The 144,179-nt window shown below is 37.9% G+C and overlaps 1 non-coding gene and 1 pseudogene across 1 annotated transcript; one reads left to right on the top strand and one right to left on the bottom strand.

Moving 5' to 3' along the window:
- Window positions 1-46,148: 46,148 nt before the first annotated feature.
- LOC136168729 (adenylate kinase 2, mitochondrial pseudogene) lies at window positions 46,149-130,796 on the bottom strand (annotated as a pseudogene).
- A 3,890-nt stretch (window positions 130,797-134,686) lies between these two features.
- Window positions 134,687-134,793, top strand: LOC136170046 (U6 spliceosomal RNA). Its single transcript, XR_010663504.1, has one exon. It is a non-coding gene; the product is annotated as a U6 spliceosomal RNA (small nuclear RNA).
- Window positions 134,794-144,179: the final 9,386 nt, after the last annotated feature.

Genomic DNA, 144,179 nt, shown 5'->3' with positions numbered 1-144,179 from the left:
TTCCAAGTAAGGAAATGGACTCCTTTCAAGGAAAGACTGGGAGATGGGTAATTTTGCCTGTTCCCTCTAAACTGAGACCCAGAAATAGAGTCATAGCAACTGCTTGTATGCCTGTTAACAACTGCCTTTATGCTTCCCACTGTCTTTTGGGTCTCATGGAAGCAAGCCTCATTGGGTTTTAGAGTTAGATGTTTTAGGGTCCCATCTCTTGGGTGAGTCTTAAAAGTTGTGGTGCTAAGTGAAGGACCCAAACGCTTTGATGCTTAGGAAGAAACTGGTAGTTGGGAATTCTCTCTTAAAAAAAAAAATATATATATATATATATATATATATATATATAGTTTTTTTTTTTTTTTTGGCTGTGCCTGGTCTTTGCTGCTGCTCCCGGGCTTCCTCTAGCCGCAGCAGGCGGGGGTTATTCTTCGCTGCGGTGCTTCTCATCGCGGGGCCGCTCCTGGTGCAGCATGCGCTCCGGGGCCCGCGGGCCTCAGGATCTGCAGACGTGGGCGCAGCAGTCCCGCCCCCGGGCTCCCCGGGGTGCGGGGGGCACAGCGTTAGCTGCTCCAGGGCCTGTGGGCTCTTCCCCGCCCTCTGCATTGGCAGGAGGATTCGTGTCCACTGTACCGCCAGGGAAGTCCCAGGAATTCCCTCTTGATGGCATGGTGTTGTTCCCGGGGTGGGGCTTGTGGTCAGACTGTGTCTCAGCCTTTCCTGCCCTTTGTGATGCGGGCAGTTTTTCACTCACGTGTGGGTCAAGGCCTCTCCGTTTCTGGATTTCTTACAGAAGCAATATCTCCATGTGTACCCGGGGTGTACCTGCGGGACGAGGGGACTTCGGGAGTCTGCTATGTCACCACCTTTGCTGACCTCTTGACACTTTTATCCTTAGAAAGAAAGGAAACAAATCACGAATAATAATATGGTTGGCCCTTGGACAACACAGGTTTGAACTGCACAAGTCCACTTATATGAGAAATTTTAATATAAATACATACTACAGTACTCCACAATCAGCAGTTGGGTGAATCCATGGGTATGGAATTGTACCAAACCATGAAGTTTATGTGTGGAATTTCTTCTACATGGAGGCTGGCCCCCGACCCCTGCATTGTTCAACCTCAACTGTACTGCTCACTATTTACTACCATACCATGTGGTATTGTCATTGTACCTGGGTGCTGTATTTTATGATTGAAACAAAGAATGAGAGTGCTGCATAGTAAAACATGAGGGAAATACAAGTTTATTCCTCTTTTGTTACATAATCACTGTGATGTGGCTTGATTTAATTAATATAAATTTATTCCTACACATACATGCACCCACTAACACAAGTGGTAAGATCTCCTCAAAGAATACAATTGTGAGTTTCTTCAGTAATAGTCATACTATTGATTGCATTTAATTCATTTTGGGGCCTTCAGTGCTTATTTTATATTATAAATTGAATAATTAGAAAGAATTTCTAGAATGTAGGAAAATTTAAAAAGGAATAGAGAACAGATTACACATTTTCCTACCACCCAGACACAAACAGAAATAGTATTTAAGTATTGCCTTCAAATATTTGTTTCACTCAGCAGTGGTTTTGAAAAAACTCCCTTGTGATTGATTATTCTGTTCCCATAAACACTTGTGCAAAACTGGCAAGAGAAGAATAGAGAACATGATCTTGTGAGTCATATTTCTTTTATCTAATTTTTATTTTGAAATGAAATAAGACTTCCTTGTAACATCTCTAATATTAAACAACTTTTAAAGCAAGTTAGACTGTTCACAAGGCATTTCATAATATCTAAGCTAGGAATTTTGACAATCACTCCTTATTTAAGTTCTTTCAGAAAAATTAATAAAGAACAGTAATTTGCAGGAGTGATGGAGGTTAGGGAGCACAAAACAGAGAATGAAATTAGGTTTTTAATGAAATTACTGGCAGTAAATTCCATAAAATTCAATAAATACTTATCAAATATTGGAAGAAAGAAAAATCTGTAAAGGAGGAGACACTCTGTATGATGAGGGCATTGCATTTTAGTTACCAGTGAAGTATATTTGGGCAAAAGTTCAATAGCTAACTCCTTATATTGTCAGAAAAAAGACCTTCGTGGAATATATTTCACTAGGAGGCCCGTCTCACAAATAGTAACAGGATTTTTCAGTATGCCCTGTGATAAACTGTGGCCTGGAATGTAAAAGCTATCCTTATTACCTTCTAAAAATATCTTGAGAGAACTTACCCTAAGATATACCCAATGATCTAAATTAGATTCATGGATGCCTGATCCTTAATAATTCAAACTCATTCCAGGGAGCATAGCCTATACTGTTGCACAGAGATTCCTGTCAAAGGGCTTAACATTTTATTTAATGCTCAGCAATTTTCTGTCCTGAAATTCTTAATAATTTTTGAACAAGGGGTCAATTTTTTTTAAAGGTCATTAAAAAAATAAAAATTTTGTAAGATCAGTCATATATTGCTTCATTTTACTCTGAGTTAGTATCAAGGAAATGTAATGACATCACATCATGTTCTCCTCAAAAAGAGAGATTCCTTTTCCTTTTCTTTCTTTTCTCACCTCACAAATTCTCATTTCTATGTTTCACTTGCATTGTTTACAGTACATAAAATCTCATTTACCTCAGTATTATTTCAGGAATATCAGCTTCTCTCCCCACCTAAATGAGTTATCTACATAGTTCTTTAGAAAGATGAGTTTGCTCTTTGAGAAAGTTCAGTTTGCCAAGTTAGCTGATAAATTGGCATATTTAAAAAATTCTGTGTGCGTGCATGCTAAGTCACTTCAGTCACGTCCAACTCTTTGAGGCTCTATGGACTGTGGCCCACCAGGCTCCTCTGTTCATGCCTGTGGGATTCTCCAGGCAAGAATACTGCAGTGGGTTGTCATACCCTGCCCCAGGTGAATCATCCCAATCCAGGGATCAAACCCAGGTTTCCTGCTTGGCAGGTGGATTCTTTACCACTGAGCCACCAGGGGAAGTCCAAAATTCTGTATCCCTTCATGGGGTCAAAAAGAGTCAGACACGACTGAGTGACTGAACTGGACTGAACTCACTCTATTTATCTGTTTCTACACTCGTACTCATCTGTCATTTATCCTATGATCAACTTGTTACCTTTATTATACTTTAAAAAAAATAGAGTATGATTGCTTTACAATGTTGTGTTAGCTTCTGCTGTACAATGAAGTGAATCAGCTATGAAAAGTGAAAGTTGCTCAGTCATGTCCCACTCTTTGCGACCCCATGGACTGTAGCCTGCCAGGGGATTTTCCAGGCAAGAATACTGGAGTGGGTAGCCATTACCTTCTCCAGGGAATCTTCCCAACCCAGGGATCAAACCCAGGTCTCCTGCATTGCAGATGGTTTCTTTACATCTAAGCCACCAGGGAAGCCCAAAATTAAGTAATGTGCTGTGCTATCTTTAGTTGCTCAGTTGTGTCTGACTCTTTGCGACCCCATGGACTGTAGCCGACAGGCTTCTCTGTCAATGGGGATTCTCCAAGCAAGAATACGGGAGAGGGTGGCCATGCCCTCCTCTAGGGCCTCTTCCCAGCCCAGAGATCAACCCCAGGTCGCATTGCAGGCAGGTTCTTTACTGACGGAGGTACCAGGGAAACCCAAGAATACTGGAGTGGGTAGCCTATCCCTTCTCCGGGGGATCTTCCTGACCCAGGAATCAAACTGGGGTCTCCTGCACTGCAGGCGGATTCCTCACCAGCTGAGCTACCAGGTATCAGCTGTAGGCATATAAACATGCTCTGGCTGTTGAACCTCCCTCCCATCCCTCTGGGTCATCACGGAGCACTGAGCTGAGCACGTGGTCACCACACTGCAACGCGACTTCCCGCCTGCTCTCTGCCTCACGGGAGGCAGTGCATGTCCACGTCCCGTTCCTCTTCCAGCCCTCGCGTCCACACAGCCATTGTGTGTCTGTGCTTCTATTTCTGTCCTGCAAATAGGTTCATACCATTGTTCTAGATTCCGCATATATTTTCAGGTCATGCAATTTAATCCCACCCTCTTACCCTATGGATGAAATGAGAGAGTGTCTGAAGAAACTGTGTGCTCCCTGGATAATTTGGTATCAGGGCTAGAATCAGACTTTTATCTCTTGATTCTTTGTCTTTCTAGATCTTGATTGCCCCTTCTATTACATGAGAGTAATAATGAAGGCTAAGGGCTGCAGTTGACAATTTTAATTCTTATTCACTTATGTAAGCCCTGTCTGTCCTCACAGTTAATACTCGAATTTATTTACCTATGGTGTGCCCTCCAAACTTTCATAGAACTTGGTATCTTTCTTTTCAGTTCTCTGATTTTACTTTGTTACTTACTATAAAATATCTCTGTGTTAGTTAGGGTTCCTGACTGGAAACAAAACCGCCAACTCTGCTTCATATAAGCAGAAAATAAATTTATTAAAAACGGTGTTATGAAGACCACATAAATTTGAGGAATAACAAAACATTGCTGGGTGTCTCATCCACTCGTCTATGAGTAACTTACCCGGAACACAATGATTGGCTCTGTCATCAGTGGACCCTGGTTATCACAGGAGATAATCCTCTGTGCCACTGCCCTCAGCTTGACTGTATTCACTGTGGGTAAACTCTAATTGACTAATACGTTGTACTGTCTTCCCAAGATTCAAATTTCTGGGTGGGAGCATCTACTTAGCTATGATTGAATGACATGCCTAAGGTTCTAAGCTCAACCTGATGTTACCACATGTTCTAAGCTGTGGAGCTCAGTACTGTGGCTGTGAAAGGTAGGAGGCTACTGAGCACTTGAAATGTGTCCAATCTGAACTGAAATGGACAAGTGCAAAATACACACCAGGTTTTGAAGATTTAGCCCCTTTCTTCAAATAAAATATCTCATTAATAACTTTTATGTGGACTACATATTGAAATACTAATATTTTAAATATATTGGATTAATATTTTAATGCTATTTTGTTTAATATTATTAAATCATACTAAAATTACCTTTCTCTTTTCAAAATATGGCTTCTAGAAAATTTAAAATTACATATGTGACCCACATTTGTTACTTGATTTATATTTCTAACACCCAGTGTTTTCTGGAATCCTCATGTTTAGGGAAGATAAAATCAACCTCCTAGGGGCATTATACCAAATAGGATTCATATCCAACCATAAGCACTTCAACCAGTTTGTTTCATATTCTGTGATTTTTTTCTTTCTCCTTTGAACATGATGAAAATTCAATACATAGATTTTTCTCAATTATGTGATCCTTCAGCATAGATTTTTGCATGGGGCCCAACAGATCCTCAGTATCTGTTTGCTAAATTTGTTAGCTATACATCCGTGATTTTATAGACTTACTGAAATTTTTTGGAATCTCTAATTGTTATGCAGTTAATTTAAGCAGTACACTAAAATAATCATTTAGAATTTGAGAAATAACCTATTATACAGAGTGAAGTGAGTCAGAAAGAGAAAGATAAATATCGTATTCTAACACATATGTATAGAATCTAGAAAAATGGTACTGAAGAGTGTATTTACAAGGCAGCAATGGAGAAATAGACATAGAGAATAGACTTATGGACATGGGGAGAGGGGAGGAGAGGCTGCGATGTATGGAAAGAGTAACATGGAAACTTACATTACCATATGTAAAATAGATACCAATGGGAATTTGCTATCTGGCTCAGGAAACTCAAACAGGGGCTCTGTATCAACCTAGAGGAGTGAGGTGGGGAGGGAGATGGGGGGGAGGTTCAAAAAGGAGGGAGTATATGTATACCTATGACTGATTCATGTTGAGGTTTGACAGAAAACAAAATTCTGTAAAGCAATTATCCTTCAACAAAAAAATAAATAAAAAAAAATGCTCTGAGAAGGCAGAGTATGTACTTACTACTATTATTTTTACTTCTGTAATAGAAGGTTGAAGAAAAAATGTGTGGTTTGCACTAGGCAACTTCACTTATAATATCATTTAATATGCTTCATAATCTGGTTATACAAATTTTAATGATCAACTAATGAGATTATGAAAAGTTCTCTAACTTCCTGAAGGTTTTATAACCCCTAGATTGACCAGACTGAAGTTTGAAGCCAATATTGTCAGATCAGCTAGCTTAGGCATTTTCTACTAAACTATGTATTCAATAATAATGACATTTAAATATCTAACATTAAAAAAAAATTAATGATTAAAACAAGCTACTTTTGAAAAAAAAAACTAGTTATATCAAAGGCTGCATGAGAATCAAGTAAACATTTTGCTAAGCAACATTTTTTAGTAAATTAAATATACATAGCCAAAAAATAGCTGTGTCTTCAGTTTTCCGGTAAATACATTTTAAATTAGAGACAAAAAGCATAGGAAAATATAATTTAGTATTATTGAGTCCCTAATGCCTGACTATATCTTAAGATCTCTTGAAATTCTGCAACACAGCTGGGCAATGTATCTTGGCATAATTTATTATTTTAAAGCCACTCACACCTGGTTGTATTTTCAACGTACTGGGTTTTGTGGATTTACTTTCTCACAAAAAGCACTTATGCCTAGTCAAAATTCATTCTACTCTAAATGAAGAAATCCCTAAGGTTTACAATGAATATGGTATCATAGCAATGGTTTGTGCCATGATTAAAGCAAATTATTTTTATATGACATTCATTTAAACAGTATAGTATCCATTTCGTGCTCTGGAAGTAATTTTTAGTGAGCATTTTGCCATTTCCACTAATGATGAAGTAATGGAGGACACTGATGGAGATTTAAAAATGTGTGGATTCAAATTTCTCATTAATATGGCATTTTAAAGACAAATAGCGCTGTGCCTGTCTCTGGTGAGGGAGATGTCTTACTTTGGATATGAGATCACCTTTCTGTGCTTGTAACACATGAGTGCAGGAGTTTGCTCCTATAATATAAATTCTGAAAAGAAAAAAGACATCACATAATTAGAATCAGCATTTCCAAAAGTATATTTCTTGATGTTAATAGTTTTTTTAGCCAAAGAGCCAAAAACCTCAGGGCCTTATGATTAGTTTGGATCCTTTGTTTGCAAGTGACAAAAACTCCAACTCAAATTGTAACCAGGAAGGAAAGAGATCAACCAGGCTTAAAATCTTCAGCTCACTTGCTTCTTCTGTCTCTCTGGTCTTTGCTTCTCACTGTATATTATAAAAAATGATTACAGCAAGCCCGAGAAACCACTTTGCCAACAAAGATCCATAGAGTCAAAGCTATTTTTCCAGTGGTCATGTACAAATGTGAGTTGGACCATAAAGGCTGAGCACTGAAGAACTGATGCTTTTGAACTGGTATTGAAGATTCTTGAGAGTCTCTTGGATTGCAAGGAGTTCAAACCAGTCAATCCTAAATGAAAGCAGTCCTGAGTATTCATTGGAAGGACTGATGCTGAAGCTCCAATACTTTGACCACCTGATGGGAAGAACTGACTCATTGGAAAAGACCCTGGTGTTGGGAAAGACTGAAGACAGGAGGAGAAGGGGACAACAGAGAATGAGATGGTTAGATAGTACCACTGACTCAGTGTACACGAGTTTAAATGAACTCTGGAGGATAGTGAAGGAAAGGGAAGCCTAGTGTACTGCAGTCCATGGGGTTGCAGAGTTGGACACGACTTAGTGACTGAACAATGACAAGTTCCAAACTGATACTGCTAGTGTTTACACCAGCAAAGATACAGGACTCTTCCCTACCAACTGAAGATAGAAAATACTCCTGAGAATTTGATTGATTCAGCTTGGGTCATAGACCCATTCTTAACTGAATTTTTGTGCCATGAGGTATGGACACTTATTTTCACATATTGGGGGAGAGAGATCTGTAGCCAGAAGTACTATATGGGAAAGTAGCATCAGCAGACAAAATTATAACAGAATTCAGAAACATTTGAACTGATTTGTGTACTCAAGGCCCTTTAAAATCTGTAATATGCTAATATGGATTATGGGTCTGTAGACAAGAAGGCTTCCCTGGTGGCTCAGTGGCAAAGAATCTGCCTGCCAATGCAGAAGATGCAGGAGATGCGGGTTCAATCCTGGGTCAGAAAGATCCCTTGGAGGAGGGCATGGCAGCCCACTCCAGTATTCTTGCCTGGAGAATCCTATGGACAAAGCAGCCTGGCGGGCTACAGTCCATAGGGTTGCAAAGAGTCAGACTCGGCTTAGTGACTGACCCTGAATGTACACAGACAAGAAGGATATCTTTTCCAATGTTTTCCGGATATATTTGAATACAGAAATTTCTTTTTCATGGGACATCATGTGAAATTAATGCGCTATATCGTTGCAGATTTACTCACACACAACTAGCTTCTTTACTTTCTGTTATCAGTCTAATAATTTTCTTGAACTCCTACACTGCACAGAGGATGCTCTAAGGTATGTATTTATACAGTGCGTGGGTGAGTGTGTGGGCGTGGGTAACTTTAGTTGCCAATCAAAGATATCTCAGAGTTTTCAAGTTTACACAGTCTCTTTTGATAAGATCATCTCCCTGGATGAAAGGCAAAATTAGTTAAATCATCTCCTTTATCTTTCAAATCAGCATCTGGCTGGACGTAAGGTTGGTCCTGTTTATCTTACCTCTTGGTGATGGAGTCTGTGATCTTTCCTGTGGATTCTTGCCAGCCTTTACTATGGGATGATCAATCTGGGTCCTTGGTTCCTTTTGTGAGTGTTTGTTGAAATGTGGCTGGTGACCTTAGAGTTTATAATTTGGCCTAAGTTGGACTTTTTGGCCTTCTTTTAATAACTGGCTCTCCCTCAGTTCTTGCTAGTGCTATACATGTTTATGTTGAAAGAGCTTGCCTTCACCCCCTGGCCGAGGCTGTCTTGACAATAAAAGGAATGATCTTTTCCCTCACTGTGGTCATCCCATGAAATATAATGGGTCCTTTACTGAGCTACTTTTCACATATTCCCATCCTACCTCCTTGGATCAAATAGGGAATTCTGGAGACTTTCCACAGTAGATCAGAGTTGAAGGTGGTTGAGGAGCATAAACTCAGGACTTCTCTTTCCTTAAACTGAGTTTGCTACTCTTATCTGTCCTGAAGCTTCCTCCCCATATTGGCAAATCAGGGATTATTTTATTTTTTTTACTTTTCTCTCAACTGCAATGCAGGAGACCTGGGTTTGCTCCCTGGGTTGGGAAGGTCCTCTGGAGAAGGGAATGGCAACTCACTCTAGTATTCTTGTCCGGAGAATCCCATGGACAGACAAGCCTGGTGGGCTACAGTCCAGGGGGTCACAAAGAGTCAGACAAGACTGAGCGACAAACACTTTCACATTCAACTAACAAGGGCTTCCCAGGTGGCGCTAGTGGTAAAGAATCTGCTTGCCAAAGCCGGTGACTCGGGTTCAGCTACTACTACCGGTCCTGGGCTACAGTCCATGGGGTTACAAAGAGTTGGACACAACTGAAGTGACTTCACATGCATGCAGACTAACAAAGCCTGCAAACTATCCTCACTCCATAGTCATAAGGGATGATCTTATTGGTGTTATTATAGGTAAAATTAGCTTAGAATTTTAGTAATCCATTTTTTTTTTCTAGTGACAAATTTTATTACCTACACTGTTTTCTAGAGATTAATTAGAAAAAATAACGAAGTCAACTTTGTGATTCAAACCTAAAGAAGGGCCACATAGTTCTATGGAGAATTTGCTCTCACCCTGAGAGGACCAATGACATTGACTCAATGGATTGGACGGTACACAGTATAGATTTATTGGCTATTGGTTATGAAAGCACAAATGGAAATATTTCAAAATATTTCAAAAGGATACTCTTGTCACTGTAAATTTTTCATAGCATGAATTTTGGGGTATGCTGACTTCAGTTCAGTTCAGTTCAGTTCAGTTCAGTCACTCAGTCGTGTCAGACTCTTTAGTCCAATCTAATTAAGGCTAATGAGAGAAGGCAGCCTAAAAGATTTGTTTTGATTTTGCAATGTCAAGCAATTCTTTAGTGTCAGGGCTAGAACCCAAATCTCCTATTGCAGGATCATCTTGGCCCTCACTTAACCTTTTTAGTTTGTTTTTTGAATATAGTTCTTCATGATGTATTTTTTTAATTTATTTTTTATTGAAGGATAATTGCTTTACAGAATTTTTCTGTTTTCTGTCAAACCTCAACATGAATCAGCCATGTGTGTCATGTGTGTTAGTCGCTCAGTCATGTCCAACTCTTTTCAACCCCACAGAATGTAACTCCTCTGAATCAGCCATAGGTATACATATATTCCCTCCCTTTTGAAACTCCCTCCCATCTCCCTCCCCATCCCACCTCTCTAGGTTGGTACAGAGCACCTGTTTGAGTTTCCTGAGTCACTGCAGCACTGTTTACAATAGCTAGAACATGGAAGCAACCTAGACGTCCATCGACAGAGATGAATGGATAAAGAAGTTGTAGTACATATACACAATGGAATATTACTCAGCCATAAAAAGAAACACATCTGAGTCAGTTCTAATGAGGCGGATGCACCTAGAACCTATTACACAGAGTGAAGTGAATCAGAAAGAGAAAGAGAAATACCGGATTCTAACACATATATATGGAACCTAGAAAAATGGTACTTCAGGATGTTTTGAACTAAGCAGCACTTCACAGGTACTGGGCTTCGCTGGTGGCTCAGTGGAAAAGAATCCACTTGCAATGCAGGAGGAGCAGGAGAGGCAGGTTCAGTTCCAGGGCCAGGAAGATCCCCTGAAAGGCGGCATGGCAGCCCACTCCAGTATTCTTGCCTGGAGAATCCCATGGACAGAGGAGCCTGGCTGCAGCCCATAGGGTCGCAAAGAGTTGGACTGAATGAAGGGACTGAGCACACATACACACAGATATTAACAACTTTGACCTTTCAGAAGATTCCAACTGAGAATAGATACAGAGAGAACATGAAAGCCTGAAAGTCTCTCTAGGTAATAATAGCTAGTGACTTCAGCATTCTTATGTGCAGATGCTATTTTGAACTCTAGTTATAGTAAATCATTTCTCACAACAATTCAGTGAAATAGAACTATTATCACCCTGATTTACAGATAAGAAAACCAAGGCACAGAGAGACTGTACAACTTGCTTTCTGTTATATAGTGAGTGATAAATCTAGGGATTGAACCTAGGTGATCCTGCGAGAATCCGTGTTTTACCCACTACACCTACTGTCTCTTAAAAACCTTTCCAGGAGCCATATCAGACTTCATCTGAATGAATTTCCCATTTCTCAAAGATTTGATTGACGAGAAGTGAAATAAAAAGTGGCTATGATTAATTACCTTATTCAATTGTACAATTGTCTCTTAACTGCTTGGGTAGGGAACCACAGAGTACTAGGTTCAAATGTCATAGGGATTTTTAAAAATTTCATGTGCCATGATTCAAACCATTTTTAATAAAGCAGGATTTGGGAAGCAGCAGATAATATTAAGGGGGAAGCTCAAATATTAAAAGCAAACTCTCTCTATGGTAACCGTTTGTAATACTGTCTTGGGACATTCAATATCATAATTGGAGAAAAGCTTTTTATTCCTCTCCCCTCGCCGCAGTCCCTGAGATCTTTCAATCCTGGTATTTCTACACAGATAATAAATGATGCCATCTAGGGAAAGGAGACACTTGAGATTCCGCATGTGAGTATTATTAATAACATTTTAATTTTTCCTGACAATGGACTCCAAGAAAGGTCTTGTTTGCAAACTTTCTGAATGCTGAATTTCAATTGTGGTCAGATATTAAGGCTTGGGATAGCAAGTCAGTTTAGGGGTCCTTGATATTTTGGGATAAGTATAATCAGTCACTCTGCAGGGTATGAGCTCATCATCTGAGATGCCAAAAAAGAAGCTCAACTTTGTCCCAGCTGTCCAATCCTTTTACCTTCTCAAATGCCTTATTTTGGAAGAGCCCTCCAACAATGGAGGTAAATACCATTTTATAATGGATTATGAAATGCTGTATGAGAAGAATTGGTGTGATAGCGTGAAGAGCACTGATCTTGAATTTGGGTCGATCTGACACAAATCTTAGCATTGGTTCTTATTTCCTATGTGATGCTGCTGTAGCTCATGCTCTTGAGCTATAAAATGGAAAAATACCTTTTTCCTAAACTTTTCTGGGAATTAAATGCAGCAACTTTGACAAAATGCCTGCCACATGTTAATTTTTATTTTTAGTATAAGGTTTACATTCATTTCGGGTTGTAAGAATTTTTTTTCTTCTTTAAATTTTTACTTTTCCTCCAGTTTTGCTGAGATATATTTGCCATATAACATTGTATTAGTTTAAAGTGTACAGCATAATGATTTGATATGTTTATATTGCAAAATAATTACCACAATAAGTTTAACATCTATCACCTCACAGTTTACAAGTTTTCTTATAAGGAGAACTCTATCTACTGTTAATAGCCTAAAATGTTAGAGATGATGGAATAAGAGGTCTTAACATAGATTTTAATATAATGAGGAAAACTGCAGATTTTGTCACTGAACTAATCTGATTAAGTCGAAGCTAGGTAGCCCAGATATTTAGAGCTGTGTTTATCATTATTTAGCTTATATTTTTCCTGCTTATTTAACTTATATGCAGAGTACATCATGAGAAATGCTGGACTGGATGAAGCACAAGCTAGAATCAAGATGGCCGGGAGAAATATCAATAACCTCAGATAAGCAGATAAAGAGCCTCTTGACGAAAGTGAAAGAAGAGAGTAAAAAAGTTGGCTTAAAACTCAATATTCAGAAAACTAAGATCATGGCATCTGTTCCCATCACTTCATGGCAAATAGATGGGGAAACAATAAAAACAGTGACCGACTTTATTGTTGGGGCTCCAGAATCACTGTGAACAGTGACTACAGCCATGAAATTAAAAGACACTTGGAAGAAAAGTTATGACCAACCTTGACAACATGTTAAAAAGCAGAGACATTGCTTTGCCAACAAAGGTCCATCTAGTCAAAGCTATGGTTTTTCCAGTAGTCATGTATGGATGTGAGAGTTGGACTATAAAGAAAGCTGAGTGCCAAAGAATTGATGCTTTTGAACTGTGGTGTTGGAGAAGACTCTTGAGAGTCCCTTGGACTGCAAGGAGATCCAACCAATCCATCCTAAAGGAAATCAGTCCTGAATATTCATTTGAAGGACTGATACTGAAGCTGAAACTCCAATGATGTCAATAACTGACTCATTGGAAAAGACCCTGATGTGCGGAAAGATTGAAGGCAGGAAGAGAAGGGGACAACAGAGGATGAGATGGTTGGATGGCATCACTGACTCAATGGACATGAGTTTGAGTAAACTCTGGGAGTTGGTAATGGACAGGGAAACCTGGCGTGCTGCAGTCCATGGGATTTCAAAGAGTTGGACACGACTGAGCGACTGAACTTACCATTATTGCAAAACTCCTCAAGTGGGATATATGCTCTTAAGGTTTGTTGCTGTTTTTGTTATTTTTTTCCCTTTTCCTTTATCAATAGTAGGCAGTGAAAGTATTTTGGTTACTTCAATGTTAGAATTTGTAGAATATTTAAGAGTAAGGGTTTTAGTGAAGAAACTATATGAAACACTATATGAGATAGTGTTTCAGGAAATCTGGAGAGATAATTCCCATAACAATAAGCTTGAATTACTTACTCTACCTCATATAATACATTTCTAAATCTTTTCTTTTTCCAGATCATATTACATAACGTCTATTTTTCTTTAATAACTATTTTAGTGACTTGTTTTGACTTTAAAAAAGACCTATTTTATGCCTTGATGTACAGTGTCTCAAAAGTGTTAACATCTGGAGCTAAATGTCATATCCTCAGAAACATGTATCATGTGTGGCTCTTCTCGCTTATATCTATTATCCACTTATCAAATTGGGTTATATGGCCCTTTCTGCATCTGTTCTTTCCTGTGCAACTGTACTGTTTTATTTTCTAACCAGTTCAATTTTTTTTCAATAAATATTTATTGAGTGCCGATTTATCATTCAAAGTTAATAATCTGGGACAAAGTGAATAAAATTTAGTCAATGCCCATGAGAAAATTTTATTTTACTTCATGTTATTTTTATTGTTTAAAGGTTTCATTTAATATTAGATCATAGTTGATTAATGATATTGTATTAGTTTCAGGTTACAGTAAGTTGATAGTTATATATATGTGTGTGTGTGTGTGTGTGTGTGTTTGTGTGTGTGTGTGTTTATTTCTTTTTCAAATTCTTTCCCCATTTATGTTATTACAGAATATTGAGCAGAGTTTCCTGTGCTATGCAGTATGTCCTTGTTGGTTACCTATTTTAAATATAGTGGTATGAACACATCAATGCCAAACTCCCAGTCTATCCCTCCTCCCCAACTCTTCCCCTTTGGCTTGTTCTCTAAGTCTGTGAGTCTGTCTCTGTTTTGTAAATAAATTCATTTGTATAATTATTTTTAGATTCTACATATCAGCAAAATCACATGATACTTGTCTTTCTCTGTTGGACTTACATCACTCAGTATGATGACATCCAGGTCTATTCATGTTGCTGACATTATTTCATCTTTATAGTGGTTAAGTAATATTCCATTCTATACATCTACCACATCTTCTTTTTCATTCATCAATGAACATTTAGGTTGCCTCCATGTCTTGGCTATTGTGAACAGCACTGCAATGAACATTGGGGTACATGTATCCCTTCAAACCATGTTTTCTTCTGGATATATGCCCAGGAGTGACATTGCTGTATCCTATGGTAGCTTTGTTTTTAGTTTTTTAGGGAACCTCTGTACTATTCTCCATAGTGGCTGTGTGAATTTACATTCCCACCAACAGTGTAGGAGGGTTCCCTTTTCTCCACACCCTCTGCAGTGTTTATTTTCTGCAGACTTTTTGATGATGCCAGATTCTTACTGTGTGAGGTGGTATCTCATTGTCATTTCAATTTACATTTCTCTAATAATTAGCAATGAGGGAGACAAACAAAGAAAGAGCTAATCAAAATCTAGAGTGATGAATTGAGATACATCTTATCTGCTTTTATTTTCTTTGCTGCTATGGTACCTAGTTCACCTGATCAGTACTAATTCACCAAACTATAATGTAATAATGTACCCGTTCCTTCAGTGGGGACAGTACTGAATGAGATAAATACAGCCACCCTTTAGGATTTACCTGACTAGTGAATAAAACAGAATTAAAACAAATTACAAATACTTAAATATTTACAAATACTCTATGTCTTATAAAATTGAAGAAACCAGCAGATATTAAATACATGTTTAATTTTAAATCAATTAAATTTGACCAATAGAAAACAAAAGTTCACAAATAGCTGTTTATCTGTAATGTTATTTGTAATTGAGCTTTGGCCCGTAAAGTTAACACATTTGGCCAAAGCACATTTTTCTCCTATTGAAAGCAGCAGTTTTTATTTAGTGTTGATTATACTTCATGGGTATAAAACTTGTAGGCTTTTTCCTATTAAAATTCCGATCAGATGTTTCATCCCATTTTCTTAGTATAGAACCATCTCATTGGGTTTATAAATGTCATGACACAAGTTCATTTTATTTCATATAGCACTAGCTCTTCCCAAGTACTCTGATGTTCTTGTGTAATTTGTGAATGGTTTTATATAACATAAAGGAAAAATAGTAACTATATTCAACTCCTGAGTTCCATGAATGGTGCATAGTAGGTTTTCAGTTACTGTGAAATAAGCTACGCCCATGTTGGTCCTTTAACGGACCGGAACCTGGTGGCGCGGAGAGTAAGAGAGAGAAAGAGGCTGATATCCCCTGGTTTACACGGAAAGCCAATAGAGCCCTGTTCTTAGGGCTCACGCTGCTGCACGTAGGCACCAGGCACCCTCTCGAGTGGGTGAAGGCGCAGTGCGCCTTCTCGAGAGGGGCTTAGAAGCCCGGGCAAGAAAGTGAGCTCAGCGGGCCTCCGCGCTCCAAGGAATTAGCCAGAAATAGAGAGAGAAAGAGAGAAAGAAGGAAAAGAAAGAAGGAAAGAAAGAGAGAGAGAGAGAAAGAAAGAAGGAAAGAAAGAAAGAAAAGAAACACAGGGACCCAAGCTCTGATGGAGCAAAGGTGTTTTAATCAACATGGCGTGGGCATATATACTGTCTTACAAGGTGGTTATTCTCAGCAAAGACAAAGATTAAAATTCCAGACTTACAAAACATAAGATGATCCCTATCAAAGAGAGAGTTGCAAACAATCACCTTTTACCACTTGGCTCATAAAAAGGAAGAGGGTACTTATCACTGTAATGAGAAATGCCTGGATTCCTCAGCCCCGGGAAAGGCGCGCCTCTCCTCTTAATTCCTGAATATTCAGGAATCAATAAGGGCCAGAGGGTTCCTGACAGATCCAAAACAGCACACAGGAGGCCTCTTGTTAGATGCTTCCTGACACGCCCATTCTATTTTGATTATTTCCCACTTTTCTTCTATCTCTTATATTTCTAAGAACAGTAGGCATATTTTAAAAAATATTCTATTTAAAAATTTTGTCAACAGTAGCTGTCTTTTTTGCCTTATAGTTTGTGTTATCGGTTTTTATGAACCCTGCACGCTTCCGGTGCATGATGTTTTAGAGGTAGCTGTGCTATCTTGCTGTCATGGAAAGAAAATTGGATTCAGTTCACAAATCAACATTGTAGTTCTGATTCTGTTACTTACCAGCTGTGTGACTTCAGAAAAGCAATTCTCAGGGCTTCAGTTTCATCATTAATAATATGGGCATGGTTATACCTGCCACGTTGAGTGTGTTTATATGAGACTTGACTACCTGTAAAGCCAGGTCATCAGTTTCTTTTTTTTAAGATTACATTTCCTATCATGTTGTAAGAATGTAATAATTGCTACCACATAAAAAAAAGAAAGATAAAGAGTGGTATTCCTCTGTATGCTGGAGTGGGGCACAGTTTAATTGATTTTTACTTTGTATATAATTTTGAAAAAGTTTATAAGAATTCTGTAGTGCTTATGAAGAAGTCATCTCAGAATTATTATTCCTGGGTGATGTGTGTGTGCGAAGTCGCTTCAGTTGTTTCTGACTCTGTGCGACCCCATGGACTGTAGCCCGCTAGGCTCCTCTGTCCATGGGATTCTCCAGGCAAGAATACTGGAGTGGGTTGCCATGTTCTGCTCCAGGGATCTTCTCAAACCAGGGATTGAAACCATGTCTTTTGCACTGGCAGGAGGGTTCTTTAATACTGATGCCACCTTGGAAGCCCTGCATCATAATCATGTCCTAAAAGCGCAAAGAGAAACGTGCATGAACATAGAGCTTCCTTTCTTCCTTTTGTCTCTCATTCACTTCCGTCTCCTCCTCTTTCTTCTTATTTTCCCTCTCTCTTTTTTCTCTTTCTTTGTTTCTCTCTTTCTCTTTCTTAGCCTGTAAAGAAAGCCATTTTCTGCATAAGTATCCATGAGTTACCAAAACCAGTCTTATGGTCATGTTTCCAAGAGAAAGTACTCTTTAGAAAGATTTCTCTCTAGCTACTAGCATTTAAACTCTTATTAATCTTAAAAATATAATGTCAAAGGGAATATCTACTATAACTGTGTTTTGAATGAAAAAGATACAATATTTTTACAAGATGTTTGGGGCCAAGGAAAAAAAATATCATGTTTATTCCACTACCTTAAACTACACAATTTTTGTAAATTTTGTGTTTCTTTATAGCACAAACAGGCATACATATATATATGTTAATTTTTTAATCATTTTAAGCATAATTTACATAAACATTTATATCTTGATTTTTTAAAAAAAAGAAATGTATCCAAGAACCTCTTCAATCTCCATAAGGGTTTCCCTTTCACCATGAGGTAATGTTGCAAAGAGGAGCTGAAGCTGGATATTTGATAAAGTACTTTCCTAAGTTTAGGAGAGACACTTCACAGGGCACTGGCTTCTCATAGTGATAAATATTTACCTCAAAATATATCTCTCTAACTGTACACTGCAATTATGGTTTATTTAGACTGTGGTCTATGTTACCATCACCTCTTACCTAGATAACTTGATTTGCTTCCGACCTGGTTTTTCGCTCTGATTTTTCATTCTTCACAGTATTATTTTCCACAAAGCAACTTATGCTATTTTTTTAAAAGTTTTAATTGGACACTTTTCCCCCTACCCTCCTTCTGCTTAAAACTCTCTCATGGTTTGGCATCCTAATTAGAATAAATTAAGCAATCATTTTTTTTAGTTTAACGTGATTTGGTCACTTGTATTCTCTGGGGTCATTTCGTCACATTCTTGCCCATAACTCTACTTCAGCAACTCTGGCCTTTAATTTTTCTACATGAACCAAACTTCCTCTCACCTCAGGCTGTTAACATTTACTCTTCCTCCTGCCTTGAACCCTCTTCAGGAAGGTCTTCCAATGGTCTTCCTTGTCTTTTATTTCTCAGCATACAGGTAATTTTATCAGAAGTATTTCTTGATAAAACAATCAAAAAGTAATACCACCTTCATCTGCTACTCTTCCAAAGTACTGGTTTTCTTTCTTTTGTTTGCCCTGTTAAATTTTTGTTCTGTTTTTCATCAAGAGACAAGTATCAACTGAATCTTTAGAGAAACATATCATTCCAGATTAACTAAAATAATAATTAAGAAATAGGGACTCTGGACCCAGGAACTGGTTTTGCATTTTTTAGTTGTCTTCCCTAGACCAAATTATTTAACCTCCCTGTGGTACATTTTCCTTCTCTGTGGTCTTTGTAAAGACCAAAACTAACTTATTGAGTTACTATGAAAATAATACACTATTAAGACAGTGTTTGGGACATATAAGCACCCAATAAATGTTGCTAATAGTTATTGTTGCTTCCTATCACTTAGTTACACTCTCTAGAGTATAAAATCTATGAAGATAACCATCTTGTCTCCTTCATGTCTGCTGTGTCCCCAGAACCTAGAAGAGAGATTGGTACATCATAGTTGCTCCACAAATATCTGTTGAATAAAAAAAAAAATAAAGATTGAATGATGCTTAGTATCTCAGAGGTTCCTACTAACTTTTGAGAGAATTGACTGGATTATTTATGAATCAGTTTCTTTTTCTCTTATTCTGTGGGATTTCACCATTTATCTACAATCTGGAAAATTGCTTGCATGCACGCTAAAGTCGCTGCAGTTGTGTCTGACTCTGTGCAACCCTATGGACTGTAGCTCGACAGGCTCCTCTGTCCTTGGGATTCTCCTTGTGCCTTTCCCTCAGGGTATCTTCCCGACTCAGGTATCAAACCGCGTCTCTTTTGTCTCCCACATTGGCAGGCAGGTTCTTTACCACTAGTGCCACCTGGGAAGCCTGTAAAATTGCTTAGTGCTCTTTTTTGTTTTGCTTTTATTGAATAATTGCTTTAGAACGTTGTGTTAGTTTCTGCCATACAACAAAGTGAACCAGCTGCATGTGTACATACATCCCCTCCCCACCTCCCACCCCCCATCCCATTCCCTGGGGTCATCACAGAGCACTGAGCTGAGCTCCCTGTGTTATATAGCAACCTCCCATTAGCTATTTTGCACATAGTAGTGTATATATCAGCTCTCCTCTCTTAATTTGCCCCACCCTCTTCTTCCCATTCTGTGTCTTCAAGTTCTCTGTGTTGAGTTCAGGTTTTTTGCTGTATCACAACTGATTCTTTACTCTGTGTTGTTTGATAGCTGACCCTCTGGTGGCAACCAAGCCAAGCCTTGCAGTTTGCTAAAACAGTGTAGTTTTAGCACTGGCTTCCGCAATTCCTGGTACTGAGTATTGGCTCCGTTGCATATACGTAGAATAAAGTCAAGTCTTGAAGTTTTTCCTATGTAAAATGATGGTAAAAATTTTTACATAAGACTTATTGAGAAAACTGTCTTCATCACAGCAATTGATGTTTCTCCAAGGAGGGTTGAATAAATCATTTCAGACAGAAAAAAATATACTACTCTTAAAAATCTGTGAAAGGGATATGAGCGCTTTTTAAAATTACTCAAACTAGTGCTTATATCTTCTCAGGAAATTCTTTCCTTTGCCTGGAGGTGGTTTTGGCATATCCTTTATCAAGAAAGTATTTGTTTAGTAGACCACCCTCTATGTGCATACTCTCAGAGCCCCCAAAGAGGATTTTTTTTAAAAATTCAGAGGGATCATGGATATTTTGAGATGCAGAATCTTTTGCTAAGAGTGGGGTGACCACATTTCCCTTAAGAACCATTTATCTCCTTCCACTCTCAAGTCTAACACTTCTTGTATGGGACTTAAATCCTTTCTAATGCAGTTTAAGCCGATTTCCTGAGGTGTATCTTACTAGGGATGAAGAGCAGGTGGCCACAATTTTCTATATAATAAATCTATGCATGCTTTTTTTTTTTTTTTTTAAATCTATGCATGCTTTAAGTTTAGTTTTTAATCTGCCACTCTTTCTAAGCAGACTATGACTACATTATTATTTCCTCCCCCTGGTCTTCCACCCCAGCAGTTCCAATCTTTTCGGTGCCAGGGACTAGGACAATTTCCCCACGGACTGGGGGGTGGGGGGCCGATGGTGTCAGGATGATTCAAGGGCATTACATTTCTGGGCACTTTATTTCTATCATTGTTGCACTGTGATATGTGATGAAATGATTATACAGCTCACGATGGTGCAGAATCAGAGGGAGCCCTGAGCTTGCTGTCCTGCAACGAGAGAGTCCATCTGGGGTGATGGGGGAGAGGGGCAGTCCTTCCCCAACGCCCCAGCACCACCTCTCTTCCGCCTCAGATCATCAGGCATTAGATTCTCTTAAGAAGTGCACAACCTAGATCCCCTGCGTTTGCAGTCCACGGTAGAGTTTGCACTCCTCTGACAACCTAATGCCACGGCTGATCCGACAGGAGCCAGCGTTCAGGCAGCCGCGTGAGCCGTGCGGGGCAGCTGTAGATACAGAGGAAGCTCCGCTTGCTTGACCGCCGCTTACCTCCAGCCGCGCGGCCAGGTGCCATCAGGCCACGGGCCACTACTGGTCTGTGATCTGGGGTTGGGAACCCTCCTTAGACTTCGTGTGGACCGGTGTTTCTTACCTACTAGTTTAACTAATTTACCTGCTAGTTTAATCCTCACGCATTGCCAGTCAAACTTACTACTGTGCTCAACAGTATAGTATTCACATTATAAATGATTACACACAGAACCTTTCCAAAATCGGCCATACGTGCCTTACAGCAAAATGAAGTTTTAACAAATCTCAGAAGATTAAAAGGCCGCAGAATGGACATCCCTGCTGCTGTGCAGGCGCGTCAGTCGTGTCCGGCTCTGTGTGATGCTATGGACCACGGCCGCCAGGCTCCTCTGGCGATAGATTTCTCCAGACAGGAGTACTAGAGCGGGTTGCCGGGCCTTGCTCCAGGGACTCTTCCCAACCCAGGGGTCGAACCTGGGTATCCTGCATTGCAGGCAGATTCTTTACCACCAGGTCATCAGGGAAGTTCCCTATAGCCTCTAACTATTACATAATTAATGTAGAAATCAAGCACCGAAAAGCTAATTAGAAAGTAAATCCCAAATCCCCAATATTTTGAAACTGTGATACAAGGCTAACCACTGAAGGTTAAATAAAATTGCAATGAAAATTAGACAGTGAGTAAACGTACTGATGGATAGACTTTTCAGAATAAGTTGTCAAATAAGAGAAGAAAAGTTTAAGTAAAATGGTAAGGATAAGGAAATAATACCATATCTATCCACTTTTGCAACACCCCATCCCCCCAAAAAACCCCAAACCAGAAGCAGCAAGTCAAAAACATGCTGTTAGCTGTCCATAGGTGTGTAGAAATAAGCTCGCCTAGAGGAAGAGAGAGCAGAGGAGTGCTCTCTCATTCCTCTGAGCGAAACTTTTGTACAATTTTGACTATTAGAGCCAAGTCATTTTGTTTTTTAGAAATTAAATCAGCAAGGGATTACAAACAGAAACAGATGAATCATATTGTGTTTCAAATGTACTAATTAGTCACATCTGTAAAGGATGAAGGAAAGACTTGCCCAAATAACACTAGAGCAAATATTTTTACTATGTATCGTTGAGCTAAAAAAAAAAAAAAAAAAGAATCAAACTGTAAACAATATCAAATTTTTAAATAGAGATATGGGTTAGGGATTCTCAAGTTAAATACGTACTCTAAGGTGGAACATATATTCTTATGTAGAAGGAGCCGGATTTTTCACTGTTAGAAAAAGGGATTAGAAATATGCAAAGTCCAGAATAAATCTTGTGACAGCTAATTGAAAATTTAAGTATCCATATGAATTTGTGCTTAGATTGTTAGGTAGATAGAATGATAAAGAGAGAGAGAACAATGTTAAATTCTAAATTCCATTCTCTCACATAGGAGGACATCCAAGCTCATTGGAAACAAGGCTGACTCCAGGGCTAGGCCTGGCAGAGTGCATGGTGAATGTAGAACATCTTGCACTGTCAGAAAACAAAGAAGCATTTAAAATTATGGGAGCATGTCAAAAAGCACAGAAGCCAGACTTCAAGGGCCAGCATTGATCAAATCAGGAGCAAAAGAAATATATATATTAGTGGATCATTACTCAGAATAAAAGTAGTGTAAGTCCATATTAATATAGATAAATGAATAACTAAATTAAATGTAGAGAAAGAAATATTCTTCTTACAGTAGAATGCCAATTATTAATTGCAGAAGAAATGATGGGACAAAAAGCCATTAGGATTGACAACCACTATTGCAATACTGGGCAAGTACCTGTTAAAACTAGAAAGTGAGAGTTTTATGAGAAAAAAAGATATCCAAGTGATTTCAAAAGCACCTTCTGACAGGATATATATTAACTAAAAAAAGAAAAAAAAAGTATTGTTATGATGGAAAAACTTGGGCAATGTTACCTTAATCAAGTGACCAAATGTAACATCACCAGTCATGGGACAAATAGTGTAATACATGCCCCCCGACATGTTGTGGTCAAGGCATAACATCATTTCTGTGGTTGATATTCCTGGAAAAAATGCATAAAATGAATCCAATTATGAGAAAATTATAGATAGAGATAAATTAGGGAACATTCTATGAATTGTGCTTATTTCTTCAAAAATATCAAGGTCATGAAAGACAAAAAGTAACTAAAGTATATTTCCAGCTATAAGGAGACTAAAGATCTATAACCATTAAATGCAATACTATTTTTTATATAAAGGAAATTCATGGGTTAATTGTCAAAATTTGAATACTATCTGTAGAGTAGATCATTGTACTATATCAATTACACTGTATTAACTTGATGTCCAGTGGTTATAGAAAAGAATGTATTTTGCAATTAAAATATGTAGGGAGAAAGGGCATGATGTCTGCAGCTTGGACTCAAGGTTTCTTACTTTGGGTATCTCTCTCTCTATTTTTCTTACTTTCTCTCCTGATAAAACTAATGTGGTAGAATATTAACATGGGGAGAATGTGAATGAAGTATATATGAAACTTTATATTGCTGCTTAAGATTGTTTCAAAATAAAAGTAAAAAAAAAAAATTTCATACCTCTTGTAGCAGAATCTGTTGTCATCCCACCCTATATTCCAAAGGGAGTTTACAAGTAAATGTAAAAGGGAAAGCATTATAAAAAAAAAGAGAGTGACTTGCTATAACAGATAAGATAATTATGACCTCTGGAGATACAAGGGGTAGTAATCTGGATTCAAAAGAGGGGAGTTCAGAAGTCAGAAGATCTCTATTTCTTGTCCAAGGAGGTGTGTACATGGATGTTCAATTTGTGGTAATTATTTGTTCTACATGTTTTTGCTCAGCATACATTTTTTTTTTCATTTATTTTTATTAGTTGGAGGCTAATTACTTTACAATATTGTAGTGGTCTTTGCCATACATTGACATGAATCAGCCATGGATTTACATGTGTTCCCCATCCTGATCCCCCCTCCCACCTCCCTCCCCATCCCATCCCTCTGGGTCATCCCAGTGCACCAGCCACATTATACAGAGTGAAGTAAGCCAGAAAGATAAACACCAATACAGTATACTAATGCATATATATAGAATTTAGAAAGATGGTAACGACAATGCTATATGCAAGACAGAAAAAGAGACACAGATGTATAGAACAGACTCTTGGACTCTATGGGAGAAGGCGAGGGTGGGATGATTTGAGAGAACAGCATCAAAACATGTATATTATCAAATGTGAAACAGATCGCCAGTCCAGGTTGGATGCATGAGACAAGTGCTCAGGGTCGGCATAAATTTTTGTATGTGTTCTGCAATTCATGTTTGAAACTAAATAAAAAAGAAAAAAAAAAAGAAGCTAAAGACAGCTTTTAGCATTTGATGCCAGCAGTACTGATGTTGTGGATGGTTCAGAAGCGGTCACTAATATTGCATTCTTAGCATCCACATTCATCCAGATGAAAGCTCACATCTGAAAGCAACATGAGCTGAGCCCAAGAGCAAATGTTTAGGGAAGCATGCAATCGGACTATGCCTTGTCATTTTTTTTGATCCATAGTCACAAATAAACAATCTCTATTAATCTTTTAAGAGCCCAGTATTGCGTGCTTGAATCAGTTGGTCTCCTAAGAGGATCAGAAAGGCTTTGAACAAACTATTCCCCATACTTCTTTTCTTTGAATGAGAGGAGTAAGAGTGCATGTCTGAACCCTTGTTTTTCTGGTCCCTCCCTCTATGTCTTTTCTATCCCAACAAACCGAAATACCATTTTCATTTTTGAGTTGTAGTTTTTTTCCTTTTTTTAAAGTTGTACATTGTTGATACATACAAGTGTTTTTCAATTCCTTTCAGTGTGAATTGCTACTGAAGGTGACTGAGAGAGAAAAACTTCTTGAGACATCATATATCTTTGTAATTCTAAGGATAATCTGCTTTTTGTGAAAACTTAGATAATGAAGAGGTGTCAAGAAATTAATTTAAAAAAACAGAATGCTACTTTAATTCATTTTTTATTTAGCTTTCCCTGGTAGTGCAGATGATAAAAAATTTGCCTGCAGTGCAGGAGATCTGGGTTTGATCCCTGGGTTAGGAAGATACCCTAGAGAAGAGAATGGCAACCCACTCCAATATTCCTACCTGGAGAATTCCATGGGCAGAGGAGCCTGGTGGGCTACCGTCCATGGGGTCACAAAGAGTCGGACACAACTGAGAGACTAACACTTTCACTTATTTATTTCAATAAAGCAACATTTGCTAATCTGATGATCTGGAACAAGTTACTTTGTCTCTCTAGAATAATACACCAGCCTTAAGTAGTCTGATAAATAAAATAGTGCACATAAATTATTGATATGAATGACTTATATACTAAGTATTCAGAAATAATAGCTATTATTTATAATACTAAACTGACTTTATAATTTTATCTAAACTGTGATGTTTTAATTTTTTTTATAAGCTTTCAGTTCAATTTAGTTGCTCAGTTGTGTCCGACTCTGTGATCCCATGGACTGCAGCACGCCAGGCCTCCCTGTCCATCACCAATTCCTGCACTTTATTCAAACTCATGTCCATACAGTCAGTGATGCCATCCAACCATCTCATCCTCTGTTGTCCCCTTCTCCTCTTGCCCTTAATCTTTCCCAGCATCAGGGTCTTTTCTAATGAGTCAGTTCTTTGCATCAGGTGGCCAAAGGATTGGAGTTTCAGCTTCAGCATCAATCCTTCCAATGAATATTCAGGAATGATTTCCTATAGGATGCACTGGTTGGATCTCCTTGCAGTCCAAGGGACTCTCAAGAGTCTTCTCCAACACCACAGTTCAAAAGCATCAATTCTGTGGTGCTCAGCTTTCTTTATAGTCCAGCTCTCACATCCATACATGACTACTGGAAAAACAATAGCTTTGACTAGACAGACCTTTGCTGGCAAAGGAATGTCTCTGCTTCTTAACATGCTGTCTAAGTTGGTGATAACATTTCTTCCAAGAAGTAAGTGTCTTTTAATTTTATGGCTGCAGTCACCATCTGCAATGATTTTGGAGCCCTCCAAAATAAAGTCTGTCACTGTTTCTACTGTTTTCCCATCTATTTCCCATGAAGTGATGGGACCAGATGCCGTGATCTTTGATTTCTGAATGTTGAGTTTTAAGCCAACTTTTTCACTCTCCTCTTTCACTTTCATCAAGAGGTTCTTTAGTTCTTCACTTTCTGCCATAAGGGTGGTGTCATCTGTGTATCTGAGGTTATTGACATTTCTCCTGGCAATCTTGATTCCAGCTTGTGCTTTACTGAGGTATAACTGAGAAATAAAATTTTAAGATATCTAAAGGGTATATTGTGATGATTTGATATATGAATACATTTTAAAAGGATTCTCTCCATAGAGTTAATTAACACATATATCACCTACATACTTAGTGAGAGAATATTTGTGTGAGAATATTTAAGTTCTACTCTCTCTACAAATTTCAATTGTGCAATACACTGTTATCAAATATATTCACCATGATTTTAGATCTCAGTCCTTTTTTTTTTTTTTTTTGATCTCAGTCCTTTTAAATGAAAGTTTTCCTGTTTCCTCAATACACATAAACATATCACATTTCTTTATCCATTCATCCACTGATAGACCACTTAAGTTGTTTCCATACTTTGGCTATTGTGAGTAATGCTGCAATGAACATGAGAGTATGGATATCTTTTTGAGATAATCGTTTCAGCGTTTTTTGTTTGTTTATTTGTTTGTTTTTTAATATATACCCACAAGAGGGATTGCTGGGCCATATGACAGTTCTATTTTTCATTTCTCAAGAAACCTCCATACTATTTTCCATAACTTATATTTCCATCAATAATGTGCAGCTTTTCCTTTATTCTACATCCTTGCCAGAATTTGTTGTCTCTTGTCTTTTTGGTAATAGACATCTAATAAGTGTGAGATCATCTCATTTAGATTTACATTTCGCAGAGGATTAGTAATGCTGACTACTTTTTTAATGTCCTATAGGCCATTTGTGTGTCTTCTTCATTTTCAAGTCTTTTGTCTATTTTAAATTTGAGCTTTTTTTTTTTTTTTTTTGGCTATAGAGTTGTAAGAATTCCTTGTATATCTTGGGTATTTATCCTTTATTGGATATGAGGTTTGTAAGTATTTTCTCCCTTTCAGCCATTGTCTTTTCATTTAGCTGATCCCTTTCATTGCTGTGCAGAAGTTTTTTAGATTGATGTAGTTCTCCTTGTTTGTTTTTGCTTCTGTTGCTTTTGCTTTTGGAGTAAAATCCAAAAATTACTGCTGAGGTCATGTCAAGGAGCATATCTCCTATGTTCTCTTCTAGGAGTTTCTTTTGTATATGCCCACTGAGTTTTTTTGAGTATCCTTTATTGAAGAAGTATATTTTCCCAATTGTATATTCTTGGTTCCCTTGTTATAGAAAAATCAATCACATATGTGTATGGTTATTTTGGGGCTCTCTAGTCTATTTCATTAATCAGCATAACTTCTTTTTATGCCAATACCATATTTTTTTTTATAACTCTTGTTTCTGTAATAATATAGTTTGAAGTCAGAAAGTATGATGTTTTCAGTTTTGTTCTTATCTCTTAAGATTCCTTTGGTCATTTGAGGTCTTTCACTTATCCATTAAAATTGTGAGATTGTATTTTTTATTTATGTGAAAACTGCCATTGAAATTTTAATATGGATTGCATTAAATCTGTATATTGCTTCGGGTAAAAAGGGCACTTTAACAATATTAATTCTCCCAGTCATGAATATGGAATATCTTTTCATTTTTTGCATCTTTTAAAATTTCTTTCATCAATGACTGATAGTTTTCAGTGTATAGATCACACAACTCTTTGATTAAATTTATTAGTTTTGCTGTTGTAAACTGGATTATTTTCTTAATTTCTCTTTCTGATAACTTGTTTATAAATAGGAAAGCAGCTTACTTTTGTATATAGATTTTGTATCCTGCAATTTTAGTGAAATCACTGATTAATTCTAAGAGTTTTTTGTTGGAGTCTTTAGAGTTTCTCTAAACAATTTCATGCCACCTGCAAATAGAGAGAGTTCATTTTTCCTTTTCTTTTTGGGTGTTTATTTCTTTTTCTTGACTAATTACTCTGGATAGGTCTTCCAAAACAATATTGGGTATAAGTTATGAGGGTGAGCATCCTTTTTTTTTTTTTTTTTTTTGCTCTTGGAGATAAAGCTTCCATCATTTAACCACTGAGTATGATGTTAGCTAATCATACTCAGATAATCACAATGGTGTGATCACTCACCTAGAGCCAGATATCTTGGAATGTGAAGTCAAGTGGGCCTTAGAAAGCATCACTATGAACAAAGTTAGTGGAGGTGATGGAATTCCAGCTGAGCTCTTTCAAATCCTGAAAGATGATGCTGTGAAAGTGTTGCACTCAATATGCCAGCAAATTTGGAAAACTCAGCAGTGGCCACAGGACTGGAAAAGATCAGTTTTCGTTCCAATCCCTAAGAAAGGCAATGCCAAAGAATTCTCAAACTACTGCACAATTGCACTCATCTCACATGCTAGTAAAGTAATGCTCAAAATTCTCCAAGCCAGGCTTCAACAGTACATGAACTGTGAACTCCCAGATGTTCAAGTTGGTTTTAGAAAAGGTAGAGGAACCAGAGATCAAATTGCCAACATCTGCTGGATCACAGAAAAAGCATGAGAGTTCCAGAAAAAACATCTACTGCTTTATTGACTATGCCAAAACCTTTGACTGTGTGGATCATAGCAAACTGGAAAATTCTTCAAGAGATGGGAATACCAGATCACCTGACCTGCCTCCTCAGAAATCTGTATGCAGGTCAAGAAACAACAGTTAGAACTGGACATGGAACAACAGACTGGTTCCAAATCAGGAAAGGAGTACTTCAAGGCTTTATATTGTCACCCTGCTTATTTAACTTATATGCAGAGTACATCATGAGAAATGCTGGGCTGGAAGAAGCACAAGCTGGAATCAAGATTGCTGGGAGAAATAACAATAGCTTCAGATATGCAGATGATACCAGCCTTATGGCAGAAAGTGAAGAACTAAAGAACCTCTTGATGAAAGTGAAAGAGGAGAGTGAAAAGGTTGGTTTAAAACTCAATATTCAGAAAACTAAGATCATGGCATCTGGTCCCATCACTTCATGGTACATAGATGGGGAGATAGTGGAAACAGGGAAAGACTATTTTTGGGCTCCAAAATCACTGCAGATGGTGACTGCAGCCATAAAATTAAAAGACACTTGCTCCTTGGAAAAAATGTTATGACCAACCTAGACAGCATATTAAAAAGCAGATACATTACTTTGTCAGCAAAGGTCTGTCTAGTCAAAGCTATGGTTTTTCCAGTAGTCATGTATGGATGTGAGGGTTGGACTATAAAGAAAGCTGAGCACAAATAATTGATGCTTTTGAACTGTGGTGTTGGAGAAAACTCTTGAGAGTCCCTTGGACTGCAAGGAGATCCAACCAATCCATCCTAAAGGAAATCAGTCCTGAATATTCACTAGAAGGACTGATGCTGAAGCTGAAACTCCAATACTTCAGCCACTTGATGGGAAGAACTGACTCACTTGAAAAGACCCTGATGCTGGGAAAGATTGAAGGCAGGAGGTGAAGGGGACAACAGAGGATGAGATGGTTGGATGGCATCACTGACTGTGTGGACATGAGTTTGAGTAAAGTGCAGGAATTGGTGATGGACAGGGAGGCCTGGCGTTTTGCAATCCATGGGGTTGCAGAGTCAGACATGACTGAGCAACTGAACTGAACTGACAGATTTTTCACATATTAATGTTCAGTGAAAAGGCCAAAAAAACAAAAATTGTACACACATGTATATGTATATACACAGCTAACCCTTGATCAAAATGGCTGCTGCTGCTAAGTCGCTTCAGTCGTGTCCTACTCTGTGTGACCCCATAGACGGCAGCCCACCAGCTCCCCCGTCCCTGGGATTCTCCAGGCAAGAACACTGGAGTGGGTTGCCATTTCCATCTCCAATGCATGAAAGTGAAAAGTGATCAGACTGGCATGTGTCCATTTATATGTGGATTTTTTTCAATAAATAAGCACAGTACCACATGATCCATTTTGGTTGAATCCGAGGTTCTGGAACTACAGTTGGATGACTATGGGACTTGAGCATATATGGATTTTGGTATCCATGCTGGATCTTGGGACCAATCCCCCACAGACACCAAGGGAAGAATGTGTGTGTGTGTGTGTGTGTGTGTGTGTGTGTATGCAATTTTGTAATGCTACCCATATTAAGATGGCTATACAACTCAAAGTATCCAGAAATTCCTGTTGTATGTTGTGCAGTGGATTATAACCAATTTAATGTTTGTCATTATGAAAGTACCCCAATCTATGGAAAATTGTAACTCCTTCCCTCTATCGTCATGTCTTTAGTTATGGAAAATGTTTTCTGCCAATCTTCCAGTCATTCTCATTGATATTTGCTCTGTACATAGTTGCGATTTTGGTGTGTGCACGGGAGGAGGTGAACTCAGGGTGTACTCCCCCCAACACCATATATACTTGGGATACATAATAAAATATGCACTTTTAATGAAATGACTTGAAGGCTAGAATTTGCTTCAGTTAAATATAAGAGGGAAAAGATGATGAGAGGAGAGGTGAAACAAAATGTGAATGAGTTGATAATTGGTAAAGCTGGATAATAACTATATTGAAGTTCATAGTATTTTGTCTGTTTTGTATATTTGGAAATTCCCCATAGTATCACTTAAGAATCATAGATTGCAATTATCATTGAAAATGGTATTTCGTTATTCTTTTAATTTGCTTTCCTCTGAATATTTTAAAAATTTATTTATTTTTCAATTGAAGGATAATTGCTTTACAAAATTTTGTTGTTTTCTGTCAAACTGCAACATGAATCAGCCATAGGTATACATCTATCCCCTCCCTTTTGAACCTGTCTCCTTTATCCCACCATCCCACCCCTCTAGGTTGATACAGAGTCCATGTTTGAGTTTCCTGAGACATTCAACAAATTCCCATTGGGTATCTATTTTACATATGGTAATGTAAGTTTCCATGTTACTCTCAACCTACATCTCACCCTCTCCTCCCCTCTCCCCATGTCCATAAGTCTATTCTCTATGTCTGTTTCTCCATTGCTGCCCTATAAATAAATTCTTCAGTACCATTTTTCTAGATTCCATATATATGCGTTAGCATACGATAGTTATCTTTCTCTTTCTGACTTGCTTCACTCTGTATAATAGGTTCTAGGTTCATCTACTTAATCCTCTGAATATTTTTTGAAAGTGAAGGTGTTAGTCACTCAGTTGTATTCAGCTCTTAGCAACATCACGGACTGTAGCCTACCATGCTCCTTTGTCCACAGAATTCTTCAGGCAAGAATAGTGGAATGGGGAGCCATTCTCTTCTCCAGGGGATCTTCCCCATCCAGGGACTGAACCTAGGTCTCTTGCCTTACAAGCAGATTCTTTACCATCTGAGCCACCGCAGAATTGAGGGCATATAATTTTCTTAAATATCAGCCATTTTTGGTGGTACTCTGAGGAAATAAGTGGCACATTTGTTATGTGCGTTTTCCTCATATAACTTTGTGTTTCATTCTTATGCCCCTATTTTTTTTTTTTAACAATTGTAAACAGTTTTGAGCTTTTCATCACTACTTAGAGTAAAATTCAAGAATGTGTCTGTCAACTGCTGAATATTCAAACGTGTGTTTGGAGAGTGCTAATATTTTATACTTCTGTTATGGTTTTTCCCTGGGTATGTACTGACAAGCTTTTTGTTTTCTTAGAATCTTCTAAATATATTTCTCTGTAAGGAGTGTAGCAAGGGGACAGATTTCAACAAGTTTCTAAGCTTTATTGAATTATCTTCTCAGTTGGCCTATTGAGAAATTGGTTTTTTACAACCTGAGGATTTGTACTCCTACCTTTGTGCAACAAATTGTTCTGATTCATGGTCTAGTTCATGACATCTAGATGGTGGTGATGAGATAAATAGACTATTCTGGGCATATGAGTTATCACTGTTTCATTTTTTTCCCAACTAGAGAATTTTGAATTTACCAAGTTTTTTTTTTTTTTAATAAAACTATATGAGTTAATTTCAGGACTATAAGACCTAGTGGTTCAGCATGTCTTACCTTCTCTCCTAAAAAAGCAGTGATTTATGAATTTGTCCCGGACAAAATGGAGGTAATGCAAGGGTCATTGTTTCATGAACCCAAGAAACAGCAATTATGGATACTGCCCTAAAGAACAGTAGAAATAAATATCTGGACAGGCTACACTACTGGACTGGAAAACTCAGTTAGGGTGAGGATATAGGTTTCAGGAAGCAAAACAAAGCACAGAAACCAGTTGGAAGGAACATTTTCTACTTGGAATGAGGAAAGAAATGGTTTCATTGAGATAATCTACCTTCCCATTCAAAGTGTGAATTACAGACATAGTACACAATCTTATGGTTACCCAAGGGGAAAGAGGGAGTGGGGAAGGATAAATTAAAAGTGTGGGTTTAACAGATACACACTAATATATAAAAGTAAAAATAAGCTTGATAGTATAGCACAGGGAACTATATTCAATATCTTCTAGTAATATATAATGGAAGGTAATCTAAAAAAGAAGATATATATGTACACACACACACACACACACACACACACACACATGCATATAAAACTGAATTGCTCTGCTATACATCTGAAACTAACACAGCACTGTAGATCAACTATACTTCAATACAAAACTTTTTAAAGTGTGAACTATTTTCTTTCTTTTTATGAATAAGGAGAGGACTTAACTGTGGTAAAGTCAATCTTTGTAATAATGATGATGATGGTGGTGATAAGAAAAACATCTGTCGAGGGCTGGTTTTAGAGCCTAGCATTATGTGACAACTTTGTCAAACATATACTACTATAATCCTCCTTCCTTTGAAAGTAAAATGCTATTATTATCCCCATTTTATAAATGAGAAAACTGAGGCAGAGAGAGGTAAAGCAAATGTCTGAAAATTACTGAATAAAAGAACCCGGATTTAAACTTGGACAATATCAGTCTGACTCTGGACCCAGTACATCTATAGCAGTTCTAGTAAATAACTGGATAATAATACAAAAATGCCCCCAAAGCAGTAACACCAAAATGTATATCTTTAACTAAAGAAGTTTAGATTCAATCAATAGGTATAGAAAACTTTCCATGGGTCAAGTTCTATATTGGTAAATTTTCATATATTTTTGTTTTACTTACTCTCCATAAAATATTTATTAATAAATGGTAGCAACTAATAAGTAATAAGGCTTGATTTTGTATTATTTTTTGAGTCTGTAATATCTCCATGCTGTCTTCCTCTAAGAAACTATCAAATTGTTTATATTGCTCTTTCTTTTAACTTGTTTCAAATTTTTTAAGGTGTTAAACTATGATGTAATTCAACTTTAGTGACAGTACATTTACGGAGTTGTACAACTATCACCACTATTTAGTTCCAGAATATTTTTCCATCACTCCAATAGGAAACTTCACATATATTTAGCATTCCTCTTCAACACCTTTTACCTCCATGCCTTTGCGACCACTAATCTGCTTCCTGTCTCTATGGATTTGCTTATTGTTAATATTTATATAAATGGAATCATACATGTTGGCTTTTGCACATGGTTTCTTTCACTTAGCTTAATGCTTTCAAGGTTCATTCATTCTGTAATATGTATCAGTACTTCATTCCTTTTTATGGCTGAATGATACTCCATTACCCGAATATCCCATGTTTGGCATATTCATTAATCAGTTGATGGACCTTTGGGTCATTTCCTTGATTTGGCTATAGTGCTGCTATGAACATTCATATGAAAGTTTATGTTTGAACACATGTTTTCATTTCTCTTGGGTACACACTAAGAAGTGAAATTGCTGGAACACAAGGTAATTCTTTGTTTCAATAGGAATGACCAAACTGTTTTCTGCAAGAGCTGCATAATTTTACATTCCCACCAAGCAAGAAAAGATCCAGTTTTTCCATATTCTCACTAATGTTTGCTATTTCCCATTTTTTATAGTTGTCCTACTGGGTGTGAAGTGACATCTTATTATGGTTTTGATTTCAATTGCTTAATGACTAAGGATGTTGGCCCTCTTTTCATGGGCTTGTTGGATATTTGAATATCTTCAGAGAAAATATTTAACAGTAGGCCTATTCTGCTTTTTAGTGTATTGAAATGTGTTTCAGTGTATATTTATAGTAATTACTAATAAGAGAGGACTTCTGCCATTTTTCTATTTGCTTTCTTATATCTTTTTTGTTCCTGAATTTTCATTAATGCTTTTTGTTTTTCTGACTTTTTCTAGTGTATCATTTTGATTTTATTCCCATTTCCTTTTAACTATCTGTTTATCTTCACTCTTTTATCTGTCTTCTCCTTAGCCTAGATTGTTTCAGTTGACCTATCCTCAAGTTTGTTGATTCATTTGCCTGCCCAAATCTATTATTGGGCTCTTGTAATGAGATTTTCATTTCAGTTTTGTATGTTTCAACTCTAGCATATTTATTTGGTTCCTTTTTATAATTTCTAGGTCTTCACTGATATTCTTCTCTGGTGGCTCAGTGGTAAAGAATCCTCCTGCCAATGGAGGTGACCTGGGTTCGATCCTTGGGTTGGGAAGATCCCTTGGATGAGGAAATGGCAACCCACATCAGTATTCTTGACTGGGAAATCTCATGGACAGGGGAGCCTGGAAGGCTACGTTCCATGGAATCACAAAAGCGTTGGGCACCAACCTAGCGACTACACAACAAATTGATATTCTCTATTAGTGATAAAGATTAGTACATTCTGTAATAGTTTTCCTATTTTCCTTTTATTTTTGTCCATGGTTTTCTTTAGCTCTTTGAGCCTACTTAAGACAGTTGCAAGTCCAATGTCTCTGCTTCCCTGAGAATGGTTTCTGAAATTTCTTTGATTCTTGTTAGTGAGTTCTGTTGTCATTGTCTCATAATTATTTTGTTTAAAAACTGGAGAATTTGAATAGTACAATGTAATAACTAAAATTCAGATCCTCCTTCCTCCACCCACTCCCAGCAAGTTTGCTCTGTTGCTTTTTTTGTCTGCAGTCATCCAGACTTTTCAGTGACTTTTCCAAACTATTTTGCAGGACAGTATTTCCTGTCATGATGTTACTGAGTCTCCAATCCATTAGCTTAGCAGTCAGCCAATGACCTGACAGAGATTTCTTTAAACTCCTGAAGCCAAAAAAGAAAAACAAATAAAGCAAAAACTACTCTCATTCTTTGTAGATTGGTTCTGAGTTATAGCACTCTAATGCTTAGCCAGGATGGTTATAACTCTGCCTCAGCCTCTTTCTTCTGCTTATTCAGTGCTAATAAATCAGCCAGAAGTTGAGTCCAAGACCCCTTGAGGACTTTTATGGGCCTATATTCATCCCTGAGCATGATGCTGCTCTCTGATTCCTTAGCAGATGCAGAAAGCCCTCACTCCCGCATGTAACTTCTTCCTTAGCCTCATTTTCCTCAGTCTTTTAGTCCTGTCTTAGAATATCTTGCCCTATAGTCTCTGCCTTGCCACAGGTGGCTGTAATAATATGTGCTTTTAAATATTTTTGAAAAATTCTTACCAAGAGGCCATTCTAGCACTGACAGACTTCCAAGGGGTTGCAAATAAAGGCAAATCTCAGAGTGAATCCACCAGCTAACCACCAAAGAAGTCAAAATCGTAATCACAGTAATTCACAATTATTTGAGAACAAGGTTCAATTGATCCATGAGGTCACACCAAGAATGAAAGTTGTGTTCCAGTGGCTGCTGTCAATCTGAGGAATGGAGGAGGCAGGCTGGTGAGCAAAAATGCCATAATAATTGTTAAACTTAATCTGTAAATTTGCAGTAAAAAATACCTCATAATTAGTAAGGAGAACTAAAGTAGATAATGTCTGATTAACTCTGAGTATGTCCAGTAATCGTTCAGTAAACGCATGGTATTATTACTATTGTTTATGAAAAGATGTGTTTTTTTTTTCTTTTTTGATACTATGTTGTAGACAGAGAGCAATTATCTCTGAACACATTGGACAACTTTTTTTTTTTTTTATCATTTTTTACCATTGACATACTCAATCAATAGTTATCAACTAATGACTTATGACTAACCAGGAAGAATGCATTATTACCTCCATCCACCCTTCTGTTCTTCATTGTTATGCCTGTCACCATGGCTAGATATTCCCATTTATGAGTTAGTTACCTTGATAGAGAATTTTGAAGGACAAAAGATGGCTCCGAGCCACCTGTAGAGAAAGAGCAATTTTAGACAAGATGTTGTGTTCAGACTCTCTCACCCCACGTTTTGTAAACAATGGCTATGTAACAGCTGAGATCATTTACAGCACTGCGCATGCGCGACAAAGGTACTTGCTTGGTCCCGGACTACTTTGTACTGCGTGCCCGCATGAGCTCCACCTGAAGAAGTGGTGGCATCACTGCTGTGTCACGGCTGCGTCCACTGGGTCAGTCACGAGAAGAGAGAACATGGTGTATCTATCATGAATTATACTCAATGATTTGATGCATTCAGCTCTATCAAAGTTTTTCAAGTGGTCTCACCAGCTGTGAATGAAATCCCTGGAGCCAAGGTATTCAGTCCTGCTTCCTGGGGGTAGATATAAGTCAGCTGACCTCACAGCTACTATTGTACACATTTTTAGGCCAAATCAAAGAAATTAATTACTTGTGTTGACTGCATCTACCCTACTGACATTATCTCACTGTAACTCCATTTCAAACTTGAACCTCTTTATTGTACTGTAAAAGCAAGTTCAGAATGTAGACTCTGATCTCTTAAAAGGTGTCAGTTTTACCTGAAGGATAGATGTAGGCATTTGAAGTCCCCGTTGAACTTCCCAGTGAGAAACCAGCACTTACTGACTACTGACACCTTGATTGTATTTCTGTAATTTAGCTGTGCCCAGAATCCTAACCCACAGGAAATGTTAGATAAATGTGAAATTGTTTTAAAAGGCCAAGTTTATGGTAATTTACTATGCAGCATAGAAAACTAATTCAACAATTTAGTGTTAGCCTTATAATCATGCTGCTTTGGGGGTACAAGTTATGTGCACTGAAATCATGCTTTTGGGTCAGGAAGAATTCCTGGAGAATGCAAATCTTGAGCTAAAATTAAGAGGATATTAGGGAAAAAACAGTAATCAGAAAATTTAACTAGGAGTTAGCTAGAAGAAAGAGGAATAGCCTTTAAGATATTTTTGTGATATGGCAAAACTGATGGTATTTATTTTAGTGTAAAGAGAAATGAAAGGTAGTGAAGGACCAGAATTTATACAGACTTCTATCTTGGTCAGATGTTCTAATTTATATGATGGGAGACCGTTAATATAATTTAAACTAGGAAGGTGTGGTCAGATTAATATGCAAAGTCAATTTAGCTTAGCGGTTGTAATACATGACAGTCAAAAGCCAAGTCTAGCTTTAAGAGCAAAGATTACAGGAACAAGAAGCTACTGACTCTCCTTTCCCACATTGTGCATCTGAGAATCTATACAAGGACCTCACCTCCTTGTATTGAATTTATTTACCAGGCTCTCTAAGAGACTGTGAGTTTCCAGTCGGCAACTGCCACATCTTATTCACTTCTGTTTCTCTAGGGGCTAAAACAGTACCAGGTACATGACTTAAACCACTACAAGATAAATTGCTATTGGCTAAATAGACCATTCAGGAGTGGTTTTTGTGAAATTGAGAATAAGTTTAGAATAAATAAGAGAGAGAAAAAGAACAAATTAAAAGGTAAGAATTTCCAGTTCAGAAAATCTGCTCAAAGCGTACCTGAAATAAATTATAAAATAGTGAACTTTGCTTGTTTTGCAAGCCTATTATATAATGTGTATACATTTTTATAGGCTTATTTAAAACACTGTTTTGAAATGAACAAAAAAAGAAGCAATAATATCCACCATGGAATTTAAATAGTCTTATTCTATGCAACAAGCTTTTGAGTACATGTCAGGCTGTAATCTGGATTGGAAAGTGGGGTGAGGACAATAATTAGCAACCATATTTCTTGAATCAAATTGTGTTACAGACTTCTAGGAGGTCACTGAGGTATATTGAGCCTTGCCCTACTTTGAGTCATGCTGAAATATTCTTAGAAAACCCATATGATGAGCCATCATCCTTCCCTTATTCTCTGTCTTTCCAACTTGACTGGTGTAGTCTAGCCACACTTTCTTCCACATCTAAATTATTGAACTACCTTCGTGGTTGATCTCTTGTGTCAAAACTAGACTAATAGTGAGGAAGGACAATGGATTTTTAAGTCAAATAGACTCAATATTGAAACTGAGCTCTTTATCCTTTTGTCAAATAATTTCTTTGACTCTCTTTCCTTTATGTGGAAAAAAAAAACCACTATTCCCTATCTGTAAGGATTATTGGAAAGATTAAATAGGAAATCTTTATATGTTTATAATCACAGTAAGTAAAATTCTCAGATGTTATTCTTTCTGATTTTTTACCAATTGAATAAGCCCAAATAAAGTAAGTAGATTTTAATGAGAGGTATCTTGGGACAGGGGAAACACATGATCAGTTGGACCTCATCTACAATCCTGTCTTTATTTTCTTACTTTCACATATATGACCCTCAAATAGTGTGCAGCTGGTGAGCAAAACAAGTAATTAACCAAAATTTACAAAGTTGAGTGAAACTATTCCTAGTATTGGCTAACCTCTCTGGATGAAACATAAGATGGGAAATTTGAGTCTTTTATGTTACTATTCCGCTATGTTCATTAAAACAGTCTCAAAAGAGTAATAAATATAATAGTAGCATAAAATATATATACATATAATTAATATCCAGTTTATTCCCAGTGAATGAGGACTTCATGAAATGTGATAAAAATTGTTTCCTTGTATATCTAAAAAGCACTGTTATTATACACTTTGAAAATCTTTTTTGGCTGTAGTTCAATCTAAACTTGTCAAAAGTCAGGAGTAAGCTCTCCATCATCATCATCATCAATTTTCTTAAGTTCTAGAAACAATATCATACACATGTGTAATTTAAGCTTTTTTGACTGTGGTAAATTTGAGAACAATTTAGCTGTCACAGCAGGAATTATGGGTAATATAGAATGAAAAAATGAGAACAATGACATACCATTATTACTGATAAGTATAGTCTAAAATTAGCTGATGTAGTGATTTCAGATTTGAATGCACAGCTGTACCTTATACCTCTGAGAATTGTTTGCCAGGATCCAGTTTCAAGAGCTCAGCTTTAGCAATCACTTTTTGCAAACTTCATTATCTGTTAAGATTTATTTTTTCCCTATATCAATTTTGAGTCTAGGAACTCTAATAAGGTAACATTAAAAGATTTTATTCATTAGTAAATATTCAAATTTTAATATATTAATTACTATTGAATTAGACAATGTTTTTGAAAGCAATTTGGTTTCTAAGTGTTCTATAAAGTAATACATGGTGTCTCACACAGTAGGTGCTCAAAAAATGTTTTTCAATAAGTGAAAAATGTATTCCTCTGCCTTTCTTTCTTTTACTTCTTTCGCATATATATTGAGCAATGCTTGGTTTCTCTCCAGCTCCCCAATATTCCTACCATGATGAACACTGGCTTACAACTAAGATGAAATTGTTTTTTTGAAAAATAAAAATTTTCCCTCAAAGAATTATTAAAATTAAGAACTTGCACATATTCAAATATGCAGAAATTTGTACATATTTTAAAGAAGTAAGTATCATCTTTCCTCCTACTCAAGTTCACTGTCAGGTTAAGACTGCAAGGGATAGTATATTCTTTGGAAAGAAACACTGCTTGGAGATGAGAGCTACTAGAATGAGATGCAGCATCTGAAGGTTTAATTTACAAAGCAGTTAGAAAGCTGGTTATATTGGGAGATGAAACTGAAAAGTATGTGAACATTTAGAAACTTAAGTGGCAGAGGAATAAAGAAGTAGAATAAGTAGGCAGTTAAGCTGTGTTGGGCGCAGACCAAGAGATCCAATGATTAAACTTGTAACTCAGATGACAGTGAGTTAGAATCTACATATTGTTGGCTGGCTGATATTCTGTGGAGTCCTGTCTGGACAAATATCACAGACCGATTTCTCATGGTAGGTGACTCTTGGGTACTGATGTAATGGGAGGATTCCTGGTTTTACATTAGAATCTCTAGTTCTGCTGTGTGTACTGGTGACTTTAGCCAACTTATGGATCCAATTTGACCTTAATTTCTTCATAGTCACGTATTTTTTAAACATTCTGTTTGTTTTGGCGGCGGTGGGTCTTCCTTGCTCTGCAGGCTTCCTCTGTTGCCGTGGGCAGGGCGCTGGCGCTGCGGGGTGCGGCTTCTGGCTGTGGGCGCGTCTCTTGCTGGAGAGCGGGGCTCTCGGGCACGTGGGCCTCGGTGGGCGCCCGGCCTCTAGCCGCTCAGCAGTGTGGGGCCCAGGCTTAGTTGCTCCCCGGCAGGTGGGGTCTCCCTGGACCAGGGATCACACCTGGGTCTCCTGCCTTAGCATGCAGATTCTTTACCACCTAGCCACCGGGGAAGCCCGATTCTTCATATTTAAACTGACAACAAAAGGACTCAACAACAATACCTCGTGGTATAGATGTTGTAATAGTAATGTGCAATTGGTCTACTGCCCTGAATGGTTTTATTTTGATAATGTATATCAAAAAAGAGAAAAAAATGTAGTTTTCTGGTGAATACAAAGCATCAAGTTTTAGATTTTTTTTTTTTTTAAGATATGTGGGTTTTTAATTCTTTTGGCCCAATCCCTTTGAGTCAAAAGCAGAGATTGATTCTTTAATTAAATTTTATATGGGAAATAGGTTACCTTTAATTAAATTCCTCTGAGGATTTTTCTTCAGAGACTAGGGCAAGATCCTAAATTCACTTTGTGGAAAGTACTGTTTAATTATTAAAATGTAAAGTATTTTGAATCAATTTAAAATCACCCCCAAAGATTCTTGTCCTATTAAAACAATATTTGGGAAAGGAGAGTTAAGTTTCAGTTAAATTATATAAAACCTTCCACAGAAATAGATGAAGTTAATAAACAACTAGTTTAATTTAAGTCAATATATGCCTCAGTATTGAACTGCATTATACCCTGATGCTGGGAAAGATTGCAGACAAAAGGGAAAGAGGCAGTGGAGGATAAGATGGTTAGATAGCGTCACTGACTCAGTGGACATGAATCTGAGCAAACTCCAGGAGATAATGAAGGACAGGGATGCCTGACGTGCTGCAAAACATGGGGTTACATTAAGACACAACTTAATGACTGAGCAGCAAGAACAAATAGCCAAAAGAAGTTTAAGATACAGGCATATATGCTTTCACGGGAGCTCTATATGTCAGAAAAGCAATACATTGTTTCGGAATGAAGAAAGCAGAGTAATGGAAACCAGCGAGTCTCATATTGTTTTCATTTCACAGTGACTAAGGGAGGAGACAGAGAAAAAGCAGACTCCTCCGCTAACAACAGCTTGACAGGAACAACCAATTGAGGGGAAGATTGACTCTGCCAGCACTGTGAGGGTTCAACCCCACATCGGGGAGGGCATGGGCAAGGGTAAACTTCCAGGATGAGAAATCCTGAAAGTGCTGATGTAAAGGGTGAGGACAGAAATTATTAATACTTACTTTAAGAAAAAGTGGCCCGATAAGAGGATACTGTGGACGATAACTGGGACTTGTGCAATGGCAAAGAAGTTCTTCTGAGATTTACACTTTGTATTGATGTCTCATTTACTATAAATTTTTAGTATATGTTCTGCCAAAGCAAGCACCACCATAAATTTCTGACACTCTCCATGGCCTGCTGGTGGCTCAGTGGTAAAGAATTTGCCTGCCAGTGGAGGAGCCACAGGAGACGCGGGTTCGATCCTGGGTGGGGAAGATCCTCTGGAGAAGGACATGGCAACCCACTGCAGTATTCTTGCCTGGGAAATCCCATGGATGGAGGAGCCTGGAGGGGTACGGTCCACGGGGTCACAAAGAGTCGGACATGACTGAAGCGATTGAGCTCATGTTGAGCACAGGGTGCCTTTCAGCTCTCACGTTTCTGTGGCTTTAAGAAGTAGGATGTTGATATTTATGCTAACATTCTTGTAAAGATTTTTTTGTTTAAAAGAAATAAAATAGGTAACCTGATTGAGTGTTTCTAAGTCTGACCGTTTGTTTTGGGGTCTTTAACCTGAATTTCCATCCTGGGCTTCCCAGGTGGCACCCAGCTGTCAATGTAGGAGACATGGGTTCCAACCCTGAGTCAGGAAGATCCCCTTGAGTAGGAAATGGCAACCCACTCCAATATTCTTGCCTGGAAAATTCCATGGACAGAGGAGCCAGGCGGGCTACAGTCCGTGGAGTCACAGAGTCAGACGTAACTGAGCGACTGAACACACACATAATAAAATGACAGGGAAAGGAGTAGGACCATGCCTGAGATCCAGAGCAAACATTATGGAGAAAATTAAACCTTCCTGTAGGCTGGGCTATAGATGAGGTTTTACAAAACACTTAAACAATTCCACTCTTACAAATAAAATTTGGAATGATTTTTTAATGTTATTGCTGTTGTTTTTCAAATTTCCTACTTACAACCCCAAGGAGTAGGTCAATTTTTTTCACACCATTGTCATGACAAAGAGATCAACTTTTTCAAAATGCATCACAAGATAAAAATCACATCCTAGTTGAAGAGCAATGCTGGAAACTACTATATTAGACTTGCTTTTTTCTAATATTTATTTATTTGGCTGCACAAGGTCAGTAGTGGGATGCAGGATTTTTAGTTGTGGCATGCAAACTCTTAGTTGCAGCGTGTGGGGTTTAGTTCCCTGATCATGGACTGAATCTGGGTCCTCTGCACTGGGAGCTCAGAGTCTTAACCACTGGACCACCAGCAAAGTCCCTAGACATTCATTTAATAGCAAAACATTTGATTAACCCATGTGATGGGATTTTATTTGATATTCTATAAACTTACTAGAGGGCTTCCCCAGTGGCTCAGTGGTAAAGAATCCATGTGCAAGGGAGCAGCCACAGGGGACTCGGGTTCCATCCCTGGGTCGGGAAGATCCCCTGGGGATGGGCGTGGCAACCTACTCCTTATTCTTGCCTGGAGAATCCCATGGACAGAGGAGCCTGGGGGGTTACAGTCCGTATCATCACAAGAGTCAGACACAACTGAAGCAACTTAGCAGGCACGCACATGTGAACTAGGAAAGAGGATGGAGCTGAAGGTCAAGAGTTTTCCCCATTGTTCTGACACTCTGCTCACTCTCTATGGACATGTACTGTGAAATTGATCTGTTTTTCAGAGTTGTGGGTTATACAGTGGCAATATTTCAAGTTCTTGTTGATATCGAGAGCATACCTAAATCCTTTACAGAGCGTTTGTGCATTCTAAGTCACTTCAGTCCTGTCCAATTCTGTGTGACCCTATGGACTGTAGCCCACCAGTCTTCCCTGTCCCTTGGATTTTCCAGGCAAGAATACTGGAGTGGGTTGCCATGCCCTCCTCCAGGAGATCCGGGGATCAAAACCTTGTTTTTTATGTCTTCTGGCTAGGTAGGTGGGTTCTTTACCACTAGTACCACCTGGGAAGCCCAAAACTTTTTACAGTATTCCGTTGTTATTCACAGATTTGTTTTCCATGAGTTCAGTTACCTATGATCAACTTTGGTCTGAAAATGTTAAATGGAAAATTCCAGAAGTAAATAATTCGTATTTTAAATTGAACAAAATTTTATGTAGCTGGATAAAATCTTGCACCATCCTGCTTCATTCCACTTGAGATTATTTCTTTGTCTGGCATATTCATGCTGTATATGTGAGGTAGACACTTAGTAGCCATCTCAGTTATCAGATCCATTGTGGTATCACAGTGCTCCTGTTCAAGGAACCTTTATTTTACTTAATAATGGTCCCAAAGCATAAGAGCAGTGATGCTGGCAATTCAGATAATCCCTTACTGTGCCTAATTTATAAATTAACTTTATCATAGCCATGTATGTATAGGAAAAAACAGTATACATAGGGTTATGTACTGTCTGAGGTTTCACGAAAACATTTGAGTGTACTGGAATTTAACCCCTGCAGATAAGGGGAGACTACTGTGAATCCAATTATTCTCAAATCTCCCAAGGTTTATTTTATTAAAAATTCATCAATTTTTTTTCATATTTCCTAATATTTCAAAACACATTTTTCCTAGTTAAAATAGCTTTTTCTCCCAATAATAAAAATAACACCTATAAATCATGAAAAACTAACATAATATTAAAAAGTAAAATAAACTGAAGATTACCATGGCTAGTTGTTGGTGAATATAGATATCTCCCTATAAAATTGCATAGACAGATATTATTAATGTAAAATTTACACTGTCATGCTGTATATATATATATATATATATTTTTTTTTTATAACCAATGTTTTCATTAAGTGATATGACATAAACATCTGTCATGCGAGTAAATAAAGATCTATATTGTAGATACCTGGTTCATAGTTTGGCCATAATATTTTATCCATTCATATATAGATGTACATCTAGTTTTCCCCCTAGTTTATTACTATTATAAAACTGACTTTTATTAACAATATACAGACACATATTTGTGTAAGTATCTGGTTATTGCCTCTAAATATATTCCAGGAAGTAGGGTTGCTGAATTGCTGCTGCTGCTGCTAAGTCGCTTCAGTCGTGTCCGACTCTGTGCGACCCCATAGACGGCAGCCCACCAGGCTCCCCCGTCCCTGGGATTCTCCAGGCAAGAACACTGGAGTGGGTTGCCATTGTCTTCTCCGGTTGCTAAATTGAGGGATATATTATTTTAAATAACTTTGATGCAGAAAGTGTATACTCAACATAGCAACCAACAGAGAATGAAAGCCTTTCCTTACACCCATTCTCTCTAGACTTTCTAATAGACTTTGTTGTTCTTTTCCAATACCTTTTCGAATATTCCAAAACCTTATTGGCATTGAAGGGGATCAGAATAGTCCACCCTCCAAAAAAAATGCCATTTTGTCATAAGGATTATTTTGAGTCCAAGGCAATTGAAAAACAGCAAACAGAAGCTTGCTGCCTTCCACCCTTCTGCCTGAAAGAAGGACATAAATTTCCCCTTATGAAGGTAATTTACATTTCCATGTGTAAAAGTGTTCCCTCTCCCATATCAGGAAGACCTAAGACAGCACTAAAATGAGTCTGTAGGACACCTCTTGCTAAACAACCCTTACTTACCATACATTTCCTAGTCATCTTCCACAACTTATTGCTCTTTTTTTAACACAAACTTCTAGCACACTTTATTGATTTAGGGACCAAACAAGGCAGCATTTGGACAGTTAAGAAAATACCTCCTTGAAAAATGATACTTCCCAGTGCTGTTGAGTGATGTCAGTCACATGATTTGAGGATGAAAAGGACAATCTTTGGATGATGTTGCTTAGGATACTTGCTCATTTGTTAAAAAGGGTCCTTTCGCACCACGTGAATGGAAGAAGGCAAGAGTGTAGGATTGTGATGTATGCTGGGTGGTTGCTGTGAGCTTACCCATGAGGGCAGGTGGGCTAGCAAATCAGTGGTGAGTTGGAAGGGAGAGACACCAGCCTGTCCCACCTGATGCCAGGAACCTGGATTAGCTGAGCCACTGTCCCCAGGAACACACTCTGTGTCCCTTTCAAATGTGAAGATGACATTTTGATCTCACACTACGGGGAACCAGGGTTAGTAGTCAACTTCCGCCCTGATTCAAGCTGCAAGGCAACAGTGTGACTTCCCGCACACCTGGGTTGGCAGGAGGCTCTGATAAAAGCTAAAGTCTTTGGGCATTGGCTTTGTGAAATGTTGTCACCAGTCCAGAGTAAATGAAGATGTGATTCCTTAGAAATAATACTACATCTCCGTTTCCACCTATACCGTCCAGTTAGTGTTTTTAAAAATTAATTTTCCCCTTTGTCTATACGTTTTAAGACTCTGGCTTCATGTGAAAGAAATTGCTTCACCACAGCACTGACGCTTTTCCCATCTTGCACCCTCCATCTCCTCCCCTCCAGCCTTACCCTGACCACCCTCCCCTCTGCCTAGCACCTATGGACAGGGGCCAGGCCATGCGGTGATGAGCAGCGATGTGGTCCTGCCTGGCCTTCTGTTTCTGGGATGTGGCTTTGGACAAGGCTGCTAGGATGCTGCAAAGAGGACATCACGGGTCTGGGATGCGTGGATGGCAGAGTGGAGCCCCTTTACGGTCTTACTCCACCAATGGGTGGTCTCAGTGTGGTAGGGCTTAGGGTGGATTTTCAAGGCTTTCTTATTATCATCTGCTCACAGATCAAGGGTTCCTCTGATACCATCTTTCGTGGACGCCTTAAGGGGGTTGAACTCCTTGTGTAGGAATGGCCGCTCTGGGGCCTTCCTGTGCGTCTCTGGATCAGCAGAGAGCCTGGGATGCTGAACTCAATCACAGAATCAAGCTTCTCTTTCCTCTTCTCCATGAGGTCACCAAGCCTTTCTGCCTGCCTCACAGTCTGAGGGAAGCCATCTAGAAGAATACCATTTCTACATGGAGAGATCTCCCAATTCTTCTCAATGAGCTCCGTGACCGTTTCATCACTCACCAGTTTTCCAGCATCTATAGTTGCCTTCAGCTTTTCTCCCAGTTCTGAGCCAGAAGACCCTTAGCTTGTCCCCAGTAACCAAATGGCAGACACAGAAATTTTCAGTAGATTTGGGTGCCTGGGAATGCTTGCCGGCTCCAGGTGGCCCAGGTACCTTGGGACAATCTTGAGTTGGTGCCACCTCAGGCACGTTGGTGGCCTCCGAAGCCTCTCACTGATCGTCCTGCACCCATGTTGCTCTTTTTAAAATGATAGATAAGCCCTCAGTCTAACCACTTCTTTGGGTTTTCACTTCTTTTCTATAGAGTCTCCATGTACATAAAATATGTATGCCTTTCTCCTCTTAAACTGTCTTTTGCCAGTTTAATTTGCATGTCTCAAATACAGAACCTAAACGCATAGAGGAAAAGGTTCTCATTCCTTTTAGCATAAAATACCTTCTTGTGTGTGGTGTCATAAAGTTGGAAAAGGTATTAAAGTTGAAAAAATTTAAACAGTTCTTAAAATAAATTTCACAGTATCTTGCTTATAGTAGAGAATGGCTATCTATAAATAGCTCTCAGATAGCTGTTCTTTCAGCCCAGCAAAGCAAGATCCCTAAAGCTCATAATGAGTAAGAAATGATTGCTTCCTTCTTTCTTATCTTCCTCCCTTACTCTCTCTCCCTCCTCTTTCTGCCTTCTATTCTGTTGAAAACCCCAACTGAAAACATACTTGATCCCTCAGTGTTCTTAGGTGCCAGAACTTAAAGTATGCATGTCTCTCTCTAGGAGTTTATAAATGATGGTGTGCAGACAACTGCAATAAAACAAATGGTCGTGATAATACTGACTTCCTAACGGTGTAATTTCATAGGTGGCAAAAAGGCTTTCCCATTGAGAAATATTTCCTGGTGAAATGAACAAAGTCTTTGGAGTTAGACGTCTGTGCTTGTTCACTTGTGTCTGACTCTTTGCAACTTCATGGACTTTAGCCCACCAGGCTCCTCTGTCCGTGGAAATTTCTAGGCAAGAATACTGAAGTGGGTTGCCATTTCCTCCTCCAGGTGATCATCCTGACCCAGAGATGGAATCCTCGTCTCTTGCATCTTCTGCACTGGCAGGTGGGTTCTTTCCCACTGCTCCACCCGGAGAGTTAGATGAGTGTGAGTTTAAAGTTTGTCTCTTCCTCTTGTCAACAGAGGCAAATCTCTTAACTCTTGCTAAACCTCAAGGTCCTCATTTGCAAATTAATCATGACTCAGAAATTCTTTGAGAATTAAAGATTTTTAAAATCACGTAGCCCAGGTTTTGCATTTGGTAAATATTATTCTCATTCTTTATTATTACTTGAAGTTTCACAATAAAAACTACAGAAGGTTAGGTCTGGTAGAATTTACTTTTAAAGAAAACCAAGTTTTGGTTCATCATGTTAAAGTTAAAAACACCAACAAGACAAAATTAAAAAAAAAATATGAAGCTTAGAATGGGCAAGGATATACAGTGATTAGTTCAGGGTTACGGGTTACACAAGTTGAAAGTAAAAGACTCAACTACATGAGATCAATTCTTTAAGACTTTATCCCCTTTCAAAATTCAAATTACCTCAGAGAGAGATAACATCCTGAGTCTGGTTATCAGTTATAATTTAATGCTACTGTTTATAGACCCATTAAAGCATTTCCTGAGATAATCATAACTTTTATATTTCATATAAAATCAGGAGCTATAGATAAAGATGAAACAAATCACATACTCTGAGGGAAAAAAAAATAGCAGGAAGAGGGTCCATGTCATTCACCAAGAGAGAGAGGGAGAGTCTCTGCTAGGCATTTTCCTGTGGTATTGGATTGCCTTTTTTTTCCTTTTTACTCCTTTGATAATATGAGATAGATGACATTATCTCCATTTTGAAGAAAAGATCTGAAGTTCGGTGAGAAATTTGGTGATGAGCAATAGAATCTGTTCCCAGCAGTGTGTCAGCTTGATTTCAAATCCCATGGTATTCCCAATGTAGCAGAATGCCTTCAGCCAAGTCTGGCTTCCTAAGTAACAGCTCTAAAGTGAAAGTGAAAGTGTTAAGTCACTCAGTCCTGTCTGACTCTCTGTGACCCCATGGACCGTGGCCTGCCAGGCTCCAGTGTCCATGGAATTCTCCAGGCAAGAATACTGAAGTAAGGTCAACCTTGTTGCTCCACCCAGCTTGTAGATCCAACATAACTTGATAGGCATTTTTGGGGGGAATCTAGAAGAAAGAGATTCCTTTGATAGAAAGGATCATACCCAAAAGAAAACAGGAGCTTAAACTTAAAACAAAAGTAGAAAAAAACTTAATTAGACCTAATACATAAGAAAAGGGCTTTCTTCGTGGCTCAGCTAGTAAAGAATCTAACTGCAATGTGGGAGATCTGGGTTTGACCCCTGGGTTGGGAAGATCCCCTGGAGAAGGGAAAGGCTACCCACTCCAGTATTCTGGCCTGGAGAATTCCATGGACTGTATAGTCCATGGGGTCGCAAAGAGTCGGACACGACTGAGTGACTTTCACTTCACTTCACTTAAGATAAAAGCAGACTATATCTATTTACTCTTACAACTATCAGATCAGAAGTTTTGCCTCCCAAATCTCTTCTGTCCTCTTTGTCATTAATAGAGACACACTTCTTGGGGTTTATCATAACAGTCATTCTTAAATTTATGTAGCACTTGATACTTTGCATTTCTTTGTTAGCACCTCTGGTTTCAGTGACAATCCCCATAGACAAGATAAGAAGGCAATTGAGGCTTTTTATTTTCCAGGCTTCCAGATCTGGTTAGAGTTTTAGGAAGAGTGGTAGAGAGGATGAAAGCAAAGTGGAGGGGACTTAGGGGCATGACACGAGCAGTTAAAAGGGCAGTCTGTCTCCTATATCGATTTCTTACAGTGAGCCTTGTTGGGATGAATGAGTAGGAGAAAATCTAGATAGGCTCTACACTTAGGCCTTAGTAACCCAAGTGTTTGCTCTGTTCAACTTCATTGTAAAAGAGTATTGTTTATTTTGTGATTATGCCTTTGAAGTAAACATAATCATAATCATTACCCACAATCATAGATTGAACAGATATTTTTTCATGTGGGGGGGGACACAGAGAAACAAAGTGATTCCCAATTCCCGAAAGGTGGTAAGGATCAGAAATAGCTCAAGTTCATCTTGTTTACCTTGTAACTTGGTGCATCAGACCAAGTAAATTACTGCATGCTTGTAGAAGACTGTGTTACTTTTCAGTAACACCTTTTATATATACTTTTTATATCCTGATTTGTTCCTGAAAGTGAAAGAAAGTGAAAGTGTTTCAGTTTTGTTTGACTCTCTGAGACCCCATACACTATACAGTCCATAGAATTCTCCAGGCCAAAATATTGGAGTGGGTAGCCTTTCCCGTCTCCAGGGGATCTCCCCAACCCAGGGATCGAACCCAGGTCTCCCACATTGTACGCGGATTCTTTACCAGCTGAGTCACAAGGAAAGCCCAATTTGTTTCCTATGGTACTACAAATGTGGAGGGTTATATACCTTTGTCTATTGAACCCATCCATATTCATATGACTTTCTTTGACCAATAAAATTTTGTCAGATGTGACATGTGGCATTCCATGAAATTGCTTTAGGAACTGGTATTTGGTTCGTATCTATCTCTGCTTTCTCTGCATCTGCGATCAGGGAAGAATAAGGTGAGATGAAATCTCTGTCAAACTGGTCAATGAGTGTCCACAGTCAGCAGAACCCTCTTATGAGTCTGCCGCAGAAGCCTCTTATGCATGTGCAATAATAGTGTGAGTAAAACACTTATTGTTTCAAGCTGTTGAGTTTTCAGACTATTTATCATTGCAGCATAACCTCACGAAACCTGACAGACTGTCTAAGTAATATTTCCTAAATAAATGAATAACAACCTAATGCAATGGACAGAGGAACCTGGTGGGCTATAGTCCATGGGGTTGCAAAGAGTTGGAAATGACTGAGTGACTAACACACCACACACTCACACACACAACCTTTTTTAAATGTCTAATATTCACAGTTGACTTGCTATTTGCTATAAGAAGTTAAAAGTTGAATGCTACATTTTGCAAATAATTTATGAATATACTTAGAAAGCATAATTTATAAATTATAAATTATAATCCTATCTTGGACTCAGGAGCAGTTTCATTGAGTAGTTACTAGGCAACAGGGTTTTTGTAAGGTTACAATAAGCATGTGAAAGGAAAGGAGTTAATTTACTAATTCTTTAAATATTTACTGAGTTCCTACTGTGAGTCAGACATTTTGTTTAACATTTCCCATTATTCAAACATATCATACATGAGCCTGTGAGCAGTTATTGTTTAATTTTCGTAGGGAGCTGCCAGGTGAATTCAATCCTAGCATTTAGGGAAGAGACTCTATTTTAATCCATTCCATTGTTTCCCTCCCCCAAGGAGGATAAATGCCCACTGCGAGACATTTACACTTAAAGACACTCTGATTATTAAGGCAAAGTTGATAGCTTTAATGTTAGTGGAGAGGATCTTTAAAGTTTATACATCCACCGATAAGGGCCAATCAGTTCCTTTTCAGAGCAGAAGTTTATTGAATCAAAACGTCAGAAAAAGTCAAGGCTGGGAAGAATCAGAGGACACATCATTGATTATGAGGCTTGGGGAAAAGGAAAGCTCTGGTCCTGAGTGGAACTAAAGAAGCAGAGGAGCACAGCTGCAGGAAAATAGGCAATGTGGACCAATTAAGGCATTTTGAAAATTTCAGCTTCCAAGACTGGATGCTGTTGAGCTGAGCAAGAGAATGGAAATTGCTTTTTCTTAGAATTGGGGGAGGGGAGTTAATACTTCTGGTAAAAGTAAGATGAGCAAGGTGAGCAAGCGGTTTGTGTTGGAAGTGACCCTGGAAATCCCTCAGATATCTCTGATTGAGAAACTTGTGTAGTGAGCCCTCATGAACTAGCCAGGCTCACGTAAGCAAACAGATTTTTGTGGTCATCCCTGCAACTAAAGACAACATCACGCTCACAGGGTATGATGTATAGAATCTTTGTAGGAAATCCACTTGAGAAGATTAGTTATTTGGGTAATTATCAGAATATTTTAAGTAAAGCTATCTAAAAGATAACAAAAAGCCATGGAGAAACCATTTAAATTATCTGGAGATTCTCACTGCCTTTGATCCTGTCTTTATCTCCTCCATGAAGGATAGATAACAACTGTACACACTCTATTCAACTGATTGTAAATTCTACCCACTCTTCTCAGCCTATTTTAAGTTTTGCCTCCTTTAAGGATCTTGCCTGCTGCCTTAAACTGGGTATAATTTCTTTCGGTAAACAGTTGTAAAATTTGAAATGTAACTTATCATGGATGCCCTTTACAACTGCATGGAAGGCCCAAAGATACTAGAACCATCATCTTACTGTATCCCACACAGAGCTTAGCATGGTGCTATGTATATAATAAGTGCTTCATTAATATTAATTGGCTTTAATCTTATGTTTTGTTTATAAAATTATAAATTTAAGGTTGTGAGAAATTTCTTTGGCTAGTATATGATGGAGTTTCTTAAAAAAATGGAAATGCAGTAATATTTGATGGTCAAAATTTAAACCTACAAGTGGTACTTTTTGAGTTTCAATGATACATACTGCTCAGTTCAGTTCAGTTCAGTTCAGTCACTCAGTCATGTTTGACTCTTTGTGACCCCATGGACTGCAGCACACCAGGTTTCCCTGTCTATCACCAACTCCTGGAGCTTGCTCAAACTCATGTCCATCGAGTCAGTAATGCCAACCAACCATCTTAGCCTCTGTTGTCACCTTCTCCTCCTGCCTTCAATCTTTTCCAGCTTCAGGGTCTTTTCCAATGAGTTGGCTCTTTGCATCAGGTGGCCAAAGTATTGGAGCTTCAGATTCAGCTGAATCCTAAATCCTAAATCCTTCCTTTAGGATTGACTGGTTTGGCCTCCTTACAGTCTAAGGGACTCTCAAGAGTCTTCTCCAGTATCACAGTTCAAAAGCATCAATTCTTCAGCATTCAGCTTTCTTTATGGTTCAACTCTCACATCCATACATGACCACTGGAAAAGTCATAGCTTTGACTATACGGATTTTATCAGTAAAGTAATGTCTCTGCTTTTTAATATGCTGTGGAGGTTTGTCTTTTCTTCCAAGCTTTTCTTCCAGGGAGCAAATATCTTTTAATTTTGTAGGTGCAGTAACCATGTGCAGTGATTTTGGAGCCCAAGAAAATAAAGTCTATCACTGTTTCCATTGTTTCCCCATCTATTTGCCAGGAAGTTATGGTACCAGATGCCATGATCTTAGTTTTCTGAATATTGAGTTTTAAGCCAGTTCCTTCACTCTCCTCTTTCACGTTCATCAAGAGACTCTTTAGTTTCTCTTTGCTTTCTGCCATAAGGGTGGTGTCACCTGCATGTCTGAAGTTACTGGTATTTCTCCTGGCAATCTTGAGTCAAGCTTGTGGTTCATCCAGCCCAGCATTTTGCAAGATGTACTCTTCACGTAAGTTAAAAAAGCAGGGTGACAATATACAGCTTTGACATACTCCTTTCCTGATTTGGAACCAGTATGGTGTTCCATGTCTGGTTCTAACTGTTGCTTCTTGACCTGCATACAGGTTTCTCAGGAGGTAGGTAAGGTGGTCTGGTATTCCCATCTCTTTAAGAATATTCCACAGTTTGTTGTGATCCACACAGTCAAAGGATTTAGTGTAGTCAATGAAGTGGAATTAGATGTTTTGCAGGAATTCTCTTATTTTTCTATGATCCAATAGCTGTTGGCAATTTGATCTCTAGTTCCTCTGTCTTTTCGAAATCCAGTTTCAATTTCTAGAAGTTCTTGGTTCACGTTCTTACCATTGAAGCCTAGCTTGGAGAATTTTGAGCACTACCTTGCTAGTGTGTGAGATGAGTGCAATCAAGTTTGTTTGAGCACTCTTTGGCATTGCCTTTGTTTGAGATTGGAATGAAAACTGACCTTTTCCAGTCCTGTGGCCACTGCTGAGTTTTCCAAATTTGCTGGCATACTGAGTGCCGCACTTTCACAGCATCATCTTTTAGGATTTGAAATAGCTTAGCTGGAATTCCATCCCTTCCACTAGCTTTGTTCGTAGTGATGCTTCCTAAGGCCCAGTTGACTTCAGACTCCAGGATGCCTGACCCTAGGTAAGTTATCACACCCTCGTGATTACCTGGGTCATGAAGATTTTTTGTGTGTTGTTCTTCTGTGTATTCTTGCCACCTCTTCTTAACATTTTCTGTGCTTCTATTAGGTCCATACCATTTCTGTCCTTTATTATGCCCATCTTTGCATGAAATGTTCCCTTGTTATCTTTAATTTTCTTGAAGAGATCAGTCTTTTCCATTCTCTTGTTTTCCTCTATTTCTTTGCATTGATCACTGAGAAAGGCTTTGTTAGCTATTCTTTGGAACTCTGCATTCAAATGGGTATATCTTTCCTTTTCTCCTTTGCTTTTCGCTTCCTGTCTTTTCACAGCAATTTGTAAGACCTCCTCAGACAACCATTTTGCCTTTTTTACATTTCTTCTTCGTGGAGATGGTTTTGATTATCATCTCCTGTACGATGTCATAAACCTCCATCCATAGTTCTTCAGGAACTCTATCAGATCTAATCCCTTCAATCTATTTGCCACTTCCACTGTATAATTGTAAGGGATTTGATTTAGGTTATGCCTGAATAGTCTAGTGGTTTTCCCTACTTTCTTCAATTTAAGTCTGAATTTGGCAATAAGGAATTCATGATCTAAGCCACAGTGAGCTCCTGGTCTTGTTTTTTTGCTGAGTGTATAGAGCTTCTCCATCTTTGGCTGCAAAGAATATAATCAATACAATTTTGGTGTTGACCATCTGGTGATGTCCATGTGTAGAGTTGTCTCTTGTGTTGTTGGAAGACGGTGTTTGCTATGACCAGTGCGTTCTCTTGGCAAAACGCTATTAGCCTTTGCCCTGCTTCATTTTGTGCTCCAAGGTCAAACTTGCCTGTTACATGTATCTCCTGACTTCCTACTTTTGCATTCCAGTCCCCTATGATGAAAATGACATCTTTTTTTGTGTGTGTTACTTCTAGAAGTTCTTGTAGATATATACTGCTAAAGATGTTTTTTTAGGTAGCTGTTTTTTCAGTAGAAATTTTATCTTCAGAAACAAAAATCAGCCTCTTGAAAATGCTCATCAGCCTTTAGAATGGTGACTTTAGTCTCTTTGCCAATGTTTATCTGTATATAAAAGAAAGTACTTCCTGGAGTTTGCATACTTGGTACCAGAACACTAAACTTTTAGGCATTTTCATTAGCTAAAATTCAAAGAAACAGTCAAAGAGATAGCTTGAAATGGGAACCCCTCTTGCTAGGTCCCTGACAGTTGCTGTGGTTGCGGTTGCTACATTTGCTCTCCTTGCCTGCAATCATGGCATTGGCAGGACAACAGTCATTTAAGTACTATAAGCTGAAAATAACATGGTTAAGAGCCATGTTTGATGTTCATATGTGCTTTTTTGGCATCTCCATGCAGACCAGTCTGTTTGATGGCAGACTGCCTACACACAAGGTAGTATGCCTGTTTCTCTGGAGGGTAATAAAGCTAATTAAGAGTGGTTCTCAGTGGGCAAGCCGCCAAATGTTACAAGTACCATCTCCTTGTTGAGGCTTCTCTTTTGTTTCTATATTGCCACATTGAATATAAAGACTCCTTGAATCAATCTAGTTTCTGGATTTTCCTTTTTCTTCTTATTCTTTTTTTTTGGCAGGAACTACTTGGACATGGGCTATAAATTCAAAATTGAGGGACATATCGAAAGGTCATCTTTAAAGGACACTATGGGCAGTGTGTATAAATCACACTCAATTTGAAAGAAAATTATCAATGAAGTTAGATACAGTTTAGAAAGGTAATAAAGTCATTTTGCTTTAGATTCTTCTTTTCTTACTCAGTATATTTCAGTAGAAGCAGTACTCAAGCACATATAAATAAAATAAGATATGAAATGCATAAAGACATAGAGACCAGTGAATAATCAGTAGTTTACTTAAATCATTATAGGTACCAAATTGATCAGGTGAAAATGTAACCCATCGGAGACCAGATTTCTAAGCCATAGATCATGAAGTCAGAAAGAAATTGAGTGAGGTATCAGTGACAAAAGGGAAGATAATTGTAAAAGCATCCACAGATAGATAGTGAAAGTTAAATGTTATGAAATTACTCATCTTTGTTAGGAGTTTTAGAAATTAAGCTGAAATCAGTGTATATTTATAAAGCATTTATTCATGCTGGATGATGGTAGTGGGGGACTATTGGGAAGATATTAGAATAACCCTCAACATTGGCCCTTAAAGACCATATAATCTAATAAAGTAAGCTAAAAAAAATTACTTTTGATGTAAGATAGAGCAATCTACATGCTAAATAATGGAAAATAACACATTTTGGAAACACAAAGGAGGAAATATTTATGATCGTTTCACCACGGAAGGCTTCCAAAGAAGAGGTCACAGATGAGTTGGGTTTTTAAGGAAACAATGTTTTTTCCAGTTAGCAAAGAATAAATGGGAACCAGGAGGAAATACTGAGCTAAAGGTCACTGTGAGTAAAGGAATAGAGGTTAAGGTTTGCTCTTGAAGGGTTAAAAGATACTTGCTCCTTAGAAGAAAAGCAATGGCAAACCTAGACAGTGTATTAAAAAGCAGAGACATAACTTTGCCAACAAAGGTCTGTATAGTCAAAGCTATGATTTTTCCCGTAGTTGTGTATCAATGTGAGAGCTGGACAATTAAAATGACTGAACACTGATGAATTGATGGTGCTCATTTGAACTGTGGTGTTGGAGAAGACTCTTGAGAGTCCCTTGGGCAGCAAGATCAAACCAGTGCATCCTAAAGGAAATCAGTCCTGAATATTCATTGAAAGGACTGATACTGAAGCTGAAGCTCCAGTACTTTGGCCACCTGATGGGAAGAGCCAACTCATTGGAAAAGACCCTGATGCTGGGAAACACTGAAAGGCAGGAGGAGAAGGGGACGACAAAAGATGAGATGGTTGGATGGCATCACTGACTCAATGGACATGAGTTTGACAAACTCCAGGTGATTCTGAAGGACAGGGAGGCCTGGCATGCTGCAGTCCATGGGGTCACAAAGAGTTGGACATGACTGAGTGACTGAACAACAGGAGGAAATACTAAGCTAAAGGTCACCATGAGTAAAGGAATGGAGGTTAAGGTTTGCTCTTGGAGGGTTTTCACCATGAGAAATTTTGAAAGTGTTACCAAATCAAACTTGGGTCTACTCATCAATCCACAGTAAAGCCAGTCTGTGGACATCAGGTTGTAGTCAAAGAGAGGGCAGTGTTTATTGTAAGGTGCGAAACAAGGAGTGTGGGGCAGCTAATCCTGGAAAAACTCAAACTCCTCAATGGGTTTCAGGGAAGCATTTTTAGAGGCAAGGTGAAGAGGGGCATCTTGGGTATGTGATGTGCTTGTTCCACTTCTCTGATTGGTGGATGGTGAGATATCAGGGTGCTATCATAGAGCTTAACATTATGAGTCCTCCGGTTTCAGTGAGTGCGGCATCTATGTACTCATGGTCATCAAGTAGCTAATTTTGGACATTTGGTGGGGGGTTTAGCATCATAAACTTAGGAAATGTGCATCAGATACTTATCTAGGTACTTTTCAGAGGAACTTTTGGTTCTATGACTTCCATATGACTGATTTACTGCTTAAATCCTTACCAGAGCCCTGACCCAACTGCTATTTTTGTTTCCACATGTCCATGTCCTTTCAATCCTTAATTCTTGAGCCAGACTTTTGTGACTCAGAGGAGGCCTGGCAGACCGTAGTTTTCTACAAACAGGAGACAGATAAAGGACATGGTGGGAAGGGTGTCCCAGGAAGGCCCGTAAGGTCCTGCTCAGTTCCAAAAGCAGTGATGATACAATGCAGGCTCAGTGGAGATAGTAGAGGATCAGAACAATTATTTTAGAAAGCTAGCTTTGGCAGCAGCATGAAGCATGTTTAGGAGAGGTGAGAAACTCAAATTATAGGTGACTGTTTTAGGAGAAAGTTACTGTGACAGAGTCCTTCTTTGGTACTATCTGCCACTTGGAAGGTATAAATCTCTTTAAAACCATCCACTCCAGTATGTGTGGGCAGACAGGAAATTTGAAATTAAGATGCAGATTGATTAGCTGAATAGATCTTAATAGAAGAGCAAGTGTTATAAACACTGTATACAGTATACATACCTTGGAATGAAATAGAGGAGCTTTATATAAAATATAAATAGTAATAATATAAAAGTCAATATTTGAGTTATATTTCTTGATGTGGTAACAGGCACCATATATGATTATATTTCTTTTTTTAATATAAATTTATTTATTTTAAATGGAGACTATTTACTTTACAATATTGTATTGCTTTTGCCATACATTGACATGAATCTGCCACGGGTGTACATGTGTTCCCCATCCTTAACCCCTGATTATATCTCCTAAACATTTTTTCCTGTAGTGAAAGGTAAGTAAAGAAAACTAGGCTTTCTTCTACTTTACTTCTTAGAATAATTTACATAATGGGTTTATGGAAGAGGAGAGACATTAAAAAAAAAAGAGTTAAGTAATGAAAAATAAATCTGATCACCCAACCATCAGAAATAAGGGAAAGAAGGTTTAAAAGCAGGTAGCAGTACTTGTAGGCATATCTAATAGAGATTGAGAGAAGGTCCTTTTAACTGCACTTTACTGTTTACACCACATTTCAAGATGAAATTTGCCAATGACATCACCCTATTCAAAAGTGGTTATACTGCCTCAGGGAGCTTATCTGAGCCTGAGCCTGCCCAGTGGAGACTAGAACAGAAAGATTAGGTAACAAGTGTGCTTGTTTTAGCAATGTATAATTCTGTGAAACTTCAAGGTCTTCTAGTATTGTTAATTAACAGCTTCATGAAATCCTGCCTCAGCCTTTTTCCCATAGAGAAGCATACTCCTCTGTGCTTCTATACTCTCATCCTAGGTAACTCAAGTGTATTAACATTTAATGCACGGTGGATGTGTGTCCATGGAGAAGCCTATTTGGAGTAAGCCGATTTGAATTACAAGAAGCTAGAATTGTATTATGCAAATGTCCCATTAAAGTTACCCTAAAATTGAATTTAAATTACACCTTTCCACATAGAATTAGGCTTTGAAAATGAGGATAGGTTTGAAATGCACTGGGTATTGAAAGATCTTTGTGGCTCTGCCTTTGCAGCCAGAAGAAAGGTAATGGGCAGCAAGACAACTCAAAGAAAAAGAGACAGAAACACGTGGAAAGAGGCTAATAGGAACGGGAGACCAAAGAGTCATTAACAGCTGATGCAACATTTTAAAGCACAAATTTTTCCTACATATTTCATTAACAATAATCTTATTACATTGCTGCAATGCCTTTATATTTCTTCCCTAGGAGAATATGTTGCCAGTAAGCACTTTGAGTGTAGTAGTGTAGAAATTACAGTCTTAAGTGCTCGGGCCTGGTGCACTGGGAAGACCCAGAGGAATCGGGTGGAGAGGGAGGTGGGAGGGGGGATCGGGATGGGGAACACATGTAAATCCATGGCTAATTCATGTCAATGTATGACAAAAACCACTACAATATTGTAAAGTAGTTAGCCTCCAACTAATAAAAATAAATGAAAAAAAATTACAGTCTTTCTATTATACTTATCAAGATCATTTACTTGGTCTTCTAAAACAGGCTTTATTTACCTGAAGATAATTATTTGTCTTATGTTTGGGAAAAATCTCCATTATTCAAAGGGCAGATATTTTCATTTTTATGAAGGACAAAAATAAAAATACCTTATTTAGAAGTGAATTATGGGTATAGAAGGTAATAATACCCTTTAAACGTCACTCTTCTTAAAATCGTTGGAATTATGCAAATATTTAAATGTTATAAATTGGATGAAAGGTTTCATTTCAGTTAGAAATGGATAGCACACTTTTTCTAATAAAGAGGCATGGCCTTCCACGACATAATCCAGTTCCTAATCCAGTTCCGGGGAAGAACTTCTTTTCCTGCTCTTTCTTGGTCATCTAAGGACAATTCAGTTGATAAAGTCCTATCTGATCTGTTGGGGTAGGACAGGGCACCTGCAGTAATCACCTCCAATTTCTTGCAGTTGGACACTTTTCTTATCTTCCATTGATTAACGATCTCATAATCAATATTCTGACAGAAAGTGAAGAAGAACTAAAGAGCCTCTTGATGAAAGTGAAAGAGAAGAGTGAAAAAGTTGGCTTAAAGTTCAACATTCAGAAAACTAAGATCATGGCATCTGGTCCCATCACTTCATGGAAAACAGAGGACAGACTTTATTTTTTGGGCTCTAAAGTCACTGCAGATGGTGACTGCAGCCATGAAATGAAAAGATGCTTGCTCCTTGGAAGAAAAGTTATGACCAACCTAGATAGCATATTAAAAAGCAGAGAATTAAAAAGCAGAGACATTACTTTGCCAACAAAGGTCCGTGTAGTCAAGGCTATGGCTTTTCCCAGTTGTCACGCATGATTGTGAGAGTTGGACTATAAAGAAAGCTGAGCGCCGAAGAATTGATGCTTTTGACCTGTGGTGTTGGAGGAGACTCTTGAGAGTCCCTTGGACTGCAAGGAGGTTCAATCAGTCCTTAGGAGATTCATCTTAAAGGAAATCAGTCCTGAATATTCATTGGAAGGACTGATGCTGAAGCTGAAACTCCAATACTTTGGCCACATGATGTGAAGAACTGACTCATTTGAAAAGACCCTGATACTGGGAAGGATTGAGGGCAGGAGGAGAAGGGGACAACAGAGGATGAAATGGTTGGATGGCATCACCGACTCAATGGACATGAATTTGAGTAAACTCCGGGAGTTCGTGATGGACAGGGAGGCCTGGTGTGCTGCAGTCCATAGGGTCGCAAAGAGTCAGACATGACTGAGAGACTGAACTGAACTGAATCAGTATTACTGTTGGGGTGGTCATGCTTACCTGGAAACCTCAAAGTGGGAAAATAGTGTGGGAGTGATTGACATTTTACCACTCTTTTTTATTCAGGATAGACATTAATAATCAATCACAGCAGTCTTTTCCATTGAGTCAGATCCTACTTAACACAGAATTCTAGAGATCCTCAGTAGTCAACAAAATTTTCCATGAAAGACAAAACCTGTGTTTTTTAAAAGATATATGCATAGATTTTAAAATCAGAAAACCTGGATTCTGGTCCCTGTTCTGCCACTTGGGCAAGCCTTTTCTGACTATACATGAGGTCAAATCAGATGCAATTTTGCAAACTGTAAAGTGCTATTTAGACATAAGGTGTCTATTCATTTTCAACCAGATTGGAAATGTATAACACAATGCTTGCTTCACAATAGATACTTTTTCACCTTCCCTTCTTAGCCTTATTTAAGAATGAGTTGGGGAACTTGCTGTTAACTTATGGTCCTTTCTTCTCCCATTCAAAGGGCAACTTAGAGAAATGCTTTCATAAAGATTTAAGGGGTCCAAAATGTGACAACATCCCAAGTCTCCTCTCAATAGCTCTTGCCGCCAGTTGTTGTGGCCCAGTCGCTCAGTCGTGTCTGACTCTTTGTGACCTCATGGACAGTAGCACGCCAGGCTTCCCTGTCCTTCACCATCTCCTGGAGCTTGCTCAAACTCATGTACACAGAGTTGGTGATGCCATCCAGCCATCTCATCCTCTGTCGTCCCCTTCTCCTCCTGCCTTCAGTCTTTCCCAGCATCAGGGTCTTTTCCAATGAGTCAGCTCTACTCATCAGGTGGCCAGATTATTCAGCTTCAGCATCAGTCCTTCCCAGTAGTACTACATAATTAATCATCTGTATGATCACAGTGGAGATTCAAACATTTCTGATGGTGCAGCCTTTCTATCGATAAGATCAACATCTTGCTTTTGAAGATGCCTGGTGTTTGGAGACTGGTGACAACACATTTGTTGTCACCAGTGTCACTGGTGTTACACATTTGGGGTGTGTGTAATTCCAAAAGGGTTCACAAAATTAGAAGCAAGTTAGATAGTGGCATCTGAAGGAATATTTTTAAAGTCTAAATGAAATATGAATCTTTCAAATTCTTCTAGTTAAAGAGAGTTCCAACAAATGGGATTTCTTGATTCTCTCTATAGTACCAGATCATCATATAATTATTAATCTTGTACCTCAAGATACCTCAGTATGATGGCGAGTATACAAATAACAGCTAACTTGTGAATATGTTATTTTATTTCATCTGTGGACTTCCCTGGTGGCTTTGGTGGCTCAGCTGGTAAAGTATCTGCCTGCAATGCGGGAGACCTGGGTTCGATCCCTGGGTCGGGAAGATCCCCTGGAGAAGGGAATGGCAACCCACTCCAGTATCTGTGTCTGGAGAATTCCATGGACAGAAGAGCTTGTGGGCTGCAGTCTGTGGGGTCCTAAAGAGTTAGACACGACTGAGCAACTAACACTTCCATGTTCTTTCATTTCCTAAAATAAGAGAAGGATACACTTTGGTTCCAGGTACTGTTTATTCCTTTGTTAACAGCTATTGAGCCTTCCAAGTGCCAGGCCCTGTACTGGAAACTGTGTATATCTGCCTTCAAGAAGCTTAAGTTCTGATGAGGGAAAAAGATGTTTTATACACACCACTGTTTTGCATGTAAACACTAGGGATGTTACAGATACTTTGGAGCACAGGAAAGAAGAATGGTTTGTTTTGTCTTTTTACCTTGTTTTCCCTACATTTTCCCATCTTCTGTGTTCTCAAGTCTCTCACCACTGTTAGTTGTACTAAATCTCTCAGTAGCTTCTCTAAGAATGTTGAGTTACCAGGAAAATTGTCTCCTTAGTCCTGCCTAGGGGACTATATTTTGAAAAAAAATGATTGTACTTATTATTTCCAGTTTTTGAAGGAGAACAGGACTTCCCTAGTGGCTCAGACGGTAAAGTGTCTGTTATCACTTTCTAAAAGTGTCAGACGGTAAAGCTCCTGTTGCAGCGCAGGAGACCTGGGTTTGATCCCTGGGTTGGGAAGATCCCCTGGAGAAGGAAATGACAGCCCACTCCAGTATTCTTGCTTGGAAAACCCCATGGACCACGGAGCGTGGTAGGCTACCGTCCATGGGGTCGCAAAGAGTCGGACATGACTGAGCGACTTCACTTCACTCACTTCACTTCATCATATCTATTACTCAGGAACTACTTTCAAAATATCTTGGCAACTTCATGGTCAAAGTTAAGAGAAAATAAAGGGTGAATGTCTGCTATTCCCTTTCAGGTCTGGGTTCCAGCTTGAGAAAACTCTCATTTTCAGGACGTTGGCACGGAGTATGACCTCACTATTCAAGTGCAATCCTATTCTCTTTCACAGCGTAGAGAGTTCATATTTGAATTTTTATGAGTATAATTACCATAAAATGCCACAACCACAACTATCATATAATAATATTTCCAAAGTCCAATTATCATATTAGTATTCTCTCTATTTATAAACATGCAGTGATTTTCTGATTACTTGAGTCTCCTTGCAAATTTCTTTTATTCCTGGTTTCTTGATGGATTCTACTAACCTAGTTAGAAATGTATTTTCTAGCACAGAAGTAAAGTTTCAAATACTTTTTGCCACATAAATGAGTGACACATACACAGAGACGCTTATTCACCAAAGCACTGATAGTGAATGAAGAGAGTCCATTTTTCTCAGATTGCCCCATTTTGTTGGCAAAACCTCCATCTTATGTAGACTGTTGGTTGTAGAACTAATTATTTTGAGATTAGCCAGGCATCTGGAGTCTGAGTTGCTCAAGAAGCTGGAAGATTAACTATTTAGAGGCTCAGCTGCAAAAGCAGGAATGATCTACTAGCCCTTTTAAAAGCAGCAGTAAAAGACAACTCCAGGGACCTTTCTGACAGTCCAGTGTTTAACACTCCACACTTCCATTCCGGGGGACGCAGGTTCAATCCCTGGTCAGGAGACGAAGATCCTGCATGCTGTGCGGTGCAGCCAAAAAAAAAAAAAAAGCTACTCAAAATAGAGTATTGACCCCTAATTCACACCAAACATCATTTCACATTTTGTCAGTCAAATTTCTATCCATAGCCTGTGATAGTTTTGAGACCAAAAATTAATAGCTCACTACAAAGTGATGTTTTCTTGAAGGGACCTCAAGTGAGGAGATTGGCCTGGATGCCTTAATGAGCATGTGTGTATTTCCAGTATGTTTTTCTGAACTTGATGAAAGAAATCCAGTCCTAACACTCAGCTTGACCCCCTCAGTCCTTGTCAGTATTTAACATGGAATAACTATCTTGTCAGGCTTAGTTCATTGGTTCACTCATAGAAGGTCATGTCCTATTACAGTCATTTACGTACATGGCCGCCCACTCAGTGATGAACTCTGCCTCATTGCTTATTCCCAAGCACGTTTCACAGGACCAGGTATATCGTTTACTGTCGTCCATTTAGTCTCGACTATTATGGTCTACTGAATAAACTCAGGCAATTTCTACCCAGAATCTGAATCATCCCTACACCAAATCTTAACACTCCCCATTTCATATTTTCTTCTGCTCAGTTCCTTTTTTCATTCAGTGACTATTTTCTTTGGAGAAGGCAATGGCACCCCACTCCAGTACTCTTGCCTGGAGAATCCCATGGACGGAGGAGCCTGGCGGGCTGCAGTCCTGGGGTCGCAAAGAGTCGGACACGACTGAGTGACTTCACTTTCATTTTCACTTTCATGCATTGAGGATGGAAATGGCAACCCACTCCAGTGTTCTTGCCTGGAGAATCCCAGGGACGGGGGAGCCTGGTGGGCTGCCATCTAGGGGGTCATGCAGAGTCAGACACGACTGAAGCGACTTAGCAGCAGCAGCAGCAGACTATTTTCTTTGGTTTCTTTTCACAGTCTTATCAAACTCATAAGTTATTAAATATACATACACAGCTGTCTTAATTTCACTGAAATTATATTTATTAATTGGAATCTAAAAATAAAAAGATAATAAATAATCTTTGTCTTGAATATACATCATTTTCCCTATCATAGGGTATTTAATATAGAAATTTCTATTTTTTTGTGATGTCAAATCATTATAATGTTCTTGTTATTTTTTCTCTCAACCTCATCTCCACTTGAAAGAATATTACCAATTATAAAATTAGAATTGGTAGTAGGAATAGTATAACAAACAGAATAAACTGAATGAATTGGTATTGTAGCTTTGAGGCTAATACTTATTATTATGTTTCTGAACTGAAGTGATATTTCCATTTTTTGAAAGAATACACATATAGAATCATCATGTAGCTATGGGAGAAAAAATATCTTTAGTGCTTTCTTCATTATCACTTTCTAAAATATGACTTTGAATTAATCTTACCTGGGTTTACTTTCTTCTCTCTCTCACTATAGCTCGTTCCCTTATATTTAACCTCTCATTTATTTTCCTCATTTCTAAAGTAGGAGTGCAAGTAATAAAAGCTATATTTCAAGGGCAATGTGAAGATTAAATTAAGCAAAGCAAATTCTTCTAACTATACAATGGTATACAAGTATGTTTCTGTTATTTCCATTGTAGGAAGGTTTAGATATTATAAGATACACAAGGGACAAGTCTTATTTGGCAGCTGTCTTGTAACTCCAAATAAATTTATTTGTCATGTATTTATTGAGAGATTTACAGCCTCTAGAGAATTTTCTCTGTGAGAGTGATTCTTTTGAATTTTCTTTTGTTCTTTTCCCCTCACTCTGGCTAGTTGAAATCTCCAAAGACAAATAGTGTCCTTGGCTGGGCAGCTAAGATGTAACTGAAGTTTCCAGGGATTTCTATAGTATGGATTCAGCACTTATGGAAATTCAATTTAAAAATGGAAAATATCCCTTAACTAGAGAAATATATGCTTAAAGTTTCCTGTTTAGAAATGATGACTGTCCTGAGGTCTGACATGCATTGCTGCCTTTGCTTTCTGTATGTTTTTCTATGTTTTAGGTCTATTTTCTTGGCCTAATGAGATTGCAAGCACCGCTAGTGTCATTTTTGTTTCTAATATGTTGGTCTCTATGAGATGTTTTGATTTTGTTTGGTGACAATGAAATAATAGCAATGACAGTCTTAATTTAAATGTTGTCAAGTGGTACAGTTGAGAATTTAATTGATAGAAATGATATTTTTATCACTGTGAAATAAATTATGCACAGGAAGATCTATTTTAGAAATAACCTTCCATAACAGAAAGGCTCTTTTGGACAGTACTCTTCAAATTTGGTTGAAAATCACTTGAGGACACCAAAAAAAAAAGTTTCTTAGAATAAAGCTTTATTTTTATTTCTTTCATATAGTCTATTGAGTAGCCTTGTCACATCTGAGTGGGGTATATTCTTTAAAACTACTAACAATACATATATAGACCTATGACATGAAGTGTATATGGATATTTGAAGTAGAGAAAAGCAGTAATTATTTAGCTTAAAGAAATGACAGAGTTTTATAGTACGTGCTATAAAGTAGCAAACTATCCAGTCATATCCAGAGACCATTATTTAAAAGTTATTACCATACCATGATGATCTCTTCTGCACTTGCATTACTTTGCCACAAAACTCTAAAAAAAAAGTTTTTAAGTTTCATGGCAGGCAGTAGGTAATGATTATATGCCAGAATAAGAAATATTTGAAATTGATTTATATACAGATTTGTAGTGATCAAAATGTGTGTGAGATCTGCAGTTTTACCTTGTTACTTTGGAGGTTTTCAGAAAAACTGCTCTCACATATTCATATTTAAACTAAAAAACAGCATGATTGATTAGTCATTGAGTTGTTCATGCTGGGCCAGAAAATTTATCATGGAGACTTAGTTCTGAAATGAAGTTGAGCAAGAAATGCCTTTCAGAAATTTATAAGAAAATATTTTGACAGCTTTCCTTTGAGAAATGAGAATATCAAGCTGTAAACTTGTTAATGACAAAAATGAAATACCATGCCTCACCAGATCAGTACTTATAATTGCTCATAACATTTTTACTTTGAGCATACTCAGACCTAAAGTTATTTTTCCCAGTCAAGTTTTTATTTAAAAGGAAATTTACATTTTACAATGTGAAAAGCATCCCACATACTTTTGAGCTCCATTGACCAAAATCTCAACATATATTTTATTACATTTTCATGACAATAACTATATGTAGCTGCAATTTTTCATGTATTCTTTCAGCATTTTTAGTCACTGATATTTGTATGAATTTTATGTAAAATATTACATGAAATCATTCATATATGGAATGTACACTATTCATGGTAGGAACTTGGTACCAACAGAAAGAGATTCCCTGGTGGCTCAGCTGGTAAAGAATCCGCCTGCAATGCGGGAGACCTGGGTTCGATCCCTGGGTTGGGAAGATCCCCTGGAGAAGGCAACAGCTACCCGCTCCAGTATTCTGGCCTGGAGAATTCGATTTGCAAAGAATTGGACACAAATGAGTAACTTTCACTTTCACTTTCAGACCCCCCTGTGGAAAAACTGTTACTGTTGCCATTAGAAAGATAGCTATTTTAAATAACCGACTCTAGGAGGTAACTGTTATGTGTTTAACTATTTAACACATAACTATTACGTGTTTCGAAGAGCACAGCAAAAGCAGAAATGGAGATAGGGAAAACAGATAAATCTTGGAAGAGTTTTGTTTTAAGCTTATTCATAAGCCTCTGAACAATAACAAAAAGATAAATATAAAATTGTGAAATAAAAGTCATTCAGTCATGTCTGACTCTTTGCAACCCCATGGACTGTAGCCTGCCTGACTTCTCTGTCAGAATACTGGATTGGGATCAAACCCAGGTCTCTTGTATTGCAGGTGGATTCTTTACCATCTGAGTCACCAGGGAAGCCCAAAATATAAAATTAGTTTAAGCTAATTTATGGGATAATATCACAGTGGATATCGAGTAAAGTGTACATTTAGACTTTCAACAAATGATGCAGGAAAAATGACATCTGTAGAGAAGAAATGAACCTTGACCCATACCACATACCACATTAAAAATTATCATGAAGTACCAAGTACCAGAGTGCATGCTAAGTCACTTCAGTCATGTCCAACTCTTTATGATCTTATGAACTGTAGCGTGCCAGGCTCCTCTGTCCATTGGATTCTCCAGGCAAGAATACTAGAGTGGGTTGCCATGTCTTCCTCCAGGGGATCTTCCCAACCCAGGGATCAAACTCGCATCTCATGTGTCTTCCTCATTGGCAGGTGTGTTCTTTACCTCTAGTGCCACCTAGGAAGCCCCAAGTACCAGAGACCTAGATGTAAAACTTTAAAACTAGAAATATCAAGGGAGAAAAATCTTTGTATATTTGGCTAAGGTAAAGATGCATTAGACACCAAACCAAAAGTATGATCCGTATAAGAAATCAGCCTGTATCAAAGGTAAAAAAGAAATCTACTGATAAAGAAGCTGTTAGTATAATAAAAAGATAAGCCCAGATTAGAAGACAATATTTGTACAGCTTATATCTGATAAGGGGCTTCTATGCAGAATATGCAAGTTCTGGGTGTTGGTGATAGACAGGTAGGCCTGGTGTGCTGTAGTCCATGGAGTTGCAAAGAGTCAGACGTGACTGAGAGACTGAACTGAACTGATGCAGAATATATATACTGTAGATAACTCCAAAATAATAATAAGAAAATGAACAAAAAAAACCCCACAATGAAAATGGGAAGAATTTGAACAGACATTCACCAAAACAATACACAAATGGCAAATAAACACATAAAAAAAAAAAAAGCTAAACACAGTTAGTCATTACAAAAATGTAAATGAGATATCTCTACATACCAGTTAGATAAAATAAACATATCAGATGAAAATGTAGAATAAGTATAAGTAGAATGTATAAGTATAAGTATAAGTAAATGTACAATAAGAACAAGTATACCACATTGTTGGTATAAATAAAAATTGCACAGCCACTTTAGAAAAGAGTTTGGCAGTTTTGCATAAAGTTAAGCATATAACCCATCCATCCTACATCCAGGTTAACTAAGAGAAATGAAAAGTTATGATCATCCAAAAACCTGTACATGAAACTTTATGGCAGTTTTATTCATGACTATCAAAAACTGGAAACAACTCAAGTTCCTTCCATTGATAAGCAGATAAGCAGTAATATATCCATATAATGGAATGCTGCTCAGAAAAATAAATAAACAAAATAAAATTAAAACAAACTGATACTCAACATCACAGATAAATCTCCAATTATGGTATGTGAAATAAGTCATACTCATAAGGTCACATAGTATATGATTCTATTTGTATGACGTTCTGACAAAATATATGTGAATAAAAAAAAAAAAAAAAATCAGTGGTTGCCAGGGGCTGAGAGTGGAAAGGTGTTGACTCTAAAGGGTACAAGAGAATTTGGGGGGATGATGTAAGTGATCTATATTTTCATTGTAGAGATGATTACCTGAGCTCAGGCATTGGCCACAACTCATAGAGCTGTATGTTTGAAAGGGCGAACTCTATTGCATTTCTCAATAAACCTGACTCTCTCTCTTCCAAAAGAAAACTGACTTGGTTATCATTGGTATATCCAGGGATATAGCTAGTTATCTTGATAACTGGTGAACCATATCACTTGGACACAAAATAGCTGTTGATAGAAAAGTTTCTCTTCATAGATTTACTCCAGTTAATGGATATAAAAGGAATGATAGAACAATACTGTTTTGCAAATGTTTGCAGATCTAATTGAGAGGGTTAACAGCCTCAGTAGGAAGGACAGAGGTCCCCAAGTGGCAGGAGGAAATGAGCTGCAAGTGGCAGACAGCTTTCTCTCTTTCTTTACTCTTCTAATCCTGTGTTGTCATGACAACATCTGGTTCTGCCTGAACTTAACTTTATCTCAAACCTTGAGCTAACCAATGTGTTTTTCTTATGGAAATGTTTGTTTCTTAAGCTATATTAATGAAACCCTATTTGCTTGGAAATCTGCCTTTATCCAAGACTTGTGTCAATTGTCTTATGGTCCATGACTCCCCTTGTGCCTTTCTATCTCAAAATGCATGTTGTGGGAGAGGGGCCTGGTGCCACTCTCTCAGTCTTGAGATATTTCTTTTGTCTGATTAGCAGCTTGCTAACAGGTATGAAGCACCTTGCTAAAAACTAGCAAGGGGGCACTCTTTTTGTCTCTTTCTGATGTCGATGTCAGAAGCTTTGTCTGTCTCTTTTTACACTTTAATAGAACTTTGCTGTACAGAAACTCCAAGTGTTCAAGCCTCACCTCTGGATCGAATTCTTCTCCTCTGGAGGCCACAGATCCCAGCATCATTCATGGGTCGCAGCAGCAACCTTTCATAATCATCACTGACTTCTAACAACACAAAAGAGAATACACCAAATAAAATCACTTCCTGAAAGAAGAATACACATCCTCTATTAAGACATCTTGTCAAAAAAAAAGTGAAATCAAATTAAGCCTTTATATGCAAATACCCAATTTATGGGAAATATGGAGGAGAGAAAAACATATTAAACTTCATCTTGCAGACATGATAAACTCCAGACTCTGGAAACTCTACAAGAAAGCTGTAGATTAAAAGAGACATAGAGATGTGAAGGACAGATTAACCAATTTCAATGCATCAACCTTATTTGAACCCTGATTCAGACATACAAATTAAAAAAATAAAGATATTAAGAGCTAATGGAAATATGCTGAACACAATATGGCCAAACTTTTAAAAAGTGATAATGATGGCTTTTTTTTTTCTTCAAGTTTTATCATATGGAGAGAAACACTGGATTATCCACAAATGAAATAATCAGTTCAGTTCAGTTGCTCAGTCGTGTCTGACTCTTTGCAACTCCATGGACCACAGCACTCCAGGCCTCCCTGCCCATCACCAGCTCCAGGAGTTTACTCAAACTCATGTCCATCGAGTTGGTGATGCCATCCAACCATCTCATCCTCTGTTGTCCCCTTCTCCTCCTGCCCTCAATCTTTCCCAGCATCAGGATCTTTTCCAATGAGTCAGTTCTTTGCATCAGGTGGCCAAAGTATAGAGTTTCGGCTTCAGCTTGAGTCCTTCTAATGAATATTCAGGACTGATCTCTTTTAGGATGGACTGGTTGGATCTCCTTGCAGTCCAAGAGACTCTCCAGAGTCTTCTCCAACACCACAGTTCGAAAGCATCAATTCTTCAGTGCTTAGCTTTGTTTATAGTCCAACTCTCACATCCATACATGACTACTGGGAAAACCATAGCTCTAACTAGATGGACCTTTGTCGACAAAGTCATGTCTCTGCTTTTTAATATGCTGTCTAGGTTGGTCATAACTTTTCTTCCAAGGAACAAGTCACTATGACTGCAGTCACCGTCTGAAATGATTTTGGGGCCCAAGAAAATAAAGTCTCTCACTGTTTCCATTGTTTTCCCATCTATTTACCATGAAGTGATGGGACCAGATGTCATGATCTTAGTTTTTTGAATGTTGAGTTTTAAGCCAACTTTTTCACTCTCCTCTTTCACTTTCATCAAGAGGCTATCTAGTTTTTCTTTGCTTTCTGCCATAAGGGTGGTGTCATCTGAGTATCTGAGGTTATTGATATTTCTCTCAGCAATCTTTATTCCAGCTTATGCTTCATCCAGCCCAATGAAAGAATATGATTGATTTTCTGGATTTGCATCAGAACAACTAGGAAATGGGGAAAATGGGTCTAAGAAACAATAAATAAAATTGGCTATGAGGATATAGTGTTGAGGTTGAGTGATGGATTGCAAGTATTCCTTTATATAACCTTATTTCTTGTTGTATATGTTTAAAATTTTCCATAATAAAACTTAAAAAAAAAAGAAAGAAAAGGAGTGAAAGAAAAGGAGAAATGCAGAAAGAGAGGAGAGAAGAGTTTGGAAAAAAGAATAATACTATTGGACTTCCTTGGTGGTCCAGTTGCCAATGCAGGAATCCAGTTGCCAATGCATATGACATGGGTTCGATCTCTGGCCAGAAAGATTCCACGTGACAACTGAGCCTGTGCATGGCAGTTACCGAGCCCATGGGCGAGAGTCCGTGAGCCACGACTGCTGAAGTCTGTGTGTCCCAGAGCCTGCGCTCCACAGCAAGAGAAACCAGTGTGATGAGAAGCCAGATCACTGCAGCAGAAAGGAACCCCTGCTCACTGCACCTGGAGAAAGCCCGTGAAGAGCAGCAAAACCCAACGCAGCCAAAGATAAAATGAATGAATAATTTAATTAAAATAAAAGAATAATTTTTAAAAATTTAGTAAGCAAATATTGCTGCTGATGCCACAAGAGATTACAGAAATGTCCACATTCAGTGTCCCAGATCAAAAAGATGACCTGACTCGCAGTTTCTTTCCTAAGAACTTGTCTGCAGAACACAGGATACCTACCTAGCTTGATAACAAGTATGGCAAACATAAAAAACACTCAATAAACATTCATCAAAAGATGAAGACAGGATACAGGAAGGGAGTTAAATTTAGATAATATGAGAGCTATCCTTTTTCTGAGACAGATAAAAAGTGAATGGCATATATAAAGTTAGGAAGTATTTTTGAGGCAGTTGTGAGGAGTGGCTCTTCGGTGTGGTATGGAGATGCTGGTTGTCTGTACATGGGATGGAGGTTGGATGTGGCATAAGAATAGAATGGGGAGCTTGATTGAAATGGGGACATTTGTTGTGGACGACAGTTTGTGGATTCACTAGGAATATCCCCGGAGGAAATAGAGATTCATTAGTGTCAAGGTGCTATAAAATTATTATGTTTATCTTATTCATAGAAGAGCTTACTTCCTGGGACAGATTTGACCAATCTGCACTTTTTTACATCTCATTTTACTTCATGTGACTACTGGTGGCATGCTCCCTTTTCACCTACCCTATTTTCAATTAGCAATAGACATCTAATTTAGTTTTTCTTTCTAGTAAAACTTTGGATGGATCTATTGATGAGAATACAGTTGTTAAATCATTGCCAAATACTGTTAAAAATCTGCGGAAAAATATAACAATATACTCATGTTAGATGGCAAGAGATAGCTGCAGGAAAAATTATCATTGGAACTTAGGTTTGCTCTATGAGTATTAGCTCAGATTTTTAAAAAAAGACAGATTAATTCATTTGGAGAAAACAAGTGAAATAAAGCAAACCATAACTAAGAAAACAATGCCTGCATGCTCAGTCACTTCAGCTGTGTCTGACTCTTTGTGACCCTGTGGGCTGTTGCTGCTCAGGCGCCTCTGTCTGTGAGATTTCCGGGCAAGAGTACCGGAACGGGTTGCCATTCCTCCTCCAGGGAATCTTCCCTGACACAGGGATAGAACCTGCACCTTCTGCGCTGCAGGCAGATTCCTTAGCCACTGAGCCAGCTGGGAAGCCCAAGAAGCCAGTAGAGACTGGCAGTTTCTAATATTTCAGCATGGATGGCAGAAGTGTTTTCACGAAGGGCCACAAGCCTATGTGGTGGTAGATGTTACACATCAAACTTTGCAGCTGGGCAGACAAACTCCTCCAGCAGTACTATTTTGGGCAAATCATATAAATTTTTTGACACCCTGGATACATACCCAAACATGAAAACTACCCCAGGTTGATAAGGGAAAATAAAAGATTTTAGAACTAGGAAATACTCTGATATGCTCAATACACACAAGGGCAAAATGGCCTCTATCAGTTGCAGGGGAAATGGGATTATTTCATAATAGCAAAGGCAACAGTACAATGATACATGATCTATATTAGAGTGTCAGTCAGACAACTATGTCAATTTGGATTAGACGTTTCTTGGATCCTGCTTCGATTTTTTAATGACAAAATATTAAATATAAAATTTATAGATTAACACTTGAACTTAAATTTTCTGATCTATGAATGGTGATTAGTGTGAGGATTGAAGTAGTTAAGATGGCATTTAATTTTGTATGTGTGTGTGTGTTAGTGACACAGTGTCTAACTCTTTGCAACATCATGGACTGTAGCCCACCAGGCTCCTCTGTCCGTGGAATTCTCCAGGCAATAATACTGGAGTGGGTAGCCATTACTCATTGTAATGAAGTAACTAGCCTTTTCCAGGGGATCTTTCCACCCCAGAGATCGAACCTGGGTCTCCTGCATTGCAGGCAAACTCTACCATCTGAGCCACTTACTTTCTATACCATAAATGCATACTGTTTTAATCCTTGCATTGCGTACATGCTCAGTTATATTGAACTCTTTGCAACTCCACGGACTGTAGCCCGCCAGACTCCTTTGTCCCTGGGACTTTTCCTGGTAAGCATACTGCTGTTACAAATATGAAGATATACCTGCTGGTTGTTGCCAACCTTTACAGGCCAGTAAGATCCTATGCCCATAAGGGATTAGGAGAGCACCAAAAACAACTGTATGATCACAAAAAAGTGTGGACAATTCTTAAAGAGATGGCAATACCAGACCATCTGACCTGCTTCCTGAGAAACCTGTATGCAGGTCAGGAAGCAGCAGTTAGAATTAGACATGGGACAACAGACTGGTTCCAAATGGGGAAAGGAGTGCATCAAGGCGGTATATTGTCACCCTGCTTATTTAACTTATATGCAGAGTACATCATGCAAAATGCCAGCCTGGATGAAGAAAACAAGCTGGAATTAAGATTGCTGGCTGAAATATCAATAACCTCAGATATGTAGATGACACCACCCTTATGGCAGAAAGTGAAGAGAAATTAGAGAGCCTCTTGATGAACGTGAAAGAGGAGAGTGAAAAAGTTTGCTTAAAACTCAGCATTCGAGAAATGAAGATCATGGCATCTGGTCCCATCATTTCATGTCAAATAGGTGGGGAAAAAATGGTAACAATGATAGACTTTATTTTCCTGGGCTCCAAAATCACTGCAGATGGTGACTGCAAGCCATGAAATTAAAAGACGCTTGCTCCTTGGAAGAAAAGCTATGACAAACCTAAGTGAAAGTTAAAGTGTTAGTCATTCAGTTGTGTCTGACTGTTTGTGACCCCATGAACTGTAGCCACAGGCTCCTCTGTCCATGGGATTCTCCAGGCAAGGATACTGTAATGGGTTGTCATTTCCTTCTCCAGTGGAATTTCCCAACCCAGGGGTTGAACCCAGCTCTCCTGCATTACAGGCAGATTCTTTACCAACTGAGTCACCAGGGTCCATATGATAAACCTAGACAGCATTAAAAAAAAAAAAAAAGAAAAGCAGAGACATTACTTTGCCAGCAAAGGTCCATACAGTCAAAGCAATGGTTTTTCCAGTAGTAGTGTATGGATGTGAGAGTTGAACCATAAAAAAACCTGAGTGACAAAGAATTGATGCTTTTAAACTGTGGTGTTGGAGAAGGCTCTTGAGAGTCCCTTGGACAGCAACAAGATCCAACCAGTCCATCCTAAAGGAGATCAGTCCTGGGTGTTCATTGGAAGGACTGATGCTGAAGCTGAAACTCCAGTACTTTGCCCACCTGAAGCAAAAAGCTGACTCATTGTAAAAGACACTGATGCTGGGAAAGATAGAAGAAGGGGATGACAGAGGATGAGATGGTTGGATGGCATCACGGACTCAATGGACACGAGTTTGAGCAAATTCCATGAGATGGTGAAGGATATGGAAGCCTGGAGTGCTGCAGTCCATGGGGTTGCAAAGAGTCTGACATGACGGAGTAGCTGAACAACAAAAAGAACTTGAACAGCTCTTTCCCCAGAGGAAATTTCTCTAACACTTTCTGTTGCACTCAAGTCCTTTCACATGAGACCAGACTTTCTCATCCAAGTGCTAAGAAAACACAATGATACCTAAGTGACCAATAATGGCTCTTTCTCTGAGAACAAATTTTGATAAGGAAAGAGAAGTTAGAAAACTGAGGATAATATTCTGTGCCTTGAAGGAGTGGTAACCCTCCTCTTCCTCCCAGTGCACTCCCCACCTACCCCCAGAAAGAGGGCAAGGAAAGAGGAGACTATTAAAGGAAACATTACCTAGTCAGTGGGGACGTCAATGCATTTCCAAAGATCTAGGGGAGATACATTGCCTGCCTGGAATTACTTTAGCTGCTGTCTCAGCCCAGAACAAGCGAGGAGGTAACAGTATGCTTCATGTCTATTATGCGCTTTTCACAGTGTAGGCACTCTTCCCTGGCTTTGCTAAGGCATGGGGCAGAAATATTGGGCTTCTTTGTGGCTCAGATGGTAAAGAATCCACCTGCAATTCAGGAAACCCAGGTTTGATCCCTGGGTCGGGAAGGTCCCCTGAAGAAGAAAATGGCAACCCACTCCAGTATTCTTGCCTGGAGAATCCCATGGAGAGAGGAGCCTGGTGGGCTACAGTCCATGGGCTCAAAAAGAATCAGACACAACAAAGCAGCTAACACTTCCAGTTTTCTTGGGTAGAAATACTAGTACTAGTTTTCAAATGATGTCTTAAAACTTGCAGCCCTACTTACAAACTAGAAGAGGAGCAAAAAAGAAACAAAACAAAACAAAACAAAAAACTTCCTACCTAGATTTGTCCACACTTGAACTCTCAGAATTGTACTAACTTTGAGAAAGATTTGAGTCCTCACACAACCAAAATGTCAATGAGAAACTATTTCGCCAACTTATGGATTCTGATTTCAAGACAGGCTAAAGCAGATTGGCATACTTTGTGACCCTCATTTCATGATGTTGATTAACTGCCCTTGCTTAAATTCCTTTCTAACAATAATTTTTAACATATACTAAAAGTTGTAGTCACTGTGGGAAGATTAGCATTTTGTTTCTCCTTAAAAGAAAGGGCAGCATTTTTTTTTTCTTTTTTAAATGATACTAATTAGTTGCATGTAATTTCAAACTCATCAGAGCTAAACTATTCTCTACCAGCAGAAAATGCAATTCACCATATGTATTGGAAATATGCAAGAAAGGATTTTCCTGTGCTATTTTCTGTAGTTGGAGTTTGGCCTTAGATTATTTGTGGATTTCCAAGTATTTGAATTATGCAAGCTGGTTGACTGAGTGGCCTCAAGCATTCAGGAGACAAGCTTTTTCAGCTAATAATAAAAAATGAGTTTCTCTGCAAATGTATATCAAAATCTGCAGTTTCAATTTTCAGCAATTTTGGGGAGTGTAAGAAACTTTTTTCAGTTAAATTTATATGCTCAGAGCTACTTAACATGGAGATTGCCTGAGGCTTAAAAAGAAAAAAAAAATGAAGATAGAAATCTTGAAAATGGTCTTCAAATTAAAAAATAACCTAAGAATAATGTCAGATGAACATAGTTTTGCGTATTCATTCATCTTGTTATAATTTTAAGCATGTGTCTGTAAGCCTTCAATTAGCAAATGCCTAATGTAGAAAATAATTGATGAATAGGACAACAGACATTTAACATGTGTCAAAACATTTAGAAGTTCTCAGTGAAGATCTGTTCTATAGGTAGCCTATCAAAAAAATAGAATAGAGAATGAAGATTGGAAATGTATTTCCTCATTTCTTATTGTTATTTTTACAAAACCCATATTTAAAATATTTGCCTAGTATTTCTTGCTCTGAAACTGCATGTCTTATGTCAGAGTTTTACATTTCTGAGTTAATGTTCTTAAGTTCTTTAAGTTGTTTTGCTATGAAATATTCCTTTAGGTAACCAAACCAAGGCTTTAGAGACTTCATTGAGATTGAAAGTCTTTTTTTTTTCTCTAAATCTAAAATCATTATTTTTTTTTAAATTTTAGTTTGCATATTTAATCTAGTTATAGCCACTACTTTAAGTTTACCTTTATCTTTTATCTGTGGGTAAGGACTACTTAAATGATAGTTGTGTTGTTAGAACTCAATTTTCCATGATTACAATAGTAATTAACATAATGTTTAAACTTCTAAATAAAAATATGCATTCATATCAAGATCAAAGAGACTGTTTCAAAATCTCTCAGGTTTTCATCCATTTTATCAAAGGGTTATATTTGTTCTGAGAATTGCATTCTCCAAAATGGTTTGGATTGTTTTCTTTAACTCAACAGAAACCCTGTCATGTTTTTTACTTTTCTTTTAATCAAGGTTGAATTAAAGATTTGACAATATAACATTTGGTCCAAAAGTCATAGAATTTTCCCTGAGCACTACTTCAGCTTTATAGTATTTACAGCTCTTTAGGCCGAATGTGACAGAAAATCCAACTGAAACTACTTTCAGCCAAAAGCTAGTCTTTTGACTTATGTAACTGTTAAGTCCCAAGGGTGGTGTTGCATTCAAAGGAGCCTGAGTAGGGCTCAAACATTTCCCAAAGAACCTAGTTTTTGTTTGGTTGTTTCTCTCCTCACCTCTGTAAGTGAGCTTTCTGGTGCTACCAGCCTGGGCTCATGGTATCATCAACTCTGGCCTATACACACTTCACTCAAGTCTTGTAGAAAAAAGATTGTCTGGTTTTATTTCACAAGTTTCAGCAAAAATCTTGATCTTAGGGTTTTTGATTCAGTCATACGGACATTCTTGAAACAGTTGCCCTGGACAGAAGAATGTAAAATATAGATGGGTTTAACTTAAAAAGGGCATATTTCTGGAGCTATGTTTCAACTTCTTCAAAAGTCATGGACTAAAAATATAGGAGTGGTGACAGTCACCATGAGGGCATACATTCATGAAAGCTCTATCTTATGTGTTTTTATGAGCTGTATTTTAATTATATTGCTTTCAATATGTTCTATACTTTTGGTTTGGTTTCTCTCTAATGCCAAGTTTATTTATAAAGAGTTGTAAAATATCCAGGTGGTGTGGTGTATTAGTCTGCTCAGGCTACCACAACAAACACCAGGCAGTTTTAGCAACAAAGACTTTTTTTTTTTTTTTTTTACTGTTTTCTTACTGTTTACTGTTGGCAATTTGAGATCAAATCCAGAGATTTGAACATCCATTGGATCATAGAGAAGGCAAGAGGTTTCCAGAAAGACATCTACTTCTGCTTTGTTGACTACTCTAAAGCCTCTGACCATGTGGAGCACAACTGTGGAAAATTCTTACAGAGATGGGAATAACAGACCACCTTATCTGCCTTCTGAGAAACCTGTATGGAAGTCAAGGAGCAACAGTTAGAACTGGACATGGAAAAATGGATTCATTCAAAATTGGGAAAGGAGTACATCAAGGCTGTATATTCTTGCCCTGTTTATTTAACTTATGCATAGAGACATTATGAGAAATACTGGGCTGAATGAAGCAGAAACTGGAATCAAGATTGCCGGGAGAAATATCAATAACCTCAGATATGCAGATGACACCATCCTTATGGCAGAAAGTGAAGAGGAATTAAAGAGCCTCTTGATAAAGGTGAAAGAGGAGAATGAAAAAGCTGGTTTAAAACTCAACATTAGAAAAACTAAGGTCATGGTATCTAGTTCCAACACTTCATGGCAAATAGATGGGCAAACAATGGAAACAGTGACAGACTTTATTTTCTTGGCCTCCAAAATCACCGTGGATGGTGACTGCAGCGAGACATTACTTTGCCAACAATGGGCATATAGTCAAAGCAATGGTTTTTCCAGTAGTCAGGTATGGATGTGAGAGTTGGACCATAAAGAAGACTGAGATCCAAGGAATTGATGCTTTTGAACTGTGGTGATGGAGAAGACGCTTGGGAGTCCCTTTTACAGTGAGGGGATCAAACCAGTCAATCCCAAAGGAAAGCAACCATGAAAATTCATTGGAAGGGCCGATGCTGAAGTTGAAGTTCTAATACTTTGGCTACCTGATGTGAAGGGCTGACTCATTGGAAAAGCCCCTGCTGCTGGGAAAGACTGAAGGCAGGAGAAGGGGACAACAGAGGATGAGATGGTTGGGTGGTATCACTGACTCAATGGACATGAGTTTGAGTAAACTCTGGGAGTCGGTAAAGGACCGGGAAGACTGGCATTCTTCTGCAGTCCATGGGGTTGCAAAGAGTTGGACACAACTGTTTGTGTCCAACACAAACACAACTGTTAGTGATGGAACAACTGGTTTTTTTTACAGTTCTGGAGACTGGAAGTCAAAAGTCAAGGGGCCAGAGAGTTGAAAATGGTTAAGTCTCTCCCCTTGGGTTGTTGGTGGCTGCCCACTCTCTCTGTGCTCACATGGACTTCCTTGGTGTGTGTGGTCCATGTGAAGGGAGAGGTACATGGGTTCCCTAATTTCTCTTCTTATAAGATAGGAGCAGAGTCCCACCTTCTGACCTTGTTTAACCTAATTCCTTCCTTAGAGGGCTCATCTCCAAATATAGATAAACTAGGGGCTAGAACTTCAGTCTATGACCTTTGGAAAACATTTGATTCATATCAAGGAAAGTACCCAGGTGATACAGTGGTAAAGAATCTGCCTGCCAATACAAGAGATGCAGGTTTGACCCACGGGTTGTGAATATCCCCTGGAGTGGGAAATGGCAACACACTCCAGTGTTCTTGCCTGGAAGATTCCATGGATGGAGGAGCCTGGCTTCCAGTTCACGGGGTCTCAAAGAGTCAGATAAATGTGAGCATGAATGCACACATATTATTAATTTTTTTTTTCAGGTTAAATATAACATGGTGGTTAAAAAGACAAATTCTGGAGCTAAGCCGTTTTGATGTACTACTTACTATTTGTGCATTTTAAATATCGCTGTGTTCAAATTCCGTTATAAAATATTGATAATAACAGTGCGTGCCTCATTGGGTTTTAGAGGATTTAATTGCACCTAAAACTGTTCCTGGTACATAGAAGAGCTTAAAAATGTTGCTTTCCCTTTTCCTTCTCCTCCTTGTCTTTCTTCTTCCTCTTCTACCTCCTTCTCCTTCATCTTCCTTGGATCTACTTTTTCTCCTTTTTTAAGATTTGTTGAGTTTTCCTTTAGAGTGTTAACATTTGGTAATGTTTGCAAATAATTAATGGACTATTCAAAGAAAAGTGTACTCTTGTCAGTGATGATTTTGATAAATTTAAATCAATAGCCTCTTTAATTATATTTTTAATATAACAGTTATATGAATTTCTGGTAGATTTTGCTTTATATATTTTGGTTTTCTATTGTTTGGCACCTGAAAGGTTATGTCAGTTGAAGAAAATAAAAACAATGGTTAACAGCATCTAATGAGATGCTCAGAAAGGAGGGAGTATCTTGTCGAAAGTCTCCTGTAAGCTGATAACCAGATCTGATTGACACAGTAATGTGATTACCAGTGAAAAGATAATAGAAAGTGATTTTGTATGAAATGATTTTAAGAGGATATACCTGTTCTTGTAGGCCCAGTAAGGGCTCGTCAAATATATTCATGTCTTAATATCTGGAATCTATGAATAGGTTATGTTACATGAAAAAAGGGGCTCACATTAATTGTAATTAATAATTGCATAGTTAAGGCTCTAAATAAGGTACTTAGCCTGGATCATCGAGGTGAGCCCAATCTAATCATAGGAGCCCTTGAAAGCAGAAAGCTGTCCTTTGGCTGGAGTCAGAGAGATACAGCAGAAGGAGGCAGTTATGATGCAACATAAACAAAAGTTAGATTTCAAGTGTGAGAAGAATATGCTGCATCATTGTGAGTTTTGAAATATGGCGGCTGTGTGTGAGGACTGGAGAGTTGCCTCTGGAAGCTATGGGATGTTCGTTCCTGACAGAGAGCAAATAAATTGGGGACCTTAGCCCTATAACCACAAGAAATTAAAATTGACCAACTGTCTGAGTGGGCTTGGAAAGGATTCTTGCCTGGAGCTTCTGGTAAGAAACATGTCCATGTGACACTTTGATTTTAGCCCTATAGACCCCCAGATTTCTGACCTGTACAAAATGTGAGATAATATATTTATGTTTAAAGTTGCAAAATTTGGAGTACTTTGTTACCACAATAATAGAAAGCTAACATATCTGACTTATTTATGTTACTTAATTTTAAATTGTGGAATTATGGGAGCAGAATTGGCTGGAGAATGGGATATAAAATGGAGAAGTTCTATAAGCAAATTTTATTCCCCTATGTAAACAATACATCCACATACATTTCTCAAAATAAAAACTGTGTACATTAACTCTGAAACCAGAGTGTATGATAATGAGGGAGAAGAAGGACTTTAATTGGGTACTGAGTCTCACAGTGTGACGTCTCCCAGGGAAGAATGTTTGCTGCCTTGAGCTTGCTGTATTTTTTCATTTATTAGTAAAATTGGTACTGAGATTCATGTGAATCTGATTTGACAATTAAACCATTTGCTCTCCCACACAGCTATATCTTCCTTATTCACAGTAGCTCTTTTCATTGTAAATCATCTCTATTTGTATCATATAATAGATTGAATAATATTCCATAGATTGAAATTAATTTCAAATTCATATTTAAACCTGTTTTAGTCCTATTGATTTTATTATGGATATTTTTCAGATATATCTTTATCCATCCCTTTATTTCTGATATTTCTAAGGCAATAGTTTCAGATGTCTCATGTGTGGCATGTAGTTGCTTTATTTTCAATGCAACATTATGTTTTTCTATTAATATGTGTTTTTACTGTTTGCGTTTGCTTGTATAAAAAATGTTTTGCCTAATACGTTGTCTTGACTTGTTTTCTGTTTTAAGATTTCCTTGCTATCACTTTATTTTGAATCTGTAGTTTTCTTGTCATTTAAAAAATTTTGTTTCCCTCTCTTTAAGATAATTTTAGGTTTACAGTTTTTTAAAGGATGAATTTTGTACTTTTAAGCAAAACATGCAAGCCATCATGTCTTTTTAAAAAATCTACAGTTGAAACAGTGACTATTGACTCTGCAGGAAAAGATGGAGAATTTTCTTGTGACATAATATTGAGACGGATCAGGACCCTGTGGTCCTTGCCCTGCAAATCTCTGTCTATTGCCTGTGGGAAAAGTTTAGCCAAATAATCTGAATCAGAGAAGTGAGAAAATACAGAAACAAAAAGACAGTCAAAGGAGACCAAATAATAATAGTGTAGTCATTAAGCATAGTCAAGGACATTTAGTTCCTCCTCAAGGCTATAGACAGCATTATGTGCCATATCCTAAGAGCTGTCTTACAGATACTGAAACTCCCACCAAGGTGGATGAAGCTAACTAGGTGATGAGTACAACAGCCATGACATAAGCTGCCACTATTCTGAGAATTGCCCTTCAAGAAATGAGAACTAACCTACCCTGGAATTGAAAATTAATTGTACTTAAAACAATCAAGATGATATTGGTCAGACCACCGCATGACCAATTTAAAGACAACTGTCAGAGATAACTGTGCTGTTTCTCCGTGTAGCCTCCTCCCTTCACCTATGAAAGCTCTTGCCCTTGATCGTCCATGGAGGGAGTTAGACTTTGGACAGGAATCCACCCTCCCCATCAGTTGCACCTTCAAAATAAGGGAAACTTTCCTTTTCACCAGCCTTGTCTTTTTATTGGCTTTCAAGAGGCAAGCATTTGGTCCCCACTTTCAGTTACAGTTTTACAAAGTGTATTGGCATAAAATTATTTTACTAGAGATGCAATTTGAGTAGAATATCTTGAGTCTCATATTCGTCAATGTCAGTTACTCCAACTTATTTTTCTAAAAAAACAAAAGCAAGTGAGAACAGCTTTCAAGGTAATCACATGACACGGAGTTTTCCATTGCCAAATATTGACATAATATCACATTTCTTATCACTAAGAAAGGAGAAATAACAATATGGTAATATGTAAGTTGGCTTCTTTTCAATGCATCAAATGAAAGACAGATTCTGAATGTCCTTTGGCATTAAGGTAATGTTACCAGACTACATTAACACACTAGATTGACTTTCCTGACTCTTGGTTTCTATACAATCAATCTCTCAGGTGATAAGAGTTATCAGAAAATGTGAAAAATCTGGGTTAACTTATTATCTACAATTTCCATGCCAAAAAGTTGTCTTTCAGGATGTAGTTCATATAATTTTTTTACAGCCTCCACCTGCTCAGCTTACAGATGCCAAAGGAAGGCACTATAATTTACTAAAAGTAACTTTTCAGAGAAAGTCTAAATAAAATTCCAAAAGACAGATGATGTTTAGAAACCTGCAATGTTTTCTCATTGCGCATAAGATAAAATTTAAAATTCTTTCCACATTTTAAAGGTACATCTTAAGAAGATATTTCATTCACATTCTCAGTTATTCCCACTTATGTATTTCAAAATTCCACTGGATCAAACTACCCACCCTTTCTTTTCACACATTTTCACACCCCTCAGCCTTTATCCAAGCTATTTCCTTTGTGTTTAATGCCCTTTTCTCTCTCTCTTCATGTGGTGAATTCCTATACATTCTTTAAGAGCCAACCCATGAAATTTTGGTACTCCTCACCCAAAATTAATTCATTTTTTCCTTTATGCATTCATATCACCTTTCATATGCTTCACTTTGATGCACATATTTATTCTATGTCTCCCTCATTGAAATATAGGGAAAAACCTGTGTGTACCACAGTTTTGTCTCCATCACAACAATGAAGAGCCTATTCCTGATGTTTCTTATTTAAGTTGAATCATGAGCATGTTTATTGTGTTATCACTCTTCTCTCTGATCTATGCCCCTGGAGACAAAACATTTTTGATTATATCAATTGGCTCCATTGTTTTCTAATATCTACCTTGATTCTCTGACTAAAGAATGAAGAAGGGAGTGAGAATTAGGTTTTCAGTCACTTTCTTTGTTCCATTCAGACCCTCATTGGTGTTGGGAGTTGACAATACTAATTTGGGACAGATGGCTTAACACCACCAGCAACAACAACCATTTACTGACTCCTTATGTCATTATCTAGTTTTATTTTTATCCTGTTTTTATAGTTGAGAAAACTGGGGCTCAGAGACAGTAAAAAGCTGAATAGTGTGGTAACCTGTGGTATAAGCTAGCGATATCCTTTATTAGCCTTGAAAATGTATGCATGTCACTTAAGCTCTGAAGCATTCAATACTCTCCTCTGTGTCATGAAGAGTTTAATTGGGTGACTTTGAAGTGTCATTTCAGCTTTAAATTCCCATATTCTAATTGTAACTGTATCCAACTGAACTATTTCTTTTTACTGTGGTTTAGTTTATAATGATGAGCATGTTCATCATAAGTACAACGCCATTACATACACTATTAATCTTCATTATCTATTATACTACACCTATGGGTATAGTAAAAACAAAGTTTTTGTTTTATGATACCTTTCTCAAGCAAAACACTTGTGAGATATTAATTTTATATCATCATTTTTTTTTTGTAAAGGGAAATCAAATAAATAAACTGCTCTAAAAGGCTTAACAAAATTTAATGGAATTCCTTTTACTAAGGCAAAGTCACCAAAGCAGTAAAGAAATGGACTTAAGTCAATAGAAGAAAATCATCTTATTTTCATGAGAGTAAGCAAATAATTCTACTAAACCATGGAAGATTAGGCATCAATTCTTCTGATAGGTCTACTATGCTACTGGCCACCCAAAATTTCTCATAATTTAAAAATTCAAATGTAGAAAATGTTGCAACAATTTGTTCTTTAGTAATATTTTTAGAAATTTTTATTAAATATATTATATCAGGGATTATTTAATTGTTATACTATATAGTATATAATTTTTTATCAAATGTGTTTTATTTTGCTCAAGATGTTGCAACTTCTACAGCTTCAAGCATTATATCATTTAGTATATTGTTTCTGCTTTAGTTTGCTCAAAATCTGTAACTTCTGTAATTTCAAAGATGTTCAGTTCAGTTCAATTCAGTCATTCAGTGGTGTCTGACTCTTTGCGACCCCATGGACTGCAGCACGCCAGGCCTCCCTGTCTATCACCAACTCCCAGAGCTTGCTGAATTCATGTCCATCGAGTCAGTGATGCCATCCAACCATCTCATTCTCTGTTGTCCCCTTCTCCTCCTGCCCTCAACCTTTCCCATCATCAGGGTCTTTTCCAATAAGTTGGCTCTTCACATGAGGTGGCCAAAGTATTGGAGTTTCAGCTTCAGCATCAGTCCTTCCAGTGAATATTCAGGACTGATTTCCTTTAGGATGGACTGGTTGGATCTCTTTGCAGTCCAAGGGACTCTCAAGAGTCCTCCATTACATTAAAACAGAAACCATACATTTCCCTTCTATGATCAAATGTGTATATATTTATAAAATTTCAACTTTCTTAAATGCTATTTTCTCTAAATTAGGTTTTATTTAGTTCACATATTTAAATTATCAACAGGTACCTTATGTTTCATTTCAGTATTTTTTAAAGTATTATAGCATGTTGGTTGTTTCCTTATATGCTTTTGTTAGGAAAGAACAAGCAAGGAAACTAATATTTTTGAGTTCTATTATGTGTCAGGTTTGTGCTAGTTTATTTTCCCTTTATGCTTGTAGATAGATTCTTGAATTGTTTATTAGTATTAATACAGGAAACATTTCACTTTGAAATCTGATTAAATTAGTATTACCAAGACTGAAGCTATGTTTATAAAACAAAACGCTAGTATTTAGAGTATGTGTCAGTTCAATTCACATTAACAGAGCCTCACTGAGTAACTTCTAATATGTTGAGTCCCACATGGTCATAGGGGCTTCCAAGGTGGCTCAGTGGTAAAGAATCCGTCTACCAATACAGGAGGTACAATAGATTCGGGTTTGATGCCTGGGTTGGGAAGATCCCCTGGAGGAGGAAATGGCACCCCCCTCCTGTATTCTTGTCTGGAAAATTCTATGGGCAGAGGAGCCTGGCAGGCTATATACAGTCAGAGGGTCACAAAGAATCGACCCAACTGAGCACATATATACACACGTGGTTATAATTTGAGATTCCAGGATATCATAAGAAAGGACCATCACAAAATATTTAAGAAGCTCACATTTCCAGCACAGATGTCAATCCCCACCCCCCCCCCCCCATTAGGCAGCTGAAGTCACCTCCTTTACAAATTTCTGCAATGCTTAACCTCATTTTTTGAGATACCATTAATTTAGCCCTTCCTGACTACAATTTCTGACTCTAAACAAAAGGTAGTTGTCACTGTCCTAGGCCAAACCTCTCCTAAAAGTCTTCTCTTTTCTTTGCAGCTTAATGCAATTCTGAAACTGAGCCATAACAGTCAATTCTCCAAAACTGGGTTGTTTCCATGCACTCCTGGGGATCAATATGTTCACTCATCTTTGAGGTCCTTGAGAAGCATTTTTTTTCATCTATGTTGTCCCAAAAGATACCTTTCCAAGTTATATGATCATTGTTTCTGCCTAAAATCCTTGGATGGTCCAATACTGCCTAAAGATAGAATGAAAAAATCCTCAGCATATTGTTTCATTTTTCTGGCCTCACCTCTGTCAAGGTAAAAATTGCACCAGAGTTATACAGATAAGGGAGAAATTATTTAAGATTATTGTAATAAAGGAGAAAGTCAGAACTCAGTGTGAGTTCAACTGTATTGAAAAAAATGGTCTGCAGTTTTTAATAGTTGGAGTCAGAGTACTTAAAGGCCATCTTTGTTGCTAACTGACTTTACCCAAAGGAAGAGTAAACTTTGTTGTATCTTCAAGATAGAAGATGTTTTTACAACTTGGTGCAAGATACCTGTCAAAATTAGGTCCCTACCTACCCTTCCACAGAACTTGGGAGATAGAGATGCTATCTTTCTTGATGATTACATTTCAAAGGGACAAATTCCAGGTCTCTGAGAAAGACATTTGTTAGTTGAAAAGCTTGCAGGAAGATTTTTTTTTTTTTAATTTACATTTCAAAGGGGCAGAGAATGAATTTACAATTACAAGTTTCTAAAGTAAAAGCTGTAAGAAAAGAGAGGTCAAAAGTCTAGCATCTGTAAGACTGTCTCAAGGGTCTTCAACCTGAAGGAAATGTTGAGGATATCTTCATTACCTCTAAATCCTCACTTTGCGTTACTTAAGCTCATCTGGTTATCATTCTCTGAATATGTCACATGCTGTCTTTTCTTATTTTCTTTCTTTCTCTTTCTTTTCTTAATATTATCTATCTATCTATCATCTATCCATCTAATTTTAATGACAGGATTGAACAAAATGCCCTTCTTTGAGTGGTAGCATCCTCTTCAAAAGCTCTCATTGCTCTAAAGATGTAGTATAGAGTCTTTAACATGGCCTGAAAATGGTGCCTATCTGACCCTGACTAGGGTTTCGGCTCATCTTACATTACTCTACTCCAGTACTCTGCTCTGGTTTTTGGTTGCTGTGAATGGTTGAGTGTATTCTACTTCCTTTTACCATGATCTTCCCACCTATAATACTTTTTCCTGATTTCATCTTTCACTTTGTCTAATTAACCCCATCAAGTGTAAGCAGGGTTAATTTGGGTTCTGTCTTATATGTTTTTACAGATCTTCATTCTTTGCCTTCATAGAATATATTTCAGTTTGTAATTATATATATATTTTCTTTGATTTATATTTAAATCATTTCTGTCTCTTATATTAAGTTATAGTGGATCAGGAATTGAATATGGATAAAAATTATGTCCCTATTGCCTTGCCCAGTGTCTGGAACACAGGATTTCAAAAAAACATAAAAAGAGAGTGGATACATAAATTAGCTTATGAATTTTTCAAGAGACAATTTGAATATTATTTTCTTGGTGAAATTTTTTCTCCCCCTTTAGAGTTAGAGGTTGCTATTCATCTGTTTTTCTACTGATGCTTGTTAATAAATCCAAAATAGTATCCACCATATTGATTGTGTATAAGCTAGTCTCTTCTTTCACTAGATTATGAGCTCCTTAAGATTAGGAGCTTCTTGACTTGCATAAATTTGTATGTATTTTACCTCTTAGAGAAACTCCTGATAAGTAGCTCAAGTAGAAAAAAATTCAGTGAATTAATAAGCATTTATTAATATTAAGCACTTACAGTGTCCAATATTAGTACAGAGTGAGATCTGTTGACCTAATATTTATGAGCACTGTGAAAATTTGAAATTATTTTAAATTAGTTTTTTAAATGTATGTTTCAATGGTATATATTAAACATATTTGAAAGAACACTCTTACTGATACACTGGAAACAGTGGCAGACTTTATTTTTTGGACTCCAAAATCACTGCAGATGGTGACTGCAGCCATGAAATAAAAAGATTCTTACTCCTGGGAAGAAAAGTTATGACCAACCTAGACAGCATATTAAAAAGCAGAGACATTACTTTGCCAACAAAGGTCCGTCTGGTCAAAGCTATGGTTTTTCCAGTTGTCATGTATGGATGTGAGAGTTGGACTATAAAGAAAGCTGAGCGCCAAAGAATTGATGCTTTTGACCTGTGGTGTTGGAGAAGACTCTTGAGAGTCTCTTGGACTGCAAGGAGATCTAACTAGTCCATCCTAAAGGAGATCAGTCCTGACTATTCATTGGAAAGACTGATGTTGAAGCTGAAACTCCAATACTTTGGCCACTTGATGCAAGATCCTGATGCTGGGAAAGATTGAGGGCAGGAGAAGAAGGGGATGATAGAGGATGAGATGGCTGGATGGCATTACTGACTCAATGGACATGAGTTTGAGTAAACTCCAGGAGTTGGTGATGGGCAGGGAGACCTGGCGTGCTGTAGTCTATGGGGTCGCGAAGAGTTGGACATGACTGAGCGACTGAACTGATACAAAAATACTGAAGTACATAATGCCTCCTCAGTTACATGAGAAAATGAAATTGAGAGAATATTTATTTAAATTAATTTTTACTAGAGTGAAGTTGAATTATAATATTGTGTTAGATTCTGCTGTGCAGCAAACGGAATCAACTATACATATGCATGAAGTGTATTTGCTGAGACCGTAAAGATATTTTTGAAATGAAAAATTGAATTCTGTCACTTAAACTGTGTTATAAATAGATCAGTTTTAAGATAATCTGTCTGCAGATAATCTCATTGTCTTTTTCAATTCAAATATATCTCTGTATCTCTCTGTGTATTTAAGTATTTATCTAATGTAATTTTATTTGTCCAGTTCAGTTCAGTCACTCAGTCATGTCCAACTTTTTGCAACACCGTGAACTGTAGCACGCCAGGCCTCCCTGTCCATCACCAACTCCTGGAGTCCACCCAAACCCATGTCCATTGAGTAGGTGATGCCATCCAGCCATCTCATCCTCTGTTGGCCCCTTCTCCTCCTGCCCTCAATCTTTCCCAGCATCAAGGTCTTTTCCAGTGAGTCAGCTCTTCGCAACAGGTGGCCAAAGTATTGGAGTTTCAGCTTTAGCATCAGTCCTTTCAATGAACACCCAGGACTGATCTCCTTTAGGATGGACTGGTTGGATCTTCTTGCAGTCCAAGGGACTCTCAAGAGTCTTCTCCAACACCACAGATCAAAAGCATCAATTCTTTGGTGCTCAGCTTTCTTTATAGTCCAACTCTCACAATCATACATGACAACTGAAAAAACCGGAGCCTTGATCAGACGGACCTTTGTTGGCAAAGTAATGTCTCTGCTTTTTAATATGCTGTCTAGTTTGGTCATAGCTTTCCTTCCAAGGAGTAAGCGTCCTTTAATTTCATGGCTGCAGTCACCATCTGCAGTGATTTTGGAGCCCACAAAAATAAAGTCAGCCACTGTTTCCACTGTTTTCCCATCTATTTGCCATGAAGTGATGGGACCAGATGCCAAGATCTTACTTTTAATTTTATTTGTTATTAACAAATTTATTTGTTAGGGAGATAATATTTTTATTGGCTTTTTCCCATAGAAATGGAAATATATTACCTTTGGTAGATCTGAATGAAAATACAATACCAAATTTAATTTTATCAAAACATGTTGAGAAGATAAAATTTAACACAAAAATATTGAACTAATAAACACTAAATAAACACTATATTTAAAATCTAGATAAGTTGAATAGTGTTTAAGTGAAAAGAAATATCACTACAAAGGAAACATTTTAGGAAGATTTTTCAAAATGTTTGGGATATATCTTGAAGCATGGGAGAAACATCTGATTTGCAAGTAAGCATTTTACACTAGTTGGCCAACACCCCCCACCACCAAAAAAAGAAATTACAAGCTAAAATATACTGTGATATGATGCTGAAAAACTATGCCGGTGCAGCAGAGCGAATCCATTCTCTAGCTTGTGAGCAAAAACATCAGAAAAGTGAAAGTGAAATCGCTTAGTCGTGTCCGACTCTTTGTGACCCCATGGACTGTAGACTACGAGGCTACTTCATCCATGGGATTTCCAGGCAAGAATACTGGAGTGGGTTGCCATTTCCTTCTCCAGGAGATCTTTCCAACCCAGGAATTGAACCCAGGTCTCCCGCATTGTGGGCAGACGCTTTACCGTCTGAGCCACCAGGAAAGTCTGTTTAAAAAAAAAAAAAAATCAGAGCATTAAGATATAAATGATGGCACAACTTTAAATAAATATTGTTTTAAGGCACAAAATCAAGAATCTTGAGTTTTTTTCAACCACTGCTACAAAAATTAATAATAGCATCATTCAGGCAAGAGGTTTTCCTTTCTTATCTGTTCCCTACTTTTTGCTTTTATCTTTTCTGCTTTTCTGTCCATTTCCCATTTTTTTTTAGTGTGTTTCATTCTTCTCAATTACAAATGTTAAATAGATACAGTGTAGAAAATTTAGAAAATCCAGAAATTTATAACAGAAATTAAAAATAAAATAATTTTCTATTAACCTTCATGGTTGTTTTGGTGTATTTACTTATAAATTTTGCGTTTAAACTAAGAATATTTACACAGTTTCTGGAAAATAGGAAGATAATTGATTTTCCAGATGACCTCCTGATTACTTTCCTTCAATAATTTGCAGAGCATTAATATTAATAAATATACACGTGTCCCAGCACATGCACACACAAGAATTACATTTCCTCCTGTGTCCCTTCCACCTGCAGGTGATGGAATTTCACATGAGAAGGCCAAGTTTCAATATGTTTTCTTTTCTCCACAGTAATGAGATGTGTAGTACCAGGATGTATATAGAAAGAAAGGGGATCTTTGTGGGGGAAATGAGGCAGTTGCTACTTAAGAAAGTAGTGTTTTTATAAAGTGTTTCTGGTTGATTCAGAAATACATATTTTAGTGAGGGGAAGAGGAGTGGGATGAGTAAAACCAAAGCTTGGGCTTCCCAAACGGATCAGTGGTAAAGAATCCCACCTGCCAATGCAGGAGACACAGGTTCGATCCCTGGGTCAGGAAGATATTCTGGAGAAGGAAATGGCAACTCATTCCAGTATTCTTGCCAGGAAAATCCCATGGACAGGGGAGGCTGGTGGGCTATAGTCTATAGGGTTACAAAAGAGTCCATGTGGAGGGACACAGCCCAGCAACTAAACAAAAACAACAACAAAGCCAAAGCTTACATCTTTCCTGATTGATGTTCTAGGTCAGAAGTTGAAATATGCAAAAAGTGGTCACTAAATCTTGCCTCTAGTAGACATTCTCCACTGACACTGATGGATTGATAACAGCTATCCTAATGTGTTTCATCACATAGTATTTCTAATAATTTAGTGTGACATAGGGAGATGGTACAGTAGGGAATGTTGCACCTATATTATCTTAAACTAGATATACTACTTCTCTTCCTTTTAAAGAATAAATAGTTTAATGATTTTTTTTTCCACAAGAAATGCTTTTTCACTTTGGATAATAGGTGCTTTTTTAAGCTTCATCAAGCATACTTTTGAACAGACTCCTCAAAGATTGTTTTAGTTAACTAGAAGATCAGAATTCATTAAGATGCTCTCGTATTAGAAGCTTTCAAGTGTCTTTTCTCTACTCTTAAGCCATCTTTAGAAAATTAATTGCCTTTTTCAGTTTAGCATATAAGCTTACTGACCTCCCATAGGATTCACTTTTAAAAACAGGTGAATTTAATAATCATCTCTCAAACATTTTTTATTTCCCTCCAGTACTGAACAGTTTCTGCTTCTTGAGAACTTAAAGTACAAATGAAACTCAGGAGTAAAAATTGACAAATCTATCAATAGCATCTTATTATTGTTCTGTTTGTTTTAGTTTATATTCACTCACTTCATCATTTCATTACACCAGGTACTTAATTTTTGACCCAGTTTTCAGAATATTCTTTTTGAAAACTTAGTGAGCTTATTTAGTTTTTTTTAATGAGTTCCTTTCAGGGCGTGCTAGAGATTTTTTTGCTTTGTATGATTTACTTTCTACGTTTCTCTGCCTGGCTCTGTGGCTAAGAGTTTGAGCAATATGGGTTCATGTCTTTTAGATTCCAGTTAGTGTTGGCCAGTGGAGGGGCTTGCAGGAGATTCTTTTTTTTTATTTTTATTTTTTCCAATTATTTTTATTAGTTGGAGGCTAATTACTTTACAATATTGTAGTGGGTTTTGTCATACATTGATATGAATCAGCCATGGAGTTTCATGTATTCCCCTTCCCGATCCCCCCTCCTGTCTCCCTCTCCATCCCATCCCTCTGGGTCATCCAAGTGCACTAGCCCCGAGCACTTGTCTCATGCATCCAACCTGGACTGGCAATCTGTTTCACACTTGATAATATACATGCTTCAGTGCTGTTCTCTCAGATCATCCCACCCTCGCCTTCTTCCATAGAGTCCAAAAGTCTGTTCTATACATCTATGTCTCTTTTTCTATCTTGCATATAGGGTTATCGTTACCATCTTTCTAAATTCCATATATATGCGTTAGTATGCTGTATTGGTGTTTATCTTTCTGGCTTACTTCACTCTGTATAATGGGCTCCAGTTTTATCCATCTCATTAGAACTGATTCAAATGTATTCTTTTCAATGGCTGAGTAATATTCCATTTTGTATATGTACCACAGCTTTCTTATCCATTTCTGCTGATGGGCATCTAAGTTGCTTCCATGTCCTGGCTATTATAAAGAGTGCTGCTTGCAGGAGATTAGATGAAAAGATAAAAAAAAAAAATGAAATTGACATACTTATTTTTCTAGCTCCATCACTTCTAATAAGCTAGTTGCTTCATCTACATCAAAGGATAAAGCTTGTATCAAGTGCATATTCTCTATAATTGTATTGGGTTTAATAGTGTCCACTCCAAATTCATGTCATTTAGAGTTAGGGTCCTTGTAATGGGTTAAGATGATGTCATACTGGAGTGGAGTGGGCCTTCAATCCAGTATAACTAGTGGGTCTATTAGCAGGTGAGAAGAGATACAGAGTCAGAAAGACTCAATATAGGGATGATGATCATGTGAAGATGGAGATGGATTGTTGGAGTGATGCATCTACCAGCTAAGAAACACCAGGGGCTGCCAATAACCTCCACAAGATGGGAGGAGGCAAGGATGGAGCCTTCTCTAGAGCCTTCAGAGAGACCTTGGCCCCACTGATAATTTGATTCAGATGTCTAACCTGCCTAACTGTGAAAGAATATATTTCTGCCTTTTTAAAATATCACCCACTTCCTGGTACTTTCTTATGGCAGCCCTAGGAAGCTAACAAATTCTGCCCCTCCCCACCCCCCCATGTCTCTTTGGGTCCCAAAACTGTAACAGCTATACTTGAAATTAATGTCATAGCCCTGTGACTCCCTTGCACTATGGCTGTTGTATATTTACAAGGAAACCCTTCTCCAATTATCTTGTGTATCATCTTAAGTATACCATCTGCTTCTTAACAAAATCCTAATTATTAAGAAATGAGTCTTGCAAGTGGTCAGAAAAAATAAACCATTGAATGTATATTTGGAGATTGTTTTAGTTCATATTTTTAAGTAATAGGAGAATATTTTTCTTCCTAAAGAGAATTAAGATTCACCTAACCCTTATCTCTAATGTCAGTATGGGATCAAGTACAAGTAGAGAACCAGGCAAGTGGTCTTTGGGAGACCACCTGGCAACAAGTCATTGTGTCACCACTAGTGGTTATAGATTAGTGCTTATGAAAGTGAAAAAGTGAAAATGTTAGTTGTTCAGTCGTGTCTGACTCTTTGTGACCTCATGGACTGTGATCCAGTTCCTGCTAGGCTACTCTGTCCATGGAGTTCCCCAGACAAGAATTCTGGAGTGAGCTGCCATTCCCTTCTCCTGGGGATCTTCCCAACCCAGGGATCGAACCCATGTCTCTTGCTTGGCAAGGGGATTCTTTACCACTGAGCCACCAGGGAAATCCCATATCTTCATTATAATTAAAAAATAGAGTGAGAGTGATGATGTTGAAGGATACTAATGGAACTGAATTCCATGATTTTAACAGGAAAAAATGGAATTTCAGAATGATAGCGCTTGATGGCATTGCTTGAATACCACAGTTGAAGTAGAAGCAATTAATAAACTACAACAATTCCAAGGAAAACAGACCATTTCGACACACAGAGACTTGTGACAATCAATCCAGGATCCTTCAAATAAAGTAAACGGGCAGTGGATATGGTTCACCTTTTCATATATAGGTAGAAATTCTAGATCTTCTGTTCAGAAATCCTAATACAGATAATATTATGGGGATTTAGGTACTTTCTTCTTGTGTCCAGGCTTAAGCCAGTTCACAAATAAAGCACTGCTTAGAGAAGGAGACTCATTCCTTTTAAGGAAAATTCCTTCAATATAGTCGTATGCTTAGGTCTTTAATCTTCACCTTAATTTTTCCAAAAAAAATATGCAGTATCAAGTTAACTGTACACTGGAGAAAGGAAACATCCAGGCATTCCTGAAGTTGCTTACTATTGACTTAGGTCGGGTGCTTATCCTCAAAGACCCTAAATACCATAAGCCATGAGTTAGTGTGGTCAAGTGACAGTTGAAAAGTTGACCTAAGTCAACTTAATAGGGGTTTTAGTAGGACCATGAATGTATCCTGCGGTTATTTATCCAGTCACAGAAAGTATAGTGGGAAATAAATGCATTTAGTTACTGGCAGGAGCTTTGCATCTGTCATTAAACTTTGTAGTGAGGATGAAAAGATTATAAAATTCTAATTATGATGATAAAGGTATGAAAATGTTCCATATGAATGTCCTCTCAAGATGTCAAACTAAAAGTAATACTATATCTCTTGGAAAAATTCCCGAGACTACTGCCATTAACTTAAATGTGGTGATTTTTACCACATCCCCATTAACTTGCCTGTTTGGCTATTAAAAAGGCTAAAAGAGTTATGGAAAGTAATGGTAGAAAATTTTAAAAAAATTCAATTATCGGTATCAATTATATATGTGTTTCTGGATGTGGTAACTTCACTGAAGAAAATCATTAGAGGCCCTGACACGTGGTACATAATGATTTAGAGTATACATTTATTTTTTCAATTCCCACAGTTAAAAAATCAGAAATAAGTTTAAATTATATAGGAAAGCCAAATATATAGCTTTAGAGGCTTCAACCAGTACTGTCATCCAGGTTTCTGTCCTGCTCCATCCTGCCTTCTTATCTCAGGGACTATCATGCTGATCTATTTAAGAAATGAGACAGAAACCACAAGCATTAAAAATGAACTATGACTTATGAAAAGATAAGCTTCACTAAACCATGGTATGAAATACAATCCAAGTTCAATTTTTAAAAATAATTTAACACCAAGTAATTCAGATCAAGAGGTTTCAGAAGAATAATACATAATATTATAACAATAGTGAGTCCATATGGATTAATGTACTTCAAATACACAATGCTCCAGCAAGTGTTGTAGTTGAACAATTCTGTCCAGTCAGTTCTCTAAAGCTAAAGACAGTTTTAACAGATATGTTGATTGCAGCATCATGAGAACTCGAGCAGGTGATCCAGCTAAGACATGCCTGGAACCCTAAACCAAGGAAATTGTGAGATAATAAATATGTATTGCTTTAAGTTCCTAAAGTTTATGATAATTTAGTATACAGCATTAGAAAACTGATAACAGATATTTTGGTACCAGAAGTGAGATCCTGTGATAACAAATAACTAAATATGTGAGTTTTGGAGCTAAGCAATGGAGCTGAAATTTCTTTGAACAGATTTTTAGTAGAAATTTAGACTTGTGACTAAAGGCTCACAAGGAAGTGAGAAACATGTTATTGGAAACTCAAGGAATGGGGATCGTTATGTAGTGGCAGAAAACTTAGCAAACTTATCTCCTACAGTTATGTGAAAATCAGAATTTTTAAGTGATGAATTTGGTATACCAAGAAAGTTGTTGAAGGTGATATCTGATTTCTTCTTAATGCTTATAGTAAATTGGGAAAGGAGAGAGATACTGAAGGAAGAGTATTAAACAACAAGAAAATGGTAGTTAACAATTTTAAAAATTCTCAGTCTCTCAGATGGGAAAAAAGATGCTAACATTAAAGGATTCACTATCAGAAAAGTACCCTTTTCTGAGGAGGAAATGGCAACTCACTCCAGTATTCTTACAGGGGCAACCCCATGGACAGAGGAGCCTGACAGGCTACAGTCTATGGGGTCACAAAGAGTCGGACACCTAATTGACTGAGCACATCAAGAAAGTATACTCTATAGAGGCCAGACTTATGGACGCGGGGAGAGGGGAGGAGAGGGTGAGATGTATGGGGAGAGTAACATGGAAACTTACCTTACTGTGTGTAAAATAGATAGCCAACAGGAATTTGCCGTGTGTCTCAGGGAATTCAAACAAGACTCTGTATCAACCTAGAGGGTGGGATGGCGAGGGAGATGGGAGGGAGGTTCATGTGGGAGGCTGATTCATGTTGAGGTGTGGCAGAACAGCAAACTTCTAAAAAGCATTTATCCTTCAATAAAATATAAATTTAAAAAAAGCTAACATCATACACAAAAGTAAACTCAAAATGGATTAAAGATCTAAATGTAAGACCAGAAACTATAAAACTCCTAGAGGAGAACATAGGCAAAACACTCTCTGACATAAACCACAGCAGGATCCTCTATGACCCACCTCCCAGAATATTGGAAATAAATGCAAAAACAAACAAATGGGACCTAATGAAACTTAAAAGCTTTTGCACAACAAAGGAAACTACAAGTAAGGTGAAAAGACAGCCCTCAGATTGGGAGAAAATAATAGCAAACGAAGCAACAGACAAAGGATTAATCTCAAAAATATACAAGCAACTCCTGCAGCTCAATTCCAGAAAAATAAACCACCCAATCAAAAAATGGGCCAAAGAACTAAACAGACATTTCTCCAAAGAAGATATACAGATGGCTAACAAACACATGAAAAGATGCTCAACATCACTCATTATCAGAGAAATGCAAATCAAAACCACAATGAGGTACCATTACACGCCAGTCAGGATGGCTGCTATCCAAAAGTCTACAAGCAATAAATGCTGGAGAGGGTGTGGAGAAAAGGGAACCCTCTTACACTGTTGGTGGGAATGCAAACTAGTACAGCCACTATGGAAAACAGTGTGGAGATTCCTTAAAAAACTGGGAATAGAACTGCCATATGACCCAGCAATACCACTTCTGGGCATACACACTGAGGAAACCAGATCTGAAAGAGACACGTGTACCCCAATGTTCATCGCAGCACTGTTTATAACAGCCAGGACATGGAAGCAACTTAGATGCCCATCAGCAGACAAATGGATAAGGAAGCTGTGGTACATATACACCATGGAATATTACTCAGCCATAAAAAGAATTCATTTGAATCAGTTCTAATGAGGTGGATGAAACTGGAGCCCATGATACAGAGTGAAGTAAGCCAGAAAGATGAAGACCAATACAGTATACTAACGCATATATATGGAATTTAGAAAGATGGTAATGATAACCCTATATGCAAGACAGAAAAAGAGACACAGATGTACAGAACAGTATTTTGGACTCTGTGGGAGAAGGCGAGGGTGGGATGTTCTGAGAGAACAGCATCGAAACATGTATATTGTCAAGGGTGAAACAGATCACCAGCCCAGGTTGGATGCATGAGACAAGTGCTCGGGCCTGGTGCACTGGGAAGACCCAGAGGAATCGGGTGGAGAGGGAGGCGGGAGGGGGGATCGGGATGGGGAATACATGTAAACCCATGGCTGATTCATGTCAATGTATGACAAAACCCACTACAATATTGTAAAGTAATTAGCCTCCAACTAATAAAAATAAATGAAAAAAATGTAATCAACAAGGAACTACTGCATAGCACAGGGAACTCTACTTAATATTTTGTAGTATTCTGTATGGGAAAAGAGTCTGAAAAAGAAAGGATACATGAATTGTGCAAGGGAATCACTTTCCCATACAGCTAAAACTAATACAGTACTGTAAATCAACTGAACTCCAATATAAAGTAAAAATTAAAAGAAAAAATTCTGTTAAGCAATTATCCTTCAATTAAAAAATAAATTAATTAAAAAAAGAAAGTATACTCTAGAGAAAAGGCTGAGGTCTTAACTGAATAGCATGTTGCTAAAACCTCAGAAAGATAAAAAGTTCAGAGTATTCAATCACATAAAGGGTCTCATATATACTTTCAAAGTATAGGGCCTCTAGGAAGCCTAAGGGTATTTTTCCTCATTAGAGAAGGTGTTATCTAAAACAAAATAAAAGAAAAAAAAATCTGTAGGTGTGGCATTTGTCTAGTTGAGTGAACCCCAGTGAAATCTAGAGGAGATCTACAAAGATTTTGTGAAATTTGCTTTAGTGCAGAATTGCTAGCTTTCACTGGAAAGAGCTGTACGGGTGCAGAATGGAGCTGTCTGAAGTCCCAAAATTCTACTGGAAGCAATCAGGCTGATAAGTCTCCAAGACATCTGGTATCTTTCATCAAAGAGGAAGTATACATGACTCAAAGACACACCAAGAGCCCAGACTGTAGAACTGAAAGGTAGGAAGCATTATTCCTAGGCTTTGAAAACTATTCAAGGAACTATGGTTGGAGTTTGCCTGGACAGATGGCAGAAATGTACCAGTGACTCCATTTTACTTTTCTCCATTTTTGAATGCACAGAAACACTGTGCGTGCTAAGTCACTTCAGTCACATCTGACTCTTCTGCGACCCCATAGACTGTAGCCCACCAGGCTCCTCCGTCCATGGGATTCTCCAGGCAAGAGTACAGGAGTGGGTTGCCATGCCCTTCTCCAGGGGATCTTCCCAACTCAGGGATTGAACTCAGGTCTCTTGCTTTGCTGGCAGATTCTTTACCATCTGAGCCACCAGGGAAGTCACTATACCTGTTCCACTATTGTATGTTGGGTGCATTGGAGCAAGATAACTTTTTCTTTGGTTTCAAAGGCCCATAAGTGGAGAAGAATTGTATCCTAAGAGCTGTACTAAAGAGGTCATTCCCAGAAGCCTCGGTAGTACATGGACCAGATCCAGAGGATGAGATTATTTATGGACTTTGAGGAAATGCTGTAGGGGTGAGAGACTGTAGGAACTTTGAAAGAGGGTAAATGTATTTTTCAAGTGGGAGGATTGTGAATCACCACGGCCTGGGTGATAGACTATGGCAGGTAGGTTCTATAATAAACCACAAGGTCTCCTGCCTCAAGAGGAGATCACATTTTTGTTCTAGTTCTGAGATGTAGGGGGGCATTTAAAAAGACTGGAAAGAAACATTCAAATGTTAAGAACTTCAGCTGACATCCAAGAAAGAAATGAGAACTTGAGATTATGGTCATATTGGGCTGAATGTTGTAAATCACCTCAAAGAGTTGTAAATGGGTTTTCTTCAAAAAGCTCCATATGAGAACCCATGCTGATCAACACCTTCTTTTTGAATTTGTGGGATCCAGAGAGAAGAAACTAGCTGATCCATTGGACTTTTGACCTACACAGAGGTGATAAATTTGTGCTTTTTAAGCCACTAAATTTGTGATAATTTTTTATGGCATCAGTAGAAAACGAAAACAGTATATGTACGAGAGGAAAGAGGAGGGAGGGGAAGTATAAAAGACATAAATCTTGTTCATAAAATAAGGTGAAATCAATATATAGTGCAGTGATAAATCAACAAATGCTACAAACCTTATTATCTCAATTCAATTCAGTTCGGTTCAGTCATTCAGTTGTGTCCGACTCTTTGCGACCCCATGGACTGCAGCATGCCAGGCCTCCCTGTCCATCGCCAACTCCCGGAGTTTATTCAAACTCATGTCCATTGAGTCGGTGATGCCATCCAACCATCTCATCCTCTGTCATCCCCTTCTCCTCCCGCCTTCAATCTTTCACAGCATCAGGGTCTTTTCCAATGAGTCAGCTCTTTGCATCAGGTATGGCCAAAGTATTGGAGTTTCAGCTTCAACATCAGTCCTTCCAGTGAATATTCAGGACTGATTTCCTTTAGGATGGACTGACTGGATCTCTTTGAAGTTCAAGGGACTCTCAAGAGTCTTCTCCAACACCACAGGTCAAAAGCATCAATTCTTCGGTGCTCAGCTTTCTTTATAGTCCAACTCTCACAATCATACATGACTACTGGAAAAACCATAGCCTTGAATAGACAGACCTTTGTTGGCAAAGTAATGTCTCTGCTTTTTAATATGCTGTCTAGGTTGGTCATAACTTTTCTTCCAAGGAGCAAGCGCCTTTTAATTTAATGGCTGCAGTCACCATCTGCAGTGATTTAGGGCCCCAAAAAATAAAGTCTGCCACTGTTTCCCCATCTATTTGCCATGAAGTGATGGGACCAGATGCTATGATCTTAGTTTTTTGAATGTTGAGTTTTAAGCCAGCTTTTTCACTCTCCTCTTTCATTTTCATCAAGAGGCTCTTTAGTTCTTCTTTGCTTTCTGCCATAAGGATGGTGTCATCTACATATCTGACATTATTGATATTTCTCCCAGCAATCTTGATCTCAGCTTGTGCTTCCTCCAGCCCAGCATTTCTCATGATGCATATAAGTTAATTAAGCAGGGTAACAATATACTGCCTTGATGTAATCCTTTCCCTATTTGTAACCAGTCTGTTGTTCCATGTCCAGTTCTAATTGTTGCTTCCTGATCTGCATACAGATTTTTCAAGAGGCAGGTCAGGTGGTCTGGTATTAACATCTCTTTAAGAATTTTCCAGAATTTTAAGAATTATTATCTAGACAAGTGGAAATAAATGTCAGAAAAATATAATTTAAAATATGAAAAATAAAGTATTAAAAGTGACTGTGTCTAGAAACTAGAACTATGGTGATAGGAATGTCTAGGATTGCTATTCATTGTGAGACTTTTAATATTATTTGACTTTCAAATGGATTAATGTAAATCACATTAATAACTGTTTGGAAATATGTTAATAGGGGCTATCCCTCTATGTTTCAGAGAAGCTTTTTTTCATTTTAGAATATTGTTCTGTATTTTCAGGTTTTGAAAGTTGGATAACAAAAAATGTTTAAAAATTTCTAGTGCTCATTTTAGCCAGAGCCACATTTTAAAGTATTAACAATATTTGTATTTGTTATAGATTTATATCTGTTATAAGTTGCATGCTGTTGGTGTTCAGTCACCCAGTCATGTCTGACTCTTTGTGACCCCATGGACTGTAGCATGCCATGCCTCCCTGTCCCTCACCATCTCCCGAAGTTTGTGCAAGTTCATGTCCATTGAGTCGGTGATGCCATCCAGTCATCTCATCCTCTGTTGCCCTCTTCTCCTCCTGCCCTCAATCTTTCCCAGCACCAAGGACTTTTCCAATGAGTCATCTGTTCACATCAGATGAAGCTTCAAAATACTGAAGCTTCAGCTTCAGCATCAGTCCTTCAAACGAGTGTTCAGGGTTGATTTCCCTTAAGACTGACTGGTTTGATCTCCTTGCTGTCCAAGGGATTTTCAGGAATCTTCTTCAGCATCATAGTTTGAAAGCCTCAATTCTTTGGTGCTCTGCCTTCTTTATGGTCCAGCTCTCACAGCCCTATGTGACCACTGGGAAGACCATAGCCTTGACTATACATAGTTTTGTTGGCAGAATAATGTCTCCACTTTTCAACACACTGCCTAGGTTTGTCATACCTTTCCTGCCGAGAAGTAACCGTCTTTTGATTTCATGGCTGCAGTCACTGTCCATAGTGATTTCAGAGCCCAAGAAAAGGAAATCTGTCACTATTTCCACATTTTCCCATTCTATTTGCCATGAAACAATGGGGCCAGATGCCATCATGTTAGTTTCTTTAATATTTAGTTTTAAGCTGGCTCTTTCACTCTCTTCCTTCATCCTTATCAAGAGGCTCTTTAGTTCCTCTTTGCTTTCTGCCATTAGAGTGGTATCATCTGCATATGGGAGGTTGTTGAAGTTTCTCCCACCTGTCTTGATTCCAGCTTGTAATTCATTGAGCCCTGCATTTCTCATGATGTGCTCAGTCTATAGGTAAACAAAAAGTGTGACAGCAGACAGCTCTGTTGTACTTCTTTCTGAATCTAGAAACCAATCAGTTGTTCCACGCAGGGCTATAACTGTTGCTTCTTGACCTGAATACAGGTTTGTGGGTATATATGTAAAAATTGGATACATATAATATCTTTTCTTTGTCAGACCATCTGATGACATCATCCAGTACCTAACACAGGTAGTATGGTAATTTCTCAATAAATATTCACTGAATAAATATTAATCACTATCATTATCATCAAAGCTTCCCTGGTGGATCCGACAGTAAAGAATCTGCCTGCAGTGCAGGAGAACTGGGGTTCAGTCCCTGGGCTGGGAAGATCCCCTGGAGAAGGGAATGATGGAGAATTCCATACACAGAGGAGCCTTGCAGGCTACAGTCTTTGGTGTAGCAAGGAGTTGGACACAACTGAACAACTTTCACTTTTACAAATCATATGAAGCACTCTCATATACAGTCCAGGGGGTCTCAAAAGAGTTGGACATAACTTAGCGACTAAGCAAGAACAGTATGTGCAAGTAAAACTTGTACTGAATTATATTTCTAAAGTACTTTTTAAAATTTCTTTTTATATTTTGCTTACTAATCTTTAATTATTATTAGCATAATTAATTTGTTGTTATGAGCTTCTTCATTTAGATGAGGGAAGAAAAAGCCAGAAAGGTAAAACAACCTTACTAGATCACACTAGAGGTAATCTGTTGAAAAACAGGTACAAACTCAAATTATTTGACTACTATACTAGAGGACTTTGTAGTATATCATCTGAAATATCCTTCTACTCAGAATTTGTATCATTACTACATTGCATTTTACTTTTTGCAATGAAATATATTATGAAGTATTAAAAATTGGGTCAATTCTTACATTATGGTGCTAGTATTTCTACATATCCCATGCCATAAATTATATAATCAACCCAGCAAAATAGTAACCATTGCAATCTCTCTTTATATTCTCCAAATATTTCAATCTTGGATCCATTAATAATGGTGATTTTCTTTTTTTGTTTTTTATAGCAGGATGCGAACTGGCAAACCATCAAGAGTACTAAAGTCAGACTTTTTTCCTGGCTGTTTTTTCTTTTTTTTAATTTCATTTCCTCATTCTATTTTATGAGATTGGTTTATGTTATTTGATTTCTCATTAAATTTTATATTTGTAGGTTTATTTTATGATATCTATGATGTGTCAAAACTCCCTTCCTGCAAATGGTAGTAAAAAAAATGGATAACTTTGAGATGACAGCTTATTTGATAACAAAATTTGTGTCTATATGCTTTTCTATTAAGAGCATTATGTTATATTTATTGTTTTAGGAATAACCTAAGGATCTCTATGTTCTGTATTCTCTTTGGCTCTTTTTAAACCATTCGTCATGTCATGTATGTACCAAAAATACAATTCAGATTTACAAATGCTTTGCATTTCAAATTTTACTGTTTATGCCTAGGACTTATATGAGTAAACTGTAACTGTAAAACTAGGGTGGGAACTAGTTAGATCTCTTGGAACATTGTAACTTTGTAACTTTTTTTAAATAAAACAAGAACAATAAATTAACCCTCTATTCTTCATAAGGCTGTTGTGAGAGTTAAATAAGCAAACTGGAAAATGTAGGAGCTTTTCTGGTGCCTCAGCTGGTAAAGAGTCTGCCTGCAATGCAGGAAACCTGGGTTCAATCCCTGGGCCAGGAAGACAGCTTGGGTTGCAAAGAGTTGGACACAGCTGAGTTACTAACACTTTCAATTTCATTCTTCCAGAATCCATAACAAATACACACATATGCAGCATACTATTTTGCAGACTTTTATAGATTCCAGGTTAAGAATTCCTCTTACAAACAGAAAGACTACATTCTAATATTAAATGATTTCATCATTCATCATTACATATTTACATTTTATTTATTTAAAGAAAATAGAATACAAAACTACTAGAAATTAAGATATAATTTTATATTAATTTTATTGTTCACGTAGCACTTACATAAGTTTTAAAAATAATGTGTCTAAATTTTATGTTTTCAACTATAGAGCCTCAAGATATGTAAATAAACTCTGTTATATCTCAATGCCTCTGCCAAAATTCACTGTACAATGGTGAGCCCCTGAATGATTAATGTAGCTCTTTTCAGTTCTTCTGAGTTTTTAAAATATGGAGTCATAAAGTACAAAAGCCCATGAACTAACATGCTTATCACTACAAAACAAAGCCAAACATCCTCTATAGGCACTATGTAAAAGAAAGAATCATCTGAACACTGTAGAATACCTTCACACACAAGTAACGATCACCACCAGGTACACGTAGGTAGGTAGGTAGGTTTAGTGGCTAAGTCCTGTCCTACTCTTTGTGACCCCATGGACTGTAGCACGCCAGACTTCTCTGTTCATGGGGTTTCCCAGGTAAGAATACTGGAGTGGTATTCCCTTCTTCAGGGGATCAAGCGGAGAATACATATTTTTAATTCAATTCTTTAAAGTATGAAGTCCACTGTTGTGTAAACTTGGAACAACTAAGCTACCCAGTATCTGCTTTCTTTCCTCAGGATGTGAGATAGAGGGAAAAAATTACAAAATTTGTTAAAGGTGATACAGAAATATGATTTTCAATCCCACAAGACTAAGAAAGTCACTCTTGCAATTTTTTGCCTGTTGAACTTAGGATAGAATGTGGCTAAAAGGCAGTAAGTATTCAGGGAAATGGAGAAAATAAAAAGAAAAGTTTAGATATAAAGATCAAACATAAGAAAACTATATTAACACTATCAAAAGATTGGTAATCACAGTACAGTGACAGATACTGGGAAATGATAAGCCTGTATTTTAATCTCAGGTCTGATAGAAATAGAAATTTTAGTATTCTAGAATCTTTTGGTTAAAAGTGACAGAAACTCAACTTCATTTAGCTTAAGCCAGAGAATGTTTTCTTTTAGATCACTGATATATTTTGTATCATTTTAAATCTTTCAAGTTTTTTGACATCTATCTTAAGGCTCAGAATATAATTTATTTGGTAAACGTGCAAAGTGTACCTAAAAGGAAGTTTGCTCTTCATTTATTGAGGAAATAATTTTTGTTAAATATCAGGTAAGTCAATTTGATTGAAAATGTTGCTCAAGTACTCTATATCCTTAGTGATATTCTACTTGTTTTATCATTTTTTTATAAGAAAGATACTGAAATTTCTGATTAGACTTGTGGATTTTTAAATTTTTTTTCTTATTCATATTAATTTTTACTTCATGTATCTTGAAATTTTGTCATATAATTGTGAATTTGTCTACTTTTTCTTGTACTCTAGTAATTTTTGATCCATGTATTTTAAAGTTCTGTTCTTAGGTGTATAACAAAGTAACAATAGCAGGAAACTTAAATACCTCACTTTCAATATTAGATAAATTACTAAGACAGAAAATTAATAAGAAAACATAGAATTGAATAACACTATAAACCAATAGGACATACAAAATATATGCAGACATTCATTTCAATGCCACCAGAGGAATATACATTCTTCTCAAGGGCAAACAAACAGAACCTTCTCTGAGATTAATATGTTGGGCCACAAACTAATCCTAACAAATTTAAGATTTGCATCACATCACGTATCTTTTCTTAATGCAAAGATATGAAAATGAAAATTAATGACAATGAAAAAAAAAGAAATTAAAGCAAAAATAATTTTTAGAAAAATGAAAATGGAAACACAAAATGCTAAAACAAGATGCAGCAAAAGAACTTCCAAGAAGGAAATTTATGGCTATAAACACCTATACCTACATTAAGAAAAATGAAAAATTTCAAACAACCTAAACTTTACACCTCAAGTATTAGAAAAAGAAGAATAAAAGAAGCTCAAAGTTAGCAGAAGGAAGGACACAACAACAACAAGTAGAAATAAATGAAATGGAGACAAGAAAAGCAATAGGACAAAAATCAATGAAACTAAGACATGTTTTTTGAACAGATAAGCAGAATAGACAAACTTTTTAGATTGAACAAGGAAAATAAAGGACTCAAACAAAATTATAAATGAGAGAAATTAAGCAAACTTGGGAAAAAACCTTCCTAACAATGAATTTACTGATCATTTCCTAGATATAACACTAAAGCACAAGGAACAAAATAGAGAATTCTTTTATGATGAAAACACTTAACAAATTAGAAATAAAATGAAACTTCCTAAATAAGGTACAGAGTACTTTTGAAAATCTTATAGCTAATAATATTCTAAATGGTAACAATTTCACCATAAGAACAAGACCAAGACTATTATATCCTCTCACCATTTTATTGAACATTGTGTTGAAGATTTTATTCTGGGAAATTAGGTAAGAAAAAGAAATGACAGGACATCGTAGGTGAAAAAAAAATGTAAATATATCTATTTGAACATGATATGATCTTTTCTATAAGAAATCATAAAGAAACTGATAAAAAAAAGAAACTGATAAAAAGTATTAGAATTAATGATTCCAGTAAGCTTTCAGCATATACAGATTCAGTATACAAATGTCACTTTTATTTCTCTCTGCTAGCAGTGAACACTCCAAAACAAAATTTAGAAAACAATTGGATTCACAAAATCTTCAAAGATCATAAAAATTTCAGAAATAAATTTCACAAAAGAAGTGCAAGACTTATACACTGAAAACAACAAAATGTTGCTTAAAGAACTTGAAGATATAATTAAATGGAAAGACATCCTATGTTTCTGAATTGAAAGACTTAATACTGATAAGCGAAAATATTCCATAAATTGAGCTATAGATTCAATAGAATCCCTATTAACATTCAGCTACCTTTTTCTTTTTGGCATAAATTGTTCAGCTGGTCCTAACACTCATATAGCAATGCCTTATTTTAAAAGGAAGAACTAAGTTAGAGGACTCACATTTTCTGATTTCACAATTTACTCCAAAGTTACAATGATTAAGAATGAATAAATACAATATGTTGTTAATATATTCATTCAATGATATGCTATTTTGCAATAAAAAGAAATGAACTAATAATACATGCTATGGCATGGATGAATCTTGAAAACATTATGCTAAGTAAACAAATTCAGTCACAAAATACCACATGTTTTATGATACCTTTTATATGAAGTGGGAAAACATATATAGAAAAAAATTAGCCTAGTGTCTATCTAGGGCTGGGTTGGGCTTTCCAGTTGGCTCAGTGGTAAAGCATTTGCCTGCCAATGGGAGAGATACAGGAGACATAGGTTCAATCCCTGTTTCAGGAGGATTCCCTGGGGTAAGAAGTGGCAACCCACTCCAGTATTCTCCCCTGGAAAACCCCATGGAAAGAGGAGCCTGTTGGTCTACAACAGTTCATGGTCTCGAGAGTCAGACACGACGGAACACGCATGCATGAGGGCTGGGCCAGAGGGCTGAAGAGTGCTAGATGTGGGCTTTGTTTTGGGGTTGATGAAAATGTTCTAAACTTAGATTGTGATGATATATGTACAACTCTGTAAATATTCTAGCTCCACTTAAGTTATACACTTTAAATGGGTGAAATTTATGGGATGTGAATTATATTTCAATAAAGACTTTTTTAAAACCATGGAAAGAAGATGAAATAGCACTTTTCAGAGGCAATTTAATGAAGAGAAGACTTGGTGAGCCATGATAAAAACAGAGCTTTTTTTTTTTTTTAATATTTTACCTTCAGTTTTGAAAGATATTCTCGTTTTCATGGGTATTTTCTATTTTGAAATTTTTTTTCTTTCAGAGTTTCAAAAATGGCACTGCTCTTTTGGCCTTCAACGTCTCTGAAAAGAAGTTTGCTATCATTCTTATATTTGCTATCCTGCATAATTTGTCTTCTCAAACTGTTTTTCAGGCTAAACCAATTTGATTTAATCAATCTGATTAAGAACTGCCTTTAGTTTTCTTTATATTTTTTATTATTGGTTCTCATTGAACTTCTGAGTTTATAGGTTCATCAAGCTTTGAAAAATTTAAGATGCATTTCTTAAAATATTTTTTCTAGCCACTGCTCTTGCCATTTGTTCTGGAAAGAAATTACACTTACACTACTTGAAATTGACCCAAAGTTTACTAGTGTGTTTATTTTATTTTTCAGACTTTATCCCCTCTATATTTTATTTTAGATAATTTTTATTACTATGGCTTCAAATTACTATTCTTTTCTTCTCAATATTTAGTCTTCTTTTATTTCCATCAATAATAGTTTTCAGTGAAGACATATTTTTCATTTAAAGAAGCTGGGTTTTGGGTTGTTTTATTTCTTCTGTTTCTCATCTTAACTTGTTCAATATTTGATCTACACTCTTGAACATATGGAATAGTTACAATTTCTGTTTTAATGTTCTTCTTTATAAATGTTTTATCTGTATCATTTCTTTTAACAATATTTTTATTCATTATGAATTCTATTTTCCTACTTTTTTGCATACCTAACTATTTTTACTATATGTAACACATTGTGAGTCTTACCAGTTGAATGCTGGACTTTAAAAAATTGTTTAAATATTCTTAACCCTTTTAATGGTATATAACTAAGTTACATGAAAAAATTTTTATCCTTTTCAGTTTTGATCTTATGCTTTAAGTAAAACCAAATCAACCTTTAGTCTAGAAATAATTTTGCCCAGCTGTGCACCAATACCCTAGTAGTGATTTATTTCACTCTGGCTACTTATCGTCCTCTGTGAGTCTGGGTGTGTGTGCACTCAGTCGGTAAGTCATGTCTGACTCTTGTGACCCCGTGGACTGTAGCCCTCCAGGCTCCTTCTGCCCATGGGCTTTCCCAGGCAATAATACTGAAGTGGGTTGCCATTTCCTCCTCCAGAGGATCTTCCCAGCCCAGAGATGGAAGCCACATCTCTTACGTCTCCTGCATTGGCAGGCAGGTTCTTTGCTGCAGTATCACCTGTGAGTTCTAGGGGAGCTCCGGTTCTGCTCTTTTTGAGTGTTTCTGTTCCTGGTCTTGTGTGTGCATGCGCTTGATAAGTTCTGGCTGAAGATTTCAGGTGTGCATAGGGGGTCTTCAGATCTATTCAGCATTCTATTTCTGGCATTGTCTTCTTTCTGAAGAGAGCCGTGGCCTCCTATTTTTCTTTGGATGTAGGATATCATTTTTTGGTAGCTTTTGGCATGTTTTTGTTGATGATTGTTCAGCAATGAGTTGTGATTTTGGTGTTTCTGTAAGAAAAGCATGAGCCTGAAACAAGGTGGGACCCTGTAGGGCTCCCAGGGGTGGGGGCCCTTTGGTTCCCCCTTTCTGGTAGGCAAGACTCCAGCCTCCAGGACTTCCCCTGAATTCCAAAAGGTGGGCCAAAACAGTTGCTAATCAAGGCAGGAGCAGCCAAGAAATCACCTGAGGCGAGATTAAAGGGACAGAGAAGGTCATCAAGATAAGGAGATCTGACCACCTGACAGGAGATTAAAGGAGTGCAAGCCCTGCTCACTCTGGTGGCTCAGAGGTAAAGGACCTGCGTGCAGTGTGGGAGACCCAGATTGGATCCCTGGGTTGGGAAGATCCCCTGGAGGAGGGCATGGCAACCACTCTAGTATTCTTGCCTGGAGAATTCCACAGACAGAGGAGCCTGGTGGGCTCGCAAAGAGTTGGACAGGACCAAGTGACTAACACTTTGACTTTCACTTTTAAGCCCTGCTCATTCACTAACCTGGTCAGCCCCCATCTTTGAACCACTGTTATAAAACCCTTCATCAAATCCTCTGGGGTTGAGACACAGTTTTTCAAGGCAGGAGCCTGATGTGTCTCCCTTGGCCTGACAAAGCAATGGGCTAAGTCACCTAAGTCCTGTCCAACTCTGTGCAACTCTATGGACTGTAACCCGCCAGGCTCCTCTGTCCATGGGATTCTCCAGGCAGGAATACTGGGGTGGATTGCCATGCCCTCCTCCAGGCAAAGAAATAAAGCTATCCATTTCTATTTCACCTAAAACTCTCTATCCAAGATGTGATTCGGAACCTGGGTGTGGAGAGGCTGAGCTTTGCTAACAAGCTCACAACCTTCTGCTCTGGCATCTTCTCAAAGGACCCAAACCTTTCTATTTTATTATATTTTTTACATTGCAATATAATACAAATATGGAACAAAGAACTGCTTCAAAATTAGGAAAAGAGTACATCAAGGTTATACACTGTCGTGCTGCTTATTGAACTTATATGCAGAGTACATCATGCAAAATGCCAGGCTGGGTGAATCAAAAACTGGAATCAAGCTTTTAGGAGAAATATCAACAACCTCAGATATGCAGATGACACCATCCTAATGGCAGGAAGCAAAGAGAAACTAAAGAGCCTCTTGATGAAGGTGAAAGAGGAGAGTGAAAAGCTGCCTTAAAATTTAACATTCAAAACACTAAGATCATGGCATCCAGTCCCATCACTTCATAGCAAATAGATGGGGAAAAAATGAAAACAGTGGCAGATTTTATTTTCTTGAGCTCTGAAATCACTGCAGATAGTTACTGCAGCCATGAAATTAAAAGATGTATGCTCCTTGGAAGAAAATTTATGACAAACCTAGACAGCATATTAAAAACTAGTGACATCACTTTGCCAACAAAGATCCATATAGTCAAAATTATGGTTTCTCCAGTAGTCAAGAATGGATGTGAGAGATGGACTATAAAGAAAGCTGAGCGCAGAAGAACTGATGCTTTCGAATTGTGGTATTTGAAGAAGACTCTTGAGAGTCTCTTGGACAGCAAGGAGATCAAATCAGTCCATCCTAAAGGAAATCCACCCTGAATATTCATTGGAAGGACTGATGCTGAAGCTGAAGCTCCAATACTTTGGCCACATGATGTGAAGAGCCAACTCACTGGAAAAGACCTTGATGCTGGGGAAGATTGAGGGCAGGAGGAGAAGGGGTTGGCAGAGGATGAAATGGTTGGATGGCAACACCTACTCAAAGGACATGAGTTTGAGCAAGCTTGGGGAGATGGTGAAGGAAAAGGAGTCCTGGCGTGATGCAGTCCACTAGGTTGCAAAGAGTAGGACACGACTTAGTGACTGAAGAACAGCAAATAATCTCTCCTAGAAATTTTTATTTTATTTTAGGAAAGTTTAAAGTTTGTATTTTATTTTAGGAAATCAAGACACTTAGAAATAAATCAAACTTATTTAAATACCAGGTATGTATAGAAAAAAAAGAGAATCTTCTTTTAATACCATTGATGTACATGTTGTCATTAGATCATAGAACTTTGAAGGATAAAATTAAAGCTTTGCTGTGTACATAATGAATAATGTGATATGTTCAAATGATGATTTTAAATACACACATGCACACATACATATGCATGTATCTGCATGTTTATAAGTGTGTCTTATATATATATGTGATATTTATGCATGAGGAGAAATAGAAATATCTATATACATTCAAAAATAAATGGATAAAGTATGAAGCTGTATAAATTTCAGACAAAGGATATTTCAAAATGAGAAAATACCTAAAATTTATAATCTCAGTTTACACAGGTAGGATGATAGAGAAAAAAGACCAATTTCTATTTGAAGCAAGCAGAAGGAAACAAATAACAAAAATTATAGCAGAAATTGAAACCGAAAGCAGAAAAGCATTAGAGAAAATTAGCGAAACCAGAAGCTTGTTCTTCAAAAAGCTCAATTAAATTGATAAATTTGCAGTTAGATGAAACAAAGCAAGGATGGTTTTCTTCTCATTGCTATTCAACATCATACTAAAATTCCTACTTAGTGCAGTATGAAAAGGTAAGGAAATAAAAGGTATATAAATTAGAAAGAAATTAAACACAGAAAAAAAAATGCTGGAACTAATAAGTGAGTATAGGAAGGTCACAAGAAACAAGATTATAGACAAAAATAAATAGCTGTACTATATACTGCAATGAGCAAGTAGAACTTGAAAATTAAAAATATGCATAGATATGTGCATGGGTTAGTATATACACATATATTTCCCTATTTTGTCAACTGAGAAGGTCTAGAAGAGAACTCTCCATTAAAAATGAGCATATCTAGTGCCTGTATCTTGGTTTCTTGAACTATTTCTTGTACATGAAACCAGGGATCCTTGGAGAAATGGCTGACTATAGGACTGGAGCAGGAGATTTACAAGATGTGCCTAGAGCATTTTGGCAGTGCCAGAAAGTCTGAAAGTGCTCATAAACAAACACACACCACATGACGGGGGTATGTCAAAGAGACACAGCCAACTGAAAGAGCTCCCAGTGGCTGAAAGCTGGAACAGTTTGAGCAACAAAATAAATGGTTTTGTGTTGAGTTACAACTCCAGTATAAAATAAATATTCATGAAACTCTGTTGAAGTAAGTGGAAAAATAAAATAAGTGAAGAAGCAAACAGATGGGGGCTAATCTCTTGCAGAAGAATTCTTAATGATTCATGTAGATACTGATTCGAGGAGGTGGTGTACTGCCCCTTACTCCTTATCTGTGAGCTGTGCGTAATGACTTCCTTACAGAGGTGAAAAAGGGCAAGGGAGAAACGTACCGGAGAGTCTTGTCAAACACTACCTCAGTCATATGATCACACTTAACAAGAGTAGTAACTTATATCAATAAAATATTCTCTTGATACCATGTGATAACATTGGCACTTTATCTCTGGGTCCGTCCCAAGTTATAAACCCAACTTAATCACGAGAAAAGCATCAGAAAAATCACAATTGAGGGACATGCTAGAAAACATCTGACCACTATTCCTGAAACTTATGAGATTATGTAAAAGGAGGAAATTCTGAGATATTGTAACAGCCAAGAGAACCCTAGGATACATGAAGTTCCTGGAACAGAAAAATGACATTATATAAAAATCAAGCAAACCTGAATAAACCACAGGTGCTTCAGTGGCAAAGAATCCACCTGCCAAACAGGAGGCCTGGGTTTGATTCCCCTGTTGAGAAGATCCCCAGAGTAGGAAATGGCAACCCATGCCAGTATTCTTGCCTGGGAAATTCCATAAACAGAGGAGCCTGTCGGGCTACAGTCCATGGGGTCGCAAAAGGGTCATACATGATTTAGTGATTAAACAATGATAATTGATATTTGTTCATGAGCTGGAACCAATGTTCCATATTAATGTCAAGTGCTAATAAAAGGGGAAATACGGGTCAGGTACTCTGTATCATCTTTGTAACTTTAGAAATTTGATACTCTCCTAAAATAAAGATGTATTTAAGAAAGAAAATAAAAGCAAAAGGATTGATTTGTCAACCAGGATATTCTTGAGCCAACTGCAAAGTTTTAGGACCTGAGAACTTCCATATCTGGGAAGAGCAGATGTTAACAGTGTTAAGTAGGCCTTTACAAGGCAATTGGAGGATGCTCTCATAACTTTTTTGTGGTCTCAGTTCCTATAATTTTCTACTGTCTATAATTTATCTCTCCATTCTGGAAGCGTCTTAGGAACATGTAAACACTCCCTATTGTCTCTAACATTAAATAAGGCTTGCATTATATAATATTCCTTCTGAAACTACTATTCAACTTTTTTTCTGGGACCTCACTGTTCATTTCAGAAAAGTTGGCTGCAATAGTAATTGGCTTCACTTCCTCACTCTCCATAGTATACTCAGACTATTTGGTCTGCATCATGCCACTAAAAATACTCTTGTCAACATTACCAGTGACTTCCAAACATTCAACTCAAAGATTTGCTTATCTGGTTTTATCCAAATTCTCAACAACATTTGGCACAAATAACTCTCCCATCTTCTGGAAACACTCTTATTTTGATTTCATCATAACACACAACTTTTTTTTCCTGCCTTACTGGCTTTTTCATTTTAGGCTCTTTCCCATACTTCTCTTTTTCTGTTAGACCTCTAAATGTTACAGTACATGAGGGCTCTATCTAACATCCTCCACTGCTCTTCTTTATTAGAAGAGTAAATAGTACTCTTCTAAGTACTATTTACTTAGGTGGTTGCAACATTTCCATTTAGTTATTAATACATATTTCAAATTCAACAAAGTCAAACAACTCTTATTTTAATTCCACTGATTTATTTCTCTTTGCCTTTCTGTATCTCAGTAAATGGTACAATCATCTATTCTGTTATTCAGTAAACAAACAAAAAATTTTCCAAATCATTGCCAAGTCCTTCTGATTTAACTTGCAAACATTACCTGTTTCCATCTAATATTCTCCATCTACACCACTAACATCTCAATTCAATCATTTTCACCATTTACATAGGATCCTGTAAGACCACTTAACTAGGTATCATTTATCAATGTCTACTTATCTGTCTATCAATGTTCTATGGTATTTAAACAAAATTTTCTTAAAAATCCCTACCCTGCGTGCAGATGGTAACCAACATCTTTCTACAGGGTATCTGCAAATATGTGCGTAGACTTCAATTTTTATAATATTTTCTATCCCTTGGTTTGTAAACCTGATGAACTCTGGTTTAGAGTTCATGTATTTTCAGAGTTCATGTATACATTTAGAGTTCATGTATTTTTCCTCCCCTAGTTGTTTTCTTCTCTGACACATGGCATTGTGATATGGGACACAGTCCTCTTACAAGGCTTTTTCTCAAGGACACTTACACAAAGCATAGATGTAAATCTTTACCAACATTTGAGGTATTAGGGAAAACCACAATGGAGTACCAAAAGACTCAGTGTTAGATGTTGTTATTATTAAGAATATCCCAAACATTCTCTGTGCTCATAATCTTCTTAATAGTGATTTTTTCCCCTCTATATTCACAAATTGCAATTGTCATAGCACGTTTTCTTCTCTTACTTAGTTTTCTGTGTACTGATATTCCTATAAATTTATCTTGCAGTCCAGCTTACATACAATTTGCTACACTGCCTCTTTCCAGACCATGTCTCAGTGGAGGCAGGCAGGTGAGAGAGGGAGGGCGTCCTACATCTTTCACATTTAAAGTCACCTATCAAATTATTTTTCTAAATGAAAACCACCTACTCCAGAGAGAAACTATTCTACTCCTTAAGGCATAAAAGCAAGCATTTTAAAAGCTCTAATATACAGATATTTATTAAAACATTTCCTAGCAATGGTATCCTTTGGCTATGCAATACACTCCAGAATTTTAAAAATACGCAACCTGGTCCTCATATTTTGTCCTTAATGTTTTCTCTTAAATCCCCTTGTGCATGGCATGCTGTGGTCAAAATGGTAAGTTTCTCCTTCTTTAACCAGACTGCAACCTTTCATGCTTCTGTATATTGCCTCATACTTGTCATTTTTGTCAGGAATATCCTTCCAGTTGACCTCCCAGGAGAGTTCGTGTGTTACGCACAATTCTCATATTATTCTCTTTAGGCCCCAAGTAGAACAACGTGCTCTTTTGTAGGTTCCTCAGCTCCTTCTTGTCTGCACCACCAATCAAACTGGATTATAATTATTGATCTGAGAATCTTTTCTTCTTGACAAGACTGTGTATCCCTTGGAAAAAAAATTTTTTTGTACCCCAGCAGCAAGGAGTTCTAATTGTCAATATACATTTATTTTCACTCAGTGACTGTTTTCAATGCACAATTATACTAATTCTTTATTTTGTGGGTTCATAAATGACCTTTATTCATTTGACCCTTTGGATCTCTTATCCTGAAAGAAACATCTTCACAATTTCATGTCATCTTTTTAGATGGATCTACTTTAAGCTTGCTCCTCAATATCCCTATATTTTTAGGGATGATACCTAATCTTTCTAACCCTCATTTATTTCTCTGTACAATGGGCATCATAGTGTCATAATTATAGCTTTTTTGTGAAATACCTACTAGATGATACTAAAATAAATATTCAAAAATGTTTATTAGTAATAAAGAACCAGCTGCATTAATAAAGGAATTCTGAAAATACAGTTCAGTTCTAGGTACCATGTCAAGTATTGTAAGTCCAGTTTTTGTCCTCCAATTCTTACCTTCCCCCAAATTAACTCCTCCAAAACTATAATGAGTAATTTCCTCTTTGAAGAGGACATTTTCTTTTTTAGATTAAATAATTAGAAATATCCACCTTTCCCTTCATGTTTTGACCTCTGAGCTTGTGCTTGTAAGCAATGTTTAAAGCAGGTGTTCTGTCTCAAGGTTGGAATAGCACATCTTTGAATTATTGAACAATAAACAATAACAATAAACAATAAACATTGTTTATTGGCTATTGCTAAAACTCATATGGCAAAAACAAAAACTTTAGAATTTATGCAGGAATATACATGTGGGTTGCTATGGTAAGGTAATTTTTGGAGTTCCCTGAAATATTGTGAAGGTAGTTATGGATTATACCTTGTAAATTTTTTATTTTGTGCATTTTAGTCATCTCTTTTTGGTCCATAATGGATGCATGTTTTATAAAACCTCTTATTTTTTTGTGACTTGAAATATTTCTATGATGGGAAACAATGGGTTGAAATTCAATAGTCTCATGTCTGTTAATGATTATTTTTGTTCTCAGATTTTCTGATATGATAAAATTAGGTTTTAGTTGTCACAAAATGGATTCCATCTTTTTGTCTTCTGAATGAAATTGTTAAATTATTTCAAGCTGTTCAGTAATTAAAAATAATTTGTTTGCCAATTTGGACACAGTTGATTCAGACCAGAGCCTTCTTGAAATCAAATAACATAAACTAGTTTTTTAGCCAAAGGAACAAAAGAATCAGATTAAGCTACTAAAATATTCAGATAGTCTAATTGTGCTTCTGGAAGCTAGCTAAAAGAGTTAAGCAAGACAATATCAGATTCTTTTAAAGATAACAATGGGTATTTGACATATGAATATGTGCATAAAAACATCAACATTCTACATTAGAGTGCCAGAGAACAACTTCCAAAGAAAAGTCTCACCCTTGACCACACCTGAGAGGCTTCCTCTAAATTTGGAATATTCTGCTTCATCAGTGTTTTTACCTGGAGTCTTAGGCCACGGGACTTTATTTTGACAGTGTTGTTTATGATGGAGCCTTGCCCAGGTGGTATCAGCTTGACCTCTGGAGGGGCTGGAGACTGAGTAACTAAAGTCAGCCATGCTGATGTGACTGACCCCCTGGACACCAAGACTTGAGTAAGCTTCCCCGATCAAGAATACTTTACGAACACTGCCACACATCATTGATAGTAGAAATCAGTGCTATCTGCATGATTCCACTGGGGAGAAGACAACTGTAAATCTGTGCTATTATCTTCTGAACTTTACCCTCCATAAATTTTCCTTTTGCTGATTTTAGTCTGTGTCTTTTGCTGTAATAAACTGTAGCCATAAAGATGATGGCTTTTCTGAGTTCAGCGCGTCCTTCCAGAGAATGATCTGACTTGAAAGCAGATTTGGGGATCTACCAACTGCATTTTTGTACATGCAGTCTTGGGTGGTCCCGTGGTTGAGAATCCACCTTCCACTGAGGGGGTGTGGGGGATGTAGGTTCCCTCCCTGAGATTCCACACGCTGTGGGGCAACTACAGAGCCAGCACCCAACAAGAAAGAAACCTTTGTGCCGCAGTGAAAGAGCCCACACGCTACAGCCAAAGAACGCCACACACAACTACAACCTGATACAGCCGAATAAATAATTAAATGCATTCTCCAGTAGCTAATGGTCACTCTCCTTTTTATACAAAAACTGCTTTAATTTTCTCTATAGAGCGTTTTAGAACTGTTTATGTATTTATTCTGTTACTTATATCAAATGTCAGGAGACGACCCACAGGGAGTTCAGCTTGGTGCTCTGTGATGTCCTGGACGGGTGGGATGGGGTGGGTGGGAGGACAGTCTAAGAGAGAGGGTAGATATGTACACATGTAACAGACTCACTTCATTGCACTGCATAGAACTTTTACCTATTTTAGACAAAGACCTTTTCTGAGGGTATATAACTATATCTCCAGCGCTTTAGAGCAATACATAATACAAGAAGGCATTCAATAAGTACTTTTTAATTGAGTGAATTGATAACTATCTACCTTGATCCTATTATTTCTTTACTGTGTTAAGAAAGTAAAACTGTTTTCAGGTGATGTCTACCAGTAGCCATCTTACCACCCTTATAAATGTCCCATGTCAGCCACCACCCCTTTGATCCCATTCCCTTTAGAGCAAATTTCCACAGAAGAGTTGTCCAGTCTTATAATCTCGATTTCCTTCCTTAAATTTTTCCTAAATTCAATCCCATTAAATTTTTTTTCCTTTTTGTCTCTACAGAGATCCTGACTATCCAATGATCTTCACATTGGTAAATAAAATAGTCAAGTCCCAGATGTCTTACTACTTGACCATCACTGGTTTTTGTCAGAGTTAATCATTCCTTAATTTTTGAAAGATTATCTTTTTTTCTGACTTTCAGGAAAAGGCAGATCCTGGTTTTCCACCTAACTTTTGGCTGGTATGTTTCATAATCTTTTGTTCATTCTTTCTTTAGTTCTCATTCTCTAAATATTGGAATATATCAGGATTTGTTCTTGGAGTTCTTGTTTTTTCTATTTACACTTATACCCATAGAAATCTCATACATTCTCTTGTATGTATATGCATAATTGAATTACTTTGCTGTACAGCAAAAATTAATATGACATTGTAAATCAACTATACTCCAAATAAAACAAAAGTAAATAAGAAATAAATTTGCCTATTTCAGCCAAGGTTGTTATTATTATTATTATTATTATTTGGTTGCCATATTCATTTCCTTTTTAAATATTCCATTTCCCTGTGTAACAGGAAAATTGTTTTCCAATAAGGCAAATGGATTATAATTTACTCCCTGAAAATAAACATGACATGTTATGACAAAAAGAAATTCACACATTCTCAACAATCCTAAGTATCATATCTATGCTGATTATTTTAAATTTCTGATTTCCATGTCAGACCTCTACTTTAAACTCTGGACTCATTTATTGAACCACTTAATGTCTTCAGCTGGGTATTCAGTAGACAAGCCAGACTTAGAAGTCTAATTTTAAACTTCCAAATATTCATTGCCAAACTCCTGATATCCCCCCCCCCCCCCACATTTGCTCATCCAAAATTTTTCTCTATCTCAATGAACGGTAACTATACACTTACAGTTTCTTGGTCAAAACCCATGAGCGCTCCTTAATTTTTCTCTTCATTCTTTCTCCTCGTTCATTAGGAAATTCATGACTTGTACCTTTAAAGGTCTGCTATCTCTCTCTACCTTACTATCCTAATGTCACCACTGTAGGTCTAATCATCTAAGCCAGTATCATCTCTTACCCAGATCAGTATTACTATTAGCCCCTAATTGTTTTTCCTGCCCCCCGACCCCTCTACATTTTACTCACAGCAATTAAATGATTAAATAAATGGTAGCACAGCAATTAAATGATATTGTTGCAGTGTAAGTTAAATGAGTCATTTTTGTTCTCAGGACCCTCAAATGGCTTTATTAAAGGAGACGTATTTCAAATAGCCTTTAAAACTACATGAATCTGTAGCTTCCCTTCATTCATTATCTCATTACTCCCTGATGTTATCTTCCACTTCTTGCTTCTCTTTTCCATATGCCAGTCACCCAGTTCTTGTTGGCTGTTCTTTACACACTCTGATACTTTGGCCACCTGATGTAAAAAGCCAACTCATTGGAAAAGACCCTGATGCTGGGAAAGATTGAGGGCAGGAGGAGAAGGGGGCAACAGAGGCTGAGATGGTTAGATAGCATCACTGACTTAATGGTCATGAATTTGAGCAAACACCAGGAGGTAGTGAAGGACAGAGAAGGACAGGCGTGCTGCAGTCCATGGGATCACAAGGAGTCCGGCATGACTTAGAGACTGAACGACAACAACACAGTCCAGGGATACTTCTTTCCCAGGATCCTTACACTCACTGTTCACACTGCTTGTAAGGATGCTCTTCACGTTATCTGTTTGGCTGATCCTCTGACCTCTGTTAGTCCTTTCATCAGGCATCACCTTCTTAATGAGACTCTTTCTTGTCCCTCCAGTTGAACGCGCAATCCCCCACACACCTCCATCAGTATTTCAGAACTTTCAGGCATTCTACTGTGATTTCTTTTCTCTTTTCCTTGTCATTTCTCTAAAACATGGTGGGTCAACAGTTACTCCTCATTTTTGTATATCTCTTATCTCTTCACTAGAGTATAAGTTCCATGATGGCAAGATCTATATTTTTAGTATTATGTAAAATAACACCTGGCATATAAAGGTCATTCAATTTAATTATTGATGATTAATCTTTCTGTAAAAGAGACTTTTTTTTAAAAACCAGTGAATTAACTAAATAGATTTTGAATAAAAGTCACTATAAAAATGTGCAGCAATCACTTACTGATTAGCACAGGGAATTCTGCTCAATATCCTGTAATAACATAGCTGGGAAAAGAATTTGAAAAAAGAATAGATACATGTATAACTATATCTGTATCTATCTATATATATCCACCTGCAAGGCAGGAGACCCTGGGTTCGATCCCTGTGTTGGGAAGATCTCCTGGAGAAGAGGATGGTTACCCAGTTCAGTATTCTTGCCTGGGGGATCTCATGGATAGAGGAGCCTGATGGGTTACAATCCATGAGGTCACAAAGAGTCGGACATGACAAGCTACTAAGCATACACACACACACACACACACACACACACAATAAAAGTTTAAAAATGTGGAATAAGCATGTGGAATAAATTTTCAGCCTCAAACTCCCCTATTTTCTAACAGAGTTGGTTACCCAAATTTTTTAATCTGTCAAATTATCAGTTTCTTGAAAAATGGCTATAATAATATAATTTCTAAAAATAATTGTATGGGGATTGAATCAGGTAACTTATAAAGTGGTGTTGGATATTTTAGTAAATTTTCAATGATGTTGGTTCTCATTGTTTCTTAGATATGTTGTGCAGTGTGTGTCAGGGGATAGTCTAGAAAATAATGTCAATTAATGCGGTGATATTTCCATTTTTTCTTCTTTCATTTGGACAGACTGAGATGACAGTAAAGGAGAAATTTGTCAGGCATCCAGTCTTTGATATGCTAGAGAAGAAACCCTAGTTGTGCAAAACTAAAGAGCAGCATCTTCCAAGCTTTGCAGCTGTGAGATAATCATAAGCTTGGGAACATTCTGAGCCAGGAAGCTGACAGCAAAGTGTTTCCAATTCGCGATAACTGCATTTGCCTTATAAAGATTGCAGTTGTCTAATGTCATCCCCCTTACAAGATGGTACCTTTGCTGAATGGATTTGGGGAGGCAGAGACAGCCCCAAAGATATGTGATCACCATGGCCCTGTAATTGGGCAGGCAGGTTAACTGGTCAGGCTGTCCCTTCGGTTCTGACTATTTTGAAAATGAAAAGAAATGCAAGGTAACTGTAGCCCTATTACCAATTGCCTTGGAAAAGACAGTCAATTTTCCTTTTGTACTTAGCAGAAACACCAGTGGTATCACCTAGGGGGTGGGGAGACCTTATTGTCTAGGTGTAATCAGTGTGGTCTGAGGGCTTTGTGAACTGTACATTCATTTGTAAGTGGAAGTATTCCCAAAAGTTTACTTGTCATTGCCTTTTAGTGAAAAATGATTCACTTTCTGTGCCAGTAGTATCTACAGATTATATAATGTTCATAACTAGGCTACTAAGATCTTAAACTCTCCATGCATTTAACATGAAACTTACATGAAAGATGCAGAACATTCTCACGAAAATGCTTTTTCGGGAACCCTCACCAATCCTTTCCCTCACTGTCAAATCCAAAATAATGCTAAGAGAGAAAAATTATACAGCAAATGCATGGAACTAGAGTGAATTATAAATTTTCTAACATGAATTCTTTAGCATTGCTGCCAAAAGCTGTTGTGGAAAGCTCTGTAATTTGGCATAAAGTGGGCTGACCCTGTGCTTTCAATTAGCTAAGAGAAACCACGCACATCTATATCGGCAATACAAGGATGGAAGAATATCTAAATTTTTGTATGTTGCTCGCTGAGTTGTAATTGGATTTGTCTCTGCTTGTTCTACAGGATAAGTTGGTTATTCCTTGTGAAGAAAGGAAAATAAAGGAGAAATAATATCTAGAAATAATGATGGTACCTCAGCTCTAGGAATGCATTTTTCAAGTGTTTATGTAATGTCATTTTTTTAGTAGTACACAATCCCATGACAGGGGCTTCCCAGGTGGTTCCATGATAAAGCAGCTGCCTGCCAAGGCAGGAGACATAGGAGACACAGGTTTGATCTCTGGGTCAGAAAGATAATCTGCAGGAAATGGCAACCTACCCCCCAGTATTCTTACCTGGAAAATCCCATGGACAGAGGAGCCTGGCAAGCTACAGTCCATACAGTTGCAAAGATGGAACTACACAACTGAAAGACAGAGCACACACACACACACACACACAATATGCCAGTGACAGGCATTAGCTCCAATTGCATTTAGTAGTCAATGTCAATTGATAAGTAGTCAATATAAATGAGGACGGGGGTAGAGATCTCATCAGGGTAGACAATTGTTCCTGAACTCTACTATCATTGTGTTTGACCTGCCTCTCAATTGTATGCTCTCGGTTGTCACTTGTCACTTCCTGTAACGAACTTAAGTGATATATTGACTCCTCAGGGATTTAACTGCTTCAAGTGACATTTCTTGAAATATGCTACTTAGTACTTTCACAAGTCTTCATGCTGAGTGTTATAACTCTCACTCTACACAGGATTGGTACTGGATGTCAGAAGACAGACTAGGAACAAAAGGAGGTGGCTAAGGGGAACAAAAAGAGTAATGACCTGGGATTTATTGCACAACCATTAACTGATTACTTTCTGTGTACTTCAGTGTACAATAAAAGCATCGTCCTGTTTCTCTCCTCAAGAAAATTCCAATTCAATAACCCATCAAGCTATCCAAGTTAAGCTCATTCTTTAGAAAAATATACTCTCTTAATTGATTTAAATCAGCAAGTGATTTGTTAAATTATTTGAAATAACTTAAAGAAGTTCTTCCCGAAAGGGAAATAGAGTCCATACTTGTAATAAGTCTGTTAGTCTAATTAAACAAGAGACTTCATTCCACCAGAGAAATTCTGCTGTTTTTTTGTTCACTAAGAATGAGGAAGGGGGAGGGACTCTCCCTCTATCTGTGATTCCTTCTAAATAATAACTCAACCTGCAAGGTCATCTCCACCTCTTTCCACAGCTAGTTGAATTTCTTATATAAAAGGCAAAAAATACCAATAACTTGAAGAAGGAATTCATAGGGCCTGGACTCCATCTCAGGCCTGTTCATGCTGACCATGCTCGGCCACCTCTCCAATGGACTCTGAACTCTGTGTTCAGTGTCTATGGAAACGACAATGGAAGGATGAACCCCTCTGGACAGGGGAACATTGAAGATCATATCCAGGTTACTCATCGCCTAAGTGAGCACATACACTAATCACCCCTTCCTCCAGACAGGCCGTAAATTTTCTGTACCTATCGGAGTGTAACCTCAGGCTTATTGATTATTGGCTAATTGTCTAACTGACTGAGCACATGGCACATGAATGATGGGGTTATTGGGATTGTATTTACCCTTCCTTTGTTTATGTAAGTCTCAAGGAATTTGGGGTGGTGTGTTCGGACATGTACACATGGGGTATAAAAGATTTTCACAAATGCTGGTCAGGGTCCTTGGCTAAGAGGAGACTCTGCCTTGGGCCCACCGATGTAATAGGCGGCACTCCACGACCTGCATTGTCCTTCTGAGTGAGTTTGTTTCCTGGAACACGTGGCTACAACAAACTGATTACTCTTAGTCACAATTCAGATTAAAAAAAATTTTTTTTTACAATTAAATAGTAGTTGCTAGCTCATACAATTCTGTAGAAGTTCTTATTCTAATGACGTTCTCTATTTTTGTCTCAGGTTTTAATAGGAAACCCTGCCAATTTGCCTCACATTTTTCTCCATAGCATCTCATCTGTAAGATAAATACTAGTGATTGTGAGCTAGGGTGACTTGACGTCTTCTCCCAGGTGGCTCAGTGGTAAAGTATTTGCCTGCCAATGCAGGAGATGCTGGAGATGCAGGTTTGATCCCTGGGTCAGGAAGATAACCTGGAGGAGGAAATGGCAACCCACTCCAATGTTCTTGCCTGGAAAATCGGTGGATAGAGGAGCCTGACAGGCTACAGTTCAGGGGCTGCAAAGAGTGGAACATGACTGAACACAGCAGAGAGACGCGGCAATAGGGCAACTTGGTGGGACGAGTTACGGTTAGAAAGCAAATGGCTGACTCTTCCAACCTGCTGCTTTCTAGCTAGAAGCTTCTGAATGGAGGGCACTTAAAAGTGCTTTTGTTAGTGCAAGGGTGAGAACACTGAGGCCAAATAACTGAAACACAGGCGTTCAGAACACAGCAATGTCTACCGCAGGGCCAAGCAAGGAGATAGGTGCTTCAGGCTCTAAAAAACCTTGACCTCTCTAAAGGGTTTTGGTTCAGCAAGGCATTCTTAAGTGCCAGGAAAGGCAGGAGGGCGGCAGGGTTTGTGGTCGCTTGTGCACAGTTCCGATTGGCTGATGGGGAGAGGAAAGGGCTTTGTCACAGGGGTTGATATTATCAGTCCTTAGGCTCAGGAGGCCTGGGGCTATGTGCTCACGGTCATCAAGTAGTTAACACCTTCCATTCGGTGGGGGATTTTAACAAAAACAGCTCAGGCAATGTGCATCAAATACTGTTATCTTGGTACTTCAAAGAGAAGCTGAAGTAGAGGATATGGGGAGGGGTCTGTCCCAGGAAGGCCAGAGGGTCTTACTTGTTACACTTCCTATTTATAGAAATGATGATTCTGATAATTTATGACAAATACTTTTATGTGTTTTTCAGGGTTCAGTCCTTCAGTTTGACCAGTTCTGCTCCGAGTTTATAGGTATAGTTACTAATATGGTGTAAGCAAAAATTTATAGAGCTCTGGAAGCCCTGGTGGCTCAGTGGTAAAAGAATCTGCCTGCGATGCAGGAGACAAGAGTCCGATCCCCAGGTCAGGAAAATGACAGGGAAATGGCAACCCACTCTAATATTCTTGCCAGGGAAATCCCATGGACAGAGGAGTCTGGTGAGCTAGAATCCATGAAGTCACAAAAAGAGTCAGACATGACTGAATGACTAAACCACCACCACCTGAGGAGAAGGCAAAGAGAAAGGCACAAGAAACGCAAAAAAGACATGCTCCTGAGACACAGAAATGATGCCTTTACCCTACCTCTCAGTGGAGTGGAAGAGGCAAGGGGCAGCACTTTGATGAAGGCTTTCTAATAGAGTGTTTGCATCCAAAGTCCCAGATAACACTGAAATTAATGTAACAAGCGGAGATAAGAGTTACCTAGAGAAAGGAGTAAGTCAGTTGCCAAACCAAGGGGAGAGCTATAGATCTACACACAGGGAACATAGCTTGAGAGAGTGAGCAGGAGTGCTTCCTTGACAATTTTTCAAGACAGGTATGTGACCACGGCAGATTTTATAGGCTATCAGCAGAAATTTATCAAAGGCCTGGATCAGACTGGGAAATTATAGTGTTGGCCAGTACAGGAGTTTTCTTGAATGTACTTGATAAGTATTCTCACCACTTCTTTGTGAAGAGGAAGGATCCAGTGTATATCCTTTACATTTTATTACATGTAAAAGTAATTCATGTGTTTGTCACCTGAATGCCATTAAGTACTCCAGTTATCTGTTGTCCATCTGGTCTTTAAACACAAACTGCCTTGAGTTCTCACTCCTTTTCTTATGTAAAGTTTAGCCGACCTCCCCAATGTCTTGCATGGATTGCAATATATTATAATATCATGATCAAATTCCTTTTTCCACTGAATTCTCAATTTTATACTCTTTGCTTGTTTTCTTTTCTCCACTTTTATATCCCTAAGCACAGAATATTTCCCCTTTCCTCCAAACCTCAGAGTCACTGACTAGACTCATTTGGTGAACAAGTCATAACTTAAAATTGAATCATCAAGCAACTCAGTCCTTTGGACTTTTGGCCATACCTGCTGCAGTCTCTTCTGCAACCTGTGCTGTGCCTTGCTAAGTTGTTTCAGTTGGGTCCAGCTGTTTGTGACCCCCACGGACTGTAGCCCTCCAGGCTCGTCTGTCTATGGGATTCTCTAGGCAAGCATACTGGAGTGGGTTGCCATACCCACCTCCAGGGGATCTTCCCGACCCAGGGATCAAACCCACGTCTCTTACAGCTCCTGCATTGGTAGGTGGGTTCTATATCACTAGCGCCACCTAGGAAGCCCTTGTCCAATACTGTCACAGATAAATTTTTCACAGGTACTTTCCTCCCAGTGATGCCTGAGAAGGCCATGTTTATCTGATCTTCCCTCCATCTGTCCCTCTTGATCCCTTATCCTCCAAATGTCTGATATTTGCTATATGCAATAATTTGTTGATTTCTGCTGCCACTAGTCCCTTTCACACTTTATAGGTGACAGGGCAGTATAATAATCATTTAGTATAAATAAGAAGCAATCCATCTAGGTGTATTTTGTCTCCCTCCCATCAAGCTTTATTGAGAAATAATTGGCATAATAACATACAGTGAGTTTAAGGCACGATGTGGTGATTTGATGCATATATATATATATATTGAGAAATGATTACCACAAAGGTTAGTTAGTACATCCATCGTGCCACATAACTACTAGTTTTTTCCCAGCAAGAATATTTAAGATATACTCTCCTACCAACTTTCGCATCTATAATACAAAATTATTAACTATAGGCACCATGGTATACATTAGATCCCCAGAACTTATTATTGGAAGTTTCTACCCATTGACCAATGTCTCTCCATTTCCTCTCCACCTCGGCCCCAGAAAACCACCACTCTACTTACTCTCTGATTCTGCAAGTTTGGCTTTAAAAACAATTCACATATTAGTGAGATCACACAACATTTATCTTTCTATGATTTATTTCATAATACATTCAAGGTATATCATGCTGTTGCAAATAGTAGGATTTCATTCTTTTTATGACTAAATAATATCCCACTGTATATGTATACCACATTTTGATTCATTCATTTGTTGATGGAAACTTAGGCAGTCTCCATGTCTTGGTTATTGTGAATAATGCTTCAATGAACATGAGGGTACAGATGCATAGTGCTAGTAATTTCATTTCCTTTGATGTACTTGCAGACTGGAGATTGCTGGATCACATGGTGTTGCAGAAACCAGTGCTTGAGAAGCCAAGCACCACACTGGGAGAGCTGGAGAACTCAGGTTTATTACGCCGGCGGGCCCCGAGGAGTTAACACTCCAAGCTCTGAGCTCTGAACAAAGGGGTTACAGAGTTTTTATAGACAGACTCTCGTGGGCAACACTAGCTGTTAATAGGCTGGTTTACACTAAGGGGTTTCACATGCAGAAATAGCCGTCAAGATGGGGAGGGGGATGTCTGACCTGGACAGGCATGATTAAGCAGGCTTGTAGGGGCCGGGTGACTGCAAAGAGCAGGACAAGGGTGAATGAGATAAACTCCAGTTTCCAGAATTGCAAGTCCTGACTTTCTGAGACTACATTACCTACCTGCTCTAGACTGCAAGGGACAAGCCGAGTTATGGAGGGAGAAGAAGGTTATGTAAAATTTTAACTTTCCCTCTTCATTCCCCCCTCTTGATGCTTCTATCACTCTTTGTAGAAAGCATCATCTCATGGTTTTGGTAGAACATTCAGAGCTCCCCATCATTTAGGGGGTTATTTTGATCTATTACCATTTGTAACATTATAGATTCAATCCGAGAGGTTATGAACTGAGTAATTGCATTGAGAATACACAGGCCAAACAAGAGCCCTGCAAAGAGCATGAAGGGAGGAGCAGTTAAAAGGAGAAGCTACGATACCCCGCTCCAGATATGGTTCCAGCTACCCCAGGAATTAGTTAGTTTCTCTCTCCTTTTTATGATTTGTTCCCTTAGTTGTTGGTCCATATCCCTGACTATTCCTGATTGGTTTACATAAAAGTGGCATTTTTCATTTAAGAAGAGGCAGAGTCCTCCCTTTCCAACTGTCAGGAGGTCTAGCCCTCTCCTGTTCTGCAAAACCACCTCAACCAGGGAGTTGAGTTGGTCCTGTGAGGCCACTAAAGGTTCGGCCACTCTCTCAATGTCGTCTGTGAAGTCTTTGGGTAGTGTATGGTAAAAGGCGATTGATAAAGCAATTCCTCCTATTCCCATACCTATCACAGCCATGATTCCCAGACCAACTAGTGGGGGTATAAACTGGTTGGCTCTTTTGGACCACATATGTGCTGCCAAATGTACGGTGAGAGTCTGGTTGTTAGGGAAAATATTTCTCTGGGGAGTGAGGAAAGTTAAGGTGCAGATACCCATCTAATTGACAGATAGGCATAAGTAAGCATCTGTTCCACAAACAAAGAAAAGGCCTTGATGGGGGTGACCCTGTTATAGCAAGGTACACCAAAAGGCTGCAAGCAGCCTGCACATAACAATAAGTGAACACTAGCAAAAAGTTTTCTCCCCACGGCTATAGCAACGAGCCTATCATGAAGGGGGATCCGCCATCCTGTGGAGCAGTTTAGTTAGGAGGGAGAATCGATCATAAGAGACTTCTAATAAGAATGAGGCTTCCCACTACAGTGAGATATAACAGTTAACTGCAGCTTCTGACCCAAATCCCAGTCCAGGGGTGTGACTGAAGCTAGTCCTGTAGCGAAGAGCACAGAAATAATAGCAATCAGGGTTAGAGGCCAGGGTTGACGATGAAAACCCATCGATATTTTGATAGTAGGATCCTCAAGCTTCCACCGTGCATTGGCCAGCCAGCTGCCGGAGTGTGGCTGGAGCAGGGCTCAGCGTCCTTCATGGGTGAGGGCCATTGTCTTTGGAACTAGACCTTGAGGAGGCTTTTGGGGTCCTGAACTGCTTTCCAGGGGCCCTCATCACAGGAAGCCGCTGCCTTCTTGACTCTGGTGTGGTGGTTCCAAGGGATGATGTATGTAACTTTATCAGCAGTAGGGGTTGTCAGGACGGCCGTGTGAGGACCAGTCCAAACTGGCTGAAGTGGTTCCTCTTTCCAGTCTCTGACCCGTATCTCATCTCCTGGCTGATGGGGATGAACCCAGCTCAAGGGAATGGGAGTTCTGTCTAAGGTTTCTCAGGCGATATGGTGGAAGACTTTTCCAGGGCCTGGAGGTTGGGACATCTCCATGTCAGCTAGTTGCTGGTGGTCTCCCTTGAGCTTTTCTATCTCTGGGGTGGTCTCCCATATAAGGTCTCAAAGGGAGAATAGCCTGAGGACCCCAGGGTGCACTTATGGAGAGAGAGGAGAATCCACAGGATGATAAGGCAGCTTGTTCCAGTGCTGTCTGGTGTTGGCTGGGGGATATTCTTGTCGGACTACTACTTGGAGAAGCAAACTTAACAAGGAAGTTAAAGATACATGGCCCAACGATTAAACGAAGTAGGAAAACTGCTGGGGGGCTAGTCAGGAGAACCAGGTCCAGACATTGGTTCGTGATATTAGTGTTTCTCTAGGTATGAGAAGATGCAAGAATTTGGACTCATAAAAATCTTTACCTGAGAACATCTGGCTATCTGAAGGCCTGTTTTTCTGGGTTTTCCCCAGAGCATAGAGTGCCTTATTTTTGTCTCCACCCTGAACTCCTTTCAAGGGGGTGGCGAAGGTCTGCATCTTGTAGTGGTCACATTTAATCTTTGCAGGGGCAGCTGGCAAGGGCCAACTTCTGGTCAGCAGGGCCCCTTCAAAGCCACACATGTGACCCTGTTCTGGGGGCATTTCATGGTTAGTGTGTCCTGCGGTGCTGGGAAGGCTCATTCCCGGGTCTAACAAAGATTCCATTGACAGACCACTCAACGTGTTGTCACTAGACCAGGCCTTGTAAATAACAGGAGTCTCTGGACCATACCTGTGCTACTAGACTCCTGGTCCAGGAAAATATTTCCTCTTGTTGCTTCTCCCCATATCTATAGTCACACTATTACAATTATTGATCTCATATGGAACTTCTTATCAGCATTTTATCAGAGGCTCAGTCACACATTTGGTAGCATAAGAAATAATCTGAAACAAGCTACATAGAAAATAATACAACTAGGAGTTATTAGTAAGGTCACAACCAAGAACTTAAGTTAAGAACTTTCATTGGGTATAGTCTGGTATACCCCAGGTCATCTGACTCAGTTAAATATTCAGTTCAGTTCAGTCACTCAGTTGTGTCCGACTTTTTGTGAGCCCATGAATCGCAGCATGCCAGGCCTCCCTGTCCATCACCAGCTCCCAGAGCTTACCCAAACCCATGTTCATCGAGTTGGTGATGCCATCCAGCCAACTCATCCTCTGTCGTCCCCTTCTCCTCTTGCTCCCAATCCCTCCCCGCATCAGGGTCTTTTCCAATGAGTCAACTCTAATTTAATTGACCTAAAGAAAAGTAAGTGCCTACATATCAAACAATTCTAAATACAAGAAAAATTAACTAAATAAATTTCAGATTCACATGAACTGGGAAACATCCAATATTAAATATCTAGTGTTAATGTTTACTTGTTAAAATCTAATAAGAAAGTAGGACGCATGTTTTTAATAAAGAAGATACAAAAAATAAAATTATATTTTATAAAGGGTCCCTCCAGTGGGTCCAGTGGCTCGGCCGTCTGGAGAGTTGGATCACTGGTCCAAAAAAGAACCCGGAACACCGTCAAGTGGCGCACCTCCTCATTCGTCTCGGGGTTCCTTCACTCCAGCCCAGCCGAGCCACCAGTCTGGCGGCTCAAGGTGTCGGCCTGGTTGGAATCTTGCCGGGGCCTCCAGAACTGTTGCAGAAACCAGTACTTGAGAAGCCAAGCGCCACACTTGTAGAGTTGGAGAATCAGATTTACTATGTCAGCGGGTCCAGAGGAGTTAACACTCCAAGCTCTGAGCCCCAAATGGATTATAGAGTTTTTATAGACAGACTGTGGGCAACACTAGCTGCTAATAGGCTGGTTTAAACTAAGGGGTTTTGCCTGCAGGAACAGCGGTCAACATGGGGAGGGGGATGTCTGACCTGGACAGGCATGAGTAAGCAGGTTGGCAGGGGCTGGGTGACTGCAAAGAGCAGGACAAGGGTGAGTGAGATAAACTCCAGTTCCTAGTATTGCAAGTCCCCACTTTCTGAGACTACATGACCTACATGATCTAGACTTTGCAAGGGGCAAGCAGAGTTACAGAGGCAGAAGAAGGAGGTTAGATAAAATTTTAATTTTTCCTCTTCAATGGTAGTTCTATTTTTAATTTTTTGAGGAATCGTCATACAGTTTTCCAAGTGGTTTATCAATTACATTTTAACCAAAGGTGCACAAGTTTTCCCTTTGCTATGTGTCCTCATTAACCCTTATCTCTTGTCTTTTTGATTGATATGATAACTCGTTGTGGTTTTGATTTGCATTTCCTAACAATTTACGATATTAAGTGATGTTGAGAATGGGATACAAAAAAAGGACTTCTTATTTGGCCGTCTTACTGATGTCAGTATCCACCTAGATGTTTTCTTAATGAACAACTATTTACCCTGGTAATGCAGCTTGTTCCCTAGAACACCACTCAGCAATAATTGTAGTTTTACTTCATTTTTTTTTTGGCCACATTATGTACAGCTTATGGGATCTTAGTTCTCCGATGACCAGGGATGGAAACCAGGTCACAGCAGTGAAATCACTGAGGCCTGTTATTTAAATGTTAAATGATGTTAATATTTAAATAAATATTATGGGACAATCCAGGAATTCCCTGTATTTTTAATATTTATTTTTCTTTCTATTTTGCCATGAAAGATATGTATCAGAAAGCATATATAGTTTTCATCACAGGTTTTGGATTATAGGTTCTGTCCTCCAGGTTAAAACTTGTAGATATAGGTAATTTTATTAAAACTTGATTAAATCATTGTCAAGAATTTGGTACTCAGAATGAGAAAAATTCACAAGCATCTTAAGACTACAATTAGAACATTTTACAAAGTTTGTCAAATCTCATGTTATCGTCACTGGGAGGTTTTTCTTTTGTTTTTGATATTTTTGGTGCTTGAGTGTGGATTCTATACACAGAAAATGAAAATTAGCTACTTTAACACTTGAAATTAGTATTTTCTTCATATTCAAATTTAAAAACCTTTTAATTCATATTTAGCTTTTAGTTTTTTAAATTTATTTTTAGTTGAAGGATAACTGGTTTGCAATTTTGTGTTGACTTCTGCCAAAGATCAATGTGGATCAGCCAAAGGTACTCATATGTCCCCTCTCTCCTGACCTCTCTCCCACCCCACCCTACACTCTAGGCTGTCACAGAACCCCGGTTTGAGTTCCCTGAGACATACAGCAAATTAAGCTCCAGTTTTTACTTACAAATGTTGTCATCTTATGTAATAAAGCTATAACATGTTAACAATTATCTTTAACAGCATTTACAATACTTAAGTTCTCTTAAAATTTTAAGCTGCCTTTGTAAATTTAACATAATCAGTTTTCTCCTTAAGGACTTAAACTACCTATCAAATAAAATCTTTCCAAGTACTTAAGTGAGTCATAAATCTAATAGATTCAACTTATTAAACATAAATGTGATAATTTTTATATTAATACTGTGTCAAATTTAGTCATTTTTAACCTTTATATTAAAGTCAAACCTTTCATTATTTACTAAAATATTTTCACTATAATACTAAAGTTAAGCTATTATGTACTCTAATGTATAATTTTATGTTAAGCAGGGGTATTTAAAATCTTATATATGTAAATATATAGATACACAAATTGTTCTTAAGCTTAACATAGTAAAATTAAAAGTATAAACACCATTATTTCTAAATTTTTACAATCCATTTAATATTAAACATTTTACACCCCAAGGAAACAATATTATTTCAAGCAATTCAGAATTATTTTCCAGACAAATTTTGGGTTGCATTCCTAATCTAGCTGAGGTTGCACATCAAACAGAGATTTTGGAGAACTGACATCTGAATGGTTCTTTTCAAGACAATAAGTGACACACAGAGCTTGCATTTATAGTTCCTTTGTATCAATTCCAAGTTCACACTGTCCAAATAATATTATCTTTTAGATACCCTGGATTTATGTTGGCTAATAGATTCTTCATAAATTCTACTTGAGTGTCAAACCATTGTAGATTGCTTCACTTGTAGAATAAATTTTTTTTTTAAATTGCTTATTTCATTCTGAATTATTTCCATATAATTCTCATCTGGAAGGGCTATAAATCTTAGGGATATTAAACTTACTTCTGATTTTATTCTTTATGTCTTGTGGTTTACTCTTGCATTATAATCAGGGCTCTAAACCACTGTAGTGGTTTAAAGTGTGGATTATTCATGCTCTTTCCAAGGGAATTATATATGTAGTCAGAGATACAAGTTTACAGGATAAAATAATGTCTTCATTGTATATACTTATATGTATGTATTAATTTAGAATCACATTTTTAGTCTTCTATAAATTAATATTTTTAACAAATTCTATCATTTTCTTGTGCATACTATAGTTGATTTATACTATACATATTTAATATATATAATTTATTATTCATAAAATTTTACCACAGAATTTGCAACAAAGTTTTGCATTTTTTGTTTCACTTTAAAATTTCATACATATTTGTTATACTTACTATATCATTTTTCAAGAAGGAAAATTTATTGAAAGGACTATGCTGTGCTTGCTTCGGCAGCACATATACTAAAATTGGAACGACACAGAGAAGATTAGCATGGCCCCTGCACAAGGATGACATGCAAATTCATGAAGCATTCCATATTTAAAAAATAAATAAATAAATAAAATGAATAATAACAAGGACAGATGGATGTATTAAAAAATTAAATAAATGAAGTATTTCACTGGAAGGCCAAAAAAAAAAAAAAAAAAAGAAAGGACTATGCTGAAAATGAAGCAACATTTTTAAAGTCACCTTCTTTTCTTTTTCCAAATATATATTATACTTTATATGCTTATACAAATATTGTTTTATACATTTCTACATGTTCTTTTATGTTTTGTCTAAATATACGAATGCATTGAGTGTAAACATCAAGAAATTTTATAATGCTTTGTTGTGTTTTTTATTTTATTTTTTCTGTTTGTGTTTTTGATTCTAAGAGTTCCGAAAGAGGAAATGGTTCAAAATGGAAATACCACTTTGGATTTGGGAAAATATTGGAAAATTGAGAAAGGAGTAGAGGCTTCAAAGTGCTGGGTTCCTCTAACTACAGACAATCTTAACTTCTTCTTTTTTTTTGTTCTTTCAGGTCATTGTGTACTTATTGGGCTTCCCTGATGGCTCAGCAGTAAAAGAATGCACCTGCAATTCAGGAGATGCAAGTTCCATCCCTGGTCCAGGAAGATCCCCTTCAGAAGGAAATGGCAACCCATTCCAGTATCCTTGTCAGGAAAATTCCATGGACAGAGGAGCCTGATGGGCTATAGTCCATGGGGTCACAAAGAGTCAGACAAGACTGAGCAACTTAGCATGTGTATCTATTATATTACTACTGAAAAGGTTTTCTCTATTTACTTGGGTATTATTTTTCTTATCTATTGATATATGCATTCATCAATTTAAGAAATATATGGCAGGCTTCATCAAAGAACCTGGAGATATATAGATAAAATATGGTGCCTCTCACCAAGGATTTTGTTTGAAAAGACATTTGTAGATGAACAGATAGATAAGATTAACCAAGTTAAATATAATTTTGATGTAGTATTATTGAGACCAATAGGAAATATAGAGAAATGATACTTAGAAGAGTTAGAGGATTCAGCCATCCTTCATGTTAATTGACAATATGGGGCTTTGTGGAGTACTCACTTATGTATTTACTCATTAAACATATGTAGAGTTCCTATGTACTAGAAACTGCTCAGACCTAAGGGATGAATTAAAAAAAAAAAAAAAAAAAAAATCAGAGAAAAAGGTCCCTGCCTTCAAGGACCTTTTATTTAGGTAAAGAGACAGACAAATCACTAAACAAGTAAAGTATAAATGATATTGTGCCATGTTGCTGTGCTAAGTCACTCAGTCCTGTCTGACTCTTTGTGACCCCATGGACTGTAGCCTGCCAGTCTCCTCTGTCCGTGGGATTCTCCAGGCAAGAATGCTGGAGTGGGTGGCCATTTTTTTTTTCTCCAGGGGATCTTCCCCATCCAGGGATTAAACCCAGGTCTCCCTCATTGCAGGCAGATTCTTTACCAACTGAGCCACCAGGGAAGCCCATAAATGATATTATATGAGGTTTAGTGCTGAACAGGAAAATAAATCGAGGAAGGATATAAAACAGTGTTCACTCTAAGATGAGTTGCCTCACTGCACCTCATAATCATAGTCTGGGGAAGAGGGATTGGGGAAGTCTTCCCCATAGATTTGAGGAAGCCCAACTCCTGGGAGTCTTGTCATGACTGCTGATAACAGGGATTGGCATCATGAGATTTTCCAAGAATTAATGGTGGCAAGGGGATACATTTTGTGGAGAAGGGGATGGTGGGCGTTCTGCTAGAGGAACGCAGAGTTCTGGAGTGTCCTCTCCGGTGCTGCTATTGTAATGTGGAAGCCAAGAAAGAGAAACGTTTATCTGGAATGCGTTGGAGACTCTGAGTTTCCTCTTGACCATTGTCAATGGAGGCAAACAGAACGGGAGAGGCAATCTTATCTGTATGTTTCAAATTATATTCGGTAGTATACTTGGATTTTCACTGACATTCTGATGAAACACAACTCTGATGGACTCAACTGAGACCACATAAAATAATAGATTAACGAGTAAATGGCTCTCCTCACTATTTTACTTAAAGTGAAAAAAATCACCTTTCTACATGAAATTTTCTCCTTTGGGTTACAGCTTTTTCTGTTTGTTCCTCACTTTAGCCATTCTACAAATTTGTCTTGACATTGCAAAGCTACGTTCTCCCTCACTCATATTGACCCTATTGTTTCTTCTTAAACCTTGTGGTTTAAAAATTATTATTATTACTTATTATTAATAATAATAAATATATTTATTTATATATTGATTTATATATAAATATATAAATATATTTATTATATATTTATATTTATAAATACAATAATATATTAATTATTATTATTATTATTTTGCTATTTCAAAGAATAATTCTAATATGCCATTCTGAGAATCAGAGACCTTCATCATGCTAGTTATATAGCTTCAATTCTCTTTTTTGTTCATCTCTGCCTTTACTTATCTATTTTACAGCCTTGTTTTGTTAATTATGCCATTTCCTGGCTTTAATTTTCTCCAAAATTTATTATATGTGTATATGATACTCTGAGAGACACAGCATGCCAAAAATTGTGGGGATTTTTAATGCACAAATGTACATTAATAATTTGGGATAGTTATGTTTTAAATAAATGTATTAAGTACTGTTGAGCTAGAAGTTTTCTTAAATTATTTGACCTGGGACCCATCACCTCCAGTTTCCCAATACTTCTCACTAATAGTTTGTGGCAATATCATTATGCAGAAAGCATTTAGAAAAAATTATGACCTGTAAGTAATTATATTTGTTACCTAAACTCCTCTTTATAGCTTATATGGTTTATAGAGCTGAAAATTATGATAAACTTGGCAAAGAGGAGCTAAACATTCTATGCTAAACATTTTTTTTTCTAATTAAAAAAAAAAAAACTGCTGAAGCTTGGCAATAGGTAGAATCAATATTTAACTATCTATTTGTGTCTTTATATAGTATATTTGGTTTTACCTAATAAGAGTCTCCTTGTGCTTGGTTACCTTAATTAGCATTTTTTACTAGGAAGGTAGGGTCATGATCCACCTAAATATGGTGGTTATTGGATTGTAACATCAAATCACTTAAAGGGCTTGTTAAAATATGGAATGCTGAGTCCCACTCCCAGAGTACCTGGAATGGAGTCCAGCCATTTACATTTCTAACAAAGTCTTGTGTTATTGATGCCACTCTCACATTGGTGCAGAGACCACATTTTGAGAATCTCTATCTTAAAACAACAACATATGAAATCATTTATTAGATGTTGGTGAGATACATAAAAATGTTTCCAGGAGTCACTGAGAACAAAATTAAATTAAGAACCATTTACTATGATTTTCATCTTCTCAATCCTCCATTTCTCTGTCTTTTCCCTCTCAATATCTCAGAAGGATTTGACAATCTTCTTTTCCAAAATAAACAGTTTTTATTAAAGTATACTTGATTTGCAATGCTCTATTAGTTTTAGGTGTACAGCAAAGTGATCCAGTTATATAAGAATGTTTCAGATTCTTTTCTGTCTCAGGTTATCGCACATTGCTGAATGTAGTTCCCGGTGCTACGCAGCAGGTCCTTGTTGTTTATGTGTTTTATATAGAGTAGTGTGTGTATGTCAATCCCAAATTTACCCCTCCCTCTCCCCCACTTGTCCCTTCGATAACCAATAATTTGTTTTCTATGTCTGTGAGTCTATTTCTATTTTGTAAATAAGTTCATTTGTATGATTTTTAATATCTACATATAGGTGATATCATGTGATATTTTGTCTTTCTCTGTCTGACTTACTTCACTTTGTATGATAATCTCGACGTCTTTTTCCACCTAAAAATTTACCTTGGTAATTATTCCACTGAAAGTGAAAGTGAAAGTTGCTCAGCCTGTCCGACTCTTTGTGACCCCATGGGCTATATAGTCCATGGAGTTCTCCAGGCCAGAATACTGGAGTGGGTAGCTTTTCTCTTCTCCAGGGGATCTTCCCAACCCAGGGATCAAAACCAGGTCTCCTGCATTGCAGGCAGATTCTTTACCAGCTGAGCCACAAGAGAAGCCCAAATCATTCCATTATGATTATCTAAATGTGTGTGTGTGTGTGTGTGTGTGTGTGTGTGTGTGTGTGTGTTTTCAGTCGTGTCTGACTCTTGTGACCTCATGGACTGTAGCCCATGAGGTTCCTCTGTCCATGGGATGTTCCAGGCAAGAATACTGGAGTGGGGTGCCATTTTCTTCTCCAGGATTTGACAGTCTTATATCAAACACTGAAAGATGAACTCCCCAGGTCAGTAGGTGCCCAATATACTATTGCAGAAGAGTGGAAAAATAACTCCAGAAAGAATGAACAGACAGAGCCAAAGCAAAAATAACATCCAGTTGTAAATGTGACTGGTAATGGAAGTAAAGTCTGATGCTATAAAGTACATCATGTGAAATGCCTGGTTGAATGAAGCACAAGCTGGAATCAAGATTGCTGGGAGAAATATCAATAACCTCAGATTTGCAGATAACACTCTCCTTATGGCAGAAAGCGAAGTAGAACTAAAGAGCCTCTTGATGAATGTGAAAGAGGAGAGTGAAAAAGTTGGCTTAAAACTCAACATTCAGAAAACTAAGGTCATGGCATCTGGTCCCATCACTTCATTACAAATAGATGGGGAAACATTGTCAGATTTTATTTTTTTAGGCTCCAAAATCACTGCAGATGGTGATTGCAGCCATGAAATTAAAAGATGCTTGTTCCTTGGAAGAAAAGTTATGACCAACCTAGACAGCAAATTAAAAAGCAGACACATTATTTTGCCAGCAAAAGTCCACCTAGTCAAAGCTATGGTTTTTCCAGTAGTCATATATGGATGTGAGAGTTGGACTATAAAGAAATCTGAGTGCTGAAGAATTGATGCTTTTGAACTGTGGTGTTGGAGAAGACTCTTGAGATTCCCTTGAACTGCAAGGAGATCCAACCAGTCCATCCTAAAGGAGATCAGTCCTGGGTGTTCATTGGAAGGACTGATGTTGAAGCTGAAACTCCAACACTTTGGCCACTTGATGTGAAGAACTAACTCTTTGGACAAGACCCTGATGCTGGGAAAGCTTGAAGGCAGGACGAGAAGAGGATGACAGAGGATGAGATGGCTGGATGGCATCACTGACACAATGGACATGAGTTTGAGCAAGTTCTGGGAGTCAGTGATGGACAGGGAAACCTGGTGTGCTGCAGTCTACGGGGTCACAAAGATTCAGACATGACTGAGCAACTGAACAAATATCAAACACTCAGAGTCCCAAAGGGAACAGAGGGCACATTCTGAGTAAGATAACAGCAGGAACTAGTTACAAAGGTTTAGTATCAGTACTACAACCTGGACTTATTGTAGTAGTCAGCTATTCACTTTTTAGGCATAAAGTGATGAAGGTAAATAGAGGATACTGGGACCTGGAGACACAGAGCTGCTTAGAGGATTAGTAACCTTCAGTCAGGGCTTCCCTGGTGACTCAGATGGTTAAGAATCTGCCTACAATGTGGGAAACTAGGGTTCAGTCCCTGGGTCAGGAAGATCCTCTAGAGAAGGTAATGGTTTTTCATGCCAGTATTCTTGCCTGGAGAATTCCATGGGCCAGAGGAGACTGGAGGGTTATGGGCCATGGGGTTGCAAAAAGTCAGACACAACTGATTGACTAACACACAACCTTCAATCAAGGAATACCATCAGCTCAAGATAACTTTACAGCCAAGATCCATTCCCTTCTGATTTTCAATTGGCACTTCCAATGGAAATATCCAAAAAGAAGTTATTGGATATGGGAGCCCATGTATGTGGGTCATAGCCTCTGGCTCCTAGAACAGAGTGTGATAGAAAACTCTGTGTTCACCACATCAACAGCTCAGAGTCATTTGCTGGAGGTTGTGTTAATTTGCTCACATGCAGTACAGCAAATTTTGTGGGATTACTACTTGGGAAAGTTTGTGATAATCTAGTTGTCAATCTGGCACTTTTCATCCAGTTTTGTTGGAAGCCAGACTGGTGGATTATCTGGTGTTAGGGTGAGGTCTTCCTATATTCTTTATTTTAGGGTGGCAGCAGCCACCGTTTTCACCACAAGGATGCAGTACAGCTTGTAATTTGCTTCTTGGGGAGAAGAGGCATTTTCAGAGGTTCCGCTTGGCTTTCACCACTATGGTACTTATACTATATTTCCAGGAGCCAATATGAGAATTTTGCCAACTATGAGTATATCAATTCAAATTATTTATTCAGTGACTTGGAAAATAACCAGCAGGCAAATTTGTGAAACTACTTGACCTGTTATGAGCTGGATCTGAGCCAGGACTCCGCTATCTTTCCTGCACATGTCCCTTCCCTTTCCCAGACTATGATGATGCGTTTGGTTCCTGATTCCTATGTCTAACAGCCCTGGAGCTGTTTGGGTGTTCATGTGTTCCCATAATATGAGCATCCAGCTAAATGACCAAATATCCCTTTAGGGAAAGTGAGGGGGAAACATTCCTGGATATAATTACACGAGCTTCCTTTTGAATAGCCGGCCTCTTTTTCAGTCAATAGCTTCCAAGTCTATGAATTGACTCCTGGAGAAGGAAATGGCAACCCAATCCAATATTCCTGCCTGAGAAATCCCATGGACAGAGGAGCCTGGCGGGCTACTGTCCGTGGGGTTACAAAAGAGTCAGACATACTTCACGAATGAGCACGCACTATGAAGTGACTCACACCAAGAAATTGGGAAAACTGTAATGCCCTCAGCCTCCATATCATCCATCCTTGATTTCTTTTTATTGTGTCTATTAAACAAGGTATCTTGACGGTCACTCTCTCCTTCCCTAAAAGGACGGTGCCATCGCCACAGCTCTCGAGGTCTGAGACCCCCCGATTGCCACCCAACCTGGTGCATGTTTAACACTCAGTTGGTTTCAGAAAAAAAGCAAAAACGCAAATAATTTGATTCTGCTCAAAACTGCTCCTGTGGCTTTGCAAACTAAACTACTATCTGGAAGTATGAGAGTGCTTGAGGGACAGATTTTCACCTTCTAGTGTTTTTAATCAAAGATGCTCACATATATGCCTAGCTAAAGTTCCTTTCAGACATTCTCATAAGGAATAAACCTTGATGTGGCATTAAATCTCTGGCATGAACTTAAGTGTACATAAATCTGTCCAAACATTTTCCGGGAATTCACTGGCTTGATTAGATGGTGAATTAAGTAAATTGACAGACTCCATCTTTTAAAATTAGTCGTAGAAGCTGAACCTAGGTCTAAGAAGAAAATGAACTGTCTTCCCCATCATGTGTTTCTGTTTTTTTTTCCCAGAGGGTTAAAAGAATAATACAAGTGAAAAAAGATCTCTCCTTAGAAAAAAATTTTCTCTTTAAACACAAAATGATAACAAATAACCATAAATGACACCACATAATTTTAAGCTGAGCTCCGAAGAACTGATACTTTTGAACTGTGGTGTTGGAAAAGACTCTTGAGAGTCCCTTGAACAGCAAGAAATCCAAACAGTCCATCCTAAAGGATATCAGTCCTGGGTGTTCATTGGAAGGACTGATGTTGAAGCTGAAACTCCAATACTTTGGCCACCTGATGTGAATAACTGACTCTTTGGAGAAACCCCTGATGCTGGGAAAGATTGAGGGCAGAAGGGTAAGGGGACAACAGAGGATAAGATGGCTGGATGGCATCACTGATTTGATGGATATGAGTTTGGGCAAGCTCTGGGAGTTGGTGATGGACAGGGAAGCCTGGTGTGCTGCTTTCCATGGGGTTGCAGAGTCAGACACGACTGATCAACTGAACTGAATTGAATTTTAAAGTGAATGTATCCCACAGTGGATATATCCTAATGGGAAAAGATCAGAAAGCATATTTCATTTGAGAAAAAACATAGCCTTCTAGGATGATTTCTGGATAATTGAAGTGTTTTTGTCACAGATTTGTAGTAAATAGTTCTCTTATCTTGAGCAAGTCTCTATTCATTTTGAGCCTCATTTGAGTAGGAAAGGGGCAAGATCATATATTTTATTTTTTGTTTCTTTGTGTTGCTGCTCACCAAATAGAGGCAAAGTGGCAGATCACACACATGGTTGGATGGGTACTAGAATTGAGAGAGAAACAAAAGTGAAACATAGATTTTATCTGGGCTACACTACTATCCAGTTATATGTGAAGTGCATAATTTAATTCATCTTGAAGCTTCTGTTTCATCACATGGAAAATGGAAATGATAATAAATATAGGGACAGAATATAATAATGTCCTTGGCATAGTTCCCTACTCATAGTAAGTGTTTTGTGAGGAGGAACAGCTCCTTAGGGCGACAGTCAGGAGTTCCAGCTCTATAGCCCAGCTTCCGGGTTCCTGTGCTGGCTCTTCTAATCACCATCTGTATGGCTGTAGGCAAAAGTGTAATGTCTATCTAACTCACTTTTCTTTTCTGCAAAATAGTGTTTTCATTGGGGTAATTACATAAAACATTAAGCATAGTCCCTGGAAACCAGTAACTATCAGTCGATGATAGTTGCCATTATCATTAACTCTGATTTGCTAGTGATCCTAAATCATTAGAAACTTAATGCTCTTAATGCTAGTCCTAATGCTAACGAGACATTAGCATTTATTGCACGATAGTAAGCAATCTTCTTGGCCATCCTGCTATATTTTAACCTATTCTAGGAAGCTAGCAATAGTTACTGATTAGATGATTTATTTGAAGCAAATGGCAGGAAGAAGACCAAATGCTGAACCACTTATGTAAAGACTGAGTGAAATAGATTCCCTCTCACCAGACTATGCTGCCCGTGCATAGGTAGCCCTGAGGTTATGTGCTCCCCGTGTTCTCAGCTCACAGAGCGTCCTCCTCACTGATACCCAGATGTTCATCTGTCTCCAGGCACTGTCTTCCTGGCCACAGCTTCTCTTTGAATAGGTTGCTTCCCATGTTTTTTTACTTTTGTTTTTGTCTTGGACCATAAAGAAGTCGGAGCACCAAAGATTTGATGTTTTTAAACTGTGGTGCTGGAGAAGACTCTTGAGAGTCCCTTGGACAGCAAGGGGATCAAACCAGTCAATCCTAAAGGAAATAAACCCTGAGTATTCATTGGGAAGACTGATGCTGAAGCTCCAATACTTGGGCCACCTGATGTGAAAAGCTGACTCATCAGAAAAAGACCCTGATGCTGAAAAAGATTGAAGGCAGGAGGAGAAGGGGATGATAGATTGAATGGCATTTTTGACTCATTAGACATTTGAGCAAGCTCTGGGAGATGGCGAAAGACAGGGAAGCCTGGCATGCTGCAGCCCATGGGGATCACAAAGAAGCAGACACAGCTTAGCAACAGAATAACAGCAACAAATCTTCAACTTGACAAAATGTCTTGGACCCTT

This window comes from Muntiacus reevesi, chromosome 5 (assembly GCF_963930625.1).
Source record: "Muntiacus reevesi chromosome 5, mMunRee1.1, whole genome shotgun sequence".
Taxonomy (NCBI): domain Eukaryota; kingdom Metazoa; phylum Chordata; class Mammalia; order Artiodactyla; family Cervidae; genus Muntiacus; species Muntiacus reevesi.
Note: the sequence above shows the minus strand (reverse complement) of the source record. Positions and strands in the feature narration are given on the sequence as shown.